We start from the raw sequence: 110,539 nt of genomic DNA, 5'->3' as shown, positions 1-110,539 counted from the left end.
CAGCTGCTTCCCTACCATTTCTTTATTAAACAGCGGCCTCCAAACCCTCCCAATTTAAAAACTATTGATTTTCAGCACACGGAGGTCAGACAAGCTGGTTTATAACCCTGACTTCCCTCGTGATGTTCCTTAGTGTCTCTGCACTGCACCAGGTCTACATTGGTCTACACTGCACGTGTTCTTTATCTGACCCCATCCCCCAAACTTCCCTGAGAGGTGTTATCCTTTACCAGAGAGTCAAACTTTGAAGCTAGGGCAGCAGTGAAGCCTGAGAGCTATGAGAAGGGATCTGGAACAGTCTAGGCACCTGTAGAGGACCAGGTGAAGGGGGATATTCGCCCGTTTCCGCCATCTCTCCCCTCCTGTCCCACTCCTGTCCTATCTCAGAAATTAGCCAGAAAAGAAGGGAATCATGCTAAGTTGCAGAAAGTGGAGGAGTACTGCCGCCCAAGTGCAGTTCTGTGGCATGCTTTCGGGAGACTTGAACACGCATTTAGGCAGGGAGAGAATTTTGATGGGTCATTTTGAATTTGGAATCTAAAGGAATGGTCTGTGGAAAACTTCCTAGAAGAAATTTATTTTGACCTAATTATGAAACAATACTAGCAAAATTGCATCCTCAATGTTGTTGAAAGGAATGAGTAAGAATGGACTCTAATTTTGCTTGCCACTTGCCTACAGCATTAAGTTGACCCAGATTTCACTCAGCATTCAAGCTCCCTCCCTGTCTCCGTGAGAGGAGAACATCTTGTGGCCTTGGTGGAGTGTGGATTCATTTATCCAACAATTATTTACTGAGCAGCTACTTACTGTGTGACAGGAAAGCCAGGCAAATGGAGGAGAGAAAAAGGCCCAGAAGAGGCACAGAGGTCCCTTGGGCTCTTGCTACTTCTTGCTTGGATTCAGTCCTACTAGATGAGTGGACCGTCTCCACCTGTACCCCAAACTGATACAGAATTCCCAGGGATATGAAAGATGGGATACTCATGTTTTCTGGGTTCCTATGTTTGACAGAATTCTCCCTCTTATTTAGCTTACCTCTCTGAATGTGTCCTATGCTCTACGACAGTGGTCAATGGGGCTGACTCTGTTGTCAAGGCGTTTCAGTCATACAGTAGGCTTCTCAAGGACTACCCAACTCAGGACTCAACCTCCCTGAGACATCCTCATCACCTTCTCTGCAATCTAAATATGTGCCCTTCCTTCTCCTTCATTTTTCTTCTACCCTCTGTTGCTCCCACCCCTGTGTGTTGATGCCTGCTCCCATGCCTTCACATGGATGCTGTTCCCTCTGCATGGAGCATACTCAGTCAGACGCTTAAGTGTACTGAGTCCTAAGTGAGCTCGAGGTCACACCAGCCCCTGGAGCTTACCCAGTAAGAAACACTCAGCCTGTGTCCCACAGGGCTTATCTGCTACAAGGATGCACAAGGAAGAACGATTACATGAGCTAGCAAAACTACTGAGAATAGTATTAGGTACTGTGTGGGAAGCATGAGTAGTGATAGGGAACACAGAGAGGCAGCTATAGCCACTGGGACAGAGAATGCCAGCTGGCTGAGACCTGGAGCACTGAGGCGACTGTCCATGTCTGGAAGAGCCCCACAGAGTCTGTCAAACCCTGAGAAGGCGTACATCAGTGACAGGGAGGCATGAGGTGTGCAGGCAGGCAGCACGCTTCTGAACAACTTTCTGCAGTAAGGGAGATGTCTGTACTGGCTGCTTTCGTTAGTTAAAACCACATGACATTTTAAACTCGGCCACATTTTAAGCACCCGGTAGCCACACATTGCTGGCGGTCACCACACCGGGCAGTACAGGACTCTGTAACTTCTACCTAGTTTAACTTTCTAAGAGTAACGAGAAGTCATTTACAGGTGTTAATAAAGGCGGTGACAAACGGTCCCACTTCTTCCTTATTGCCACATCCGTTCCTGTTATCCCTGAAGAGCAATCCCCAAGCCAGATTCCATCTCCCTCCTGGAGTCCATTGTGCCTCCCTGTTCTTATCCCTTGCTCTCCTTCATGAGACCCATGAGTCTCGATGTCTTGAGCAGCTTGAGGGGAAGATGCTGTTGCTCATTGCAGCATCCTGAGTCCACATGCTTGATGAACATTTGTTTGGAATCACTTTTCATCTTGTGCACAAACAAGCCTGGATACAGACCCTTCCCAGACTCTTGAGTCAGCCAAGCTCAGGGTACCACAAGCCTTCAACCCTAAAGTCTGTTTCCCCTAAGAGCTCCACCTGCTAGCAGGGATCTCAGCAATGCACGCTCACCTCCCAGCCTGTATCTCTGGGTGTCCATGTGAACACAAGGAGCCCATCTTTCTCAAGTCCCAGGGTAAATTTACTCCAGGAAGTCAGAATTTATTTAACCCCACTTTGTCCAGCATACCGAAAGATAACCCCACCTGGGGACTCATTTCACCAGGATTCTAAAACCCGTGCCTCACAGAGCCCCTGTGGTCCAGACTTGTGAACCTTGACTTGTGATGAGACCATACACCACCTTTCAGCAGGCTGCAGGACCTCTGGTCCTAGAAGTAACAGGAGCACCCAGAAGTTCCCAGCTATGGTCTAGGAGATGAGGGACTGGAAGAAGCCTAGGAACAGCAAAGGCTGTGCCCACATCCCATTGGCATGCACTCCAGTTGGCAGACTAGAGCATATGGCCAGGGCCTGTGTCCCTGTGGGCAGAGACATAGCCCAGCTCTGTCCTGGAAGAGCTCAGGGGGCAGGGCTGGCAGAGGGAGGAGACGGGCATCAAGGGGCCGGGTAGAAGGTCCTGGGTGAATCTAGGGCGTGCTGGGCTAACCAGCTAAGGGGTGAGGCCTGGGTGTGCACTGAGGGCTCAGAGCTGCCCTTCTGGTCTCTCTGGGTGGGGTGGGTGGGGCAGTTGCCAGCATCGAGGGAAGGAGATGGATAGTGGCAGGGATTCGGTCCAGCACTGGCTGACAGTTGCTGTCAGCAGTAGGCTTGCGCTGCGCCCTGCCCTGCTGCCAACCCAGATTTTGTCTGTCCTCCTGAGACCGGCTTCCCGAGGCGCTGCCTTTTCTCTTGCCTCAGCCCACCGCTAGTAGTCTTGCCCTGGGATTCCCTGGTGGACCTCAGGAGTTCTGTCGGTCCCTGCCTCACCCAGACACCAACAATCACTTCAGAATAGACTCCCAGAAGGGCCCTGGGAAGACAAGAACAAGATTCTAGAGTCGACAGGACAAGGTGTGCGCCACAATTCTGCCACTGCTAGCGGTGTGGCCTTCATTGAACCGCTTGGCCTTTCTGTACCTCGGTTTCTTTATTGGCAGCATCGAGTTAGTAAAATCTTCCCCACAGGGTTCTAATAGCCATAAATAAACAACACACACACACACACACACACACACACACTGCACAGTGCATAGAATATTGTAGGTGCTTAATAAGAAAATATAGTAAGGGCCTGCATCTTCCTCCAGCAGCATCCACCTCTTGTCTAGTTGCTAGTCTTCCATACTACCCAGGGCCATATGCCCAGCTCAGGCCCTTGCTTCTTAACTGCAAGTCTCTCAGATATTCCCTTCCTTCCCGGAGCAGGGTCATACCCCTTCCCGGGTCCATTCAAACACCCATCTCTGTTTGTCCCTGCCCCCCTCCCCTCTTTGAGTTAATTCTTTTTATATCAAGAGTGGCCTGCCATTCCCCATGGATACTCGAGAGGTTCAGACCCTCAGAGATCTAGCGAATCCCTTGCCTTTTAGGAATTGGTAACTTAGTATATGGAGGCCTGGTGAGGTAGGCTTGTGATGGACATCCTTGGTGTCTGGCCTTGCCTCCTTCCATTTCTGAAATACTGGTCTTCTCTCGGTTGGGTAAATGGTGAGGTGGGTATGGGGTGATATGCTTCAAAGGCAAGGAAGAGAGCAAAGTGCCTGGGACAGATCCGAGCTGGGAAGTACAGCTCTCACAATGCTCTTGCCATGTCGGATGCTGTGAGAATTGCTAGTATTCAGGAGGTGGAGCCACAGCCCAGGGAAAGGCCATGGTGGGAGCTGCATCTGGTAGGAGCTTGGGGTGTGTGCCTGAGAGCCCGGCAGGGCCCCGTGTTCTTCCTTTCTGTCTCACAGTCACCTGCCCAGTCCCAACCCCAGGCCTGCACAGCTCGCTGGTGATGTGATGAGTCACCTGCCCTTACCTGCAGACGGCAGCCACACCCAAGGCGGCTGGCACCTTGCATTGCTTCTGCTCTGAGCTGCTGGGCAGGCAGCCTGCCAGGTCATGGATGGGCATTGGTGGGAGCCAAGACACTCCAGGGCCTTAAGCCAGGCTAAGAATCTGCTGAGTGTCAAAGCCTCTCTCTGTATTGCCCCATCGGTCCAGCCAGAGCTTCCCATGGAAAGCCAGGCACTTTCTTGTTGAGATCGCCAGCAACAAGTCGTAGCATCTCCCCCACCTGTGCTTAATAAAACCCAAGCTGTGGGCTGCAACAAAGGGTCTAGAGTCTCCCACCTACTGGTCCTGAGCGGGAGCCATGCCTGGTCACTGTGGCTCTCTCTGCCAGACATAGCTGGTATTGCACCAGAGCCCACCAAAAATGGACAGCTCTGTACATTGGAACCCATCTCAAGCTCCCCTAAGCATGCCTTCGCCTTGGAGTAATCCCTCCCTCCCTCCCTCCCTCCCTCCCTCCCTCCCTCCCTCTCTCCCTCTCTCCCTCAAACCTTACAGCAAATGGTCAACTCCTATTCTCACTTGGGCACATCATGCTGTCCTTCTGTGCACTCTAAGCAATTTGCATCAGCAGCACACCTGCCACTGTGCTCTGAATATTGAAATGCTTGATAAATGCCTATCTAGCCAAGCTGCATTCCAGTCACATGTTTCGTTATGACATCCCTGTCACCAGATCACATGTTGGAAAACACCCACATGGCCTTAACTTTAGACACTGCTGGGGCACAGGCAGAGCTTGGACCTATTTTGACAAAGAGCCCTTGAGGGTTTGAGAGAATCCACTGATACCTTATTTTTCTAATCATCCCCAGACTTAGAACTCGGCTATCCTCACAGCTGGTAGGGGAGTGGAGCAGAGAGGCAGATCGTCTGAGGAAAGCCTTCTCACTTCTTCCCAAAGCAGCCTCTGGGTGTGCTATCAAATAACTATTCTGCCCTGACTGGCATGCTCCAAGAGCCTTTGCTAGGTTAAGAAAGTCAAAGTGGCCTTTATCATGGAGGATTTTTATCCCCACTCCTACTCTCTTGGAAGCTGGTCAATAAAAGGGAGTGGAGTCGGCAAGAGGCATGAGCCCAGGACTCTCCTGTTGATTCCTGAAACTTAACTTAGGCAGGTATCCCAGGTCCATGATTGAAGATCTCAGCTTGAGGAGAATACTGGGAATGGCTGGCAATGTGGGAACAGGATTTGGAGGGCTCATAGGATCTAGAGAATTCTGGAGACCACCGAAACAGGAAAGGTAGGTTTGAAGTTCAGGGCAAAGAGTTTTGTTTTTATTGTTACAAAGGGTGATCATTTGGATTCTCGCAAAGAATGAATGTTTTCTGGACTACTTGGTGGTTCAGGTAAATTTGCCCATCCATCTGTTTTGATAACATTTAAATCTGTCTAGCGTTCCATGGTCTTGGCTTCCTGCCCTGTATCGCTTGGGCTCTGCCCCTCGGTTTCTTGAGAAGTATACTAACCTCCTTATCACACACGTCCCACTGGGAGGATGAGAAACTGGGTCTTGGAGAAGAAATATGACTTTCCCAAAGCTGCCACTACTTAGTGGCAGGGATGAATCTTGAGATGCTTGCTGTGATTTCAAGACCAATTTCCTCCTGGTCACACCATTCACACCATAGGACGTCTCTGGGACAAAAGAGCTGCCCAAGGACATAGTCTTCGGGGGACATTTTCATGGACTGAGTAGTGTTCCTGCCAAATATCAATATCTTTACCAGTGGAATTTGTAAGCATGATGTGTTTGGGAAAGAGGTCTTTGCTGGACCACAGTTGAGATCAAGTATTTTCCTAAGAGAAAGGTGGATGGAGGTGTGAGCCACTCGTGGAGACAGAAGCAGTGATAAGATCTCTGCTGCCACAGGTACGGGATTCAAAAACCACTGAAAACAGTAAGAAATATGAAACAGAACCCCCAGAAAGAGCCAAAAAGTCCAACACCTTGATTCTAGGGTTATGGCATCCAGAACAGGGGGAGAATAATTTCTACTATTCTAAGGTACGAGATCATGGGAGCTTGAGCCCAAGAATGTGATATTGATATTGACCCTAAAACTCCCCAGTGGACAGCATGAGCTTTAGCCTTTCTCAGCAACAAAGTCACTTGACATGCATCTTGGTGGGGACAGGAACCCTTGACTAGGAATAGGAGGTACCAGAATGACAATATCCCTCACGATGGCACAATATACAGCCAGCTCTTGCCCAGCGCCATGGAGCCAACCACTTACTCCCTTCCCTCCCCTCCTGCACTTGCAATGATACTTGGTTTCACCCCAAGTTGAGAGAATGATTCCCCCGTGGCTCTCAGCAAAGTGAAGTGGCCATAGACATCACTTCTCCACCAGGAGGAATTTATGAAGCCAGTTACGCCTCTCTGCCAGGAAGTCAGAGGAGCCCAGCCTCTAATAACTGCCAGTCTCTCAGCCTGGCGGCCCATCATTTTCATACTTTCCTACTTAATGGGATGTCTGCAGGCAGTCAAAGCAACGCAGTCACAATTAAACATAAGAAAACATAATAGGACTTTGTCTTTGTATGGGCCTTTCATGGGAGAGCCCAGACAGCACCCAGGCTCTGGGGAGGCCACTTGTTATTTTATAATAATGGGGAGACTGAGGTCTTGTCCAAGAATAGAGCCAGCATACGGTCTGATCAAGTTACCCTTCATGCACGTAGTTCTGAAGGCTTACCAGACTGTAGAGGGAAGCGTTTGATTTTCTGGATTGGTGTCTTTTTAGAGATGACTAGAATGGAATGCAAACAGCCTGTCCAACTCAACGAGGTGTGATAAAATGGTGAACACAGAGGTAAAAAGCATTGTTCTGCTGGCCCTTTGCTTGGCTTGATACAAAACACTTGAACAAAGTGTTCTGCTTGGCTGCCAACTTGCTGTGTGACTTTGGACAAGTCGCTGGCCTTGTCTGAGTTTCAGTTTGCCTGTTTTGTTTCTAAAAGGAGCAGGTGGGAATAGATGCTCCAGTCCGTAGCTCTTGGATCTGAAGGTGCAGATAATCTCTGAGGAATCTTGTTCAAACACAGACTGTGGCGCAGCAGGCATGGGGCGGGGCCTGAGGCTCTGCATTCTACTGCACTCCCAGGAGAATGCCATGCTGTAGGTAGCACACTTAGAATGAGTGAACTAATCACGGTCTGTAAAGTGCCACCAGCTCATTGTCACCACCATCCCAGGGTACTGCTGAAAAACAAAAAACAAGTAGGCTAAGATGTGTAAGAGGACTTTATGTGCTGTAAAGCCCTGTACAAACACAAAAGACCGCCAATAATATGATTAAGACTTGATGCTCGAAACCAAAAGACTTGGCTCAAGATCAAGACCTAACACCTCTCGCCAGCTACAGACTCCTTAGGAAGCACTCCACTGTGCGTGCCTGTGGAACAGGGGGAGCATATACGTCACAGGCTTTGGAGGAGGATGAGATAGGACCACTGAACAGCTAGACGCAGAAGTGTATGATGACAATCACTGGTCTCCCCCACCCGCCCTAGCCGCTGTCCACTCTGCAGGATGGAACAGTTGCAGGAACTTGCAACTTTCACCTGCACCTTCCCTTGTTCCTCCAAACTGGTCTTTATATGTAACTCCTTGGCTCCTAAAGCCTCCCATGGGGTCCCAGGACTTTCTACTGTACTGGAGACTAGATCTCCAATCCTTCCATCCAGTCTCATTGATGGTACTGCACCTGGAGAGTCTGTGGCCTTAGCTACCAACACCTACCTGGGGGAGAGTCTGGCAGGGAGGCAAGGGGCTCTGCACTTCTTTTTTTCCCCTGGGAAACCATTTGCTGTCTAAAGCGTTTGAGGCTTGGCACAGATGACAGGCAGTTTTCATGGTGATGATAAGCTAGTGGGATTTCCCACATGGCCTAGCCTCCCACCCTCTGTTGGCTTGGGAGGTGCAACTAAGGGACCTCCTTCTCCAAGCAGTGGCTTCTCCCTTCTGAACCATCAGCCCTAGCTTGGGCGGTTTGCAGGTGGATGTTGGGATAGCCAAGAGCAGCAGTGCACAGCCCCGTGGAAAGGACTTCGGTACTGCCTCTCTCCCAACCTGTAGCAGTGAAGTCTGGTTATGTCTAAACAGAACAATTACTCTAATTGCTGTTTGTGCTAATTATACTGTCATCATTGGTCAGACAGTAGGATGGCATTACTCACCCACATGGCCATGGAACAGCAGCCTGCTGTAGGACCCAGCCTCCCGAGAGGTAGAGACCCGGTGCACAGTCTCTCCAAGACTCCTGGTCCCCTGTGCCCCACAGCAGGCTGAGAGCCTTCGGCAGTGGTTAGCGGCTTAGTTTCCAGATAGGGAGGTTTGGGTTTGCAGATGTGCAGATTTTTATGTAACGTACTTACATGTGCAGAGAAGGGCAAATTACCATATTGTTCATAGTTCTGGGGATGATGACGCTGGGGAAAAAGCCAAACTTTCCTGTTTAAAGTAAGCAATGGATTATGTGTAAGAGTCTGGTTTGGAACATTCAAAGTCACTGTGTGAGTAGTCATTCCTGCCCCGCTGATGGGCTGTGCCCCTTGCCCAAATGAACACTCACGGGAGAGTGGTGTTCTAGGGTTCTGGCCTCTGCTTTATTTCCAGAGTGCTTGGCTGGGGGATGCTGTGGGACTGTGGTCATCTCTCCTCCTTTCTAGGGGAGATGCTTTGGTTTTCTAGGTATGTGCCCTGAGAGGTGAAGAGCAGGGCTCCTGTACTAAGGTCTCCTGCCGGATCTCTCTGCCTTGCATTAAAGGGCTTCCCCCTGATTTTGAAGCAGACAGTGGAGGAAGGGGCAGGCTTCTTCCCCTCCCCCAGCCTTTCCTGGCCTGTTTCTACTGTTTCTAGGTTGCTGAATGCTTGAGTCGAATCTCACTCTTTAGTTAGCTTGAAGTCTCTTTCTCATCCCCCTTCAACACCCCTTCCTGGATGGCAAGCCTCCCTGCTTAGTCTAATCATGGAAGAGCTTCAAGGGAAGGAATGAACAAATTCTGGATGGCACAGAAGAGATTTGAAAGCCATCAAATGTATTGCACAGAAAACTCAAAGCAAGCTTGGAGAGACAAACACATGGGACTTGGAGTCAGAAGAGCTAGTTCTTGTCCCAACAGGGCTGCTTTCTAGTTTTCTACCTATTCTAGACAGAAAGAGTAGGTGCAAAGGCAGAGATATTGGGGCAGTTTGAGGTGGCTTGTGGGCATTGTGTGCTCTGCAGAGAAACATGTGCACTAGGACATGACTCTTGGGGATGAGGACTCCCCTTCTGATTCATCCGCAGTGTTGACTAGCATGGAAAATTCATGAATTCGTTGCAAAGAGAGAAGGAGAGGGTACGCCGAAAGATGAAATGAGTTTCCCAGACTTCTAGCCCCACTCTGGGCTAGCCACTCAGGTAACCTCGCAGCATCCTCCTTCTTAGGACCCATGGTAGCTAATGAAAAGGACTCCCTCTAGCCAAGGAGGAGCCTGGTCCACGAGGAATAGAAACAATTACAACAGCATCCCAGCCAGAGGGACCATGCACCATCCTGAGAGGTAGGTAAATGGAGTACGGTTCCTCTGGCCACCAGCCAGCATCCACCCTTTTCCCAGTGCCTCCCATGGACACTTCCTTGTGGTCAAAATCTCTGTGGACAATGAGTCACATTGAGACCCAGACGTGGGAGGCCCATGGCATGAGGGAGTCTTACAGTGATGAAAGGAGTCAGAGGCTGCATTGACCTTTCCCATTGTGAGATCCTCTAACCCTGGGAACAGCTCTGAATAGGGGCAAGGTGAGCTGTGGGATCATTCCTCTACCCATATGCCTTTGTGTGCTGCTGCTACTGGGGCAGTCATGTAGCTACCAGGCAGGGCAAGTTGATGAGCTGATGACCCGGGACCAGCACACAGATGATAACGCTTGTTTCCAGAAGGTTCCTGTGTGTAGTCTCATCATTTACACAGATGCCTCTGGCCCAGTTGTTTGTAACTTTTCAGGTGTCTTTACCTCTCCACAAGTTCCAGACTAGAGAGCATAAAAAATATCTCTCAGGTCTTCTCCCCAGAGGCACATCAGGGCCTGCAGCCCAGTTCAGGATGAGCGTGCTCAACGAGCAAACTCAAGGCTCTACGTTCCGTCTCTAACCATCCACTCCTGAAAGTCTACCCAGGTCTGTTCTGGGGCTCAAAAATATAAATTCTAAGTCCAATTTGTATTTTGCATGTTTTTATACCGTGGCAAGATATTCTACCCAAGTCATTTTGAAGACTATCACTAATGCATTCATAATTGCATGAACTATCCCCATGCCTCATCTCCAGAACCATTAGACCATCCCAGACTGGAACGCCCATATCCCCTCCCTCAGCCCTTGGCAACTACACCCTGAATTCTCTTTTTTAACTTTAAATTTTTGTCATTTATTTATCTTCTCCCTGCGTGTGTGTGTGTGTATATGTGTGTGTATGTGTATATGTGTGTGTGTGCATGTGTGTGTGTGTATGTGTGTGTGTGTGTGTGTGCCTGGGAGTATGGATGTGTACCCTGTAAGTGCAGGGGCCCATGGAAGTGAGAAAAGGCAGTTGATTCGGAACTGGAGTTACAGGTGGTTGTGAGCCACTAAGTGGGTGCTGAGAACCAAGTCCCAGTCCTCTGCAAGAGCGCTAAGTGCTCTTAACCTCTGAGCCACCTTTCCAGTCCCATCAGATTCTACTTTCTGTTACAGTGATTTGAATACTTTGGAAACCTGCAAAAGTAGACTCCCAGAGCATTTGTCAGATCGGCATGGCTTATTTCAGTTACCACAAAATAATATCAAATGCCACTCATGCTCTATCATTCATTTGGAGGCTGAGTCCACTGTGTACACGTACCACATTTTCTCTATCTATCCATCCATCACGGACACTTGAATTGTTTCCATCTCCTGGTTACTCCAAAAAGTGCTACTGTCAGCTTGGGTACCCAAATACCTGGTTAAGTTCCTGACTTCAGTTCCTTTGGGCATGTGCCCACGTCCTTTTGGCACTCCTCACCCTGCCATTTCACCCTTTCCCTTATGCTACCGGCAGGGCTTTCTCGATTTCTGTCTTTCAAGTCTGAAGGCTTGCTGAACTCCAAGCATCTTCCTGCCACTCACTCAGTGCTGCCATGCGTGGGGGCGGGGGAGATGCTGCACACGCATGGGGAGATGCTGCACCCTTCATCTTCTCTGGATGCCGCTTGCTTGCAAAACCCTGAGCCTCCTACTTTCCCTATTTGCAAGTTTTCAAGTCATTGCACCGCACATGGTGGCCTCTTCTGTGTTAGACACCGTCCTTGTTTCTTGACAAAGTTATATTTTTCTGAATAGATTCAATTTTTCCTCAATAAACTCTCAGAACTGTTCAGAGTCCTCTGTATTTACATTTAAAAAAAAAAAACAAAAGGAGGAAAAAAAAACATTTAGGCTCAGGAAGGTGGTAGCCAGTCAGCTCCGTCCAAGCTCAGACATCAGTTTTATGTACCTGAGCCCGGCATGTGCCAGGGAGAGGCTCTCAGGCAAGGCAAGACTGAAGCACGGCCTTGTTTCTGAGGCGGCCTCGGGCATGAGGCAAGATTTACGGGCATGAGGCAATCCAGGGAACAATACAAGACAGATGTGATTCATCCGCTTTATATCAAAGCAAGTGGAGGGTGTGGACAGAGCTGCTCGTGTTAGCATAAGCAGTATGGAAAGAAATGGCGCAGCAACTGTGAAAACACACGGCGGGGCGGGGGAGGTGGTGAGGACGGAGCGCGTCAAGAAGAGCAGTGTGAAGAACCCACTAGGGACGGGGACCCACGAGAAGGCCAGAAACTGGCTCCCCACTAACATCTCGTGTTGCCAAATGGGGTCCGACTTAGACTAGGTCATTATAAAACTGAAGGAGGTGAAGACAGGTTACAGAGGTAGGAACACAAATGGAGAACCAAATGCAAATAGGAATCTAATAATTAGTTATATAAGTCAGATGTCCACGAAGGTTTAGAAATGACATACATACGAGGCCTGGAATAACATGGCATAACAGAAAGCCGTGAGGCCATTATCATCAGTGTGGAGGAGACGAGGGAGAGACTAAAGCCACTGGAGAAAACATGGTAGGTTTGGACAAAAACATATGAAAATAAGGTAATATAAGAATAATTAATATCTCTAAAGGTATGCAAATGAATCAGAAAATATATTCAGGGTATAATTAAGATCCCCCTTTAATAAAAAAACGAGTGTGCACAGAAAGGGGTAGAAGTTAGAACAGAAAAAATTGGAGCGAGATCAACATAGAGACACAGCTGAGATACTGGACTTTAAGGCACACGGAATTTCTCAGGTGTCGAGGCAGAAAGCCAAATGGTTACAAGAGGAAAACCTCTGGCTCAACTTGAACTTACTCTCATCCCATGCCAGAAGACAGAGCAATGTCCCCAGAACAGAGTGGAGAAAAGCTGGTTCAGGTCAGGAAGGCTCCTCTTTACAGAGAACAGAGCCTCGCGTCCTGGGAGCCCATCTTAAAACACACCTCCTGGGGTGTGGTGGGGCTCGGTGGTGGAGCACGGCTGGTGTGTGCATTCCGTGAACCCTGAATGGTTCGACCGTGGACATTGGACTAGAGGAGCCGGGGAAGGAAGGCTGGGGGTGAGCCTCATCTCCACCTAACCATACAGCCTTACTTCTGAGAAAATGAAAATCATGTGAACAACGAGAGTCAGGAGGTGGGGGAGGAGGCCCGGGATGCAGTGAGGAGCCGGTCATTTCCTCTCTCTTCGTAGCTCGTCAGCCAAACCGTCTAACAGAAAAACATATTTAAAAATACAATTTTTTAAAAATAAATTTTCTTATTCACAGATCTTATAAAAACACATGCCTCTTGGGGATTATGAAATATTTATCAAAGACTGAAGAATGCTTTCAAGTTACCTTTTTCTCTCTCATATGTGAGTACAAATAAATAATACGTTCATACCATTTGAAATGTACGTATTACATTATCACAAAATCATAAAATTATTTACCCATCCAACATTCTACCTGTGTATTTGGAGACATGTCAGAACTGATCTTCAGGTAATATTTATATTTGTTTACTCTGATGGCAGGATTTGGGGTGATTTATTACTTTCTTTGCATATTTTGGAGTCGCTTGACTGTTTATAATAACATGTACCATTTTTGACATACACTGTCAAAGTCATTGCTTAGTAATAGTAAAAAAAGGTGAAAATAAGAACACTGTGAACGGAGCCCTGTTGGCCCTCTGATGACAGAATGGGTGGGAAGCTTTTGAAGCTTGTGGGGTTTGGGCTGGGTCTTGTTGACAGGTTGGTGGGGCACATCTTGGCCAGACCCTACGTGCTTTGTTTCCTCTTTACCCATTCTAAATCTAAGGAGTATGGATCCATTGTGCGCATGGAAAAAAATGAGGTCAAATAGAAAAAGAAGGTAAAAAACCTTCTAGACAGAAGCATAAAGTATTCTGGGAACTTGAATGCATCGGAGAAAACAACTGGCACTCTGAAGACCTGTCCTCCGAGTCAGTAGTTGACCAGAGCCTTGAGGAGGGGCACATCTCAGCTGCAGGGGGGTCCATATCAAAGCCTCAAAGGTGGGACCCTGTAACTGTGTGTGTGGAGACAACTTCAGAACTAACCCATAATGTCAAGACCAGAGAGGAATCGGAGCAGGGACTGGTGCCAGCCGATAAGACGTAGTGTCCAGTATCTCATGCACTATTGCAAAGCCCTCCAGACTGGGTCTGAGCCCTGGGGACCAGCTTCCAGCACCCATGCACTGCCCCTGTTTTGGCTGCAGGAGGTCTCCAGGCCTGACTAGGAGAGATGAGGCCTGAAGGGGTAGCAGCAGGCCCAGGCCATAGTGATGACTGTCCCCACGGGACCTGCAGGGCATAGAGACTCAGCTCTCAATTGGGGTCATGCTCTCGAGGTCATAAATGGCTCTCCTGCTCCTTGTGCCTTCCAAAAGGTCATTAAGTCATTAATTACACAGCAAGTGGCAATAAAATGGGCCGTCTTCCCCAGAGCCCAGGGCCTCAGGACCCACAACCCAAGGCTTTAGTTTTGGACCAGCTGCCTCACTGGGCCTGGGTTTTGATGTCGTGGGTGCATCTGGTCACTGTCTGGAAAGCATTTCTATCGTAGTACAGGAGTCTTGGCCTTGAACTCCAGTCCGACCTACACAATCTCAGAAAAGCCGTTCAGCTCTTCCCAGGACCAGTGGCAGGATGGGAACTCTAGACGCAGACAAGCAGAGGGACCCAGAAGAGCCCCAGTAAGCATCATTGCTTTGATAGGTAAAACTCATTTCTTTCTCTTTAGAGATTAAAGACCCAGATCTTACTTCCACCTCTGAGACTCTGAAACTACCTCACAGGACAAGCTGGAGATCAAGAATCTGGGCCTTGGAGCCCAAGAAGTTTGATTCACACCATTGCTTTGACACTCGCTATTCCTGTGACCCAGGTGATTGTATCAACCGCTAAAAGCCTCCGTTTCCTCAGATGTAACATGGATGTAATATTATGTACCGCACATGTCCGTCTGTCATGGAGCTGACAGGGCCCTGTAGTAACCTGCACCAGAGGCCCCTTTTCTGACTATTGCATTTGCTGTCCTGCCCCCCTCCTAGCCCTCCTCAGATTGTGTGCGTCTTGGGACCTGGCACACCCAGCCTTCCTCCCTGGGCTCAGGCATCCCACTGGCTTTGACAGGCTGTGACTAGCAGCGAGTCCAGCCCCACTTCTTGGCCGCTGGTCATCTGATCATGCTTGAAGGTGACCCAAAAGAAATGGAACGCGAGTCCTGCAACATAATTTGAAATTTTTCAGCAACTACTTGCAAAGAAATAGCTGGTAAACTTAGAACTTAATATCTTTTATTTAAGTTAGTATGTCAAAATAGTATTTGATGGGACTGGAGGGATTGCTCAGTGGTTAAGAACACTGGCTGCTCTTACAGAGGACCTGGATTTGATGCCCAGCACCAACATGGCAGCTCACAACTATCTGTAACTCAAGTTTCAGGGAAATTTCACAGAGAAACCCTGTCTAGAAAAACAAACAAAATAATATTTGATAATATATCAATATGTACTTCATTTAAATTACTGCAATATTTTATGTCATTTTCTTCCCATGCAATGTCTGAGATCCAGACGTTTTAGCCATGTCTGGTATGGTCCTATGCAGCACAGATTTTCTTTAATGCAAAGAAACCAAGAGTACCATCCAAGGAGGTTGGCGTGGACAAAAGAAGCACAATGAAAAATTCATTCATCCATTCATCGTTTATAACTGGGGTCTCCCCTTGCTTAACTCTATAGTGGCAGGAGGACCCCTTGCCTCCACTTCTCTCTGGTCTTCCAAATAAACCGTTCTTACCTTCCTGCCTGCCCTCTGCTCTCTGGTCCTGCCTGCCACAGCAAGGTGCAGCGCTAGTCTTCCTAGTGTAAGGAAAGTCAATTACAGGCCTCCTTCCCAGCAACTGTGCTCTCAACAGGTCCCCCTCCTGTGCAGGGAAGTGACTCAAAGGTCAGAGACAAGGCCCCCTGGACCTCCATCTCTGGAAGAACTAGGGCCACAAGAACAAGCCAAACACTGTCCCTACGACTCTGCTTAGTATCTTTGTAGAATGGTAGCCCATTGAAGGGCCCGAGAAGGCATGGCAAGCGAGCCGCAAAATCCCTGGCCTCGCAAGCTTGATTTTCAGAGGGAGCCAACTTGGTTGGTGTGCATGAGGCCTCATCTGAATCTGGAAGAGCATGAGGCCTCGAGACCCCAGAGAGCCCAAGGAGTTCTTTATCTCTTCTTGTCCAGGAACCCTAAAATGTAAAACTATCCATGAGAATAAAGCCCGAGAGACTCAGACTCTGGCGTCGGGAGCATCTCCTTCTGCCCCCAGTAGCTTCAGGTGGCTTCTACTAGACCCTTGGATCCCACCCAGAAATCTAGGCACCCACCAATCATGTCACATAGGATCTTCATAGAATTAGGCCTCCATCTTCCCTCCCCCATACAGCAAACCAGTCTGCCTTGCCACAGCGTTTGTAAAGGAAGGTGAGTCTCCACCAGCTACATGTCCTGGGGAGGAGAAAACACAGTGGTTAGGCCTCCTGGTGGTGACGGCCACTGGTCATAGTCTACCATGCCGCCATGACACTGCCCTCCCACTTCATGTCTGGAATGCTTGCTGAGTGACTGTTCAGTGATGTCACCTTCCTAACGCCACAGTCATTCCCTGCTGAAGCAGCTTTCCTCCCAGGTTAGAGTCCTCGTCATGAGCATACATTCCTGGGAGAGCTGGGTTTCTGTCTCTAGCAGCCTTGTCATGCGGGGCGCATTCCTCTCTGTCTTTGGAGACGCTTCATCATCTATGAAACATCGTGGGAACACCTGCGTGCAGATGGTCACGAGGATTAGTGAGAGCATGAATCCAAAGCCTTCTGAAACCCTGTGGGCACTCACTGCAGACTGGGTCGCTTGCCCCTTAGCTGCCATTCAAGGAAGAGCCTACTGCCGTGTTCCACACTTTCAGCAAGAGTGGTTTCTAATGTGTGTGTCTTGGAGCTCACAGGTCCCAGTAGAGTTCCAGGGGGCAGAGGCACTCCTGGGGAGCGACACTGTGAGACTGAGCTCCTCAAGGCCTGTCCCCCTGGGTGGCTCCACCTTTAACTGCTTTGTTTTAGGTATGAAGATAGTTTGAAGGGGGGAGGAAGTCACTTCATTTCCCTTCCAGGGGAGGAAGCAGTGTTTAGAGGCATTCGGAATGCTCCAGCAATTGACATACTGTTGTAGGCTTCCCTGCTGTGCAGTCTCTCCCAAATCCAGGCTAATCTGAACCCCTGGCAGAATTGTTTACTGTTATACAAAGGAGGTTAGGGTGCCTGTGGTGTATGCCCAGGCAGACTTTGAGGGGTTCTTGTGGAGACCTAAAGTTCTTATGAGATTGTCTAAAACAAAAAAATACCACTGGCAGGGTCTAAGGTCGGCCCATGTGTGTGTTAAATGTGTCTGTGGCAGGATTAAATGTGCTTTCTTATTGAGGATCAGAAAAGGAAAAAAAAGGTAAAAACGTTGTGAAAAAAGATGTGAAATTGTCAAAGGCACAAGTATAGAATCAGGAAACAATATAAACACGAAATTTTAATAAAAGTCAAGGTTTATTAAAAAAAAAAAGATGGAAGTCATTTCTTTTTAACTGCTTCATCCTCTGATTGGAGGAGCTCCAAACCCTGGTGAGACTGAGATTCAGAACATAGCGATGAACTTAGCATGTGTTCTGAGCCTCCATGTTCCCTGGGCAGCGCTCAGACTCGAGCCTTGGCTGTCAGCCTCCAGTGCATACAGAAGTCTCAGCTCCCTGCCTTCCTGGATTCTGTGCACTCAGCAGGGCGTCTAAGAGGAGGGAAGCCCTAAGCCATAGAAACCCAAAGGAAAGGATCTCGGAGGCCATGAGAGTGGTCCAGCCTGTGCTCTAGGACCTCAGCGGAGTGGTACCAAGTCTGGGCACCCAAAGCCCCTTCTCAGAGTGTGAGAAGCCCCTGTGTACAAGGAAGACAAGTCAGCTGAGGAAAGTCTTTCCCTGTGCTGATACCCCATGCCAGATGTTTGGAGGGACACAAGGGTGTCCATCACACAGGCCCTGGATACAAGTTACTACCCCGCGGAGGCACGTGGTAGGGATATGCCTTGTCTTGGTTTTTGTACATTTACCGAAGCGCATTAGCATGTACACTTCGGGCCTGTGCGTTCCACTGTAGGAAGACTGCATCTTGGTGCCTTTCCAAAGTTGACTCAGAAGGAGGCAGGCTCAGAAGGAGGGAAATTACGAATTGGGGCCACCAGGCACCTACGTGCCTCTTTACAAAAGCCTAAGGAGACAGGACTAGAGCAGCATTGAGAGATGGGTGTGGCTCCCTGGGAGGGACAAGATGGATGCCTCATCTAGAAGGCAAGACCTGTCACACCCAACTGTGCGTACACATCTTTGTCAGGATCTCTCTGCTCAGGCCTTCATACTCATGTGTCCACACCAGCAGTGCCTCCTAGCTGGTCCAGTCTAACTTTACTCTTGTCCCCTGCCCCATTCTGTCCTCATTCTTACCCCCTCGGGGGGGGGGGGGAGAGATTCCTCTCCCAGTATGTCACCACTGCCCTCCCTCCTACAGACAAAAAGGACCTGGATACATCGCCCATAGGAAAGTCGGGAGCAGTCATGGTCCGGTTGTAGAGAGGGGATCTGGGAGCGCAGAGTAAGCTAGAGCCACCCCAGATGACAGGGTGTAAACTGCCAGCGGCTTGGGGAGGCAGGCTGGGAGCCATGTCTCATCGCTTGGGAAGCCCAGTGCAAGCGCGGACAGCTCCCCTGACGCAGGCAGTATGTGTATGCAGGAGGGTGATGTGGGGGTTCCCAGCTCTTACCTGGGAACCCATACCAGTCCCCCTCTGAAACCTCCCCAGGACAGGGGAGGGGGAGATCTAACAATGTACATTTTCCTGGGAGTCCAGGCTCTGCTAGACCTGGCCAGGCCTCCTGCTAGGCTAGGGGGTGGTCCTTCTTAGCTGCACCATAGGAGAGCTCCCGGGCGACACCTCCCTGGAGGATGCCAGGTTTCAGGTGGGAGGTCTACCAGCTAGAGCCAATAGAAAACAGCCACACCACACCTGTATTAGCTGCAACAGGTGAGATCTCCCCTACTTTGTCTTCCCTGAAACAAAACCATCTTCTCCTGTCCCTAGCCTCTCATAATTACTGTGATACGGCCCACCGGTAAGGAACAAAGGAGCTCATGGACCCCCAGCTCCTAGAGGCCAACACTACCCACTTGCATGGGAAGACCCACCAGGGAAGGTACAGAAGGACCCAGAGGGGTTCCCAGCTCCTGGGTTGCTCAGTGGATTGGGCAGGGCCTGCAATGTTGCCAAGATGAGCAATGGGGACCAGATCCTTGATCACTAAAAGGCAAACACACAGTTCCCAGCACAGGACTGAAAACTGTCCTCTCAGCAACACTGGGGCTCTTCCTTTACGGTCACCAGGAGCAACACCATAAGAAATGAACAGAGACTAGACTAGACATCTCTGTGCACACACAGGCCAGCCTCTCCTCCATGGCAGGCTGCCTCTGTCCATCACTGTCCCACATCTCTTGGCCCACAGTTTCCAGGTCAACACACTTTACTCCAGTTTGGGGACCGAGACTGGGCTGCCCCAGCTGATGCTGGCATCAGAGATGGCACAGGACACCAGTGTGAGGGGCACCTGATTGCTCTGTGGATGGGGGTTCACTCCTCAACCGGAACATGAGTAGATTCTCTAAGCTTGGTGGGGGGTCTCATATCCTACAGTGTGCGCCATGCCTGGACCCAGGAGAGCTGAAAACTAGAGGACAGGCCCTGGCTGTTGTTTCCTGGGATTGAAAGCAGTGGCATGGGACTGGGTTTCCTGGCTTGGGGGAGGTCCACACAGGCAGGAGGGACCCATTGAGAACTGCTGGGGAGAGCGTACTGGACAGTTGGATCAAGCCCTGACTGGTGGAGTCTGGGACTTCGCTAGGAAGAGCTAGGGAAGACAGGAGATAGTAGGCCTTGCTGACGGGTCTGAGAAGACCACCCTGAGCAGACAGCAGCTTCGTCCATCCCTGTGGGTCTGCAGCTCCCAGCCCAGCTGCTCCACAAGGACGGCGTGGCAGAGCTGCTCCTGGCCTCTCCCTTGGGCCCCTCCCTCACCAGCCTGTGCCCCACATCTCAGGCACCTCACCCAGGACATCGTGTCCTTGGAGTATGACAGAACTGCCAGCTGCTGAGGCCGCGCCCTGAGATGTCTCTCCTTGCTCCTGGCCAGCCGCACCAGATTCCCCAGGCTGAGGCAGGCAAGGAGGGAAGGACGGACCCAACTCCAGCTTCCAGCGGGAATGTCTCTCCTGGGAGCCCCCTGCCAGCTCCTAACCGGAGCCCCTGGTGGGCCTGGTTTCCTTTTCACTGTCACCGGTCATGTCTACTGTCATCTTGTCTCTTGATTGTCTCTTCAGTCTTGTCCTGGTCTTCTGAACTGAGGTTCTGAGGGAACTCCTCTCTTACTGGGCCCCAGGAGGGGCCCTCCCCCCAGTTCTGGGACTCAAAGCGATAAGGAGAGGATATGTAGGACAGTACTGTGTTCTGCTCTCCAGTGATCAGCATGGATAGAGAAGGAAGTCTAATCTGCCTAGGATCCCTGAGGAGAGGAAGCAGAGAGAGGGATTTCAGGGAAGGCTTTGGAGGTCTAAGCAAGGTGTATCGTGGGGTTGAGGAGGGGGGAGAGCAGGAAGAAGTGGCACTAAGCTGTCAAAGAACTTGTCCTCTGCCCTGAGTTCAGTCCCATCTGGTGGACATTCAGGACCAAGCTCCAACCTCCAGAAGACCCCTGAACGAGTGGCTTCTCAGGTAGAGGGCAAGGGAAAGCTGATAGAAAGGAGACATCTCTTTCAAGGCCAGAAACAGGGCTGCCTGGCACAGCTTATGGTCTCCCCAGAGAGAGAACTGACCGTAGAGACACCTGCCTCCCCTATACCTCCCCCCAACCCCTAGGTATTAAGGACCTCTGTAGCCCAACTGCAAGGCCTATAGCACCCCCTGGTGGTATATCTGGAACAGCCTGTGGTAGACAAGAGTGTCTTAGGAAGCCCAAGGCACTGGCCCCTCCCAGGTCTGCCCACAGCTTGGGCCCTACTACACCCTCCCTCTGTGATATGGACCTCAATACTGGTGCCCTGGTCTGGCAACCCTACACCAGCTCCAACTCCTGAGGTGCCTCCATTGGTAGAAAGCAGGGCCACACTGGCCTCTGCCCACCTCAGGGAGTGGGGGGTGGTAGTGGTGATACATGAGATTTAGAAGTAACAATACTACCTTGACAGAAAGGCGGCATTGATTCGACAAAGACTTTTTTATTGTTTTTATTGAGCTATATATTTTTTTCTCCAGTCCCCTCCCTCTCCCCTCCCCTTCTACCCTCTCCCATGGTCCCCTGCCAACTTACTCAGGAGATCTTGTCTTTTTCTACTTCCCATGTAGATTTGATCCATGTATGTCTCTCTTAGGGTCCTCATTGTTGTCTAGGTTCTCTGGGATTGTGATTTGTAGGCTGTTTTCCTTTGTTTTATGTTTAAAAGCCACTTATGAATGAGTACATATGATGTTTGTCTTTCTGGGTATGGGTTACCTCACTCAATATGATGTTTTCTAGCTCCATCCATTTGCCTGCAAATTTTAAGTTGTCATTATTTTTTCCTGTGGTGTAGTACTCCATTGTGTAAATGTACCACAGTTTCTTTATCCATTCTTTAGTCAATGGGCATTTAGATTGTTTCCAGGTTCTGGCTATGGCAAACAATGCTGCTATGAACATAGTTGAGCACATGTCCTTGTGGTACAATTGAGCATTCTTTGGATATATACCCAAAAGTGGTAATACTGGGTCTTGAAAAAGGTTGTTTCCTAATTTTCTGAGAAATCACCATAATGATATCCAAAGGGGCTGTACCAGCTTGAACTCCACCAGCAATGGAGGAGTGTTCCCTTTACCCCACAACCTCTCTAGCATAAATTGTCATCAGTGTTTTTGATCTTGGCCATTTTTACAGGTGTAGGATGGAATCTCAGAGTTGTTTTGATTTGCATTTCTCTGATGTCTAAGGATGTTGAGCATTTCCTTAAGTGTCTTTTAGCCATTTTAGATTCCTCTGCTGAGAGTTTTCTGTTTAGGTCTGTATCGTATTTTGTTTTATTGGATTATTTGTTCTTTTGAGAACCAATTTCTTGAGTTCTTTTTATATTTTGGAGATCAGACCTTCTGTCCAATGTAGCATTGGTAAAGATCTTTTTTCCATTCTGTAGGCTGTCATTTTGTCTTGTTGACCATGTCCTTTGCTTTACAGAAGCTTTTCAGTTTCAGGAGGTCCCATTTATTAATTGTTTCTCTCAGTGTCTGTGCTACTGGGGTTGTATTTAGGAAGTGGTCTGCTGTGCCAATGCATTCAAGTGTACTTCCCACTTTCTCTTCTATGAGGTTCAATGTGGTTTGTTTTATGTTGAGGTCTTTGGTCCATTTGGACTTGAGTTTTGTGCATGGCAATAAATATGGATTTATTTTCATTCTTCTACGTGTTGATATCCAGTTATGCCAGCACCACTAACAAAATGTACTTTTTTTTTTTACCATTTTATAGTTTTTGCTTTTTTGTCAAAAATTATGTGTTCATAGATGTGTGGGTTGATATCTGGGTTTTCAAATCAGTTCCATTGGTCCTCCTGTCTGTTTTTATGCCAATACCAGGCTGTTTTCAGTACTATCGCTCTATGATAGGGTTTGAAGTCAGGAATTGTGATGCCTACAGAAATTTCTTTATTGTACAGGATTTTTTTTTTTTTTTGGCTATCCTGTGTTTTTTTCTTTTTCCATATGAAGTTGAGTACTGTTCTTTCGAGGTCTGTGAAGAATTTTGCTGGGATTTTGCTGGGCATTCCATTGAATTGGTAGATTGCTTTTGGTAAGATTTCCATTTTTACTATGTTAATTCTACCTACCTAAGAGCATAGGAGCTTTCCATTTTCTGGTGACTTTTTAAATTCTTTCTTCAAAGATTTAAAGTTCTTGACAAGGACTTTAATTTTGCAGATGAGGAACTGGGCTCAACAATGTTAACTAAGTTGTCCAAGTTGATGAGACCAGGAATGGCGGAGCCAGGATTAACCAAGGGTTATGCCCCACCAGTAACTCCCTGTGGGACTCCAGGCAAGGCCCTTTCCCTCTCTGGAGTTTCTTCTTTGAGGGAGTTATACTATGTTGTTTCCATGGGTGCCCCGAGCTCATGCCTAGATGTGGACTTGGCAGTGTTGAGGACCCCAACTGCTGCCCCAGCAGTAGGCGAGCTGCAACCCCCATCATCAGTACCCACAGAGGACTGAATAGACCCCTAGGGTCTCAAAGGGTGATGTTTAAAGTGAGATGTCAGACTGTAGGTCAGTGCTCAGGGAACTGGTCTTCTTGTTGCAGCTTCCTCTTCCAGGAAGGACACCTGGCGTTTCTCCTAAAAGCCTTGGCTCTCTGCTGGAAGCTGCCTTTAGAGCCTTTGCTTGCTCCTGTGACGCGACGGTTCCTTCCTGGCCACCAGAGGGCGCTCTCACCTATTACCTCAAGGCTGCTCTCCAGACTTTGGCCGGGACCTGCTCTGTGTCTTGTGTCACTTGGCGGCATAGCATCAGTCCCGAGAGTAGACTTTGGAACTGTCCCCCTAGGTGAAGACATTCCTAGGCTCACAAGGAGAAGGCCAGCTGCTATTGTGCCTTGCAGGACCTGGTGCTCCTTGGGACTTTCACAAAACAAAACAAAAAACAACAACAAAAATCAAAGCCAGAACAGCTGTCCCAGGTTCTGTTAGATTTCTGCCCCCCCCCATTACCACTCAGTAAGGGTTCCATGCAGCATTTCCCATTTTCCCGCCCTTGTGTTGCCCTTCTCTCCTAAAGGCATGATTTGTACCTCCCATGTCACATAAAGGTGGGGGAGAGGTTGCTGCTGAGTGGTTCCCAAGACCAATTCCTGCATGCCTTAATGGCGGCCAGGTCCTGGGGAAGGTGCCTGCTACAGAGCAGCAGGTAAGGTCATGCCAGGTCTGGGCAGGAGGGACATAGATTCATAAAACGTTGGCGGGAGCAAGGTCCAGTCCCAGGATCAGAATCTGATCCACAGGATCTGCAACAGACGGCAAGCAGGAAGGAACCGTGTGTACGACTCCAGACAAACAAACAGGCACAGATTGCAGTAGGAACTTGACAAAGTCACTCAGACCTCAGGTCTTGGTCCAGGTTCAGGTATTATCTGTGGTCCTGGTGCTGCAGAAAAGGTTTCCATGGAGAGAGGAGACTCTGACCTACCTCCTAACTAAATGAAAAATAAAATAAAATAAAATGAAAAAATGGAAAGGATATAAACATGACTGCTCCTAGGTGTGGTGGAGGAGAACGTTTATTATAGACATGTGGGAGAACATGTCAGAGCGGGGATGTCTGGGAGGGCCCTGAGTGGTCATGACCAGACTGGGCTCTACCAAGTGAGGAGAGGGGGAGGGGAAGGGAGAGCAGGAGAGAGAGGAACCAGGCTCTGCAACCAGGTAATTCCAAGGAGTAGATGAAAGGAACAGGTAACCAAAATGGTTGAAGTATATAAGGAAGAGCAGCCCAGCCTCCTAGGCTGGAGAGTGGGGGGAGGGTTATGCAAAGCAGGAGGACCCCATGACCGGGCCGAGACTGAGGAGGCAGGAAGAACCTATGTCAGATCCTCACCTCAGCCTTTATCCTAGGTTTGAAACCTAATACTAACGTGGTGGGGTCCCCTGAGACCAAAGTTATTGACGAGGGACTGGGACAAAAGGACAAACCAAGCAGGCTGGCTGGCAGAGTGGAAACCAGTGTCTATTTTCAAAGGTTACTTCTCCCTTTCTGGCAAACTGAGGCCGGCTCCAAAGGACACAAAGTCCTTCCCAGGGGGTTACCCGTGTGGAGGTGTGGTCTGCCTGGTGGGATGTGGGATCTGCAACCTTGCAAGAAAGCTAACATTCCCCTAGCGTGGGGCCGGAAGATGAACACGACCTCGCTCTGAACCGTACAGCCTCTGCTGCCATAGCCTACAGGCCCAAGGCACTACCTTCTGCCTACACAGCTCACACAGCCACCTACCCAATCAACTGGAAGATTGATCAGGACACAGATTGGAAGATTCGTCTTGACCAATGAATGTGTCCTCCAAGATTGTAATCAGCTGTTACCTCCTTCAGGGAGCCTTTCTTGATTCCCTAACCTGAGTTAAATGTCTCGGTGGTGCTTCATGCCCCCCTGTGCTTATCTAAGCAAGTACCCACCCAAAGTCCCGAAACTGCTTGGCCACTGGCCAGGGTACCCTGAGGTTAGGGCACTCTAGGGCACAGGCTAAAGTGAGTTTCCTCAGCAACTACATGGTGCCTGGCACACAAATATTCTTTACCCACCTCCTTTTATGCAATCTACAAAGTAAGGAGTCAGTTAGGGAAGGCTTGAGGCCTTGAAACTAGGCAGACACCCACAAGGGCAGAAGTGAGCCTGAGCGTGAAGACTCCTTGGCCTGTCAGAACCGTCTCATGGCCAGCATTCACATGGACAGGGCAGCACAGCAGGGCCAGGGGAGGCCCTAGTTTTACCCAATGCTCATCCATAAGGTGTAGTGGGAAGGCAGTCTAGGACCGTCCCTGAGGGCCTCTGAAGTGCAAGAGCAACAGCTACCCATTGGCCATCTCTGTTCCAGCCCCCAGCCCCTCTCCTGGGCCTCTCATACTCCTCTATCCAGGGGTTGGAGTAGAGGCTGGGTCTCCTAGAGGCTGGTGGTCAGGCATTCCAGACAGGAACTCGATGCCTGCATCAGGGTAGCCCTGAACTGCACTGCCTCCAGTCTCAGTGGTTAAGAGGACCGGCTGCTCTTCCAAAGGACCTGGGTTTGATTCCTAGTACCCACATGATAGCTTGCAACATTTTGTAACTCCAGTTCTGGGGGATTTAATGCCCCTTTCTGGCTTCTATAGGCACCGGGCACGCATGTGACACACAGAAATACATGCAGGAAAACACCCATACACATTAAACTATCTATCCCAGCCCTTCCTCTCCTAGAGTGATGGCTAGCAGGGCCAGCAGATTTATTTTAGCTCAGAATACCAGCAGCCATTTGGAGGAGAGGAGGTGGTTGGACATCACCTGCTTAGCCAACCCCGTGGCTTCAAAAGCTGCAACCACAGCAGGGCCATATCATTTGAGGCTCAACCAGCTCCTTGTTCCAGAGCTTCAAGCTACAGTTCTGAATCTAGCAAACCAGGAGGTCGCTTTCCATTTAAGAAAGGTCCTGGGGAACATTAAGAGATGACTCTGGTTGAGAGCTATCTGCAGAGGACTCAAGTTCGATTCCCAGCACCCACTTGGTGGCTCACAGCCATCTGTAACCCTCAATCTAGGGGTATAACAGGGATGCACACAGCGCACACACATGCATGCAGGCAAAGCAGGTATACAGATAAATTAAAATAAACAAACTTTTTTTTAAAAAAAAAAAAAAGGAAGGAAGGAAGGAAGGTGCTACACCTGATCGTTTAGTTACAACAGACACCACCTCCTGCCAGCCACAGGGAGCCATTTTTAGCACTTTAAATTCTTTTTTTTTAAATATTTATTTATTTATTATGTATACAATAGTCTGTGTGTATGCCTGCAGGCCAGAAGAGGGCACCAGACCTCATTACAGATGGTTGTGAGCCACATGTGGTTGCCGGGAATTGAACTCAGGACCTTTGGAAGAGCAGGCAATGCTCTTAACCACTGAGCCATCTCTCCAGCCCCAGCACTTTAAATTCTTACAATTCTTTGAAAAAAGTAGTTTTGTGTCCCCATTCACTGATAACGAGTCCAGTCTCAGTCTCTTGCTTAGTCTCTTTCACAGCTGGTGAACTGAGACATCAGCTTGACTCTGGGCTTATAATTTAATGATTTCCACACTAGTTATTTGTCAACTATCTGACTGTTTACTGTGTGCCAGGCACTATTTTTGGTGTGGAAATAGAGCAATGGATATAAAAGATAACAGCAAAAGACTCTTGTGGGTCTATCATTCTCACTGAAGGAAACAGTTACAAAGCCAACTAATAAAAAACAAATGTGTCATGCTACAGTAGATGTGGGGAGGAAAACAAACCAAGGGGGTTGCTGGGAAGAAAGCTGCCATTTTAGATGGGGTAGCCAGGAGAGGCCTCAGGGAGAAGATACCATTAGCTTCTTGACATAAAGGGGATGCATGAGCCATGGGCATATCTGGAAGGTGAGCGCTATGTGCAGGAGACAGCAAAGAGATCAGTGTGACTGGAATAAAGACGCTCAAAGCCAAGAGCTGGCAGGATGATGCAGTAGGTAGGATGCTCGAGACAAGCCTGATGACCTGAGTTTGACCACTGAGACCCAGATGGTGGAAGCAGAGAATCCACTCCCAAAAGCTGCTCTCTGACCTCAGTGGTGACATTATTGTAATGTTACTAGTGTGTGCATTGCTCGGAGTGACTGTACAATGGTACCTCCACTCCACACTCAACTTGCCAATCAGTGCACAGTGAAACCACAGGGTCCCTCTCAGTTAAAAAGAAATGTATAATCGTTGAAGATGGCAGCAGCAGGGAGGAAACCAAATGAGAGGTTGAGGTTGTTCTAAGCCAGGGTTGTGTAGCAATAGCCTGCCCCGTCTGCCCGTCTGAGACCCCCACCAATTTCTGTCTACCCTGCACTGTGCTGTAGCAACTCACCTCTGCCCTACACAGGGATGTCTCAAGAACCTGAAACATGAAAGATGCATGCCTGGTTTACCTAATACCACACTGTGGGTGCATGGTGGCCGTGTCTCAGCTGAGACACTAGGAGGAAGAGGTTAAGGCAAGGAACAGCGACTAGTGCTCGGAGCAGAGAGCAAATACTGCATGGGCAACCAGACTGGAGGACAAACATAGATTGGGATAATAGCCAGAAAGGCTGGGCCGTTAACCTTGAGCGTAAGCCTCTCGCACTCCCGTTTTATAACAAGATTATCATCGTTAATGCCACTTCCGCATTCAGCTGTGGATGAGATATTGGTTCCCAAAGTGATTAGTTATCTTCCTAGGTGACCCCACTGCCTTTACAATACCAGCTTCCCAGCCATTAACATAGTATATTGATATATTCATGGCTTATTTTTTTCAGTAAAGTTTTATTGTTTCTCCATGTGGATTTTGTTCATCTTTTCTTCTATTTAGTCTGGGGTGTTTCATGTATTTGTTGCTACCCAAGTAGCAATATTTTTTAAAGTGATACTTTCTAGTTGATTTCTGGTGATTCTGGAAATATAAACTATTTTTAGTTAGATCCTCTTATCCAGACTTCCTGTTAAATCCTTTTAGTAGTCTGTGTTATGGAATTGTGCCCCTTGGACATTGCATAACCATGGTCATATTGAAATCAGAACGGCTGTGATTACTCTCATAAAACCCTCACAGGTCTGGACACTAACATTCTCTCACGGAGGAACAGAAGGGCTCACAACAGGAATGAAACACACAGGCACAGAGGTCCATGAATCCCCGTCCCCAGGAGTTAATGATGGGGGGGCTCTTCATCTGTAGGCAACCCTGACTAGTTTTTGTTCACCAAACTAGAATCGGGACAGAACGGCTTCTTTGGCTAGTGATTGCCCTCTCTATCCAGGATGAATAGAAACAGACTCCTCGGGAAAATCCATGCAATACTTGATGCCTGAGCAGGGACACCACAGAACTGGGGGGCGGTTTGAGAGGTGCGGTGTGGTATTACTTCTGTTATTACAACAAGATTTATAACCAAAGATTCTCCATCTGATGGTGATGTGTCCTTGGTGGTATTTCTAGGTTGGCTCTCTATGTCGTATGAAATGGAATGCCTTTTAGTGAATTTTTTTCGGGTGCTGTGGAGATGACTTGGTAAAGTGCTTGCGGCACAAACATGGGGCCTGAACTCAAATTCCCAGAATTTCCTTCTTTCTTGTCCTGTTGCAATCACAAGGCAGAGGCAGCTTCCTCGGTGAAGGCAGGAATGAATCACAGCCTGTCTGTACAAAGGCATTCTGGTTTTCCCGCCTGTGGGGAACATCCCTAGTGGAACCCTCAACTCAACCACACACTGTCAGTTCATAGGAAGGCGCTTTCAACACCCACTCCCAGCCCCTTGATCGATGATTTCTGTTTCTTCTGCCCAAGTCTACCATGAATGCAGGTGAAGGGGAACCCATGATTAGAGAGAGGGTAGGCCGAGCAGATTGGGTGCCCTCTTGTCGGGTAATCTATCGGACCTGGTTGAAACATCCTGGGAGACGGCGGGCTTGACCTTCTTCAGGGTTCACCCCTTCCTCCAGTGTTGGGACTGAGTCCTGGTCTTCAGCTGCTCTTTCCTCCTAGAACCTTCTAAGTGAAGTTACTAGAAGCTGTGCCTAGCTTAGAGGATCAGAGGATGGGATTTTCACCTGATGGCCATTGACTGCAGTGTATTTAAGCCTACGTGGTGCTAATAAAGAGGGGCTTTGGTATCAGTGTTTAAAGGTCTGCGTGTCGGTCTGTCTCTGCGTCTGCGTTCTCAACCTCCAGCCCCTTGCCCAAGCTTGCAAACTGGGGTCTAGCGCATAGAGCACAGACTGGGGCCGCGGTACGTGGCACTCCGGCCCCTGCAAACTCCAGAACACTTTATTTCTTGGGTGTCCAGAGACACGGGGCCATCCCTCCAGGAGGGTGCAGGTACAGGTATGCAGGCATAGAGGTATACCTATAGGTTTTGGTAGTGGTGGCTCACATAGAGATGGTCCCATCCTACCTGTGCCATGGGGCAGTGGAACTATGGGAAAACTGAGAAGGCTTCATGGAGCCTTGTGTAAGAAACAAATCTTCATACACTTGATAATCTCCCCTCTCCCTGCCGACAGGAACCCTCAGAGTAGACTGCAGGAGAATTCGCTTCAGTCCGGCCGGTTCCTGGCTCCAGGGAGGGACAAGTGGCTCATAGTCTCCATTCACACTTTTAGGGAGGCTTATCCTGCCGATGCCAGAGTTTTTGCAGGACAGTGGCATATGGGAAGTACGGGCCAGGAAAAAGGAGCCTCTGGTTCATAGACCTACTCGCCTGACTTGGCTCTTATGCCCTGCTGCAGGCGAGCACTATTCTGGTTCACTCTCCCCCCACGCCAGCCAGAGCCCACCCATCATCCATTCAGAGGCCTTTGTTTTGGGATTCTTCCTCCATCCTATCATCCCCAAGTCACTCTGCAAAGAACTCATTGTTCTTAGTCTGTCGCTTTAATGAAGAACAGAAAGAATTCCATACACAAATCCTCGATGCCCTCACCCAGGCCTCCATCCTCCATGACTTTCCTGTGGTCAGAGTGAGCTCAGCTTCCACCCCGTGGACCACTCTCTCTGGAGCTCCATCTAGAGTGATTCCACTCAATACCATACCCCCCACCCTTCTTCTACTTCCCCATCAACTTGGCCCTTCTGGTCACATCTCACCAGAAGCCCTCTTGTTCCTATCTCACAGAGGAACATCCACTGACATTCTGGACTGGCTCCTCAGGCCAGTGTTGGCATCAGGAGTAAAGCTTCAGAGAGGTGACATCCATCTTGGGGCTGTGGGGTGGGGCAAGGCTAGGATTCCAGGTCAAGTGGGGCTAGGAGTTGCATTCTGTAAGACAGGGAATCTGTCAGATGATCCTGAAGTGCAGTGTCCCCGCCCACACCTGTCCCATTGTGAAGACTCTGCAGTTCTGGGTGCGACGGGATGACCCGGTGCCACCAAAGCATTTTCTTATTGGCATGTATTATTTGCTTTGCTGAAAGGAGCCCACCTCTCAGAGGCTCGGCGTCCTCTTTTAAATACCTCTGTCTGACACAGGTGCAAAAGCATTTGCAGAGCAAGTATCTTAAATCCCATCCCGAGACATGTGTCAGGCCACATGGGGACAATTAGCTGGGTAGTATATGCCCATAAAGTAGTCAATATCTCATTTTACAAACGGGCAAATCAAACCCCAGGAGGTTCTGTGATGGTCGGCTTAAATACATGATAGAATACTCATTGAGGCAGGGAGGAACCGAGTCTCATGGTATACCAGCTGAGTCATCTAGAGGAGACAGGCCCTTTCTGTTCCCATGCCCATGCGGTCCCCTGCCAGGGCAGCCATTATTACCTGTCACAATGAGGGTGGCTCTGCTGACAGCCTGACCCAGTGGGTTCTCGGCCACAGCCTTGTACTCGCCACTGTCCTTAAGGGACACACTGGGGATAACGAGGGAGCACACACCCAGCATGTCAGTGCTGTACAGCGCGGGGTTTCTGTCCAAGCTTTGGTTGTTCTTGAACCAGGTGACATGGGGCCGCGGTGAGCCCTGCACAGCGCAGGTCATACGGCACTCACAGCCCTGGGGCAGCAGGTGAGCCCGCAGACCCACCAGGAAGCGGGGCTTCTGGCTCAGGTTGGGTTCCCGGTACGTTGGAGCCTTCACTGTGAACTTCTCTGTGGTGAATTCGGGACAGAGGGAAGGATGGTTAAAGAGCCAGGAAGGCCTGACTGGGACCCAGAGAGTCTGCCGTCTGCCGAAGGCCCAGAAGCTGAGCCTTCCCGTATCTCATCTGTACAAACCAACGCTTTTTATCCTTTTCCCAAAGTTATGCTTTGATTTTTTTAAATTATTAGAACCTTTTAAAATTTTTGTGTACAAATCAGAACATACATATAGATGACTAGAACCAACACTTTGGTGTAGAATGTTCCAGATATTTTTGTATTTTTGAGAAGAGAAATGATACAGCTAGTTTTGTAATCTTATTTTTCCAGTGACCTCTTTAAAGATCTACATCTTTAAAGATTATAAAAATAATTTATAAAATAGACTTTGTTTTTAAAGAAATATGAACTTCTATTTTTAACTTATTGTTCACAGTTTCTTTTTGAGAATTTACCCATAGGTCTCTAGACATTCCAATACCCATGGCACGACTCTTTCTGCTAATGGGGCTGGGGCCCATTCTGAATCCAACGCAGTGGCCATCTGTACAAGTAGGCAGGCATTGGGCAGATAGCAGGAGGACCACTACCTGTCTGACTAGACTGAGATGCCCTGGTTCCACCCAGTCATAGAGACAGACAACTAAGCTCCTCCCTTTTGGAGGGATCCTTACCTCTCTGCCTGGGGATACACCAGGGTTGACTGGTGTCTGAAGGTTTGCTGGCCCCCAGTTCATTCTTGGCCAGCACCCGGAAGTGGTACTCATGGCCAGGGAGGACCCCCAGAAGGGTGAAGCGGTTGGTGTGGACACGGTTGGCCACCTCACACCAGGATCCGTGAACCGAGGAGCGCATCAGCACTGTATAGTACAAGGGGATGCCCTGAGCCTCATCTGGAGAGGGTTCCCATTGGACCGTCACTGTCCCGGGCACATTCTCCTGCAGGGAGACGGGTCCCGGTGCCTGTGGGCATGCTGCCAGAGAGAGAGAGAGAGAGACAGACAGACAGACAGAGAGAGACAGAGAGAGAGAGACAGAGACGTTATGCTTCAGAGGAGCCACAGAAATTCTGCTAAGTTGTCTACGGGGCCCCCAAGTTCTCTGGAGGTTCCTGCAGAATGCGATGCTGCCAGGCAGGCGAGAGGCCAGAGGGAGCTAAGTCTGGGTATACAAAAATCTCCCCCAAAGAATAATCTTTTTTTTTTCTTTTGAGGCAGGGTTTCACCCACCATAGCCCAGTCTATCCTTAACTCTGGATTCTACCTCAGTTTCCCAAGCCTGGGACTATAGGTACTCACCACCACAGATGACTTCCAAAGAATACTTATTATAATACTTATTAGCTCACATCTTTCTTTCTTTCTTTCTTTCTTTCTTTCTTTCTTTCTTTCTTTCTTTCTTTCTTTCCTTCCTTCCTTCTTTCCTTTCTTTTTTCTTTCTTTCTCTCTCTCTCTCTCTTTTTTTTTTTTTTTTATAAAATAAGAGGCTATTCAGGGCTGGGGAATGAGAGTCACTCCAGGAAGGGACAATCTTAATTTGCACAAGGGTCACGGGCTGTTCTTCCCATGGGGTCTTTCAGTGATGCAATGGTGGGACCCGCATTCATTCTTGGAATCCAAAAGAGGAGCAGGGAAGAAGCAAGGATGTGGGTCCCCACGTGGATGAATAAGAACAACAGGGGCTTTCTAGGACTTTCCTCCTGCCCTGCTTGCTGTGCCTTCAACACATCTAGTCAGCCGTGTGATCACTTTGCATGCTCAGGACAACATCCTGTGCCCAGGTCAGCTGCAGCCTTGGTGAGAGTCCACAGCTGAGCTGGCCTCACCTGCCACACTGATGGAGAAGCTGTAGGTGGCCTCCTTCCCCTGTAGGTTTCTGAGCATCACAGTGTATTGGCCACGGTCCGAGAGGCTAGCTGCAGGAATCAGAAGTTGGGCAAGGCCATCCTTCACGGTGGTCACGCTTCTTTTGGGCAAGGGTAAGCCATCCTTCAGCCAGGTCACCTCAGGCATGGGGGCAGCCTGAGAAACAAGAGCAAAGACACGTTGAGAAGAGAAAGTTTCTTTGTTTTTTTAAAGTTCAAATAAATTGTTTAGTTAGCATATAAAATAATGAGTTTCATTGTGACATTTTATTGCATATCTATCACTGTATCTTCCTGATATCAGCCTCTTCCTGCTTTCATATCACGTGCATTCTCTCTCTCTCTCTCACACACACACACACACACGAGAGAGAGAGAGAGAGAGAGAGAGAGAACCCAAGGCCACTAGCCTCACTTGCTCCCTGTCCTTTGTGATTCCTTCCTCCCCATCCTTGTTCTTTATGGAGAAAATCTTGTAAAACTGATAGCAGGTAAGCTGGGCCTAATGTAGAAGGGCAAGAAGAGGATTCTAGGCAGGAGGGATGTGCCCGAGCACTTGGAGGTGAACAAGTATTTGGTCAGGAATAGGCTATCGGGGAGGTGGTGAAGTGTGGGGTTAGCCCGTAGGTGTGTGGGATGATGGGATAGGAAGGGAAGCTTAGCCCAGAGACTCCATGACACTGTGCCGACCCTCAGTCCCACACATATACAGACGTCTAGATTTCTCTCTGAGCGCGCTGCCATGTTAGATGTTCCCAGGACAGTACGGCAGCTCTGGATTCACGTGGGATACTGGGTGGAAGTGAGAGGAGACTAACTGGGAAGGGGTCCTTCCTCCCCGGTGCCCAATCAAGCTGGGGACGAGTTGGAAATTCCTGCAATAGAGAGGAAGGCTGCAGAAAATAGAAGATGCAGCCTTGCCTCGAACTGTGACGACGGTCAAGGAGAGGACAATGGCAGGTTCAGGGAAGGAGCTGACGTGACATTGCCCTTTGAGCTTAATTGAGAGAGACCCTCTTCGACACAAGGGTCACGATCAAGGCTTCCGGTGGGAAAGCATTAAGAGGGATGATACCGTATGCCAGAGGCAGCATGGCGGGCCGTAAGGTTGTGCAGACATTAGGAGAGACAGTTTAAAATGAGAGCAGGAGAGTCAGCCACCAAGTCAGTCTCCATCAGGGTCAGCATGAGGAGGCAACACTCTAGAGAAATCCTCCCCAGGAGATGGTCTGCGTTTTCTGTCTTTGGGGGCCCAGCTTGCTTTCCCTTTCCTCTTGGATCTGTGTACTCACAGCAAGAGCTGTCCATATTATCTAAAGGGCCAAACTGCAGGGAAGCCTGGTTTGACTTCTCCACTTTGTATATCTGATCTCAGAGGGATAAGGATCCTAAGTGTTCAGGCCATGAGTTAGCACCACACAGAAAGCGCAGAGAACAGGCCCGGGTTACTACTATCACTGTCTCAGCCTTTTGATCAGCTCAGGGGGGAAATGAAACAGCTCCACACTGTTTGAGAGATGAGGAAATTTAAACACCGAGGGGTAAGATATTGTCCAGAGTCAAACTAGTGACGGATGATGACACCCGGCAGTTTGTGTTTCTAACTACTTCACTAGTTACTGTACGTACAGACAGGTGCTGTTGATATTGGCTTAGGATCATGTGCATAAGAATAAATTCTAAAGACAAAAATGGTTATGCACCCTATTGGGCTCCGGTAGGCCCCAGACTAAGATGAATGATGGGGAGGGGAGGGGTGCCCTAATGTGGAGGTGCAGTATCAGAAGCTACCACTAGAGGGGAGTGTATCCTGTACAGGAAAGTAGAATGGCGTCCAAGAAGCTGATGCCAGCTGTGGCTTCAAGAACCCTCTTCCTTCCTACCGCTTTACACTGGGCCTGATTTCCGACGCAAGCCCAAGACTGTGACTAGGGCTAAAGAAGAATGAGGAAGAAAGGTATCCCCAGGACTCCAGTTTTCTGGTTCCTCTGGGGCCCCCACGCCCCGCCACACACTCTTCCAGGTGTACTCACTTCAAAGGAGACAGGAACTCGAATGCTGTCCCCAGCTTTGACGGTCAGTGTATCCTTTGTACTGGAGTCCATGAGGAACTTGGGAAAGACTAGAACACACAAAATGGCTTGTTGCCTCTCTCCACAGTGGCTTCCAGTTCAGGTCACCCAGCATGTAAACAGAAGGCTGAACCAGTGTAAGGGCCAGATGGAGAGGGCTTGGCGGGGCGCATGGGGGAGAAAGACCAGGAGCTGACAGGGCAGTCTTTTGAGAGGGTCAGAAGTAGAGACAAGGCTGCCTCCAGGGTTAGTCTGAAGGTTATCTGGAGCGAGGATCCCGGGGACAACTACATTGTTGTCTGAGATACCATTAGCCTGGGTCAGGGAGTGACCTTCCTGGTCACATCAAGTCAGGGACAGAGCCAGGCACAAGAGTCTAAGACCCTGGACTCGGGAGCTCTGAGCTTTCCATTGCAATTGCCTTCTTATTGCCTCTGTGACCGCTAAGGTGAGTTGGTACAGATCACAAAGACAGAGAGAGGATTTACTTCTAGCAATTAAGGCCCAAAGGGAAACACAATCAACTCCCAAAAACAGGGAGCTTGGGTATGTGCCGCCTCTAAGTAGCACCCATGCCTCAGAGCCACTTGCTTTCAATTCTCACCCTGCGTCATAACAATGGTGATGTCTTGGGCAAAGCATCTTGGACCTTTGTTTCCATCTCTAAAAATTAGGGATCAAAAATATTAACAATGTAGGACCGGGGCTGTAATGAGAAAGCAGTCCTAAGCGGGGTGCGCTTGGCACAGAGCTCAGTGCCATCCCTCTATTAAGAAGGCAGCTGATGGCTGCACAGCAGTGCCTCTCAGGAAGGGTCACTAGCACTCAGGGTGGAGAAGGAGGTGACACTCACCAGCAGCAGGCATGGCGTGAACGATTGAGTCCAGGCAAGTGGCTTGCCCGTGGCCCCCATCATTAACTGCCGTCACCCGCAGTAAGTAGCCTTCTTGGGGCCGTAGCCCCTTGACTGTAAAGGTGGTGCCTGGCACAGTGCCCACATGGCATGGGCTCCACTGAAGGTTGTCTGAGTCACACAACTCCACGATAAACCCCTGGGCTTCATCATCATCCTGGGTGTCTGGTCTCGTCCAGCTCAGGGTGATGCTGGTGTTAGACGTGTCTGTAACCCGGAGATCCCGAACAGGCCCTGGAGGTCCTGGTCAAGATTTCAGGAATGTGTCAGCTTCCCCTGGGGAGTCTTCCTGCCGGGGGCTTGGGGTTTCTCTTACTTAGGGGCTTCTGCAGAACCTCCCTAGAACTGGCATTGTACCCCAGCGCTGCATGTGAGTCCCTAGTTAATTCCTTTGCTCACCCACCAACTTGCCAACCCCTAACTATCATGGAAAGCTGGTATTTTAGTTGATAAACTTTTGTGCTCCGTTGTATCTGGGGACTGGAGTTCTATGTCTGTAGCTGAGTTGTAACTTTTAGCTGGGAGCAACACCAGCAGGGCTTTCTTGTTCTTCATTTGTTAAATGGGAACAGCAGCAGCTCTGCCTACCCATGGGGACCCTGGGACAAGCAAAAGACATGGCATGTGTGTGGTTTGAATCTAACACTGCGGGGTGGTGTTCTGGCTGTCAAGGCTGGCTGTACATTAAACTCTCTGTGAGGTACCAGCCCCAGCGTCTATCTATTTAGCCTGGATACAGCAGAGGCACCAGGATTGGTAAGGAAGCCCTAATATTTCTAAGCATGTGGTGATGTCTAAAACTACTGGTCTAGTACATATTCTCAGCCTTGAATATGTACTCAAATCATTGAGGGATTTCATTAAAAACACAGATCTAATTTGGGAATTCTGAGGTGAAGTCCAAGATATTCATTCTTTTCTTTCCTTTCCTTTCTTTTTTTATTTCTTTTCTTCCTTTCTTTCTTTCCTTTCTTTCTTTCCTTTCTTCCTTCCTTTCTTCCCTTTTACCTGTTTGCATACGTATGTATGTATGTACGTACGTATGTTTGTATGTATCTGTCTATCTAAAATGTGCATCACCTATTCAGCTCCTTAGTGAGAGGCTTGCAGGTGTGCATCACTACATATGGCCTGAGATTCTACAAGAATGATCCCAAGTGACACTTCCCATCTACAGCCTTTGCTCCCGGTAAGTCTGGAAGATACGGCCAACTGCTGTGGCTGCTGCAGACATGGAACACCTGCTTCCTCCATTCCCCACCACTAGTGAGAGAGCCAGTGATCAGTGGTAAAACAGGATAGATCTGGTCTGTTTGCAGGAAAAAGCACACAAGCTAGCTCACCTCCCCATCCCTTGTAAGCTTATAGAATATTCTATGGTTATTGGAGTTGTGCCAAGAGTCAGTCACACAGCTGATTCCACAAGTGCCTCCAGTGTGTTGTTGCCTTGGTGACTTGACCAGCAGGTTTCTATGAGGTGCACAGCTAAACCTTCTAAACTCTGTGCCTTGGAGCACACTTTTAATAGGGGTTTCATGAGAAGTATTCTCTTCTTGAAGCTGAAGGGATTGAATCAAGGTGTCTTTCTTGTGGGGATGGACGTGTGAGAGGTTGGCCTCATATCTGTCTTTAATGTCAGACCCTTTGGTATTTCTGTTGTCCAGAGAATGTTTCTTGGCATCTCTGATGCTACTTAGACCACAGATGGGGGAAGCTGGTCTAGGCTGTCTGTCACCGGAGACAGAGACTGGGATGGGGCACCTAGCTCTTGGAACAATGCTTGCCACCTTACAAGGGATGAACAGCATGAATTTGGTAGAAAACTGAAGCTTCCTGCCACCCGGTCCCCAGGCATGAGACCACCCACTAGTGGGTGGGGGGCACCTTTGGGCTAACACGGAGACTGACCATCCCAGAGGCCACACAGCAGATACTATGATCTTGGGAAGTCCTTATCTCTGGCCTCTGGAGCCATCTGAATTCAGTTTAGATCCTTTAAGATACATCTCATCCTGGTGGCCTTTCAACCCTGACTCCCAACTCTCTTTACTATCTCCCTCTGGACTGCCTCTGACCTGTGAACTTCTGTCTCACAGTTTCAGAGCTATACCGTGCACACCCCTCCCCCATATCCTGGATCCGTTTCTTAACTTACTCATGGGATCTCGCGCAAACACAGCATCCGACGGAGGCCCAGGCTCTCCGGGGCCTGAGGGAGCCACAGCCCTAACCCGGAACTCATACTGGCAGCCCTGCCGCAGATCCACCACGGTGCACCTCCTTTCTGTGGAGACCACACCCCATTTTAGTCACCCATGGTGGGATCAGGAAATGGGGCCATAGCTCAGCACTTCCAAATTCAGAAGAGGACCGAGCATGGGGGTCTAAGACAACCCTCCTGCGTAGCATTGCACCAGCCAGATGTGACAGAGCTGCTTCCAAGGTGAACAGAGCAGTGGTCAGGGTGTTTTCATCCCCGTCCTGTCTGTCCCTGCCACAACCTTGCTGGGTGATCCTTGATGTCGTTTTGTTTCTGATTCAAACTGTCTCAGACTTGTAATACATAAATACTAAATAGTGCCCTAGAGATGTGAAGACATGTGCCCCAAGGGGCTTTAACCCCTTCGTGGCAGGGACATTACAGGACTCCTGACAATCTGTTCCCAGCTTGGTCTTGGTACACAGAGCACAGACACGCACAGGGTTCTGGAAATGTCCTTCACACCTGTTCCATCCGTAGTCTTTTCCAGGTTCTTCCTTATCGCAGGAAGCAGCTAGTTTCTAGGATGCTAACTAGAGGGCCATGGCGTGTCCATCTGTGTTATCACTGAGAAAGCTGAGCTCTGCAGAGGAAGTGGGCTGCCCGTGGCCAGGGCCTGAAGTGAAGGGGCCAGGGAAGACAACTTCACCTTGGATTCCAGTCTGAGACTTCTACCCCAGAGGATCCCAAGCTCGGCACTGTTGAGAGACTTTTCTGGATGATTCTCTGGGGTTTGGGGGTGGGATGTTCAGTAGCATCCTTGGCCTCTTCATACAAGTTCTCAGAACTATGTACTCTCCACCCAGCTGTGACTATCATAGATAGCTCTAGACATTGCTAAATGTCCCCTATGGAGACAAAATCACTCTAGCTGAAAAGCAACTGCGTTAAACTGATCTGTACCAGCAACGCAGAGGGATCCCATCTGGAACCAGGAGGGGCTTTAAGGCAACTTGGGGTCGGTGAGAAGCGGCCCTCAGGTCAGCTCACCTGCCACAGGCTGCTCGTTCACGGTCATCCAGGTGTTGCTCCCCTTCTTGCGTTTCTCAACCAGATAGCCCAAGATGTGGGCACTGCCAGGGCCCCGCGGGGCCGCCCACGTTAGAGTGATACTCTGGCTGGAGGCCGACAAGATGTCTGGGGCAGACGGGGGCCCTGGGAGAGCTGAAGGCAGAGGGTGTCAATAAACAGAGATTGAGGCAAGCACCAGCCCATGGAAGATCGTAGCGCTGGAGAAGGCATGGGGAGTCTGGGGGCACAGCCACACTCCAGGGGTCCCAGTGCTGAGCCAGCTTTCCCTAGGACATCGATCTGGCTGCTCTGGGACAGAGATAATGAAACAGAGCATGCTCTCTGGCCTTGGAATCTAGAGCCACTTACGAGATTCCTAACCTCACCCACTGATAGCTTGTTCCAGGACAGGGGCATGTGGTAGGGATGTTGGCCAATATGCAGTCCGGGGGCAGGGGCTGTGTGTCTCAATTTGAAAGAGCCCTAAGAGGCTACTAGATCCCAAAATGCGCTGTAGTAAAGAGTATCCACTGTGCTCTATGAAGGCCTCAAGCCCTCCCGCCCCCAGGCACAACTGGCAACCCCTCAGCCTGTACTCTGGGCACAGTAGAGAGGGCAAGGGAGTCCTCTGTCCAAGTGCCTCCTGGTCTCTCACCCTCAGGAGCCACCAACACCTCCTCAGACTCCAGGGCATCCCCGGCTCCTTCTGAGGTCACAGTCCGTACACGGAAGGCATACTTCCTGCCCTGCTCCACGCTGGTGTCGGTGAAGCTGGTACTGTCCGGTGGGGGTTCGCCCACCTTCAGCCAAGTGCTCCTTCCAGCCTGTCGCTTCTCCACCACGTAGTGTTGTATGGCCTGGCCCCCATCATCCCTTGGGGGCCGCCAGCGGAGACAGACGCCTGCTCTGTGGCGATCCTGTACCTCCAGGGGTCCCTGCGGGGGCTGAGGCTTTTCTGAGGACCCGTGGAGAGGAAGAGAAGGAAAAAGGAGTCAGAGAAGCTGGGGGGGGGGGCATGTTACTAACCCCTCCTTGGTGGATAAGTCTGCAAAGGGGTAGACTCCCCACAGATGTGCATGGTTTCTGACACAGCCAGATGCTGTGAGGAGCCAGCTCATGAGGAGGTTAGGTTCCAGATGTCTCACAGTGTCCCTGGTCTCTACTTCCCCAGTCCTGCCCTAGGAAATACCATGGAGCCTCCAACCTGTACCCAGCCCCATTCAGTGAACAGCACAGGCTCCTGCTTAGCACTGCTATAGGCGATCCAACTTTACTGGTACAAGTTGGAGGCCACTATTCCACTGAGCATCTTCCCCAGAACTTGGAATATGAGAGCTCACAGAGGCTCAACAAGGTGCTCCACCAACCTGGTACTGACTTATCTAAACTCTTCTTCTTGGGCCATCTGGGGACAGCAATATAAGCAAGCAGAGGTTTGAATCTTAACTATCATGCAAATGAGGGTCAGGATAGCAGAGCCCACCCCCAGTCCTGCATCAAGTACCAGGGAGGGCCTGGGGACCACAGAGCCCTGGGGCCTCAAAGGGAGAACAGGCAGGGTTAGCACCTATAACTTGCAGGGTGAACTCAGCCTGCACGCAGCCTCCCTCGCTGCTCAGTGTCACGCTGTACAGACCACTGTCCTTCCGGCTCGCGCTGGGGAGGCACAGTCGCGTGTAGCCATCCCCCAGAGCCACATGGACGCCCTTGCGGTTGCTGCCCACCACCTCGTCCCCATCCTTTCTCCACACAGCCCGAACAGGGAGGTGGCTCCGGAAGGGAATCTTCACAACCACTGGCTTCCCAGCCTTGAACACCAGGGGCTCTCTCAGTGTCTCTGTCACATCGGGAGCAATGGTGGGGGGATCTGGAGAGAAAAAAAAAAAAAACAGAACAAAAGAATCAGAGAAGACAAAGACCTAGGACCCTGGGAATCTCAGAAAGAGCCCAGAGAAGGACTTCCCTACCCCACTTCATGAGGACTAGCAAAGGGAATGGGCTGTCTGCAGCAGGAGGGACCAGGGTCAGACCTCACCAAGAACTTCCTGGTAAAGAAGGAGATAAGATATTGGGTTGGGAAAGACTTGGGTTGGCTTCATTAAAAAAAAAAATCTGAGGATATTGGAGACAAGTCACAAATTCAGGGCTTCCACAGAGGGTCATTTTCAGCTGATGCAGAGACTATGGGGGCAGGGAAGGGCTGGGCCTCACCCTGCACAGCCAGGCTGGCCTCAGTGTGCTGTCTGCCGGCCACAAAAGTGTATCTCCCAGCCTGGGTCCCCTCCACGTGGGTGAGGATCAGCCTGTGTGTGAGCCCATCTTGTTCAAACACGACCCCATCGCAGGCAGGGAGCTGGAGACAAGGATCACCATGGAGACAGCCACTCCCACCCTGTCCAGTTTGCATATAATAGCTGCCCTGGGAACTAAATGATCACCACCACTTGCTGCTGTGCCTAGCACCCCCTCTAACTCTCCAGAACACCTTTCGAGATCAGTGCTGATAGAAGTCCCGTTTTATAGCTGAGAAACTCGTCCGAGGTCACATAACCCGTAACAGCAGAGTAGGGATCAGGGGTCAGAGTTCACTGACATCACTGTGCCGTGCTGGTGGGGCAGAGAGGCTACTCTGGGAGACCAGTGAGCCTAGCTGGTCAGGATGAGATGACGCAGTTGTGCAAGGACTTCAAGGGTGTGTGGAATTCATGAGAGGGGCATTTGGGCTTGGGGGAGGCCAGCAGAGGCTGGGTCAAGGCTGAACAAGTAACACATTTATAATGTGTTTATTTTGAACACACCACACTCCAGCTGTTTAAACACCTCTCAGAGTAGAAATGTTAGTGAATGAAGAGTGAAAACCCTGCCTCGTCTCTTCCTTCTGCGTCTCTGCTCTGCCACGCTCCTCGCCCTCACCCACATTAGTTAGGGAAGAAAAGATGGAGGGATGAGGCGTCAGTACCTTGACTCCATCCTTGAACCAGGTGCCAGGTCCCAGGTCACTGGTGAGGGTACAGGAAAGTACAGCAGCTTCCCCCAGCTGCACCTCCGTATCAACCAGACCCTGAGAGAAGTGGTCCATGGAGCCTGGAGAGACACAAAGTCCCCAAAGTCCAGCCTCTTACACCCTGGCCTGCATTGAATTCTGGAAGTGCCCAGTCTCCTGTTTTCCCCAGTACCTGGGCTGATGCTGATGCAGAGATAACTGTAAAGTAGATGAAGAGCATCTCCCACCCCGGGGTCCCACAGACAGGAATTCCGAGTCACAGAGGCAGGCTAATTCTCTGGGACTTTGGACAAAGGGTTCTAAGATTAACCAGCCCAGAGGACCTTTGCGTTTCACACGACTTGGATTCCTTCTGCATGGGGAGGGAAAGGAGGGACTGCTTTCTGAATCTGCAAGGAATTCTAGAAAATGGAGACACTGGTAGGGACCAGTTCCTGTGCTGAAGGTAGAATTGGCACGTGGGCAGTCCAGTACCCAGCAACCTTGCCCTCTGGCTCCACCCTAAGAGAACCACCAGCTGGAGTACCTACCTCGGGCCTCTGTAGAAGAGCCAGGGCCAGGCTTGTATCTGGATCTGGGGATCTGGGTAGCGTCTTGTCCCTGCCCACAGACACCCGACCTGCCGTCTTGAGTATCTCTCCTGCTGCCAAGATGCCTGTGGGGGTCTGGCCTCCCATCTTCACTCCAAGATTCTCCCAGAGACCCTCTGTCCTCAATGCTAGTCCAATGCCCCAGGCCTCTGGCCCTCTCTATAGCCCCTCTCTTGGCTGATTCAACTTCAGTTCCAAACTGTGCTTCATACCTGCTTCCGCAGGGACCAGACCCCCTGCCTAACCCACCAAAGCCTTTCCCCCCATGCCCGTCATACTTCTTTGAGGCCCTGGATCCTTGGACTTCGCCAGTCTTAGCCTCCCAGGACCCCCACTCCTGGAGGGACCCTCGTCCATCTCCCTGTCCTGTAGCTAGCTGACAACCTGGTTCCTGGATTCCTCCTGATACACTTCTGAAGTCCCTTCTGCCTAGTGGACTATCCAGTTTATCCCGGGGCCCCTGGGGTATTGAAATGGCACCATCTCCACCCATAGCAGAATTCCTTCTGCCTAGGACACTTGAGTCCTCTGTCCAACCAACCCTGCCCCTTCTATAACCCGAGCCTCTGCTCTCCAAAGAGCACGGACCTTCACATTCAGCAGCAGCCTCCTGGCCTGTTGCGTATCCCCTGCCCTTAGAGGCTCCTTGTTCCTCCTGTGTTTGCCTGGAAATGGTGTAGTTCTCCCCCAGTGAGCTAGAAGTCCCGAAGCTGCCTTGAACCTGGTCTTCCCAGCCTGGAGCCCGAATGTGGCCCATATCTTGCCCACTGTCAGGTCCCAACACTGACTTGGTCTCTCTCCCAGGAGCAGAGCTGTTGTCTGTCACCTGACCTGGCCCTGACAAGCCCCGAGAACTGGTTCCCCTCCTCCTGCTTTTCAGGGAGTCTCCACATCCCTGAGGTGTTGCTTCCCCCTGGCCAGCAACTCTACACCTGCCTGTTGTCCCCAAGCCTAATTTACTGAAGTCTGAATCATTTCCTGACTCCAGAGCAGCTACCTCAGACCCACCCTCACCCCCCACTGTCCCTCCACCTCTCCCAGGAGTCCCCACAGCTCCTGCTTGGTCTATAGATCCTCCCTCCCCACTGGGAGTCCCACTATTTCTAGGAGATCCCAGAAACACAGAACCATCTTTCCATTCCCTGATACTTGATTTCCCCACAGAACCAACAGCACCCAAGTCTTCAGGGATTCCTGAGAGTTCACAGCCCCCAAGACTGTTCTTGATACTCTGCCCACCTGAAAAGATACATGACTTCCCTGGTGTCCCCAGCTTCCCATGGCCCATAGCACTGTCCCTGTGTGCGATGCTACCTGTAGTATTCAGTACCCCAGTCACCCCAGAGCCTACCCCAGGCCTTGTCTCATCTGCAAGCACCATCCCTCTGCCCTTTTCTGCTTCATCCTTGGAGCTTGTGCCTACCTCTGCTGCTACCCCGAATCCTGACCCAAGACCCATGGATTCATGTTCGCAGGGTGCAGCCAGTGGCCCTGGTCCTCCCTGCCTTTCTGAACCATCTGCATAGTGCATTTTACTCTCTGATCTCATCTTCCCAGGCCCCAATGAGCTTCCGCTATAGCCAACCTCATTCTTGGATTCCGTTCTTCCTGTTTCCCTCAAACCATCCTTTAAATCTGCTTCATTCCATGACAAAATCCCTCCAGAATGTTCTGAACCACCTTGACAACTGGCCGCGTCCCTTAATGAAATAATTTCAGAAACTCCTAAATTTTTGTGACCTGCTATACTCCCGAGTTCCCTGACCCTATGACCCTGGAAGTCATCCTTATAACCTGTCTCACTCTCTGACCCCGCAACTCCAGAACACCAAATATCATTCCTATAATCTACCTGGCACCCTGATCCCATGGCCCCAGAGCCCCCAGCTGCTGGTCCCATTCCTCTGAGGCCTTCTGAGCCATCTCTAAATACTGCTTCACCATCTAGCCTTGTTCTCCCAGGACCAAGACCCTTTGACCCTGTTCTCTCAGAACCAAGACCCCTTGACCCATCTCCATAAGCTATTCTGTCCCCAGTCCCCCAAGGTTCTGGAATTCCCAATCCATCCCTGTAACCAAATTCATTGCCAGGCACGTGAGCCCAGTGGCCTTCAGAGCCAACCTCAGCCTGAGGAGATAGTGCCTCAGGGTGCCTGGCTTTGTCCAAATTCCCAGACCCAGCTCCAGAGGTCCTGGCACCAAGGAACCTGATCCTTTCCCCATCTCTTTCCCTGTCTCCTCTCTCCAGAGATCCTAGTTCCATAGGTAATGGAACCCCAGTGCCATCTTCAAAATCTCCTTCTCTAGATGCCCCCAGGACTTTGAAGCCCTCATAACCTCCAGGGTGACCCCAAGAATGTATTCTTACAGCATTCCCTGGTTCTTCTTCCATGTGTCTGTCCCCAACGTTTCCCACTGTCCCAGGGGCCTTCACACCATCCCCACCCACAGATCCCTCTGTCCCAGGGGCCTTCACACATTCTCTACCCACAGATCCCACGGTCCCAGGGGCCTTCACACCATCTCCACACACAGACCCCACGGTCCCAGGGGCCTTCACGCCATCTCCACCCACAGATCCCACGGTCCCAGGATTCTCTAAGTCACCATCCAAGCAGTGTTCTCCACCAGGGCCTGCTTGACCCTGACCTTGAAATATGTCCCAGTGCTGAGCTCCACAGAGGCCACCTGAGCCATTTCTGAGGCTGGCATCTCTCCCAGACATCTTTCCTACAGGACTACACTGATCTTTGTTTCCAGACCACAGTCCCCTAGACACCCCAGAATTGTGCCTGTGAGCACCCCATTCCCCAGGCTCTGTCTCCACAGGTGTCTCACAGGTAGCTCTGCAATCAATGCCAAGGCCAGTTCCTGTTGCATCTAGCACACCTGAACCATCATGATAGGCAGCTCCATTCCTAGAACCCATGCCTTCAGAGCACCTGGAACCATCCTCGTACCTAGACTTTGCCCACCCTGGACCACCTAAGCCCCCCTTGCAGTCCATCCCTCCTCTGGACCCCTTTTCTCTGGATCTCTCTGACCCATCCCAGAAATCTGGTTTGGATCCTACTGCCCCTGGGTCTCCTAATCCTTCCATGTCTCCCATTGTTCCCCCAGAGCCCTGGACACCCAGATCTGGAGATGTAACAAGCCTGTGGTTTCCGGCATCTACCTTCTGACTAGACACCATCCGTCCAGCTACTTGGGAACCACCCGTGCTCCCTTCCTTCCCACCAGACCCAAAGTGGGCCCCAGTTCTTCTGAGATTAGACCACGTGTCACCCTGAGGACCCACCTTTTCACACTCCATTCTGCCTGGATCCCCTGTGCCCCTCTGACCCACTGTCCAGTCCTGAGAAAACTGGAGATTTCTGGAGCCTTCCTCCATCCTGCCCAAGGCTCCAACTGTGCCTTGACCATCCCTTCCCTGGAGCTCTTGGAGGCCACCTCTCCAGTCTCTGGGATCTTCTAGACCCTCGGGGACAGTTTCATAGCCTCTCTCCACAAAACTATGACCACCTGCCCCTTGCAAAGAGCCCTCATCCTTGGCCTTACCACTCCTGCACCCCAGAACTTTCCTGGCTCCAGATAGTGATGGTTTCTGGGTGTCCTTGCCAGCTGATGTCTGTCCTGGATACCCCCCTGCCTCCCAGTACACCCCAGCTTCTCCATGGCTAGTATCTCCACCTGCCTGAATGCCCCAGCACTCACAGTCCGTTCCTACCTCAGGGCTGTGACCTTTTCCTCTAGGAAACTCAGGGTCGCAAGAACTTCCTGGCCTACTGCGGCTTCTCACGTCCCCCAGGCAGGCCCCACTAGTCCATCCTGCCTCTGCTTCTCTCTCCCTGCTCAGGTAACCCCTTCCTTCCATCTCATCCATATGATCACCCCACATTTTTGCCCCTTCCTTTTTCAGTGGAAACCCCTCAGCATCAGAGTGGGATCCCCACAACACCCTCTGGCCTGCCCCAGCTCCCACGTGAGGGTCACGGAGCTGTCCCTGCCCATAGCTGTCCAGTTCACTGCCAGAACCCTCTCTGGGCTTGCTTCCTTCTCTGTTGCTCTCAAGCCTCCCAGCCTGAGGGTGACTGGAGCCGGCCTCCCAACCTCCCGCTGTCACCCATCTGCCATTCCCTTTGTCACTTCTGCCATGATCTTGTTGTCTTTCCACAAAGCCCATACCTGACTCTGTGTCCCCTCCCCTTCCAGGGGGGCATCTACCACAGTCTCCCTCTCTGTGGGACTGACTGTCCCCAGGAAAAGCGACTCTGCCTGGGTCTTTTCCCAGAAAGCCTTTTGTGTTCTGGCCAGGGCCCCAGGCTGAATTAGCTAATCCTTCACCTCCCACCGAGAAACAGCCCTGCTTGTCAAAGGCACCCCTATCTGGGCCTGCTGTGAGCTGTGCCCCACTAGTCTCCTTGAGGGAGCCCAGCTCTCTGCATTGCCCTCCCTTGTCGCTGATGCCCCCAGAGTCTTCTGCTTCTGAGGCCAGAGCGTCTGGAGTTTGCAGTCGGTGGTGGTCAGTATCTGTGGTCTGAGGGCCTTTCTCCATCCCACCTTCGATAAGGTGTTAATTACACAGAGGACATTAGCCCATAGAGAGACAAGAGAAAAGGCCTTGTTAAATGAGGTCCTTGTCTAATATGACCGCTTTGCCTAGTCCCCACCCTCACCAGTGGAGAAGCTGCCCATGGGAGGAAAAGACAAGGCTGCCCCAGCAGTTTGGTAGAGAGCATCCCATCACCTCCTCCCCCAGGCCTGTTATCTGCAGGTCACCCCACATGGGTCATGTGGTTTTGACACATATGCCAAGCTGTCAACTTCTCAGGCTGTTGTGGGTTTTAGAAGATCCACTCGCCCTACCCTCTCCCTCTCCTATGCCAACACACAGTCTCCTGGGATCATTGCTCCCAGATGACAATGCTTAGGGGAACTAGGGTATCTCCCGGTCCAGCCCAGAAGCTTCTCATCCACATCACAACTAGATCACTGTCACAGGCACTATCCCATGACCTGGAGGTCATCCTGTATCTGAGGCCCCAGGGTAACCCTAAAAGATCTAACAGCAAACACACAGCTAGCCATGGAGGGCTGTGTTGCACTAGATCAAGAGTTAATCAAAGGAGCTTTCCTCGTTCTCTCTGAGTGAGAGGAGCATGCAGAAGCAAATGACAAAGCACAGGAAATCTCCTGTCCGCAGTCTGAGACCTTGTTGGGTCCCCAGCAAAGGCCGGGGAATTCAGAAATGTGGCCACTCACCTTCAACTACCAGCCAGGCGCTGGAGGCGTGGAGTCCTGTGTTCAACGAGTAAAGGCCCATATCTGAGCAACTAGCCCCCTTCACAACCAGCCGGTGGGTTAGCCCATCAGGGGACACAGAGATTTCATATCTGTCACTGAGTCTCAGTGTTCGGTGCTGGAAATGCCAGGCAGCATTGGGACACGGATTGGAGAGTGTACATTCAAAGACAGCATCACCCTGTTCCTCACAGCGGGCCTCTGCCAACGGGACCACCACTCTTGGGGGAATGGCTGCAATGGAAACAGGAAGGGGGGCATCAGCTTTGCAACCCGACACAGGGAGGTTTGAGCACCAGGGCTAGCAATTAAGGAACCTAGATCATACCAGTTTGTCACCTTGGCTGGGTTACTCTCTTACCCCAGCTTCTGCAGCCACCACCAGGTCCTTACTGAAGGCATCAGTATGCCCATGCACACATAAAACATGGCACTGTAATCATATTATGATCACTAGGTGATCTTAAATTCCCTTATTACAAATGAGGAAACTGATGCTTATGGAATTTACTGACCTAGGTTATTCACTGATATACTATTATTCATTGATAATCCCAGCTACTGGAGAGGCTGTGGCAGGAGCACTATCCAGTTCAAGGCTAGTCTGCAACATAGGTGGTTTGTGACCAGCCTGGACCGCTTTGGAGAGATCCTGTCTCAAAATAGAATGAAGAGCTGAGGGACTGGCATTTGCCTAGAATGAGCTAGGCCCAAAATGAAAAAAATGACTTGTTCCATCCTAAGAGTCAGACACTTCACGCCCACGCTCTTCTGCCCATGGCACATTGTTACTGGGCTTTTGAAGCCCATCCTAACACCTTCTGGATGCCCTTTTCTTGTTCTTCAGCCTTGGTTCAACTCTGTTCTTTATGACCTGCCCAAAGCTTCCTCCTCTGGCCTCCCCTATCCTTCCAAGAGGCTCCTGGTTGCGTGCTCTATAAATGAAGCAGACACAGGTCCTTGTGGACACAGGACAGAGTTCAAGGAGGGGAACTCCCAGGTGGAAAAGGAACACAAGAAGCAGGAATGGAAACAACCTGAGCTACCCAGGCCTGGTGAGGCCTGGTGGAAATCCTTGCTTGGGAGTTGTGGGAAAGGAGGACATTTATCAGAAGGGGTGATGCTATCACAAAAGGCCGTGATCTGGGTCTGGTTTGAAAATATTTGGCTGTGACAGACACTCTGAGGGAAATGTTATGTATGCCTGTATCCATTCTGTAGAGCCTAGCTGGGTACCAAAGCAGACACATCTGGGTGCACCCCTCCTCCTAATTGCCCTTGCAAGGCAGCCACATCACATGTACCCTCCCTCCGGAGCCCCAGCATGGGCCTTCTCCTCTCTTCTATGCAAACTTCTGTGGCAAAGAATACTCACTGCTGGCCTCTAGCTCTGTGGAGAAGACCACAGCATCCTCCACCATGACCTGGTAAAGGCCAGCATCCTCGGGCCGCAGGTCCTGGATCTGGAAGTGGTAGCGTTTCCCCAGTCGTCTCAGACAGTGCTTGGTCTGGTTATCGAAGCCATAGGGAATCATCTCACCATCCTGAAGTCAGAAAGAATGGTTCATGGCCTCCATGGGTCCAAAGGTCCTCCTAGCCTAGCCTCACTCTGGTGAGCTGCCAACAGTTTTCTCTACTGGTCAGAGTCAAAGACAACATGATCCATAAAAGATGTGTGGGTTGCAGGATCAGGGCACAGAGCAGAGCCTGTGTGTGGAGGCATGGGTCATGAAGTAGGTGGAAGTGTATGTTCCAAGAATGTCCAGGTCTCTTTCCACGAGTGGATGCAGAGACATCTGAGATTGCTGGTCCAGATTGTGCTGGGAAAAGGGTCACTTTACAGCCCTGTGTGTTAGTAGGAGAGCTGACCCTATGACCTGGGACCAGTTCTTTCATTCACCAAGGGGAATGTTTGGAAAATGTCTTCAGGGCTGCACAAAACATAGTCATTTATACACGTGCTCATCCTTGCTTAGCCATACACAGTTTTTCTACTCGCTGAGAATTAGCAATAGCTAACACTTATCAGATGCCTGCTGTGTGCCAGGCACTATTTTGGGTACTTGAGACATTCTAATAAAAAGAACAAAGATTCCTGCTCTGGGGAGCTAAAACCCCATGGGAGAGAAAGACAAATAATAATCACCGTAAATAAGTAAGTGTTTTGTATATGAAAAAATAGAACTAAGAGAACAAAGCAAGCTAAGAGGGTAAGGCGCTCAGAAGCACCAGGGAGGAGCTGGGAACACAGCAGAAACACTCAGGGGGATGAGGAAAACTAACCACATGAATGTCAGAGGTGAGCACGCTAGGAACAGGGGGCGGCTACAGAGAAGAAACAGGGACAAGCCCAAGGAGCAGGAACAGGGCAGCAGGGAAGAAGAGAGACAGGTGGGAGGAGGTAGGTCGCAGGCCAGACAAGGGTGCACAGTGTTATTTGGGCATTGTGGTGTTCTGTAAGACAGCTCTTCTGATCCCTTACTTCGTGGATGAGGAGTCTGAAGCTCAGGAAAGATGTTTAGTCTGAGGTGTAAGTGAGTGTGAGTGTTACAGCCCTGGAGTTGCAAAGGTATCCTGACTTATGAGAAAGCCAGGCTATATCTAGAGCCACAATAGGACTGCTCAGCCCTGAAGGGAAAGTATCCTGACTAGTCGGGATCCAGGGTGAGTTTGGCTGCAGAAGGACCATAGGCATTGCATCCCCCAATCCTACATACCTGCACTGGCTTCTCTGTCTTTACCCTGCTCTGCATTAGACACTCTATAGGGTGACAGGCCTGGCTCAAGGAGAGGTAAGAGGTGTCTGGAGACTGTCCAACACAGTGTGACCTAACTCCAACCGGAAACCCCACGGGTGAGTGCTTATCCCTTGGTGTTCTAGATGGTTTCATGGGATCCATCATCTCCCTCCCAGGACTCACAAACCCATCAGGTCCTCTAGCCTCACCTTGTACAGGTAAATCTTGCTCCCAAAGTCCTTGAGATCCAGCTCCAGGTCAAACGTGGCGACCCCTTCCTTGGTGACCCTGATGTGTCTCAAGTTGGCAATGGCGTGGACATACTAGAGGGCAGACAAACCTATGAGGGGGGCTCCAAAGCAGTCTCTATGGGGCACTACAAATCTCTGTAGGTCTGGTCTCAGTCCTGGCCTACAAAATGGTCCTGAAGAGCAGTTATTGGTTCTCAAGTGAGGATACTTAGACCCTCAAGGAAGAAAAACCAAAAAAAAAAAAAAAAAAGTCAGGTGAGGAAGGAAACCAGGAGAGGGCTCTGGGTGTCCACCCATCTGGTCCACCTGCTGATAGACATTAGATGGACATCACTAGGCAAAGCCAGGTACTAGGCTCTGGGTGTCCATCCATCTGGTCCACCTGCTGATATATTTTAGGTGGCCATCACTAGGCAAAGCCATGTGCTAGGCCCTGGGTTGATACAGGTAGGTAAGAAGGATTGAAAGAAAAGTTGAGACCCTAGTTGGGAGGCTGGAGAAGCCCCCTTCAAAATGCTACGTACAGAACAATGAAAATAACTTGTTTTCCAACCCCAGAAGGAGATAACAGACTTATGTCAAGTTAGACACAAGAAGGAACTTCCTGTGTAGTTTATAAGATACTAGAATCAGAGTATTAGAGTCCTCAAGAAATAAGGCCCCAAGTCTGGCAATAATGAAGACAGCGGTGACAGGGGCATTTATTAGAATCTTACTATGTGTTAGGCACGAGGCTAATTGATATAAGCTCATTCTCTCATTCATCCTCTCAACCCTACAAGGTAGATTTTTCTATAAACACTGTTATACATATGAGTAAATAAAGATAACAAAGCCCTAACTTTTCTAAAGTCGAGAGTTTAGTAAGTATCAGGCCCTGGTATCAAACCCAGATCTAGCTTAGAAGGCTGGATCCTTTGCAGAACCTCTCAGTGAGGCTACATGATTGTCTACCATTCTGAGTTTCCAAAGCCAGCTCCTGGTGTATGAGGGCCCTCCAGGCCTTATGTTCTGGGCAAGAGGTGGGAGCAGGGTCAGAATACCTGTACCATTCTGTCTTCCTGTTCCTTCTTCATCTCCTGCAGCTTGCGCAGCATGCCGCGGAAGTCAACGATGCCGTACTGCATACAGATCTTCTCATAGTCCTTACGGTCTGCAGTCATGAGCAGCTGCCACACCTGCGCAGACTCCGTCTTTTTATCAGGCGCTGGAGGTGGGGTCCTGGGGAATCAAGGCTGGTGGGTCAGAGGCTAGAGGAGTCCCAGGTATTGACCATCTGACCCTGGCAATCTGTGTGGTCTAGGGAAGCTGTCCTGTGTGTACTTGAAGAGCAGGCCCAGAGGCTGAAATCTCTGGGGTAGACCATGATCTCAATGGAAGGACCTAGACATTGGATAAGGCAAGCCTTACCCTGTGGCTTCCGCTTATAGGAGACTCTGGGCTCCTAACAACTGGTGGTGTTGATTTCTGAGTAGGATGTCTTTGGGTGGCAGTGAGGTTAGGATTGAATTGTTCTGCTGCTTAACTCATATTTTTAAATCACTGTTCATGAAGGACCTTCCATTTGCAAAGTGGATTGAGGGAAAAGAATATTGACTCAAGGGTACAAAGCTTTAAAGTGGCCAGATCCAGGACGCCCAGATTTGCGCTCTTCAGGCCTCTCTTCTACTAGTGGTAGTCTGGCTCCTTTCTTTTATCAGAAGTGGAGGGTGAACCCAGTTTGCTTATGGAAGAAGCTGAGGTGGGTACCCTGTGAACTTCCAAATCCTCCAGGCAGCCCAAGACCCACCTCTTTTTCAGCATCTTCCGAAAGTCTATCAGCTCTTGCTTGAGGTCTAGAAAATAAGGAATATGTCTTGAGTTGCAGGTAGGGTCCAAAGCAAGGCCATCTGGTCCAGGGCTGATGATCTGAGATTTTTCCATAAATCATTAATGCCCACAAGGTGTGTGTGGTTATACCAGATGGGGAGCAGCATGCAAAAGCCACAGGGGGATGTTCTGACCAATCTACGTACCCTCCTGAGGTTCCTTTTGCCTTTTTCGGTTCTTCCGAAAACCCACTGGACCATCCAAGGAGGAGAGCAGAGAGGTGGTGTGCACAGACAGGGAGAGAAGCAAGACACTTGGATGGTCTCTCTGGGAAATGGGCCAAGTCCCAAAGCCCTGGCCTCCCACCTGTCCTGTCCTTTAAGACACAACATCTCAGCAGAAGGGAGAGATGAGAGTGAGGGCCTTCCGTGAGCTTTGGTACCTCAAAGCTTCACTGTGAGCATCGTTGGACAAGGCAGAAACTCACATGTTTACAGGGAAGTGGCAGGGATACGGGAAGTGGCCACTGGCAACCACAGCAAATTCAAGGGCATCCAAAGAGCATCTGAGAGTTGCCAGTTCAGATGGTGGAACCCGAACTGACAAACTCATCAGACTCTGCTTTTTGACCAATCCCTTGGTCATTCATAATCCTCTTCTTTGCCACCTGCTTCCAAAGGAAGGTCTGAGGAAACTCAACATGCTTTCCTCATGCAAATAACAGTTACCATGTGACATAGTTCTAGACAATGACATGTACACCAATGTGCCTAGTTTTTGAGTCTGGAGCTTTTGCGTCTTTGAGGAGAGAGGCAAGCGTCCTTGCCCCCACCCCTTTCCCTCTCTTCCTATTCAACTTGGATTAAATTTGGATCTGCAGTGCTCAGTCAGTCTGCTAAGGATACAGAGCAGTGAGACAAAAAGAGTCTGCTCTCCTAGGACAGTCAGAACAGTAGAGTGAGCCCTGGACTTTAATCTCAGAATTTCTTACTCTGTGAAGCAATTCCGTATCTTTACTTCTTGGACTTCTCTTGGTCAAGTAAGCTGACATATTCATGAGGCAACATGAATATGTCAGCTTACTTGAGAGCCTAGGTTTGCTTCCTCAAGAGGTATCAACCTTCCAGTTATTACAAACCAAAAAATGTAAGGGTCTTCAAACAGCATGCAAACAAAACAAAAACCGTCTGTGAGACAGGACTTAGTCTTCATGCCGCCTATTTGTCCTCTCTGATGTAGACCCATACAAAATATCTGGTGTAGAGTGGGAAAACTGAGACCCAGGAGGGAAAAGAAAGTGACCGAGTAGAAGACACAGGACTAGAAACCAACACCTGGGGCGTGGCCCTGTTCAGAGCAACTCCCACAGGGTGTGCTGAAGGCGTGCCTTTCAGGCTTTTACAAACTGAGTGCCGCTGGGTGGAGCCCTGGCTCAGGCAAGCCGTGGGGAAACAGCAACACAGCCGCCAGGTCCTCCCTCGCCTCCCGCCACCCTGTGGGTCCTCTGTGAGTGTTCTCTGGAGAAAGCTGATCCCTGCAGGCTGATGGGCTCAAGGGACAAGCCCACCTTCGATGACGGTGAGCCTCACTGAGCACGTGGCTTCTCCGTAGGCATTCACGGCTCTGCAGCGGTACAGATCCGAGTCCTCTCCAGTCAGCTTGTTGATCTGTGGAGAGGCCAAGGGCAAGGGAATAGGACTAACACTCCCTTCCTCCGTGCACTACACACGGTTGTGTGTTGGAAGTATGAAGATGTCCTCTTTCCCCATGGAGCTCACAGTCTTCATCAGGAAATGCAGACATCAGAACAAATTCTGGATCAGAGCAGAGGGAGGATATTCTTGCCATTGGAGGCAATACGAGTCACAGGAAGAGCTTGCTCTGTGTGTCAGATGAACCTGGCACTGGAGACCGTCTCTGTCCTGCATTACTAGCTATGGGACCTTGGTCGAGTTCCCTGATTACTATGAGTTTTAATTTCTGAGCTTGTAAGATGAGGATAATAGTATCTCAAAAAGCCGGGCGGTAGTGGCGCACACCTTTAATCCCAGCACTCGGGAGGCAGAGGCAGGCGGATCTCTGTGAGTTCGAGGCCAGCCTGGTCTACAAGAGCTAGTTCCAGGACAGGAACCAAAAAGCTACGGAGAAACCCTGTCTCGAAAAAAAAGAAAATAGTATCTCAAAAAGTAGTGAATGGTCATGATTAACTCATGTCCTCTGTGATAAGTGTTTGGTCCAGGGCCTGACACTTGGGTTTCACAGTTAGTACCTCCAGTGTCACTAATATTAACCCTAATTGATTGAGAGGGCAGATGCTGCTTGTCTGGTGACAAGATGGATTACATTGCAGTAAACCTCCTGTAAGCTGAAAATACTATCAATTGAAAATGCATTTAGTACAGCTAACCTACAAATTTCACCCTAGCCTTAACATGAACTAGCGCTTCCCTGAGCCTGTGGTTGGGCAAGATGATGAAGACCATTTTAAAAGGGGGGTTAAATGCCTCTTGTAATTCGGTGAGTGCAATATGCTATAGAATACAGTTATTCTCTGACTGATGGAGGCTGCAGGTTGCTGTCGTTGCTCAGAGTGGGTGGCTCGCACCTGCGTATTTCTAACCCATGAAAAGATCTAACTGAAAAATTAAAAACTCAGTGTGTCGTTTCTACTCCATGCGCATTGCTTTTCCACCAACACAGGATCAAAAGCTGCGAGTGGAACTATGCCAGTGTAAGGACTGTGCTCGGTTTAAGGCGGGACACTGGCTAACCCCTTTACATGAACTTTTCATTTTTACAGCTCCTTAGACTATGGACTGTGATTCTGCTGTTTATGGGTGAGGAAATAGAGGCAAAAAGAGGCAAGCAGCTAACTTTCCAAAGTCAAGGTGATGAGCCTGCAACTGTGACCCAGGTGTGGTCCAGGTATGTTAGCGGAGGTTTCAGTAAACCTACCAGGGCATCTCCTGGCTCGGGAGACCTTGAACCATGGGTCAAAGTTTGGATAGACCCAACCGAGGAATGATCTCTTCCTCCCTTGGGCACTGGACGCTCTTAAGAATTTAAGGGACTGTGGGAGCTCACAGACTCTGGCCTGACAACTGGGGAACCCGCCTGGGACCAAACTAGGCCTTCTGAATGTGGATGACAGCTATGTGCTTGATCTGTTGAGGGTTGAGGGGGTGCCTGGCATGGGGCCAGGACTTATCCTGGATTCATGAACTGTATTTTTGGAGTCCATTCCCTATGGTAGGATACCTTGCTCAGCCCTGATACAAGGAGGAGGTGCTTGGTCCTGCCTCAACTTGGTATGCCAGACTTCGTTGACTCCCCAAGAGAGACCTTACTCCCCTCTGAGGAGTGGATGGTGGGAAGGGAAGGTGGGAAATGGGTAACGAGGGGGAATTGAGGCTGCTATATAAAATAAAAAGAAACTTTTAAAGAAAAAAAAAAGAATTCAAAGTACTAAGAAGTGACCCAAGAACCCTGGATGGGAATGGCTGCAGCGCTCACCTGCAGCACATGCTCTTCGCCTCCAGGGGCAGAGGAGATCCGGTACTTGCTGGAGTTGTGGAGATCCCCTTTGGTGCTTTGCCAGTGCACTTCAGGCCTGGGTTCCCCACAGACCACCGCCCGAAAAATGGCATTCTTTCCTGTGGCAGGAGGAAGCAGCTTGGGGGTAGAGTGGCAATAGGTGTTATTTAGACTTAAACTTGAGCATCCTCCCTGTTGCAGGCACCCCAGCTCCCTATTCCAAAAGAAGCACCCGACTTTGATTCATAAGTACCCAACTTTGATCCCCTTGACTTGGGACTCATAATGTCAGGTGGAAACAGTTTCCAGGTATCCAGAAGCAGTGCTGGCCTGATGTCCACCATGCAGAGGCCTGGTATCCCCAAGAGAAGGATGTGGCTGTGTGGTCTGTTCTGGGGAAGGTAAGCAGGGCTGGAGTGGGAGGCAGATTCCTTTGAGAGTGTGTGCATCAGGAGACTAAGAAGTCTCCCAAACCAAGGAAGTGTGTGCGAATTTGTGAGTTAGGTTGCTAAGAGGATGGGCAAGACAAACTTGGCAAGGTTTGGTACTCAATGAAGCTGGTCCTGACACATAGGACTCCAGCTTCAGAAAAGACCTGCAGTTCCATGCAGGGCCAGATGGTGTGGGAGCTACTTCACCTTCACAGAGCACGGCTGCCTCCTGCTAGGAACATCTCAACAGAAGAATCTGAAGGTCCCAGGGCCCTCCCTTGTGTCTCATGACTTTGTTTCAGATTTAGAAAAGTAAAATACCATATCATTATTTTTCTTATACCAAAACGTTAACCAAAAAATTTTGGCAAGGATGTATGCCCAGGGAAGGAACACCACTTCCCTGGGTGCTACTGTGTGTGTGGCCTTTTAAAATGGCACTCCTGAGCCTAGCCTGTGGACCACTAGACAGGTGGCTCTTTAGGGAAAAGTTGGAAGAAAAGGTGTGTGTGTGTGTGTGTGTGTGTGTGTGTGTGTGTGTGTATGTGGTCAGTGTATGTGTGAGTGTGTGTGTGTTCATACATGCATGCACAGTCATGTGTATATATATATGTGTGTGTGTCTAGAGACCAGAAGCCAAGGTGTCTTCTTTGCTCATATTCCACTTTTTTTTCAGCATTTTTCCTTCACTTTTATGCGTACGGGTGTTCTGCCTTCATGTATGTCTGTGCACCACATGTGTGTGATGCCCTTGGAGACCAGAAGAGGGGAACAGATCTTATAGATATCAGCTGCCAGTAGGTCCTGATAATCAAACCTCTAGAAGAGCAGCCAGTAGTCTTAACTGTTGAGCCATCTCTCCAGCATTTCCACCTAATTTTTTGGGACAGGGTCTGAAGACCTTAAACTCATCCGTTGGCCAGATTGACTGTCCAACAAGACCCTGGAATCCTGCTCACTCTTCCTCTCCAATATGGGGACCACAGGCACACTTGTGTGCAACCCAGTGTCCAGACAGGGTTTCTCTGTGTAACAGGCCCGGCTGTCCTGGAACTCATTCTGTAGACCAGGCTGGCCTCGAACTCACAGAGATCCACCTGCCTCTGCCTCCCAAGTGCTGGGATTAAAGGCGTGCGCCACCACTGCCCGGCTCAGTGTCCACCTTTTTATGTTGGTACTAGGAACCCAAGCTCAGGTCCTCAGGATTGTATAGCAGGGACTTTACTGACAGTCACCCTCTCTGCCCTGGGAGAAGAGGTTTTTAAATAGCCTCTTCCTATAGAACCTTAAAGGCAGGAAGAGGAGAGAAAAGAACCTGGGGGCCTGCTCCCCAGTTAGTATCAGCCAACCCTTGTTCCCTTACATAGTGTGAACTTTCTTTGCTCCCTTTCCCCATAGTCTCCTCGGGATCCCGTCCCTCCTAGGGATGCAGGAAGACAGACACCACTGAATATAGGAAGGATGGAGGCACAGGTAATGGATGGATAGAAAGGTTAGATGGCCAAGCCTTCTTCCTTGTGCTTTCTGGGGAGTGGGAGAGCAGGGACCATGACAACCTCGGCAATATCCACTAGGGTCTCACCCTCTGGGAGAGCCAAGGTGACAGGTTTCTGCTTGAAATCTGGTGTGCTGCAGCCCTCGGGGATCTCGTCCACCAGCTGCCGGATGCTCACGCCAGGGATGGAGGACTTCTTAGGGGTCTTTCCTGGAGAGGGAGGAGGAGTCCATCTTGATCTTCCTCCCATTCAGTCAGGGAACCAGGTCCCCCATTTCTCTATCTGTCGAGGCAGACTTGTCCCGCCCACCCGTTGTCTGTAAAGGATGCCTTTAAGCTTTCTAGTGGGAATCTGGTAGTTCCTCTCTGGTTGTGTGCCCCCGGAACACTCTGGGTGTGTCAGTAGAGATGAACCAGGGAAAGGAGGATGGGAAAGGGCCACACTTCAGAAAGCAGAAGGTCAGTTTGTGTGGAGGCTCAGTGAAGCTGAGCAAAGCCCACACTGAAGGAGCAGAGATTGGTGCTTTCTCAAAGAACCCTGGGCTGGACTTTCTCCCTGCCTTCTACCCGTGTGAGAAAGAACAGTGAGGGGTGGAGGGGCAGCTAGCTCTCTTACCTGCCATACTTCCAGCTTCTCCTTGCTCTTCAGCGGAAACTGATGTCCTGAGGGCGGCAGATGAACTGCTTATGAAAGGCCTGGGTTAATGTAAGCCTACCTCTGCAGGGGTTCCAGCTAGGATCTGAGATGGATGTTGGGGATAGGCAATGCCCCTAAGAGCTTGTCTAACACCCCAAATAAAAATGATCACTTTCCTGCCACCCCCTAGAACAGCTCCATTAGACCGATTTCCTGGGGACGTTTCCAGGGAAGAAGTAGGTGCTGCCCAGTGTCTGAGGAAAGAGAACCATGGTGTTGGGACTGCACACTATACTCATGGCCTGGTAGGACTCAAGTTCTTCACCATTCAGAGAGTAAGACCAGACTCATTCAGGAGACTCGTTCAACAGCAGTGCCCTCTCAACTTTGGAATGCAGATTCCCCACCAAGCTCTTGAGTTTTTACTGGAGTCCCAGAGCCTTTTACCTCCCATTGTAACCAATGTGGAACCCTTCAGCTCTCCAGGTCTGTGGAGCTAAGACCCTGATTTAGTGACTCTGGAGCTCCGCTCTCCTCAAGCCAATAAGAGCATCAGAAACCCACCCTCTTCCCTGTGAACTACAGCGTCAGATGAACAGGAGTTTGTCCCCTTCTTCCAAACAGGCCCCCCATCTACTCCCCTCAGCTTCCTTTTACTGCACCCATCTGTTATTGTCCATAGAGAAGGAGCAGGGTTGGCTCTGGGGAAGGATGAGACCTATGAATGAGTTAAAGAGAGACTTGCGAGAATCCTCCATCAGTCCCACCTCCTGAGAGGCTGATGCATGGCCAAGTGGTCCCAAGTGTACTTCCTGCCCAAAGAACCCAGCCATCAGTACAGAACCAAGCATGACCGAGCAGATTCCATACTCCAACTGATAAGCTTTCTTCCACAACTGCCCACTCGCTGCCACTTCTGGCCCCCTCTCCAGCCCAGTCATGGCCTCCCTGTGTGCAGGAATGCCACAGTGTGCCAACTGCGTTCTGGAGCGGTCACAGACACCGCAGGAGCCATAGCCACTGCACTGAAAAGGGTCACAGGGATAGACAGGAGAGGGGACAACTTGGACAATCAGGCTCAGATGGCTACACTAAGTGTAGGAAGGTACCCTAAGATTCCCATTCCTCCCTCCCTCAGGTCAACATCTGACAAAGGGAAGCACTGGCCCCAGCCACACTGGAGGTCAAGTTTGGCACGGTCACCTTCCTTATCACCATCACCATTAGCTCCAGTAGATCTTGAAGCTATTTGTCACATGTCAAGAATAATCCAGATAACGGCCCCTTACCTTTGCCTCCTGCAGGTCCAGGTAAGAAGCAAAGAAATAGGAGCCTGTGGTCCTCAAAGGTCCAGTATCACGCTACTTTGGGAATAATCTAGAAGAAGTACAAACTCAGTGACTAATGAGAGAAGTTTGGCTATAGAAGAGAGGGATGTAGACTTATTTAGAGGGGCTAGGAAAGGGGATTAATTCTTTCCTTCATGATTTATTTCCACATTTGGGAAGACTCCATACTTTTACCAACAAATGCGCTCATTTCAGCCTATCCCAACCAGACACTGGGTTCGTGGCCGAGCTGCATCTCCCTTAACTCTTCCCAGATCCTTCCCATGATCTCATCCGCTGCCCCAGAACCTGCTCCATTCTGCCAGCCTGGGTCCCTGCTACCTCAAACTTCTCAAGAGAAAGAAAGAACCAAATAGGGTTCCTTTCAACTGCTTTGGCCTTAAGGTTGCTACTCTGAACTGCTAGTAAGATTTTTAACTTGGGGGCTGGAGAGATGGCTCAGTGCTGAAGAGCACTGGCTGTTCTTCCAGAGAACCTGGGTTCAATTCCCAGCAGCCATGTGGCAGCTCACAGCTGTCTGTGACCCCAGTTCCAGGGAGCCAACACCCATGACAAAACACCAATGCACATAAAAGGAAAATAAATAATTTTTTTTAAAAACAAGATGTTTAACTTGGTTGTCATAGTACATTCTCCACCAGGCAGTGCCTGGAAAAACCAGACCCAGGACAGAGCCACACAGACAGAACCCACTGAAATTCCCTCCTCCAGGGATACTGGGGTCCCCTAAGAGGTGTTCAAAATGCACCCCGGCCTATGGTCAGTCAGCCAGATATCTGTGGGGCTTGTCTCATTACTACTGCCTGCTCTTTCCTGAGCAGAGTTCAGCGCCTCCCTCCCTGCCCTTCCCAGGCCAACTGGATTGCCAGGTACAGGGTCGCAGCGCTCACTTACCTGAGTGGCCCACCAGCCTCCAGCCTCCTCACACTCCTTCCTCCCTCTTTCCAGCTGCTGCTGGCTGCCAGAGACTCTGAGCCGGCTGGCGTCTGGTGGTGGATAGGCAGAGCAGGAACAGATGTAGGTCATGGCAGGAGCCTTGCTTGCTCTCTGTGCCCCTCCCACTCACCCCATCTCCTCCTCCTCTGGCCCAGGATTGGCAGGGCAAGGCCCCCAAGGCTAAGGAACCAGCTTGGGGGGAGGCCAGAGATGGAAGGGTCCCGTGGCATCGACTGGTCCAGCTCATGTTTGCAGAGTCTTAAGCTCTTCACCAGATCAACTGAGGTACATTTGCTCCGCAATTCCTCGTTTATCTGACCCCTTTGAGTGGAGGCGTTTTCAACACACTCAGCCTCCAATTTTTAGTTAAGCTCATCCCATGGGACCCTTGACACAGTAAGTCGCACTGATACATAAAGCCACTGTCCTTTTGATAATTGTATCCCATAGGGGTACCAAACAGTCAACAAACTTTGAGACTGAGTCACAAGACCCAAAGAGACTAAAGTGCAGAACCCAAAGACTAAGCCCCAGACTCAGGTACTGTTAGGCCCTGGGAATACAAGCTTAAGCAAACATCGGGTCCTCTGCTCATGAAGTCTAGTGGGACAGAGAGATGTTGACCAGCCAGTTACAAACTGTGAACAGTCTCTGGAAGAGCAAGCCAAGTACGCCTGAGGGTAGAAAGCTAAGAACGGGCAGCCCTGGCTGAATTTGGACAGATAGGGTCTGGAAGCTGCTGTAGGATTCTGACTTTTCTGGGAAAGGCTGTTGAGTGATGACGGAATCCAATTGGGTTCTAACAACGTTTACCCTGTTAAAGAAAGAACTGGAGGATGATAAAAGGTAGATGCAGAGTCTGGTCTCCAGGAGGCCAGTCCCGGAGCCTCCGAGCATCCCAGCTTATGGTAGGGGTGGGGGAGAGGCTATGAACATGGCTTACTAGGGACCTGTAGTATTTCAGATGTCTCTGCTGGTCCTCAGGAAGGTAATGTCCTCTTCTCAAGGCCTAGGGATGACCATGAGTTGATTTTCACTACAGACTAACATCTATGTCCCGTGTTTTAAGAGGAGCCATATTAAGGGTGTTTCTGTTCTGTGCATGGCATCACACTTAGATCTCACACTAAGAAGGGAAGTTTGGGTCTCCGTGGAACAACAGGAGTCAAGTCACGTCCCTGACCTCATGGCCTATTCTCAAATATGACACTCAGTAACATTTAGTGAGCCATGTCAAAGTGAGAACCTCCAACAGTGCAGGGGGCCCTGCGCAAGAGATTGATAGTGTTCCCTGTTGGGGCAGCCAGGAGGGAAAGGACGCAGTGCCCAGCCCGTCCCGGGAATCTCCCAGTTATCACTCAAGCCAACAGATCTAGTGTAGTGGCCTTTTCTTTCCCAGTGACTTTTCTGTACACAGATGTCAGTGGTGACATTTCCCCACTCCCTTTGCTGGTGGCACACCACCTGCTAGACTTTTCTTTTTTTGTGTAAAACCCAAGTCTTTGCCTTCGTTGACTAGAGAATAAGGCAGAGGAGTTGTATGTACCTTCCCCTCTTCCTCCTGTCTGTCTCCACAAGAGAGAAACTCCTTATATGGTGAGGAGCAGGAGGCCCAGGCACCATGAAGGTTCCCCTCTGGGGCCCTCTAACCTCCACACAGCACAGAATGGCTGGTAGGGTCACTGACTTCCCAGTGCTAGCATCTAATAGTCCTGGGGTTTGCTGCCTGAGTTCCACAGGCTTGAAAAGCAGATGATTCCATGTAACTTGATTCACGGGTCATTGTTGCTCCATGCTGTGGTGTAAAATGTTTTTGCTCAGCTGGATGAGACAACCCAGGATGCTCCATATCCTCTTAGCCCCATGGGTCCAAGGAGATGGATTTTAAAAGCAAAGTTCAAGTAAAAGACCTGGAAGCATGTACCCCGCACATGTCACATATCACACACACACACACCCCACACCACCACATACCACACCACACAACATACCACATACAGCATACCACACACCACACTACACCACACATACACCATATCACACAACACACACACAATACACCACATATACTATACCACACACCACAACATATACACATACCACACAACACACAACACAACAAATATACCATGCCACACAACACAACAAACACACCATATCACACACCACACAACACAACACATACCACACACACAATACACCACATATACCATGCCACCAAACACACCACATACACATAAATGTACAGATACACAACATATACACACACAAATACAAATAAAGTCTTAAAAATCATATTAGCCAATTTAATTGTTCACAACAAACCCTTAAAGTAAAATAATTACTAACCCCATTTACAGAAGGGGAAGCTAAGACACAAAGCTCACACAGCTAGTGAATGGGTCTGGACCTGCACCCTTGAGTGGCATTCTGTGGATCCAGTGCAGCTCCCTCCTTTTCTGAGCCAGGTACCAGGACCTGGCAGGGAGAAGCGCTAAGCAGCCAGGTTCAAGTCCATGATTGGGGAGAGGCACCAAGCGTCAGGTCACTCTGGAAACCTGCTCCCTCTGTCTCCATCAGACTGATGAGGTAACTGGCCCCCTCCTGCTGCACAGGACACTAGCCAGCTCGGCTGGACACCATTGCTGATGTGCAGTTGGGCATTTCATGAGATCCCTGCCCGTTCCTATAAAATCACAGCACTTGCTATTAGAAACAGACTCTGTCTGGGGTAGGCTGGCGGTGGATTCTCTCTTCCTGGCTCTCCCGCCCACACGAGGAGCTCGTGTACCACTAATATAAGCTTTTTATAGCATTCAAAGCCTTCCTGCCCACTGACACCGCCTCACCTGACTTGCTCTCCAGCTCAACAAGCTGCCCTCTCCCTTGACTTCATTCGCCCGCCTGTCCGAAATGCTGGCCTTGCCCCGTGACCCCCCTATTCAGTGCCATTTCCACAGGACTGCGTTCAGTCACTTCAGTTTCGTGTCTCATGACTGTCCTAGAGGCATGCTCCGTGTCCCTCGGTCCTGGAAATTTCCCAAGGGACAGAAAGTACCTCTCCTTCCATGATACTTTTCTCCACAGAGCCTCAGGACAAAAGCCTCCACCCAGGCCGTCTTCACTTACTGTTTCCCGGAGGCCGGAGCCCCGGGATGTGAAGAAGCTATCCGCCCTTCCCCTTCCCACTCTGCACTAAGGAGCTCCCTTTATGAAGAGAGTCCTGGTCAACCACTCGCTTAGCAGACACCATATAGGGGCCTCCAGCCCTGTTCTTTGACAAAACAGGAAAGAGCCCAGCAAGAGCACCCATCCTGTGGGCTCCAGGAGCAAGGCTGACGTGTCCTCTGTACTTTCCTGTGGCGTTTGGTGTTCACTTGAGAACGGCTGGGGAGCCATGGGAGGTGCATAAGCGAGAGATAAAATACACTACTTTAGAAAGAGCTCCCAGGTGTTGCCCTGTTTCCATCCATTAGCTTGACACTCCTGAAGATAGAGGCGGTGTCTTCTATATCAGACTGGGGGCACCAAGGGCAAGGACTCTCGATTCCTGTGCTTAAGCCTGGACGCACACTCAGGGATGGTTTCAAGCTTGTGGTTTGATGGGCCTGGTGTAGAAGCTGAGGCCTAGAGGGGGCATGAGTTGTCCTTGAGGATCTTCATCCCTGCTGGCCAGGTGGGACCCAGGATCATGGGGGAGAGATCCTATGACCTAATGCCCCTGCCCCAAGCATGGCTTCTTCCTTAGCATCAGCTGTTCCCCCTCTGGCACCAACTTCCCAGATTCCCAGCAGCCTAGCCTCCTGCAGCTGGTTGTAAAGATCAGGCTGAAACCCTATCCCCAGTCAGTGGCTTGGCCCTGGAGCTCTGGCTAGTATTGGGTACCAGAGATGGGCTAGGCTGAGGACTCAGCAGGGAGCTGGCCTGGAAGGACTGCACCTCTTTAGTTCTTGGGAAAGTTTGCCCTTGGGAGATAGGCTAGGACCCACCCCATAGAGCTGGAAGACAGGAGGACATTTCCCTGATCGCCCCTAGTTCCCATGTGTGATGGCAAAGGCAGACAGCTGCTGACTGAGGGGACGCTGTCAGGTCACCAGTGGGTAGCATCTGTTACTGCTGTGATGGACTCCAACAGCTACTCTCTGAAGCCAAGATGGAAGCTAGCATGCATAAAGCCTGCACCATATGTAACTGTGCCAGGCGTTCGGTGTTCCGGTCTCTTGTTGGTACCTCCTTTAATTGTTCTCCACCTTGGGTCACAGGCAAGATGCTTGCACAGCATCATCTCTGCTTAGCCCATTCATTTTCAGATCTTCAGTGTGGACTTTGATCGCCAGGGCAACATAGCAATGCTCTTGCCATTTAGACCACCTTATCCATGTATGATCCATGAGGGCAAATGCTGATTGCTTCTCTTCTCACTTTAAGGTAAAAGCCCAGGAAAAAAAGATTTGCTCTTGTTAATTGAATTGAAAATAGTTCCTGATATTCATTTCGTTTGTTTTGATTTGGTTTTTGAATGATTGGCACCTAAGAGCATTTCTGTCTTAGTTAAGTTTCTCTGGCTGTGTTAAAATTCTGACCAAAAACAACTCGGAGGAACAAAGGGTTTGTTGGGCTTAAAAGTCACAGTCTATTATGAAGGGAAGCCAGGGCAAGAGCTCAAGACAGGAACCAGGAGGCAGGAACTGAAGCAGAGGCTATGGAGGGGGGCTTGTTCTCCATGGCCTACTCTACCCGTTTTCTTACAGAATCCAGGACCACCAGCCCAGGGATGGCACCACCCACAGCGGGCTGGCCCTCCTATATCAATCATTAAGGAAGAAAATGCCCCACAGACATACCCACAGGTCAGTCTGATGGAGGCAGTTCCTCAGCTAACTTCTTGTTACCAGATGACCGGCTTGTGCTGAATTAGAAAAGAGAAGGAGAGAAAAGAGAAAGTTAACAAGCCCAGTCTCCATGTGGCATGCCTGACTCTGATTTGACATGAAAGAATAGTTTCTGCATGGCGACTCTACGATCGTTATGTCGGGAGATGGAGACCTCTCTGTAACTGTGATTTTCAAGGTGTGTGTGTGTGTGTGTGTGTGTGTGTGTGTATGTGTGTAATCGGGATCCATAAGGTACTAGCAAAGACCAGGACTCAACAGAATCACACTGTGATTAGAAGACCCATTTACAAACAAGGTTGTTCAAATCCTCGAAAAGTGGTGATATTTTGTTTGTGCTTTAACAAGACAGAAGCAGACAGATCTCTGTAAATTCAAGGCCACCCTGGGCTACAGGAGATTGAATCTGTCTAAAAGAGAAACAGAGCCAAGCAGTGGCGGCTCACACCTTTAATCCCAAGACCAGGGAGGCTAGGAAGGTAGAGACGGGTGATAAGGCTGGGCAGAGAGAGGAATATAAGGCAGGAGACAGGAGTTCAGCATTTAGTCTGAGGTTTCATAGAGAAAGCATTCAGCCTGAGGACTTGTAGGGACAGGATACCGTCTTCGATCTGAGGAGTTCATAGAGGTAAGAACTATTGGCTGGCTGCTCTTCTCTGAACTTTCAACTTTCACCCCCTATCTGACTCCGGGTTTTTATTATTAAGACCAATTAAATTCATGCAACATCGAAATGAGGGCCTGAAGGAGGATTCAGGGTTAACGGAGCAATTCTTTCCTGACCCTAATGAATGTACTACCCAGTAGTCACAGGGCCACAAGAGGCTTGACAAAGCCACCCCTTCCAGTTCCTGAGTAGAGATGAGAACTGCCTGGAAGTAGAAGAATCAAAGAGAGTCACAGCAGAAAGCAAACTCTTTGGTGGTGGTAGTTTAGGGAAAAAAACATTGTGGAGTCAATTACTTTACCAGATTTTGAGAGGCAAAATAATTAAATTGCTTCAAATATTTAAATATCTCCAACACAAATGCTACACAAGTCACCATAAAGTAAGAATGAGAATGTGGGGGTGTGCTTAGTGATATACAAGGCATTTGACTCTGAAGGCAGAAGAGTCAGCTCTGGGGCATCTTACTATTTAAATTCTTATGTCTTCCTTAGTTCTTCACCATAACTGATTTCCACCCATTTAATTTCTCATCCATTCATAACCTTCAGGTAGTAAAGAGGAATTCAAACACGAAGTTTCTCTGGTCCAAAAGCCCACACCGATGTTCCTCCCACTGATATTGTCTCTTTCTCAGTTGGGGCTTTATCAATGTGTTTAAGCCATGTGACTGGAAAGCGTCAGAGACAAGTCTTGATCCCAGGTCCACAGAACTGTAAGTCCCTTGCCACTTCTGGAGGATCCCGAGTGTCTACCGTGTAGGTCAGGAAACGACATTGCTGCTAGTTCCAGGTCCTCCCAGCATAACAAGCTCTCTCAATTCTCAATTCCCTATCTTAATTTCTGCTTACCTGTGGTCTTGGTCTGTTTCAGCCAAAAGTTGGTTTAACTTGATCTCAGAAAGTCAGCCAGGAAGTAAAAATTTCTTTCTTTAAATTCTCATATCACCCAAGAAATAAAGGCCAAGATATATTTTACTATGTAGCTCAGGCTAGCCTGGAATTCCCTAGGTAGCCCAGTTTGGCCTTACATTTAATATCTCAATGAATATTGGTTGACAGGTAGGCCTGATTCAAAAAAATAAACATTTGAAATTGGACGGGATCTTTTGTTTGTTTTGTTTTTCTGTGCGGAGGGCCAAGCTATTTCTCCTTCCTACAGTGAGAGAACCCAAGGCCAGAGTGAGGAGAAGTAGAAAGCCTTCATCCTGTCATCAGCAGAGATGCCACAAGGAGACGGAGGAAGAAACGTCACATGAGATAACTCTCGGAGGGAACCGCAAGGCTCAGCAACCATTCCTCATTCCTGTTGGTCAGATCACACCGTGCCATGTGAGGAAATGGGGCTGAGAGTCCTGGAGAACTCTTTAGCATGGGAAGTGATGACTAGAATCATTAGCTCCAGGAGGGACACCAGACTAAACCAAGAACAAACATTCGTGGTTCTTCAGTTCTTCAGACTCTCAGTTCTGTGAAGCCACTGTGTGGACACGCTGTCAAGAGAGTCCCGATCAGAGGCACAAATCAGTTACCAGACGCCAAAGTCCTTTTCCGTCATGGGCATTGATGAGACTCAGCTGGCTCCTGTCAGTCCCCCAGGGACGGGCATCTAACAGACAGGTGGTCCCTGAGGCCCACTCTAAGTTAGTTGGGGAATTCCCGGGCCCTTTCCAGAATTAAATGCTGGGAGGTAGGAGACAGGAGCATTTCAGGAAAAGGAGCCTAAGAGAGGAGCACACTGTGGGGGTCTGAATCAGCCGGGGCAGGCTGGGCAGCTGGGCAGCTGGGCAGCGGAGCAGCAAAGGGTTCAGAGCTAAATAAGAACTTCCCGCCCGCCTTTGATAACTGGCCCTAGCAGTAGTCCTCTGCTCATGAGAGAGGCCCTCTCCCCATTTTGTACATGGTCAAAGCCCCATTTAAAGAGGAGAAGGCTGTCCACCTGGCTCCACTCCCAATGATCATCAGTTGGTGCTCTCCCCACCTTCACCTCCTCTCATTCTCAATTCCCTACCAGCAAAATAGGGATAAGAATCCCACCTCATGGGGGATGTGCCACACTTACGGGATGCCGGCACTCAGGGCACTTAAAACCATACATATTTATTTACTTATTTATTACTTTGGGAGGTGTGCTTCAGTACTTGCGTGAGGTCAGAAGACAACATTTAAGGAGTTGCTCATGGGAGGGGCAAGCGGTGGCAGCCATGCTGGACTATAGGTCTGATATGAAAGTGACTTTGGCTTTGACCCTGAATGGAAAGTCACTGCGGGGTTCTGAGCAGAAAGATGATGAGACACAACACAACACTAAAGGAACTCTCCGGCTTCTGGACGGAAATCAGACTGAAAGGAAGGAAGATAGATGGAGGTAGGACAGGCCTGTTGCCCACACAATCTAGGAGAGAGACGACCAGCATGGGTGCAAGTGGTGAGCCAGCCCAGGGCTACAGGCTCTGCTGCCATCCAGGCTTCTCATTCTACAGTTAAGTAGTTGTTGGGAGGGGTTGTCTAACCCACTGATGGAGAGTTCTCTGGGGCAAGGATCAACTGTGATTTCCTGCACTGAACCTAACTCAGCACCGTAGTGAAGGAAGATGCATCTGAGCATCTTCTTGGTGCTCATTTGCCTCCAAAGACTCTTCCCCACCCCCCTTCTGCTCAATCGGCCTGACTCCACAGCAAGTGAAGGCCAGCTAGGGTCAGCTGGATGGGGCTGTAGCCACCGGAAACAAAGGGACAGAGAATGAGATAGAGGTAGAGACAGGAGCAGAGGGAAAGAAGAGGTGAGAATTGTCTTAGTTAGGTTTCTATTGCTGTAATAAACACCATGAACAAACACGCTTGGGAAGAAACGGGATTATTTGGCTTACTCCACAATCATAGTCCATCATGAAGAGGAGTAAGACAAGAACTCAAGGCATGAACCTGGAGGGAAGGACCAAAGCAGAGACCATGGAGAGGTGCTTCTTATTGCCCTGCTCCACATGGCCTGCTGGGCCTGCTTTCTTATACAGCCCAGCTCGGGTAGCACTGCCCACGGTGGGCTGGGCCTTCCCTCATCAGACAATAATCAAGAAAATGTCGTACAGGCTTGTCTATGGTCCAATTGGATGCAGGTATTTTCCCACTTGAAATCACCTCTTCCTACATGGCCCTGTCTTGTGTTAAGTTGACGGACAGTGAGGAAGACATGCTTAGCCAGTGGCCTGAAAAATCACGTGTTAACGACAGGGAGGCGTGACGGGGCAGTAAGTCACAAGGCTGAGGCCCAACAGTGAGAAAGTAGAGCCTGGGCTCTCCTACATGACAACTCACGCCTGACATGGGTGCAGCTGCTCCACTGAGAAGAGCCACACAGGTTCACTGGACAGCGGGGACAGACTGCATCAGAAACCTGGAAGCTGTGAAGTTGGGGGAGGTACTCTCCAGAGGTCCTGGGGGTCGAAGTTCCACACCAACCTTCTGTCTGTAGCCTGGCAGTTCTGGTACCGGGAGATTGGATCCTTAGGGGCAGAGATCAGTGCACTGTAAGCATATCACGTGTTTACCAAATGACAGCACCGAGGAATAGCAAGGGGAGGCAGGGTTGTGATCATGGACGCCTCAGGACCATGGGTGCTCACTGCCCAGCACAGCTGACTCAGAACTTGAGGTAGACCGTCCCTGCTGACTGGCAGCAGCAGTTGTCATTGACTGGCTACAGATTTAGCGCCTCTTACTCTGGCCATGAATGAGCTGTCTGGGTACTGAGACGATTGCTCAGCATGTCTGCTAGGGATGACCTGTAAGGAAAGGAGAAAAAAGAAGCTGAAATCATCCAGGACTGGGTAGAGGGGCTGAGTGGGGTGGGGTGGGAGTGTCTTCCATGGCATGGAGGTGTGGAGACTCCGAAGATAAAGAAAACCTGGAAAAATCAACATCAAGACGCTGTCCCAAGAGTCTCTCAAGGAGGCAGAGGTCTGGGGTGGAAAGAGAACGACGCTCTTGTTTGCTATCTATTTTAATACCCCATAAGCATGCTTTGATTGTAACCAAGGCTTGCTTTGCTCCTAACCAGAATCTGGCTGGGCTGCCGGAATGGTTCATTCTGGTTGTCCCCAAGGATACCTCATAGGTCCTCTCATCAAAGGCCATAACGCCTGGCAACAAGCCTGGCGCTGCACAAGGGATGGACTTCTGAGCATTGATGGTGGGCCTCAAAAAGAAGGGTAAAAAGAGATCAGAGTTAGTTTCCAAAGGGATGAGAGATGGACTTGGTGAGAGTGGTCAGAGCAGACCGAGGACACACCTCTCTTTCTTGTCCCCCATTCCCTTTATAGGTGGTCATTAGGCAGGGACGTGATGGGGCACTAGTCCTCAATGTCGCCTCCAAACTATGTCTCTAGTTTTACAATAGTCATCTCTGTCCGTCCCCTCAATCTGGGAGCACTAAAAAATTTAAATGACAGTATCTGGAAAGTTCTTTTTTTCCTGTGGGAGACACTTGCTGTGTCCTAGGGATATCACCAGAACTTCTAGACTTCAAACAAGCTTGGCCCATGTCCCTCCAGTGGCAGGAGGTAAGGCTGAAGGTTTCTTTTAAGTTGCTGAAACACGAAACTTTGAACCCTAACTATAAATGGAGCTACCTGAGGGACACAGGAAGTTCTAACCCACCCCATTCAGAGAAAACAAGCAACTCTTTCCCACTCTAAAAAGGAAGGGCTTCTGCTTCTTCACACTTCTTAGAGAAGGTGTATGGAACATAATGGATGCATACATTGCTAAGGTAGCTATGGAGACAGTTACTCACCCGGTGACACCGGTTTAATAAACATTTTCTGAGCAACTCTGATATGCCATGTATTGTGCCAATAAGGGCTGGTGTCCTTGTTTTCACCGGGTTTGGGTTCTAATTTAATCTTCTGGAGAGTATTCAGAGGAGACAGTGATCCCAAGGGAGGGTAGCAATGGCAGTGGTGGACAACTAGGAAGATAAGTTGGGAGCAGATACAGTGACCCCAATCAAGACTTCAGTGGTGTAAGAGGTCCTTCTGTATTTGTGTTGCTTTCATTGGTTAATCAATAAAGAAACTGCTTGGCATGATAGGGCAGGGAAGACAGAACTGAATTCTGGGAGGAAGAAAGCAGCGGAGAGAGCCGAGCCGCCATGGAGCTGCCAGGTCAGACATGCTGAATCTTTCCCAGTAAGCCACGACCTCGTGGAGACATACAGATTATTAGAGATGGGTTGAATCGAGATGTGAAAGTTAGCCAATAAGAGGCTAGAGCTTATGAGCCAAACAGTGATTTAATTAATACAATTTCTGTGTGGTTATTTTGGGTATAAGCTAGCCGGGCTGCGGGACGCAGCCTGCTGCTCCTTCTACTACACTTCAGAAAGGGAGCAATCTGGGAAAGCTCCCTGGAGAAGCTGGAAGGCAAAGACGAAAGAGACAGGATGTAGATGCTTTGGAGTAAAAGAGAGAAGGTGTCCCAAAGTAATCAAAGTAAGTCCAGCACACCTGACTTGATTCCTTGAGGCTCCTCTTCAGCAAAGACGTCCTAAGTGTTGCTTAGCATCAGGCCCCAGACACTGAGCCCCTCTGCAGCCACACAGCCTAGTGAGGCTTTACTTTGGACTGTCTTTCTGAGTGCACCAGAAAAAGGGGTAGTGAGGCCGTGAGCTCCAGCAGGGAACATAAGGTGTTTGCCAGCTGTCTGAGCAAGTCAGGGGTGAACATGGTGGCCTCAACACCTACAGGGATCCTTACTCAAGACAGCATCCTATCCATCAGTTTCTGTCCACTCGTGGTCTCCGGTGTGTAGGAGAGGCAGTGTCCTCCGCTGGTACAGGTCCAGGGTACACGTTATCCAGTTAGCATCATCACAAAAATTGCTGGCACGCCACTTCTGCAGCTAGAGTGGCCACAACAGTTTCCCTCCCTAATTCCCTTCTCTCAGGGACCAGCAAACTATGGCTCATAAACCAACCATGCCATTTTCACGTTATCTATGGCTGCCTTCTTGTGTGGTGTGCATTCTATTCCTAAATTGTTATTTGATCTCCCCGAGAGGCTGATTTTGGAAGCAGGAATGCCCTCCTACCCCCACTTCAGACCCAAGTCTGGGGATACCCCTCAGACTGTGACAGAAAGGGAAGAGAACAGCAAAATAGTCCGAGAGTAAAAGCATTGAGCCCTTGGAGAGCAGCTGGAATGTAAACTATTTCCAGGAGAGGTTTCTATTGTTTATCCCATGACATAAAAGTGCCTGCAGGCAGGAGAGAAGCTGGTGCAGCCTGGTAACGTTCATCCAGGGACAGAAAGCTCAACCAGGAACTCCAGCTGACTGCCTCAACTTCCCCAGTTGGCTTCTGCTGGATTACACAAGTGTTGCATTTGGTGATACTGTCTCTATCTGTTGCTATTTGTTCTTTGCTTTGGAAGCCTCATCCCAGGGAGTACTGCACTGCCTGGGAACTCCAGCCAGCTGCCGTAGAGGGATTTCCCTTGTTGATTTCAGCTGGATGTTTTGAGTGTTTGATTTGATGAAGTTTTGCTATCATACATCCATCTATCTATCTATCTATCTATCTATCTATCTATCTACGTACCTACCTACCTACCTATCTATCATCTATATGTTTCTATCCATCCATCCATCCATCCATTCATCCATCTATCTAATCCATCCATCTACTATTTATTCTTTTATTTTGGTTTGCTATATACTTACTAAACTTATTCATGAAAACTAGAAGTATGGCTATCATAGTTCATTCTCTAACTATACAGAACATTCTGCTACAATTTCAAAACCCGATGTGCTCAGCATACAATATTCACTTTGTGGAAGAAGTCTGCAGAACTCTGGGCTGGGCAGACTGCATACTTTAAGTCCTTGTATACACCCCAACAAATCCTGAAAACTTGCCTCAGAAACTCCATGCTATCAAATGCCATGGCCTCATGAACTGTCAACTCTGAAATACATGGACCAAAAACATGAGGAGCCTTCTGTGGAGATTTATGTCATGTACACATGCATGTGCTGGAGGTTGGTGTTAGGAGTTTTCTTTCATTGGCATTCACATTATTATTTGAAACAGGAGCTCTCCCTGGACCTGGAGCTCAGCGATTTAGCTAGACTAGCTGACCAGCAAGTCCCAGGGATCCTCTTGCCTCCCCCTTCTCAATCACTGGGACGGTAAGTGTGAGCCAATACACTTGGCTCCTGGGGATCAAATTCACATGATCATAACGGTGCAGTAAGCACCTTACGGCCCTGCCATATCCCCTTTACAGAGGAGAGCTGTCACTCGGGCCTGCAAGAGGACATCTGAAGAGCAGTATGAACTGGGCTTAGCTCCTGGGCTCTCTGAGAGCTGAGACTGGATGGTGCAAGGGTAAATTCAAAGGTCTGGCGAAAGATTATGAACATGTCGCAGCTAGGCAAGAAGAGTCAGGTGACAGCAAGAAGCACTTTGCTATAGGGAGGCCAGCAAGGAGACTCCACATTCTGTGACCTGTGAAGCAGAGAGGCCCTGTCAAATGATGCTTTTGCCTTTTCCGATAGCTTCCTTATCAGCATTCCTAATCCCACTGGGTTGGAGCAGGTCTCTCCTGGGGCAAGAGCAAAATTCAGTCAGGAAGTATGGGCCAGATGTTAGATGGAGCAGAAAGAGAAACCAGCGGAGTTTGTGGAGGTGGACTCCTCCAAGGAGAGGGTGTGTACGGGTGACCGATTGCAAGGGCCTCTCTGCAGGAGGGCTGCATACATCTAGAGGAGAAAGTTCCAGGCCCATTCTCTCTAGGTGCTCGGAGAACAGACTCTGGAGCCTGGGTTGGAAAGCCAGCTCTGACCCTCTCCTCTTCTCTTCTCTTCTCTTCTCTTCTCTTCTCTTCTCTTCTCTTCTCTTCTCTTCTCTTCTCTTCTTTCTTTCTTTCTTTCTTTCTTTCTTTCTTTTTTTAAGTTTCTCAAGACAGGGTTTCTTGGTGTAACCACCATGACTGTTCTGGAACTCACTTTGTCAACCAGGATGGCCTCAAGTTCACAGACATCCACTTGCCTCTGTCTGCCAAGTGCTGGGATGAAAGGCGTGTGCCACCACCGCCCAGTTTGCCAACTAATTTACCTTCTTGGCATATCTCTTTCTATATTGTGATGGTTAATATTGCTTATGAACTTGACAAGGGGTTGGATTGCCAAAGAGCTTGTCTTCTGGGCGTGCCTGTGAGCGATGATCCTGATTGGGCTGAGGTGGAAAGACATACTCTAAAAGTGGGAAGCGCTATTCCCTGGCTTGTGTCTTGAGCTGCATAAAAAGGGGGATGCTATCTGGGAGTTCATTGCTCTCTCCTTACTGACTACAGGCACAATGTGACCATTGAGTCACACTGCTGTCACAACTTCCATGATGGGAAATTCTTGAAGTTTGAACCTTAAACTGTTTTTATTATTTTATCACAGCAATGGAAAAGTCACTACTATAGCACATATAAAGTGGGGGATAAAAGCATTTATCTCATGGGGTTTAAGGGGTTCTAAATGGGTGAATATTTTTATAATCCATAAAGGAGTGGCTGGCAGCTAGTAAGTTCTACACAGTGACTACTGAACACATCCAAGTTAGTCCTTGCTCCTGACTTAAACTTGCTTGCTCTTTTATAGCGTCAAGAGTAAAGAGGGGCTGGAGAGATGGCTCAGTGGTTAAGAGCATTGCCTGCTCTTCCAAAGGTCCTGAGTTCAATTCCCGGCAACCACACGTGGCTCACAACCATCTGTAATGAGGTCTGATGCCCTCTTCTGGCCTGCAGGCATACACACAGACAGACTATTGTATACATAATAAATAATAAATAAATATTAAAAAAAAAGAGTAAAGAAATGCTTGGTGTCAGAATGCTCGTCTAGTGTGGGAAGGGACCTGGGTTCAAGCCCCAGCACTACACAGACAAACAGAAAAGAAAGACAACCAGTTAGCAAAAACAACACCGTTCCCCATGACTGCCAGCATGTGGTAGATCCTGAGCGCTCGGTGTTTGGAAAAGAATCCAAGCTGATTGTGGACGGTAGGACACCCTGAGCCCGCCGGCCTTCTCCTGCCATCTCCTTAACACTGGGCTATTATATGCTCTTCTCCTTGCTGTGAGAAAATACTAACCACAGCAACGTAAGCAAGGAAATGTTTGTTTTTGCCTCATAATATAAGGGTCTAGTCTGTCATGGCAGGAAATCATGGCAGCTGAGCTGGACACAGCTGGTCACATTGCATCGGCAGTCAGAAAGCAGAGTGATAAACACTGATACTTAGCTTGCTTCCTCCTTAGGCTATAGTCAAGGAGCCAAGTCTATGAGATGTGCCACTCACATCAAGGGTGGCTCTTCAAACCTAATGTAGACATTCTCACGGCTATGCCCAGCGATGATTCTAGATCCTGTCAAGTTAGTAATCAATATTAACCACAAGTCCACTCCTTGTCAACTTGACATCAAAACATCACTTTTCACCCCTTGTCTCCACGGGCTCACGGCCATCTCATCATGCAAAGTAGATTCAGTCCAACTCATAAACACATACAGTCCTTGTGAGATTTATTTTTAAATGTGCTTGTGTATGTCTATGGGATGTACGCCATTTGTGTGCAGGTGCCTGCAGAGGCCAGAAGAGGGCATTGGATCTCCCAGAGCTAGAGTTACAGGTTGTCATGGGCTACCCAACATGGGTGCTGGGATCCAAACTTGGATCCTATGGAAGAGCAGCAAGTGCTCTTACCAGCTGCGCTATCTCTCCAGCCCTTTCTGTCCCCGTTGCCTCTAACAAGTTCTAATATTGCTCAAATGTGTAAGTGAAGAGTCTTTTTTAAGACTCAGGCAATCTCTTAACTGTGATCCTCTATGACATCCAAAACAAGTTACACACTTCAATATATAATGACACACAGTAAAATTCTCATTCCTAAAGGAAGGAATAGAGAATTACAAGAAATACCAGAATAAAGAAAAAAAAAAAAACTCAGCAAGGCAAACATGAAATTCTACCTATTATCCAGGGTTCCCAATAGAATAATCATCTAGATGATTCCAAAAGACTAGGCATAGTGGACACACCTTTAATTCCATCACTCAAGAGGCAGAGGCAGATGGAGCTCTGTAAGTTCAAGACCAGCCTACTCTACATAGTAAGTTCCAGGACAGCCAGGGCTACAAAGTGAGACCTTGGATAGCCCTACCCTTCCAACTCTCTGCCTACACACACATATCCTACCTATTTCTTAGGCTGCACTTCATGCCTACAGCTTTTTTTGGCAGACATCCCAGGGTTCTATCATCTCCGACATCCTGGCATCTCCATTCTAACTTAAGCTACATCTTCCTAGCCCCATACAATGTCTCCTCAGGGCTTTCTTGCATGGAACCTTGTCAAAAACCTTCATGACCCCCTTGCTCTTCTATTCAGCATGACTATAAACCTCGTACCACATGGACATGCCTAGTTTTGCTGCCAGCTCAAGAGTCAGCCTGACCCCTTGGATCTTAGAAGCATTGGTCTCTGTGTTCCTTTCAGACTGACTGTGGAAAAGACTCCCTGACGTGGCTGTTTTGGGGTCAGTAATGCCTTCTGTAGTCTTCAGTTTAGGCTCTCTCCTTTCAAATAACTTTGGCTTTCAGAATGAGTCTTCAACACACGGGGTTCTGCCTTTTGAGGCGCTTTCCTATTGTCTCAAAGCAGCTCAGAAAGGGTCTCAAGAATGGTGCTAGGCTCTCTGCTCCTCCCTGTTCTAGAGACAGCCGCTTCTTTTCGTGCAGTGCCAGCCTCATTCCAGAGACACGATGGTGAAGGTCGGAGTGAACGGATTTGGCCGTATTGGACGCCTGGTTACCAGGGCTGCCTTCACTTCTGGCAAAGTGGAGGTTGTTGCCATCAATGACCCTTTCATCGACCTCAACTACATGGTCTACATGTTCCAGTATGACTCCACCCATGGCAAGTTCAAAGGCACAGTTAAGGCTGAGAATGGGAAGCTTGTCATCAACGGGAAGGCCATCACCATCTTCCAGGAACGAGATCCCGCCAACATCAAATGGGGGGATGCTGGCGCCGAGTATGTTGTGGAGTCGACCGGTGTCTTCACCACCATGGAGAAGGCTGGGGCCCACTTGAAGGGTGGGGCCAAAAGGGTCATCATCTCTGCCCCTTCTGCCGATGCCCCCATTTTTGTGATGGGTGTGAACCATGACAAGTATGACAATTCCCTCAAGATTGTCAGCAACGCTTCCTGCACCACCAACTGCTCAGCCCCCTTGGCCAAGGTCATCCATGACAACTTTGGCATCGTGGAAGGACTCATGACCACAGTCCATGCCATCACGGCCACCCAGAAGACTGTGGATGGCCCCTCTGGGAAGCTGTGGCAAGACGGCCGTGGTGCTGCCCAGAACATCATCCCTGCGTCCACTGGCGCTGCCAAGGCTGTGGGCAAAGTCATCCCAGAGCTGAACGGGAAGCTCACGGGCATGGCCTTCCGTGTTCCTACCCCCAATGTGTCCGCCGTCGATCTGACATGCTGCCTGGAGAAAGCTGCCAAGTATGACGACATCAAGAAGGTGGTGAAGCAGGCATCCGAGGGCCCACTAAAGGGCATCCTGGGCTACACTGAGGACCAGGTTGTCTCCTGTGACTTTAACAGTGACTCCCACTCTTCCACCTTCGATGCTGGGGCTGGCATTGCTCTCAATGACAACTTTGTAAAGCTCATTTCCTGGTACGACAATGAATTTGGCTACAGCAACAGAGTGGTGGACCTCATGGCCTACATGGCCTCCAAGGAGTAAGAAGCCCACCCTGGACCACCCATCCCAGCAAGGACACAGCAAGAGAGAGGCCCTCGGCTGCTGAGCAGTCCCTGTCCTAACTCAACCCTTGACACTGAGCATCTCCCTCACAGTTTCCATCCCAGACCCCCAGAATAGCGGGAGGGGCTTAGGGAGCCCTACTCTCTTGAATACCATCAATAAAGTTCATTGCACCCCTCAAAAAAAAAAAAAAAAAGAATGGTGCTAGTCTCCTTAACAAGTATAGCTTCTACCTCAGCGTCAGCCATCTCTGCAATGTCAGACTCCACCCTCTCCCCTCCAAAGGGCACATGCTTCATATCTGCCTGCTGTTCCTACTGCTTTCTCACCGCAGACCTGTGTAAGCACAGTGAGCGATAACCAGGGCCTGGCCCGGGCACTATCATCTCTTGAGAGTTCCTCTGCCCAACGCACTAGCTGATTACTTTAAAGCTCTGCCTCAGTCAAATTCTCAGGACACAGGTAGAACGTAGCCAGATCCTTTACTACACAGATGGCCTGTGACTCAGTTCTTAACAATCCTATTCCCTTCTGAAACCCCATGTGCACACTGTCAACATTTCTCCCAACACTATGGCTTTCTAAACTACCATCAGAATGGCCTGTTAAGTTCAGTTTATGGTATTTTAGGGCTTTACTAGCTCCAAGTTCCAAACTTTTTCACTTTCTTTCCATTAACCAGTTCGAGCCTGGCCAGATGTATCCCAGCAAGAACCTCATTCCAGTTAGTAGCTACTTTTCATGTTTCTGGAGCAGAGCATCTGACAGAAGCAACTAAAGGGGAAAGGGCTTACTTTGGCTCACAGTTTGAGGGTGCTGGCATAACTGGACATCAACATGTAGAAGAATAAAAATAGATCCATTATCTATCACCATGCACAAAACTCAAGTCCAAATGGATTAAAAATCTTAATATAAATCCAACCACAGTGAACTTGATAGAAGAGAAAGTGGAAAGCTGTCTGCAACACATAGGCACAGGAGACCACTTCCTAAATATAACCCCAGTAGCACAGACACTGAGAGAAACAATTAATAAATGGGACCTCCTGAAACTGAAAAGCTTCTGTAAAGCAAAGGATATGGTCAACAAGACAAAACAGTAGCCTACAGAATGGGAAAAGATCTTCACAAACCCCACATCAGACAGAGACAGAGGACTGATCTCCAAAATATACAAAGAACTCAAGAAATTGGTCATCAAAAGAACAAATAATCCAATAAATAAAAATGGGATACAGACATAAACAGAGACCTCTCAACAGAGGAATCTAAAATGGCCAAAAGACATGTAAGGAAATGTTCAACATCCTTAGTCATCAGAGAAATGCAAATCAAAACAACTCTGAGATTCCATCCTACACCTGTAAGAATGGCCAAGATCAAAAACACTGATGACAACTTATGCTGGAGAGGTTGTGGGGTAAAGGGAACACTCCTGCATTGCTGGTGGGAGTGCAAGCTGGTACAGCCACTTTGGATGTCAGTGTGGTGATTTCTCAGAAAATTAGGAAACAACCTTCCTCAAGACCCAGCAATACCACTTTTGGGTATATATCCAAAGGATGCTCAATTGTGCCACAAGGACATGTGCTCAACTATGTTCACAGCAGCATTGTTTGTCATAGCCAGAACCTGGAAACAACCTAAATGCCCCTCAACTGAAGAATGGATAAAGAAAATGTGGTACATTTACACAATGGAGTAATACACAGTGGAAAAAAACAATGATATCTTGAAATTTTCAGGCAAATGGATGGAGCTAGAAAACATCATATTGAGTGAGGTAACCCAGACAAACAAATATAATATGTACTCACTCATAAGTGACTTTTAGACATAAAGAAAAAACAGCCTACAATTCACAATCCCAGAGAACCTAGACAACAAAGAGGACCCTAAGAGAGATATACATTGATCTAATGTACATGGGAAGTAAGACAAGGTCTCCTGAGTAAATTGGGAGTGTGGGGACCATGAGAGAGGGTAGAAGGGGAGGGGAGAGGAAGGGAAGGGAGTGGAGAAAAACATAAAAGTAAATTAATAAAAGATAAGAACTTTAAAAAAAGAGAGAGAGAAGCATGCTCTTGGACAGGAAGCTGACATCTTGAGCCCAGTGACCTGGCTGTTTACCCCACTACTGTGCCCTTACCAGGAAACTGGAGTACCCAGTGACAACTTGCACTGATGCGGGAGACTAATCATTAGGCTTCTTCCATGTACCTAGCAACTGAAACTAGCAAACTCTCCCCGCAGCCCCTTGATATTTTGGGTAGAGCCGTCTAAATTCCAGGCTCTATTTATTTTTTTTTTAAAGAAACAATTCCATTCTTATTTTTAAACTATGTACAGGAAGGCATATGTGCACAGGATTGCAGGTATCCATGGAGACCAGAAGTGCTGGATCGCCTGGAACTGGATTACAGATGGTTGTGAGAGCAACCTGGTACGGATGCTGGAAACCAAACTTGAGTCCTCAGCGTGCAGTTTTAACTGCTGGGCCATCACTGCAGCTCCCAGGCTCTGTTTGTTTCTTTGCAGTGATGGGCACAAACCCAGGACCTCATTCATATAGACTAAGCCTTGTAAAGGGAGCTGTATTGCAGCCCAGTCTCTTCTTAGAGGTATCCATTAAATAAGTAAATAGTTTCTTTTAAAAACACAGAAAAATAAAGCAGCTAATGTCTACCAGACACTGTGTTTGGTATCTCGCTCATGCTGGGACATTTAGAGGAGGACTTGACTGGACTGGATGAGACACTTGCTTCATCAAGTCATGTGTCTTCCGGGACTGATGTTCATGTATCAGGGAAACCGTAGGAACCCCCTCCTTATGTATTCCCTCCTGCCTGTCCCTCCCAAGGACAGCAAGCCAGCTCCTTATCCAGGCTGAACCAGCTGCAGTTGGCTATGATTAACGGCCTCTATTAGCAGCAAGCTGTAAACCGATCAGGTACACAATGCCCATGAAGATCTCACCTCCCCAAATCCCTTACCACCTAGTGATTTCTCTAATTCCCGAGGCCCCTGCCTCTCCCAGCTTGAGAAACATGGTCTAGGGAATGGCTTTACTAGAGGAGTTCAAAATGTTTTGGAAGTAGAAAACAATCTATGGGGGAATGTCCAAAACCCTAAAATTGGTTTCAGTGAGGGTGGCCCTTTAGGCTGCAGGGTGAATGTCCAAGCCAGGGAAGACGATTTGTAACAGCCTCAATAAAAACATTAAAATTAAAAAAGTCAGGGCTGCCTCTGGCCACCAGTTACCTATTCACCTGGACTTGGGCAAATCACCTCCCACATCTGGGTCTCATTTTCCCTGTTAAGTGAGTGACTGGCTTAAGACAGTTCCCAGACTCCTGCTGAAGTCAGCAGGGTCAACAATGGCTCTGGTCATCGGGATCCTTAGGAAAATTACTCTCCAGGCCTCAGTCCGTGCATGTGAGCAGAGAGTCTACCTGACCACTCACTCCACCTGCCTGAGCAATTAGTCCGGTTTCCTTCTGGCCAATTACAACCGACTTTCAAACCAAACCACAATTTCTTAGGGTAGCATCCAGAGAAGGGTGTGAGACCCTCAGTTCAGAGAACCCCATAATTTTCTAAAGACCGTCTCCCTGCTTTATCCCACAGTGTAAGGTGATTCCTATGGGTCAGCTTAACGCATTTGAACAGACAAGAAGACAGCCCCATAGAGACACCTTGGAGGGCGAGTGGCATCTTGGAGAGATTATGATCAGTAAGTCAGGGTCAGCCTCTGTTCTCTCGATGCTCCCCAGAACGCGAGCTAAAAGCCTTTAAAGCCAAGAGACCTAGCCAACTACGAATGCAATCTGAGGTAGGTAATCTCTGCGTGTGAAGTGATTATGTGTAAAAACAGCGGCTTAGTGTGTCCGTGCTGCTATGTCTCCTGGGATCAGCAGGACCCAGCCTCCTACCCCGCCCCCAGGACACAGAGCTGTGACCTCTGAGCACAGTGCTCCACCGCCAGCGCACTCAGCAGTAAGTGTCCAGCCGGCTTTTCACAGCCACCTTCTGGGCAGGGACGCTGCGTGCTGAGAGGTCCTGACCTGGGGTCCCTCGCAACCCCACAGCAGGAAAACACAAGGCTATGCAACCATCCCTTCTCAGAAACCCTCCCAGGCTCTGGGAAAGGCCAGGGCCAGCGGGCAGGAGGCTGCAGGGCAGACGCCCGGGAGATGTGTCACATTTTTCTCCGGGTTAATTACCTCAGCCTGGGAATCTGAGCTGTATCTGTCTCGGGCACAACAAGCCTTGTCGCCTGGTGGGAGAATCTTAATCTTTCTCAGGTGACAGTTGCTGGCCTGGGACAGAAATGTCCTTATTCTGGGGGCGCCACCTGTCCCACCGGGCTGCAAAAGCCTAGATCTGAGGTGGAGTATCTCGGAATACGGTGACCAGGATTGGACAGACGGAATGTCATGTCACCCGTAGGCGGGGCTAGGATGGGACTTGGCCTAAACGGAATTTCCCCCCTGGAGAGCCCCACCCTCTGCCCTTTGCGCCTACATGGGCAGATATTTAACCTTTCCATTTTTGCAGTGGCTTGTGAATCTGGGTGTCTAGCAGAGTTTGACACATAGTAGGCACCCGATACCTGTTTGTTGAATGTGTAAGTCCTTCAGCTTGTCTGTCTCCTAGGGAAGTGCTGTTCCCAGACCAGTAGGTATTTCATCACACAGTTATGACCTGTCACATGTGCTGCTAAGCATCCCGATGGGCGTGTTTATCACTTTGAAAGATAAGTTAGACAAGATCGACACTATTTCTAACCAACATAGTAACTTAAGCCGGTAATAGTAATGGAGCCTATGACACCAGCTAGTTGGAATTTTGAGATAGTAAGATTGCTTGAACCCAGGATTTTGGAGCTAGCCTGGGCAATATAGTGAGACTCGTGTATTAAAAACAAAAACAAATACAACAACCATCTTTCAAGTGGGAGAGAAAAGGGTGGGGACTTGGGGGGCAGGGAGACACTTGTTTCTTCTGCTACTAATAACAGTTTCTGTTGGCAACTCTGGAGATGATCTTGGACCTACCAAGGTGCCCTGACCTGAGACCACGTCCAGTGCACGCAACTGCCTCTCTTCTAGACTTGCTCTCTAAGCAGGGGTGGGGGGAGGCAACCATCACTGCAGATATGCCTGCCCCTGTGGAATGCCGTGAGTGAGTGCTCTCGCCTGTGCTCTTCGTGCCTAGTTCCTTGGCCATTTCTTAGATGATATGAATTTCACACTTCTGAGTTTAACTATTCAGTTACTATTGCAAAGAACTGGAACCCCCGACTGTGGGAGTCACAACCACTCATCCCCGCATTAGACAATCTGGTAAACATCTTCCCGGCACTAAACCGAAAGAACTCTGTGTCTCCTTTAGGTACCGTGTACGACAAATTTTATCCCTCTTCCATAGCACATCCCTCCCCATGGATCAAGATGGTTGTCATTCCAGATTCTCATATGGGGTCAAGGCTCTCATTGCGCTGGCCAGTGTCGTATAAGGGCATTCCTGTATGCGTTCTTCACGACATGTGTCCCTCAGTGGAAAGCAGCACCCAGCTATGTGGGTGAATTACTTAATCCTGATTCAGTTCTCAACATGCAGGTTGAGCTCCCCTTGCGGAAAAACACAGATGTTTACATTACAACTTACAACAGCAGCAAAATTACAGTTAGGAAGTAGCAATGAAAATAATGTTGTGGTTGGGGGTCGCCACAACAGGAGGAACTGTATTAAAGGGTTGCAGCATTAAGAGGGTTGAGAACCACTGATCTAGATAGAATTTTTAAATTTAAAATAGAGTTACTAGGCTCTAAGCTTTGTTAAGTAACCCGGAGGTCAAATGTGCTTGTTGGTTTGCTCAGTCGCATTGCGCTGTGCTACCCACTAGCGCAGCCTCAATTACTCCACTCTCATCGCTTGTATAAGTGGGAAACACACTCAGCCTTCGCTTCAGCCACGCAGGATTTTGAGGGGGCGGAGGTGTCCAGTTTTCCTTTCCCCCGTATTCTTCTTATCCGTCCTTATTATGGTTTATATCAGAAATGTCCCCAACAGGCTTATGTGGTAAGTGCTCCAGCTCCCAGCTGGTGGCACTGTTTAGGGAGGTGGTTTAAAACTCAGGAGATGGGGCCTGGCCGGGGGTCAGTAGGAGCAGAGCAGGGAAGGTGAGAGCCGGTGTCCAGCCCCCCAGCCCTGCTTCCGGTTCACTCTCCATGTTAACAAGACAGTCTTCTCCTCTACGCACCCTCTCCGCTGCGACATTTTACTTCACCATGGGCCACACTTGGTGGGACTCGGGACTGTGGCATCAGAACCTCTGAAACCACAAGCTAAAATGGACCTTTCCCACTTTACATGCTTATGCCATATGTTCTTGACAGCGATGTACAGTCTGAGTAACACAGAAAACTGGTACCGTGGCCATTCCTGTAGCTTTGCTTGAGAATGTCATTCAAACGCCATTTGAACATACTTGGATTTGTTCAGAAATACAGGATAGAGAAGTCCTAGAATGTTGTTGAATATAGTTTAATTGGAGGTTCCAGTGGAAGTTCCGAAGGCAGAATCAGGCAAGAGTGTGGACAGTGGAGACGGCTCATGAGGCTGGAGAGATGGCTCAGCAGTCAAGAGGCTTGCTGCTCTCCCAGAGGACTTGGTTTGATTCCCGGCACCTGCAGAGTGGTTCACAGCCATCTGTAACCCCAGCTGCAGAGATTCCAGTGCCTTCTACTGACTTACAAGGGCACTGTAGATACATAGTATACAGGCATACATGTAGGCAAAACACACATACACATAAAATACACATAGTGAACAGGCATACAGGCAGGTAAAACACACATACACATGAAATAAAAATAAATAAAATGTCTAGAAATGGGGCCTTTGACAATGGGATTAGCTCATGAGGATTTGCACAACATGAATTAATTAATTCAATTCATATATTAATGAATGAGTCTCAAGCAGGGTTTTGTTAGAAAAGTTAGCTCATGTTCTCCCTCCCTCCCTCCCTCCCTCCCTCCCTCCCTCCCTCCCTCCCTCCCTCCTCCCTTTCCTGGCCATAAGGAGAAGAGTTTCAGCCTGTCAGACATGCCCTGACACGGCATTCAGTGTCACCACAGTGCCCAAAATGATGGAATCAGAAACTTAAACCTTTGCAATTGTGCGCCAAAGTCGGCATTTCTTCCTTTAAGTTGGTGTTCTCCTCTTTCAGAGGCTTTGTCACTGGAAAGGAAGCCAGGCCAGCACGTGCATGTTATTGTATGTTTGTTATGTCTCCATGAAGAAAAGTTAAAGAAAAAACAAAACATGAGGGGCTGGAGAGATGACTCAGAGGTTAAGAACACTGGCTGCTCTTCCAGAGATTTTGCCTTCAATTCCCAGCACCCACGTGGTAGCTCACAACCATCTATAACATCTATAATGGGATTTCAGTGCCCTCTTCTGGCCTGCAGGTGTGCATGCAGGCAGAACACTGCAGACATAAAAATAAATGAGTAAATCTTAAAAAGCAAAACAAAACAAAAACCCATGACCCGTGACTTGTTTCCCATGACGTCTTCAATGACTGAGCAGTAAAGTGCTGGAGCTGCGATACGCATTAAGGTGTGTGGTAAATATGCAAACTTTCATATCGTTTCCACATCTGTTTTAGAAGATGGATGTTCACACACCAGAAGCAGGGCTCAGTGAGCCCCTCAGACAGTTTCTAATTTCCTTCAAACCAAGTTCCTCAGGTGCCCATCCAGACACCTGCCTTGGACCACCACCTACTGGTGGCCACTTCCCTACAGGACACCTCCGTGTGATCTACTGGCTTACTTTGATGGCCGTGAGACCCTGAATGTACTGTGCAAACACATCACAGTGGCTGCCTCCTAAGGAATCCTAGAATTCCTGGCTGCTTGCTTCTAAATCATCAGTTAAAACTCTGTAGAAGACATGTTTGAATCATGGACTAAAGGTGTTGGCCACAGCACACTTGTGCCCCACTCCCTCCCTGCTTGCCCATGCTTCCGACTTTCCATGTGTATGTGTAAGGGGTGTCTCTACAAACACTATCTTATATTTCCTTCAGTCTGGAAGGAGCATGTCTGAAAACTTCCCTGTCTGGTCTCTGACAGTGGGTGGTCCTGAGGTGGACCCCTGCTGGGATTCTTTGTTTGATTGGGTTCCTTGGTTCTTGTTATCAGCTAAGGTAGAAAAATCTAAAGAATTTCATTCAAAACAAGGTGTAGCTAATATAGAGATATTAGTCATTTGCCCACACAAACTGTATTTTTATAAGACGTGCCGATGGCCTACAGCTGTCTGAACAGCCAATCCCCCTATTAAATCATGTGTTAGTTGATCCCTGTTGACATCGTGCACCTGTGATCTTCCAAGAGCAAGGACCCAGTTAGAGTTCACGTGTAAACACATCAAGGCTAAGTTAAAATTAAAAAAAAAAAAAAAGATTCCTAGCATAGCGGCACATGCCTTTAATCCCAGCACTCGACCTCTGAGGTGGGCAGATCTCTGTGAGTTCAAGGTCAGCCTGATCTGTGTAGCAAGTTCCAGGACAGCCAAGGCTATATAATGAGACCCTGTCTTAAAAAAAAAAAAAAAAAAAAAAAACCTCAAATATATATATACACATACAGTTAATGAAAAAAACTACAGGAAAACACTATGGTGATGTAATAATATACCTTAAAAAATTTATAATGTGTTCACCACACTGAAGTATCTAAAAAAGTTTTAAAGCAAAATACGTGTGCTGAATGTACTTTAAGGGTTTCCCACACTAATTTACGCATCCCCACATGGGCTGCATCCAACCTACAATAACACTCCTTGACAATATTCCTTGGAGCGTGCTTTCTAAAAGGCACTTTGAAAACTGCTACCATGTAGTAGTCTCAGAAAGGCCATAGATCATCATCGTCCATAGGACACGTAAGCTTTCTCAGTCAGCAACCTGGGGACCTTTGTGAGTCTCTAGAGACTCTCAGGGAAATCACAGCCTGAAAACTTTACTTCCCTAGAAGCACTAAGAAGGGATTTGTTCTTTTCTGTCTCTTTGCCTCCAAGCACACAATGGAGTTTTTCTTAGGTTGGATGCATCACAAGGGCCTAAACGCAGAAGCAAATGTGGGAAGCCAGCTCTCCATGCAACCAGATGTTATGGGGCAACAACAATAACAAAACTGTAAACCAACGCTACTCTTGTTCCTCAGATTATTGTGAGTGTGCAATTTGAAAGAAATATTTGTGATTTTTCTGTTTTAGTTTTGAGAGTGAAAATATAGCTAGAACCTTCACAAACGGTTTTTGGAGTCCTAAATAATTTTAAAGAGTATAAAAGGATGTGAGACTACAATGTTTAAAAACCACTGTTCCAAACAACTCTCCACAGAGGGAGACTGAGGCCCGTGGGTAGTGCTCCAGCAGGGGTCCCTGCGAGTAGAACAGACTTTGTGAATCTGATTCCATGGACTTAGTACAGCAGCACGCTTGCTTTCTGTCATGAGCTAATACGCAAACCAAAAATCAAAATATTTGGCTTGGGTAAGAAAATTGGAACCCCAAAGTAAACAGTTGTCTCACACTTCTGTACTCTACACCCATGTGCACATGTGCAGCGGTGGGAGCTAGGCCAAGAAGATGCAATGGACAAGGAAACATTGACCTAAGGCCATGAGCATCATGAGGCCTGGTGCATGATTGATAGGAGTGCACAGCTGAAATGCACGTGTGTGTGTGTGTGTGTGTGTTATGTACGACTCTCTGTATGCATACACAATAGACTGGAGGGTCCGTAGCATTTATTAAACTTTGAGCAGAATTTATCTCAAGATTTTCATAATTAAGATGATTATTTCTTTTGTAAAAATCACTTTAGTGGCTGGGTGGTTTTGGCACATGTCTTTAATTCCAGCTCTTGGGAGGCTGAGGTAGAGGCAGGGGGATCTCTGTGAGTTCGAGCCCAACCTGGTCTATAAGAGCTGGTTCCAGGACAGGCTCTGAAGCAACATGGAGAAACTCTGTCTCGAAAAACAAAACAAAACAAAAAAGTAAGGTTTTAACTTTAACATAGTAAAACTAGTATAACAAAAACTGTTATCAAGTACAAATTACAGTTATACTATCCAGTCCATTTGTATTTGGCAAAATTAGAGAAAATACTCTATTATCTATTATATCTTTGTGAGTTCAAAATTTTATACTTAATTTATCTTTTATCATAACTAAGGAAAACTTTAAGTCTAATTATTTAGTGTTAAACTCCATCAAAGACCCCAGAAGGGTATAGTATTACTTTATGATAAGGACATCTATAACAATGGCCCATGTTGGGGGATAGATGCTGCATTTACCTAATTATTCTTTATAAATAAAAAAAATCGGGAGTCAGATATTGGGATAAGAACCTGAATGATCAGAGAAGTGGCAGAAAAGCAACCAGAGACCTCTTATTTCTGTTCTTCCATTCAAAAGGACTGAGATCCTAAACCCCACCCTACCACTTCCTGTCTCTCTATCTGTCCTCAGACCTCCAAAACCTCTATGGTTAATTTTGATGAACTAGGAGCTCCACTCTCTGATTCAAAGCAAACTTTATTGTCAGAATGTGATCAAAATATCACACAACAAGCAGGACACTGCTACGACTAAAGAACTTTCATTTAGGGTAGGCATCCATCTTAGTGCCCGCCATCCATATGTCCCTGGAAGATAAGTTCTCAGTAACCCTGACTCAGCGACCCCCACCCAAAACTGTATAGACTCAACATGACTATCTGCTGGTTATGATATGACTAACTCCTTTTTTCGTTTCTGTAACTTGCTACTCAGATACCCAAAGGTTGCTTCGAGTTGCCCTAACCACTTACCTTGGCAGAACAGAACAGTTTTTACTTGCTTACGTAGATACTGAGGGTCTTCTTGTAGTTTTTCCCTTTAAAAGTCCTTCCCCATATCCCTCCTGCATGGCAATCTCAAATTTTGCTCAGAGATTGTTTGTCATGTTAGCAGTTAATCAATAAATCTTTTAATTATAATTGGATTGAGTCTATGGTCTTTTCCCAAGGGTCACAAACTCCTTAACAACACCTCTGCCCTTACATCTCAGCATTCCAGTTTCTCAGATGCTTGATAAATCCTGCTTTGGTTAGAGACAATACATCTACTTAGGATATCTGAGTGTGGGGCACCATCCATATCAAGGATGGCCCCCATGCACCCGACCTGCCATCAGTAGACAGAATGGCAATTTCATATAAAGGTGGATCAGAGACTACTGTGTCCCCAGTTATTAATATTAACCTTTTGGACATCACGCAAATGGCTGACATCCATCTGTTGGGCTTTATCCTCTATTTGTGTTGGATGATCCTGTGGTGTGGCTCAGGCGTGGTTGTTAACGTCATCTTCGGGAGGTCATCATCTCCTAGGAGCCTGAGACCATGGAGCACTGGACACATGAGCTTTGCTGGGTACTGGAGGGAAAGTAAGGGCGTATAGCTGATGCCAGTGAGAGACCCACAGTTCAGAGGCAATGACAGCCATTAGATCCCTACCTAGGAGCACAACAGTAGGGTCAGGGATAGGAAGAACACAGACCCTCTGTTCTAGCATGGATTCCAAACCTAGCTTATACTGGTAAACTTATGCAAGGTTGCTAGGGTAAAGGCAGGTGCAAGAAGACCCGTGTTGAGCTACTTACTTTCTTACTGCAAGCATTTCCACCTGTGTGCACCACCCTGCACCTTACCTCCTCTGACTTTACTGTTGCTGTGGTAACAAAATGCTTAAAACAATTGTTTTTCATCTCTGTAGGTCTTAAGTCTGGCATGTATGACAGTGAACTAAAATCAAGGTATATATCTATGGGGCTTCTAGACATCTACCGAAGGCCACTTCTTTGCTTTTTCGAAGGCACCCACATCCCTTTTCTCGAAACTTTTTCCTCTGCCTTCAAAGGCAGCAACAGACCACCAGACACACGGCCACATTTTTCTTGACCACAGTCAGGAAAAAAACTCTCTTAAGGCCTGATTAGATTGGACTGGCCTGAACAGTCCAATATACTCTCTCAATATACTCTCTAGATCCTAATGGCCTCAATTTGTATCACACCTGCAAAGTCCTTTTGCTAGATAAGATAACAAAGCCACAGGTCCTGGCAGTAGCACGGGGACCTTTGATAACGGTGCTGGTATTCTTATCACACACTGCCAGCTCAGAGAGCCCCTTGCCACCTTCAAAGCTTCGCCAACAGCCTGGGCTCCCCTGGCTCTTGGTCTAAGTTTCCGCTGGCTTTTGTATTCTTTTCCCAACAAAGGTCTTACTATCCTAAACTGTAACGGCTGGTTGACCATTTTCTTTGTAAGACATATCAAGTTCTACAAGAGCAGCGTCAAGGTGTGCCTTCCCCCTCCCTTAAACAGCCGCAGTGTCTAGTACCTGACACAACAGTGCTCCAATAACACGCCAGGGAAACTCCTCTGTGGTTTTTAATTCTAAATTACACTTTGTCCGTATGACTATTCCTCCCTCTGGGAACCCCAGTCCATCAAAGCTGAAGGGGTTCTTAGCTAAAGAAATGGGTATCCAGAAAGAGTAGGTGTAACACAGGTACTGAATTCCATGAACGTCTCAGGCCAAAGCTCAGATGTCCTCTCAGTAGTGGCCCTGGGCTCAGATGATTCCACTTTCCTTCACAGCTTGTAAGAAGTTCACATCTGTCCTTTAGCAGCCTAACCTACCCCTCCTCCCAGCCCCGGTCTTGTACACTTTGTCTCAATTTGCCAAGCCTTTAGAAGCAGTGTGGAATAATGAGGCACAGCCCCCTCCAGCCCCATACCTTTTACTAATCCTGTTTTAGTCTCCTCAGGTTGTCTTTGCGTGCAGGAATAGGGACTGTCCCTTGAATTCCCTGTTTTAAAATTATATATATATATGACTCTTTAAATATTTTCAAACTGTGAATTAGTACAATCGTACTTGATCTTGTTTTTAAATCGTTATTGTTGTGACTAGTTTCATTTCTAAGTTGCTTTCGTTAAAACAGGAAGAGAATATAGCACTAGGAAGAACAAAGGCTTTGAGAGGAGTTGGCAGGACCAGCCTGGAGAGATCCTCGGTTCTCTGTAGGAAAGGTAGACAGTCCCTTTTCTTGTTAGGTCTTGGTAGAGAAATGCCTTCCTCTCCCTAGAGTGGGGAGCCTCCTGGACCAGGCGAAGGTGGGTCTTGTTGTCTTGGCGACTAGTGAGGTTGCGCTGAGCGGCAGCTCTGGCAGCTAATAGAAACTGGAGGGGTGGAGCCTGCTGGTCTGTGGCGGCTGCGGCGGAGCGTGCAGGTTGGTGGACCGGGCTTTGGGGGAGGGGTGCGGGGGGTCGCTGGGACACTGGGGGTTCCCAGCCGCCCCAAATCCTTAGGCAGGGTGTGCGGTGCCCTTGGCAGTCTGAATCGGGGCTTCTCTTTGGGCCCTATCGTCGCTACGGGGGCAGTGGAGGCAGAGAGGTGGGAGGAGGAGAGGCGAGGGTCGGAGCGGGGCCTGGTTGACTGGATATGGGGGCTCCGCGCGGCTGTAACCCCAGAAGACTCTGCTAGCGTACGGGAAGCTTCTGAGAGCTGGACTTTAGAGCTGGCCCAGGAATCCTGGAACTCGGCCCCCTTTTCTAGTCCAGCAAAGCTGTAATGGGGCCGAGGGTGCTGGCTGTCTTGTGACCACCTTCCCTTCTTCCGACTCCATGTTTCTTTTTAATCCCCCAGGCATCTAGTCTTGCTGGCTCATCAAGCCTGATAAGCATGAAGCTGCTGTGTCTGGTGGCTGCGGTGGGGTGCTTGTTGGTACCCCCAGCTCAAGCCAACAAGGTGAGGGAGGTGAGCCAGGAGCATCTCGTTGCTTTAGCCCCGGGCCTGCGGGACTGCCACCAAGGTAGCCGCAGCGCCACCCTTGCCCCTCACCCACCCGAGGACCATACTTGAAAGCTCCTACCTGGGGCTGCAGGCCTTCCTAAGGGTGTAGGAAGCACAGGGTTCGGGGCATACTGCCATAGGTTTCAGACCAAACTGGCCCTCGGCAGAATGCCCCACCAGCAAGAAAGTTTGTTTAGAGAAGTTTCCCAAGTTCTCCATGTCTTCCTTTGCCCTAAGTAAAAAACAGCTGTGGCCGAATCTGCCGCTCAGTTTGGGGATAATCAAATCACGTAATGCTGTAAAATGCTCTGAGTGTAAAGGCATGCACAGATGGGAGCTTTTGCTTCAAACCTGACCCAGCTTCGTGCCAGTCTCCTGAGACTGCTCCCCTTCCTTAGGGGTAGGGGACCAGCAGTGGGGGTTAGATGCTCTGTGGGCCTCTGTGGCTTAGATTCTGAGGCTCACTAAGACCCTGAAGTGAGCGTGAGTGGCGGGCCTTGCTTCTTTCCTTTAAGGAATTCCTGGAGGGGGCCTTCTCACACGGTAACACCCCGTCTTTTTTATTCACCCGTTCCCCAGTCTAACCCAGGGAGTTAAGAGAGAATTGGAAGAAAATCTGGCCACCTACCCCACCGGACAGAAAATCCACAAGTGTGGGCCCCAGGGTTGAAGCCTGCCCTTGGCTTGCTGTGTGCCCTGCACACAAGCACACCGCTCCCTGGATGGCAGCCTCCGGCAGCTTCTGTTTCTTTTGCTGCCAGAGAGGTTCCTATCCTGAGGACCCTGTGATGGGACAGCCTTACTCTAGATCCAGTCCTCAGTGAGCTGCGGATGGGAAAATTCAAAAGCATACATACCTCACAGAACAGGACACAACACGAAAATTTGCTAGCATGGCTAGAATCTGAACCCAGGCAGGCATCTTTCCTGCTATTTTACTTTCTTTTTCTTTTTCTTTCTTTCTTTTTTTTTTAAATTCCAGAGCTCTGAAGATATCCGGTGCAAATGTATCTGTCCACCGTATAGAAACATCAGTGGGCACATTTATAACCAGAATGTGTCTCAGAAGGACTGGTAAGACATTGCAAATGACTGGCTCCAGCGCCTGATTGAAATTGCCAGGGCTTACTAGACTTCCTAGTCTAGAGATAAATTGCCCGTTTCTGTGGAGAGCCTACCAAGTCATATTTTGTCCTTAACTATTTGATAACAAAAACCGGGTATCTTGAATTCTAGTTAAGGGAGTTGAATTTCATTGTTTTGCTTTAAACCTTTAAATTGGGGCATGACGAAGGGCAGTAGAGAATGGGAGAGGCAGAAGTATGTAGTGTGTACCATTCGCTGCTTTCGCAAAGCTGTTACCCGTATTCTGTGCTGATTTGAGAGCAACCGTGTAAGGTAAATGGAGTAGATTATTGTTCCCATTTTGCTATTGCATAGACTTAGGTCCAAACAAAGATCTTACATTATGTTCCTTGTGTCTCTGATCTTGAATTCATTTCTTAGCCCCTTACTTTAAAAAAAAGCACAAATAACCAAAAATTCATTCAGGTAGAGAAAACCAGTGAAAGGAGGTATAGATACGGTGTTCTAGAAGGAATAGCTTGAGGAGCTATTATCTCCCTGAAAAGGGAGAGACCTGGGCATTCAGTGGATGTACAAGAGAGGGAAACAGCTGCCATGCCGAGGGAAGGAGCATTCGGGAACCAGGAAGACTTGGGATGGTCGCATACATAGTGTAGAGGGAAGGATTGGAACCAGAAGGATGGGGGTGGTCTCATAGTGTAGAGGGAAGGCCAGTGGATGGAAGCTTCAGGGAAATAGACCTCAGTGTGAGTGAAGGAAACATTCTCAGTACTGGTAGTTTTAGGGTGGGAAGCTTCATCCTTGAAGACGTCAGACACACGTGGGGTAAGGTCCAGACACAGGCATTGAATGGGTTGGGTCAAGGCCTCCGCTACGTGGACATCAAAGATCGCTAGGTGAGCCTTGAGAAAATACCTAATCCTGGCACTATCTTGCCAGGATTTTGATTCAGCAAATATGGTAGTGTCTGTCAGAAGAGTAACTTTGCTTGGAGTCCTTGAGGTGCCCATGATGCCATTGTCCAGACCACACCTGAGAGTTTCCAGACGGGAGCAGCTGGGTTCTCTGAGGCGTCTCTATGTGGATGGCTGGACTCCGCTTCCGCCTTTCTGGACCCAGCCCAGCTTTGCCATTTGTTGACCATGTTTCAGGTTGCTTAATCCCCACTGTGCTTTGATGTACTTTTTAAATTCTCATTTAATTGTGTATTTATATATGAGTGGATGTGTTTGCCTACTTGTATGTCTGGTCACTGTGTGCATGCAGTTCCTGTGAAGGCCAAAAGAGGGCATCAGTTGCCTTGGAAGGAGCCTTATAGGAAGTTTTGATTAGTGGTGCTGAAGTTTGGCCGTGAGACCCCAGGGTTTTAGGGCCTGAGAGCAATCATATATTTACTCAGCGTCCCTTGGTGGAGTGGGGCTTGGCATTGTTCCTGGCATCTTACTGGCAGGGCTAGAACTAGAGACCTCTTTGAGTCTTTCGGTCCTATGTCTCATGGGTGTTTAGATTGAGGCCAGCACCCGGTGTCACAGCTGTGTGTGTTCCTGTGTTGCTGGCATTAAGCCATGTAGTGTTGAAAGTCTATGATCACAGGCATGTAAAAAGGCCCTCTTGGCTTTGTTAAATGTTGTAGCGACAAGTCCCAAGGTTGGCTTGTTAAAGTAGGATCCTTCTACACACACGATCTGTTCAGGAAACACAAGCTTTGTGAGGTATGAAATCAGAACCGCACTGATAGAGAGGCCCTGCAAACCCTTCCTTACCTTCCCCTGCCTCCTACACGGGATTTCTAGTGCTATCCAATAGGGCACAGCTGGAAAGACACCAATCAAGCTTAGCTTCTCTAATCGATGAAGAAACTGAGGCCAGAGAGGTTAAGATATTACAGTCTAAGTAGAAGAGTGGAGAATTACACCCAGCTTGTCTTCCTCTTTCCCTTTCTTCCCCCAGTGTTCCCTACCCAGCCCCCAGAAGGTAAATAAAAGTCTTTCTTAGGAAAACAAAAAGTATGTAGGATTTCAATGACTCTCTAGAGAACCAGAAAGGACAGAAATATTTCACCTTCTTATACTGTTCCCCTTACCCTCCTGCAGCCTATTTTCCTGGGTACCAAGATCACAAATTGAAGAGCAAAAAACCTTGGACTCCTAGGGGCTTTCACAGAGCCCATGGTAGCCATAGAGTAGTAGCCCTTCTGACCCAGAGTCCCGTGTAACTCAGGAAGGAAGGCCCAAAAAGCTTAATTTGCTGGAGAAGGGAAGGCAGCATTCACTCTGGGCAGGAATGATGAGAGATTAATTTTTGTTTGTTTGCTTTAGTTTTTATAGACAGTCTCACATAGCTCAGGACAGCCTTGAACTCAAGATGCCCTGGCCTTCATTTCTGAGCACTGAGATTACAGGTGTGCACCATCATGAGTCTGGCTCATGATGACCAGTGGTCTTGTTTGTCTGCGAGCGATGCCCAGAGAAAGCAACATGCAGGGCCTAGAAGCAGTACCCTGAAGTACAGCAAAGAGGCACCTATTCCTGCTGTAGGGGATAGAGTGTTAGAGCTGTTTCCCAGAGGTGGAACCAGGATCCTCGGAGGTCTAGAGAACTAATGGGGGCTGCATTCTGGACTTGAGGAGAAGCAGAGACTCTGAAAGGACCTTCTGTTCTTCTCTCAGTGAACGGTCTTGCATACCCTTGGTGCCTCCCAGAAACCCAGCCTGACAACTTGGATTATCGGGCCTGATTATATTCAGGAAGCCATGCATGACTTCTGCAGAACTTTCATTAGTGCTAGAGGAACCTTTCTAAAGTGACTTGGGTCTCCATGTTTTAACCCCAATGTCCCTCACGAAAGGACAGGGGACACACAATGGCAGGCAAACTAACTACCCACTATACCACGATGCCTGGTTCACCTCTTTGAACCTCAGAGGAGCTTATTTTCTTCCCAGTGATAGTAGTTTTCCTTTGGGGTCTTTTGGTTAGAAATCTGTTAGGAGCTGTATGGTGGGGATGAGGCAGGGGAACTGGCAGTGTGAGTGGGAGGTCAGGCCTTCGGGCTGAATCATCTGTGTGGTGAAGGATATGCATGGACCACACAGTCCATGCTTCGTGTGACTCTTCTGAGAACAGTCACAGGTCAGCCTGGCTCTAAGGTGGGGTGGGGAGAGTGGCAGATTCGGCTGTGGGTAAGGCCTGAGAGAGGCTGTGAAGCCCTGATGGAACAGTTTGTTTGCCTAGGCCTTGGATGAGCTAGGGAAGCACCGGTTGGTTTTAAGTTGAGGATGATGTGACAGGAGACCCATTTTGGTATGGTCACTTGGTACTGTCACTTGGCTGTTGGAGAAGGGAGCTTACTTGTTGGTTGCTAGCCACCCAGCTAGCTTAGACCCGAAATAATCACACAGAAACTGTATTAATTAAATCACTGCCTGACCCATTAACTCTAGCTTCTTCTTGACTAATCTCTTACATATTAATTTAACCCATTTCTATTATTCTGTATATTGCCACATGACAGTGACTTACTGGCTAAAGTTCCCAGTGCCTGTCTCCTGCAGCTCCATCACTTCTCTCTGACTCTGCCTCCTTTCTCCCAGCATTCAGTTTAGTTTTCCCTGCCTAGTTCTGTTTTTCCCTGCCATAGGCTCAAAGCAGTTCTTTATTCATTAACCAATAAAAGCAACACATAGACAAAAGGACCTCCCACACCACTTGCCCACCATGGGAAGGTAGTTCTAGGCAGGACTGAAGAGCTGGACTTTGCCAGGGGAAGATCATGAGCGCTTCAGCTGAGGTGTGCCAGTAGGAGGGAACAGAGAAGATGGATTTTAGACATTTTAGGAAGAAAATCATGGGTATGTGGTGGCTTTGCAGGTGAAGAATAAGTATTGTCGCAGAGGACTCCCAAGTTTGACTTGGCTGGCAGAAGAGGTGCTGCAAGTTTCTTGTCTGCTATCCCTGTCTCGGGTGTGTGTTCCATAGTCAATGTGCAAGACTGAGGACCAGGGGCAGAGTGCACAGATGTGCATTTATGGCTCCTCTAGGGCAGTCAGGTGGTGATCACAGCCATCAGTGAACCTAAGGAGTACAGTCATGATAGCATAGAAGGCCATAGAAGAGATTCAGATTGGAGACCCATGAGTTGAGTACAACCTGCTGGAGCAGATGCAGCCTCCAGGGAAGCCAGCACAAGAGGAGAAGGCAGCTGAGGGTGGGGGTTTAGGACCACTGAGGCGCATGGTGCTAGCACAGAGATTTGCTGGACAGTGGCCAGGAAGGAGTCAGCTGGCTGGGAAAGAGCTTCTGCCCTTCCTGGGAGTGCGTACCTACAGGCTTTTCTACCTCTTCAGCACCCTACCCCCTGCTTGCTGGACCCCAAGGCGTGAGAACCCTTCAGCAGCCCTGTCTGTTTGTGTTTCAGCAACTGCCTGCATGTGGTGGAGCCCATGCCGGTGCCTGGCCACGATGTGGAAGCCTACTGCCTGCTCTGCGAGTGCAGGTACGAGGAACGGAGCACCACCACCATCAAGGTACTGCCGGGGTTTGGGGACTGCATACATGTGCCCCGTCCCATGCCTTTTGTTAACATTCCAAAGCCAATATGCAGATGTGGGGTCTGAGTCCTACACCTTTGGGTGGGCCTGAGAGATGGGCTTCCTGACATTTCTCTCCTGTGTGGTGAGAAATGAGAACTCATTGCTGCTTGAGACTCCATATTCCCTCTAGAGAGAGGATGCTGGTCCATCTCTGGGTGCCTGGCTATCTGGGTTTGGTGCTGGGAGTTGAAGTGAACTCCTAGGGAGCTTGTAGGTGATTGAAGATGACGTCACCCTCCTGGAGACAGCTTCCGTGACCACATGATGCACTGGACGTCACACTCTAGTCTTCTGATTTTTCCTGAACCATTAACCATCTGGGTGAATTGAAGACAGAAGTGATAGATACGGCCACCACACGGGGAATGAAGAAGGGTCCCACAAAGCCCTTGTCCATCCTTGTGCCGCTAGGCAGGACTCATCTCCCTATACTAACCCCACCCCCATTTGCATAGCAAATGGCTGTCTGCCTTCCCCTGGCCCTGTCAGCCTGTGTAGGTTCACCCTCCTGTCTAGGACAGCCTCTCCTGAGCCAGCTCCCTGGTTCTGAACTTCCTTTATAGGTGCCACCCTCTAGAGACCATCTAGATACCCAGTTCAGAGCCCAGTGTCACCTCCTCCCTGCGTGGAACCATATGAGCACAAACTCCCAACCCCTCTCGTTTCTCTCTACCTAGGAGCCCCAAGCACTTGCGTCGTCTGCTTTCTTGCCCCATCTTGGGTGCAGGCAACAGTTCAGAGTGTCCACCTTGTTAAAGGGGCCTGAACACAGCAACTGCTGCCCCAGTTCAGGAGAAAGTGAATCCAGTTGAACTTAGCTTTTGATGAAGCTGAGAATGAAGCTAAAGAGTCTAAGATTTGCCATTTTCTATGTGTATCCATGTGCGTATGGATGCATGGAGGTCAGGGGTAAACTTTGGGTGTCTTCCTCAATGACTTTCAAGACAGAACCCGGATCTTACCAGTTCAGCTGATGAACTGGCCCACAAGCCCTGTCTCTCCTCCCCAGCACCGAGCACATAGGCACACACCATAACGCCTGGTGTTTTGTTTGTTTAAATGCCAGTTCTGGGGAATTAAACTTGTGTCCTCAAGCATATGCAGCAAACACTTGACTGACTGAGCCGTCTTCCCAGCCCCCATAGTGGGTTGGTTGGTTTTCAAACCCCTTTTTTTCAGTCAGGGACATCACTGGGATCAGAAACGAGCAATGACTAGGCATTTTAGCAGGTAGAAAAGGCATTTGAGGTGTAGTCAGCAAAGCCAGGTCCGAGTTTCGTCTCTACCATTGACTTGTGGTCCTGGGTGAGTGCTTTGGCCTTGTTCCCGTATGGTGATCACAGCCACGCAGGGCCAATTCAGGCTGAGTGAGGTGCTTTTGTGGTCCTAATAACTGAGGGATTAGTGACTCAACAGAGCATGTCACGTAGGGGCCCCACTAAAATGCATCAACTACCCATACTTCACACTGAATTCTTAGTCTGATTGAATCTGTCCTTTAATTTTTTTTAATTCAATTTTTAAGTCTTTAAGACTGATGGTGGTGATGCACACCTTTAATGCCAACACTCTGGAGGCAGAGGAAGGCAGATCTCTGTGAGTTTTAGGTCAGCCTAGTCTACGGAGTAAGTTCCAGGACAGTTAGAGCTACACAGACAAACACTCTCTCAAAAAGCAAAAACAAAATTATGTTTTGGGGTACACACATCACAGCACACATTTGGAGGTCTTAGAACAACTTATGAGAGTCAGTTCTTCCCACCATGTAGGTCCCAGAGATCAAACTCAGTCACCCAGCTTGGTGGCAGGCACCTTTATCTGCTAAGCCATCTTGCTGGCCTGAATCTGTCCTTTCCATAAGACACAGTTACTCTAACTTAGGAGGCTCCATATGTGGGAGGTGGGTGAAGTAGTCACCTTAAGATGCCTTTGCCACCCTTGGCCCTCAGGATGCAGCCTCTTGCTGTCCTCCCATCCCTGCATCATGTTGCTGTATGCATGGACCAGCACCCTCAGGACACAGGCTGCCCCATTCCCGTCTTGCCCAGCCTGAGATCCTTGCTCTAGCTTCTCATGAGTCTACTCCTTTATATAGACTCTCGTATAGCTGACTGACCCTTGCTTCTCACTTTGGAGCTTCTTGGGTGTCCAGCAGCAGGCTGCTGCTCCTGTCATCGTGGTACCTGCTGGAATGTTCCTTGTCGTAGAACAGTCTTGGGCTAGCATAGAGCCTGTGGCATGGGCCATTTCTCCTTCCTTCCAGTCCCATATCACTTCGTAGTACCAGTGTCTAACTTGATGGTCACCCACAGCCAACATGAATAAAAGACTAGAAATGGGGTCCTGATCGGATGCTGGATCACAGAGTAAGGCTGATCTCTCTTTTAGGTCATCATTGTCATCTACCTGTCTGTGGTGGGGGCGCTCTTACTCTACATGGCCTTCCTGATGCTGGTGGACCCCTTGATTCGAAAGCCAGATGCTTACACTGAGCAGCTGCACAATGAAGAGGAAAATGAGGTAACCATGGCCCTGGGCTCCCACCATGTAGGTTGCTAGGCTAAGCCCTAAAGTAGGGGTGCCTCCTCCCTGCCCCTGTCATCTTCGGTTGCTTTTCCCCATCCCATTTTCCCATGCTTCACCCAGATACAACAGCAAATCGCCCTTTGACCTTCCAGATGTAGATGGTGCCCTCAACTTCCCTGGCACCTGGTCAGTACATGGTGTCACTAGGCTGGGGCGAAGAAGGTGGTCCACCCGAGACCTGTGGCATGTAGGTACATGTGCTATGCTGCCTACTCCGATTGGTGACAAGTATATGGGGGACTTGGAGGCGGTAGGTTTATTCTTTTGTTCAGGGATTCTATGAACATCTGTCAAGTGCTTGCTCACTTCAAAGCTTGGCCCTGAGGGCTGAAGGCAGAGACAGGATCTCAGAAGCTAGAGGGGCCAGGTGGGTGATACTCCAGCACCTCTGGGTACAAATGCAGAATTTGGATTTCTGGAGTGATGGCAAGCAGAACTGGCCGGGAAGTCCAGCAGATTAACGAAGGCCGTAAATGCCAGAATAGAGGGTAGTAAAGGGTTTTGCCTTTCTATGGTAAGGAAGCGGGGACCACTGCACCAGGTTGCCTATATACCTGCCCAAGGGAAAGTGTCCCTGCGCTCTGCCCCTGCGGCCTCGTTGCTGGAAGATACTGTACCCTGTCAGAGAGTGGGGATTTGATACAGGAGCCTAGGCACGTCCCAATGAGCACACAGTGGGAACGGGCCTCAGCCATGTCTGCTGACACCTGGGAGAGTTCCTCACAGAAACTGGAAGGTGACTGGCTAGCTTAAAGAAGAAAAGGCGGAACGTGCCTGCTGCCCTCAGAGGCTTGCAGAGAAGAGCTTGCCCAGGGAACGGCAGAGCCTGCAGATCGGAGTGGGCGATTTAACAGGACCATGCTGGTCCTTACACAGTTGAGTGAGAGAGAGAAGCACTCCCTTTAATGAGTTGTGGATCAGGAGAGGTAACCAGGCCTAGGCCAAGCTGCACTAGGCAACTACAGTTTTAGAGATTTTAAAGTTCTGGATTGGAGACAAGAGAAGGCAAGTTCAAATCCAGAGTGAGGACCCTGAGACTGTGGGTCTCTGTGCAGCTTCCCAGGTGGTAGGGTTCTGGACCAGACCAGACCACGAGGATGAGGATGAGGACAGTAAGTAGGCACTGGGAGCTTGCCACTCCCACCAGCCTCCTGCTGGCATGGATTTGACCAAAGGTGGAGCAGAGGTGAGGAGGGAGGTGGGGCTAGGGAGTTGGTGGGGCTTGGGAGGTGGTGGCCCTGACAGTTGGGTGGTCTGTGCTTGGGAGGAAAGCTTGCTTGCCTACCCAGTTATTAATGTAGAGTAATAGCAGCTCTGATAGGAGAGAGCATCACTAATAAACATGGGGCGATTAGGGGTAATGTGGTAATTGCAGTCCTGGCCGGGGAATAATTGAGAGATGCAGCCGATGATTACACAGCTTGCGCCATGATTCCCTAGGAATGTGTGGCTCTTGGGCATGGCCTTGCTATGTCTCCTGCCATCCTAGATATGGAGCCAGGGAAGGGTAGTTTGCCGTCTCTACGTCTGAGCCTAGGCTTCCCCTCGTCCAAGAGTCCTAGGTGCTCCTCCCTTGGAGCCTGTCTGTGGAGAGTTCTGAGGATGTGGTCAGGTCCCAGGAACAGGACCTGAATCACACACAGTAGAGTCTTCTGCCTGCAGGTCTGGCCTGGTGGGAAGGAATCTCTAAGGAGGATTGCTGCCTAGCCATAAGGGGCTGCAGAGAACTGTCACTGCAGACTGAAGGCAGAGTTTATGAACTCATTTTCCATCTGTAGAGTACAGGCAGGAGGACACCCCTCGTCTCCCACCCAAGGCTTCTAAGGGTCGTAGAACGTTGTATTCCGTTTCTTGGCGACTCTGACCTGAAGTCAGTTTGCTCTCATTGGTCCAACGCATGGGGGTTGGGGTGGGATGGGTGTGCAGGATCAATTTCAGGATGAGCACCCTCAAAGTAGGCCAGGAAATACAGTGTTCTTATTACATGTCATCCCTGCTCCATCCTCTGTCTTCCTGTCATCCGCATAGTGTCCAGGCCCCTGCCCCATCCCCTGCCTTCCTGACATCCCGCATAGTGTCCAGGCCCCTGCCCCATCCCCTGCCTTCCTGACATCCCGCATAGTGTCCAGGCCCCTGCCCCATCCCCTGCCTTCCTGTCATCCTGCATAGTGTCCAGGCCTAGGTGCCTATGGCTCAGCAGCTCCCATCCTTTCCTGCTGTGTTCTGAAATCCTGCAGGCGGTACTGTGCTGAGATCTACTAAGACTTTTGGCCTGTCCACCGGCTTCAGCCCCAAGAGAGCCAAAACCAGTTGACTGGACCAGGGACACAAAGGCAGGCTGTTAAGATGATATTGTGGGTGACAGTCTTTGGTGAAACTAGATACTTGGGGAAAATCTTCTTTAAGGTTTAGCAAAAGAGGCCATCTTTAGTAAAAGAGGTCCCTGTTAGGAGGGAAGGCTTCCAGCAGAGTGGGGCTTTGCCTACATCGCAAAGACAGATGGGAGAGAGGGAGTACTATGCCTTGTCAGGGAGGGTCATGGGCCCTGAGCTGGAAATGGCCATGGGTACCTGGGCGGGGATGGTGAGGGACAGTCTATCATCTCCGCAGTCAGTACACATGAGGAAGGTCCCCATGGTCACCTTCTGAGGGACTACAGCCATGACTCTGGGCTGAAATTAAGGAGAAGGCCTTTCCTGATCCAGAGAAAGAAAAAGTAGAAAAAAGAGAAAATTGAAGTGAGCCCTGGGGGTTCCTTGAAAGGTCACACAAGCTTTGGAAAGAACAGTGGCCTGGCTTCAGGGACTTCCCTTCCCCTCTCCCAGGAGCCTGGGACCTAGGCAGAGGTGAGACTTGATAGCCAGAGTGTTTGTCAAGATTGGGGGCTCCTTGACTCCATCACCCCACTGATTGTAGGTAGGAGCTGGAAGCCTGGCAAAGAAAGGGAGGCATCCCCCCACAGGGCACCTCGGTCCGCAGGAGATAAAAGCCTGCTGTGTTCCCTTTGAAAGCGCTGGCGGAGCCTCAGTGGGCCTGGCTGCTGGGTGCTGCCTCCCTGGATTCCAGCGGCATTAGGCCTAATCCCTGGGCTCAGACGCCCTTTGAAAGGAGGAAGCCAGTATGTTTGTGGGGACAGAAACAGCAACAGAGCTGTTTTAGATGTACAGAAGGCTCCCTTTGAAGAGAGAGAAGGAAGGGTTTCTCTGAGGCGCTAGCTGTCTCCCCATTCTCCCCTGAGCTCTGACAGGGTCTTCAAAGTTCTCACCCCAGTGGGGGCCATGGATAGAGTCAGTTCTAAGATCTGTGGGATGGGGTGTACATGGAAGCCAGAAAAACAAGGATGGTGGGAACTAAGGGTGCGGAGGTCTAGATGAAGAGGAAGCCAGGGCTTCCGAAGAATGGCCTGTCTTCCTGTTCACGGATGGTTGTGCAGTGGGAGCTGAGAACCCTGGGCCTCCTGGGGTCTAGAAGACACTGGTGCAGGCTGCTCAGATGGTCCCTCCCTCTGATAACAGACTAGGAAGGTGTGCCATTCAGTGGACTCTTCTAGAACGTCTTGTGGTTGGGTAGTCCTAGTGGGGGTCCCAGCTCTGCCACTCCCTGTCCTTGCTACAGATCTCAGGGAGTAGTTTCCCAAAGCTGGAGTAGACCCAGTAGCTCTTACCCTGGCATCAGTGCTGGGATCGGGCCCTGGAACGCTCTCACCCCGTCACTTGCAGCCATGAGTCTTTGAGCTGACTCCGGATTGAGTTGTGCCTGGCCCTTTGGTTGTCCATATGATTTCCGCTTGGGGAAAGCCAGCCTAGGACAGATGCTACTGACTCCTAAGACAGTAAATACGGGATAATACAGATATGTGTGCAAGTTGAAACAGGGTCCCATGCAATCATGCGACCTCGGGTGGCAAGGTCCTTCAGAGTCTCAGTTGCTTTGTGTGTAAGATGGAGGTGGCATTAACTGTTTGCCAGCAGGTGAGCCTAGGAGTGAGCCCTGTGAAGTGCCTGGGAAAGATCCTGGTATATGGTGGCCTATGCTTGTCAGGGTCTTCTTGGGCTGGTTAGCTGGGGACCTTTAGGGAATCATTCCTATCCATATACCACTGTGGGAGGGGCTCCATCCACCTGCTCCTAACTGTCCCCTGCCTCCCTGCAGTCCTCAGACCCAGCCCTGAAGGGAAAAGGGTTAGAGGTGATGACTTCCTTGCCTTGCCCCCCCACCCACCTACTCCCACCCACCTGCCAACTCTACTGCTGAACAGGCAGGAGTGAGGCCCTCCGTGGGTCTTCTTGGGAACAGATGTGGATTCTCTAATACCTTTTGATCAGACTATTAGCCAAGGGGACATGGAGCCTCTCAATAGCAGTTTTCTGCCACTTGGGAATTGTTGGCTAAGACTCATATGCACACTCGTGAGTGGAGCTGTGGTAAAGCCATGGTGAGGCATGTAACACGCTCCCTCCATGTCCTGCTCTGGCTCTCCCCTGGCTCCCATTTCCTCAGACAGCCCCAGAGCGGCGCTACTGCCTCCCACCCACTCTGCTCTGCCCCAGATGCCCATAGTCCTGCCCTCCCAGCTTCACATCCCGGCACTCAATTGCCAGAGGCCTCCAGAGCAACACTGGTCCTAGAATGAACAAGAGTAGGACTGGGGAGGAAATCAGCCCCTCAGGCCCCCAGTGCTGGCTTGAGGTCCTGGTAGGCCAGCTGTTTCCTAGACTGCTCGTCCCTCAGTGCCCACCCCAACCCCACATCCGTGCTAAAACCATTCCGAACCAAGCTGTGTTCTACGGCCACTCAGGCAGCGCAGGCAGCCTGGAGAGGAGCAGAGTCTGAAGTTAGCCATGGTGACTCTTCAGAAGCAGCCCAGCTGACAGTTGTCTGCCTGCTTTAACCCCTTTCCCTGCCTCATTTACTGGTAGGTCCCCTTGAATGCTGGTGGATCCCTAAAACAGCGTTTGAGACTCCTCACACTGACCTGGAATGTTTACTCTCTCCAGATGCTGACCCAAGTTTCTGCATTTGTTGTGTGACTGCAACGGCCTCAGTGCCCATCTTGTATATAGAGAAATTGGTTCTGAGAGGTGACTCACTTAAGGTTATGTGTCTGGTAGGGGTCCAAGCCAGGTTTGTCAACACCCCTGTGCTGAACTCCCAGAGAGGAGGCCCCTTGAGCCCCCTTCTGTGCTTGCCAGTTCACTTGACATATGGGTCTCTCTGTGACATGCACCTCCACTAGTCACATTAGGTCACTAAGGGGGGTCTGTGAAACATGACTAGGGGTTTTGTTTGGGTTCGCTTTTTGGTTTGGTGTGTTGCTAGAAATTGTACCTGCAACCTCACAGATGCTCAGCAAGTGCTTTATTTACTACCCAGACCTATCCCTAGTTCTTTAAACATGAGTTATCCTGAGACAGCATCTCACTAAGTTGTCCCTACTGGCTGTAAACTTGCTAGCCTCCTGCTTCTGCTTCCTTGGTAGCTGGGATTACAGGCCTGGGCCTTACCTGGCCTGCCAATGATACCCCGGTCTTGGTCAGGGGTTCCCAGGGGACTATCTCTTAAGTCAGAAACAAGTGAGCTCAAGACAAATCGCCCAGCAGTGTGCTTCAAGGATAAGACGGTTCCAGCCCCCTTGCCAGCCACCTCTCCCTCTGCACTGCCTTCCTGCTCCGCCCTGCTCTCCAGCCTGGCAGCCGTGTGGCGACAGAAGCTATGCCAGCTTGGGGCATTAGAAGCAAAGTTGCATTTACTGGGCGGCTCTGGGCTTAGAGGGGTGCACTAATCCTTTAAGAGATATGTGGCAGGAGATGAGAGGCGGGGAGAGCTAAAGAGGAAATCCCCATGGGCTGTGGGCCTGGCCCTCGGCTCTAATTCTCCCCCAAAGATCAGCTTCGGGTCCTGCAGGAAATGCATGGGCTCTGGAGCTTCAGAGGCAGAGGAGTAGTAATTATGGGAAGATTGACGACAGCAGTGAAGTGGGTCTGGGAGCAAAGGGGAAGAGGGAACAGGGAGACAGGCTAAGGAGGAGCAGGGCTGCCAAGCAGGCCATGGTCACAACAGCGCTGGCATGGGAACACTGGTCTTCAGCCCCAAATTCCCACCCCTACCAGGCTTTGAATGTTGGCCCATCTTCTCTTTCCCAGGAGGAGCTAGGTGTATGTGTGTGCGTGTGTGTATGTGCATGCATGTATGTGTGTATTTTTGTGTCCATCCAACTATCCTCTCCAAGAGATCCTGCAGCTGCTGTCTCCTTAACGGGCCCCCACTTCCTGGAAAAGAGGGAGCCGTCTCAGGATAGCCAGGCCCTGGTCCCTGGCCTTCCCGTGTTCCCTAGGCAGTAGGACAGGTAGGGGAGTTACATAGCCTAGTCTACCAGCCCTGTGCATTTGGGCACATAGCACTGAAGCCTTGGCCTGTATAAGTGAGGTCTTGTAACCAATACCAAGTACTTCTTCTGAGACTTTGGAGTGAGCCTGCGGGGTTAAGATGGGACCTAGACTTGAGCCAGCCCTGCTGGGACAGCTAGAGCCCCAGAAAATGCTCCTTCTGATTCTTGAAGACACTAAAGCTTTTCTGGTCACACACACACTGTTAAGGTCTGCAGATGACAAGGGATGGCCCTCGTGAAGCCCACAGCACTTGTGGAATTCAGACTTTAGAGGTGCTCATGGGGCACTTGGTTCTATCCCAGCCTTTAAAGATCCAGGGCTCGGACCCATCCCTCCTCATGCCAGATCACTTCCTTTCTCTTCCCGCTGCAGGATGCACGCTCCATGGCAGCAGCAGCTGCGTCCATTGCAGGACCCCGAGCAAACACTGTCCTGGAGCGAGTGGAAGGCGCTCAGCAGCGATGGAAGCTGCAGGTGCAGGAGCAGAGGAAGACAGTCTTCGACCGGCACAAGATGCTCAGTTAGATGACCAGCATGTTTGTATCAGGGAGCCAGGTCATGGCTGCCAGCTTCTGGGGCTGGACAGAGCAAGTGACCAGTTCCCTTCTTTCATTCCACTCTCCCTGGGTCTTCCCTTCAAAAGCCCCTGGCATCTGTCCTTCTCCCTCTCCAGCAGTACATTTGACTGTTATGACTAGGGAGTGTGGCTGGGTCTCTGGTTTCTAGTATCTCTCCAGGTCTCTGGGGTGGAGAGGTGGGAAGGCAAGGCAGAAGGAACAGAGACGTATGACATCACAATTCTGGGTAGAATTCATCTCTCCTTGTTCTGTCTTCTCCATTCCTCCCAGCTCCTCATCTCGGGGAATCTTTCTGCCCTTTGGGAGATAGAACTGTGTCATTAAGAACTCTGCATACCCAGGGTGCTGTGGTCCTCATTCCCACTTCCTCCGGTGCCAGTACTTTAGCTCCTACCTGGCCTGGACCCAGCCTCAGGAACTGTTCTGGTGCCACTGAGAACCCACCTGGAAGCCTCCTTCCCTCTCCTTGGCTCCTGGTCCACCAATGCATGGCAGTGCCCAGGCATGCCAGCATACTCAGCGACTGTCACCTTCCTCACGTCTCAGGAGGCCATGCAGCCTCCCATCTCTTCCCAGTGACTGCGGCTGCTGAGCCATCAAGTTGAACCACATGACAGGGAGCTGAGCAGAAGGGGACTGGAATATCATGGCTCCTGTCCTGGGATGGCCTCTTGTCTCTGGATTTCATTGTACCATGCATGGAGAGAAACGTTTGTCTTTCTGTTGTCTATAAATCAAGGAAGCCATTAAATTGTTTTATTTCTCAAATACTCTAGATTTCAAAGGAGATGAGGAGTCGTAGAATGTATGTTGGAAGTGATCCGGTCAGGTGTGCTGTCCCATATAGGGGACAGAGCATTGTTGTAGGCGGGTTCAGGCAGAGGCAGGGTGCACAACACAAGGAGCTCCACAAGGAGACATGGCCCCTGGAAGTTGTGTTTGCTCCACCTTTGAAACATCACAGTACCTGCCTGACGACACTCGTACCCTACCAGTACACTGCATGGTGTTCCTTGCAAAATGTCCTCAAGCGAAACCCAGATAGGGGAAGGACTAAGAGGATGGTCAAGAAAAGTGTGCCTGCTGGGCGTTGGTGGTGCATGCCTTTAATCCCAGCACTCAGGAGGCAGAGGCAGGCGGATCTCTGAGTTCGGGGCCAGCCTGGGCTGTAAGAGCTATTTCCAGGACAGGCTCCAAAGCTACACAGAGAAACTCTGTCTCAAAAAAAAAAACAAAAACAAAAAACCAACAAAAAAATTTAAGGAAAGTGTGCCCTCGCTAAAAGAGTCAGTGGCTTCCAGAGTGGTCACTCAGTAGAGCCCATTGCTGGGTCAACCCAGCCCTGAATGGGCATGGTGGGAGGAGTCAAAGACGCAAGGCCAAAGGCAGCACCTGTAAGGAACACTCTTTTGGATTGGAGCTGCTGACCTTCAGGGTTGTCCCTGTGCATGGAGAAGTCTATGAAGCCTTTGGTTCTGGCAGAGGGCTGAAGACGAGCTCAGCGTAAGTTAGGAGTTTCAGTTTGCAAAGGCCTCTGAAGTTTTGTGCTGAGTCCTCGGGGATAGGAAGGGGTGGAGCATGCAGATGGGGCATCTAGAAGGTACAGAGAGTGGATATGAAATCAGTAAGCAGGCAACCTTAACCGGCATGGAGTCCCACACGGGGCTGACAGAAGGGACATGATCACGAACACAGGACTGGCTCAGGCCCAGTGCGGATTACATCCCTGCTGCTCATTAGCCCCTCCTAGGGCTCATAGAATCTTCAGAATGTGATGTGCTTATTTCATAAAAGAAGCCGATGGCTGCATTTATTTGCCAGTAACTCATCTGGAGTCTGGAATTGCTAGACCTCCCCTTTGCAGCCCCTCAGCCGTGGAGAGACCATGAGCGTTGTTTGTGAGTCCTCAGTAAATCCTACAGACATCTGCCCAGACTCCGGTGGTTTTAGGGATTTGGTGTGAAGCAAACTGATGCTAGCCAGAAATCAGCCTCAGCTTAAGTCCAATATAGGAAAATTTATAAGATTAGAAACGTGTCCACTGAATGAGGTTTCAATGTAATCAAACATCTAACTGTATCAGAATTTCACATTTAAACCCAAACAAAGCTGATTTGCAGACATGGATTCCAGAGTGCCTCTCATTGGCGGCAACCCCCTGCCTCCAGAGGAGAGACTGTGTAACCAAGATGGGAAAGGACCTGAAAAAGCATTCTCCACTTTATCTCGTATGATGGGAAGTGAGCGCAGATTTAATATCCTATTCAGAAATGGTCTCATCAAACCCACCAGCATGCTGCTGTGCAGTGCCTTGGTCCCACCTGGAAGACCAGCTGGACGGGGTCCACCTTGGAGACTGGAGCCTTAACTGGCTGTTCGCAGGTAGAGGGCTGACAAAGGGAAGGGAGGTGGAGGCTAGTCTCTTCCTGTGACCTAGC

At 49.4% G+C, this 110,539-nt stretch overlaps 3 protein-coding genes across 4 annotated transcripts; 2 read left to right on the top strand and 1 right to left on the bottom strand.

Annotated features, from left to right (window-relative positions):
- Positions 1-30,172: 30,172 nt before the first annotated feature.
- Igfn1 (immunoglobulin like and fibronectin type III domain containing 1) lies at positions 30,173-71,235 on the bottom strand. The gene is given in 29 exon segments (XM_057769144.1): positions 30,173-30,525; positions 31,031-31,357; positions 32,023-32,322; positions 33,174-33,369; positions 35,246-35,334; positions 36,138-36,440; positions 38,353-38,481; positions 39,448-39,621; positions 40,124-40,423; positions 41,036-41,335; positions 41,680-41,821; positions 42,428-42,552; positions 43,003-45,011; positions 45,042-47,622; positions 48,325-48,597; positions 49,739-49,907; positions 51,311-51,424; positions 52,396-52,573; positions 53,142-53,187; positions 53,368-53,412; positions 54,729-54,828; positions 56,675-56,814; positions 58,709-58,831; positions 59,238-59,272; positions 59,274-59,284; positions 60,098-60,283; positions 60,548-60,599; positions 61,502-61,593; positions 71,209-71,235. Coding segments are annotated over 29 exon segments (8,580 nt in total). The 3' UTR covers positions 30,173-30,511.
- A 6,615-nt stretch (positions 71,236-77,850) lies between these two features.
- Positions 77,851-79,000, top strand: LOC130874439 (glyceraldehyde-3-phosphate dehydrogenase-like). Its single transcript, XM_057769780.1, has one exon. The coding sequence runs from the start codon at positions 77,917-77,919 to the stop codon at positions 78,916-78,918; it is 1,002 nt and encodes a 333-aa protein (XP_057625763.1). The 5' UTR covers positions 77,851-77,916; the 3' UTR covers positions 78,919-79,000.
- A 13,269-nt stretch (positions 79,001-92,269) lies between these two features.
- Tmem9 (transmembrane protein 9) lies at positions 92,270-108,869 on the top strand. 2 transcript variants are annotated; one of them, XM_057770955.1, is made up of 6 exons: positions 92,270-92,308; positions 92,725-92,826; positions 93,854-93,945; positions 98,374-98,482; positions 100,937-101,068; positions 107,896-108,869. In XM_057770955.1, the coding sequence occupies exons 2-6, from the start codon at positions 92,761-92,763 to the stop codon at positions 108,046-108,048; spliced, it is 552 nt and encodes a 183-aa protein (XP_057626938.1). In that variant the 5' UTR covers positions 92,270-92,308; positions 92,725-92,760; the 3' UTR covers positions 108,049-108,869. The 2 variants fall into 2 exon arrangements, with proteins under 2 accessions (XP_057626938.1, XP_057626939.1); XM_057770956.1 differs by lacking the exon at positions 92,270-92,308 and adding an exon at positions 92,382-92,472.
- Positions 108,870-110,539: the final 1,670 nt, after the last annotated feature.

This window comes from Chionomys nivalis, chromosome 5 (assembly GCF_950005125.1).
Source record: "Chionomys nivalis chromosome 5, mChiNiv1.1, whole genome shotgun sequence".
NCBI lineage: Eukaryota > Metazoa > Chordata > Mammalia > Rodentia > Cricetidae > Chionomys > Chionomys nivalis.
This window is presented reverse-complemented; position numbering and strand designations above follow the sequence as displayed.

Excerpts from the sequence above, each read along its gene's own strand:
- LOC130874439 (XM_057769780.1), top strand. The coding sequence starts at position 77,917 with ATGGTGAAGGTCGGAGTGAACGGATTTGGCCGTATTGGACGCCTGGTT.
- Tmem9 (XM_057770955.1), top strand. The coding sequence starts at position 92,761 with ATGAAGCTGCTGTGTCTGGTGGCTGCGGTGGGGTGCTTGTTGGTACCC. Across the intron at positions 92,827-93,853 it reads CCCCAGCTCAAGCCAACAAG|AGCTCTGAAGATATCCGGTG; the intron begins GTGAGGGAGGTG and ends TTTAAATTCCAG. Across the intron at positions 93,946-98,373 it reads AATGTGTCTCAGAAGGACTG|CAACTGCCTGCATGTGGTGG; the intron begins GTAAGACATTGC and ends TTTGTGTTTCAG.